At 47.7% G+C, this 125,572-nt stretch overlaps 3 protein-coding genes and 1 pseudogene across 4 annotated transcripts; all 4 read left to right on the top strand.

The window, feature by feature from the left end:
- The first annotated feature begins 15,688 nt into the window (after window positions 1-15,688).
- On the top strand, window positions 15,689-42,545 carry LOC144120011 (high-affinity choline transporter 1-like). The gene is made up of 6 exons (XM_077652497.1): window positions 15,689-15,938; window positions 17,028-17,135; window positions 17,829-17,984; window positions 30,631-30,779; window positions 39,225-39,374; window positions 42,516-42,545. The coding sequence occupies exons 1-6, from the start codon at window positions 15,689-15,691 to the stop codon at window positions 42,543-42,545; spliced, it is 843 nt and encodes a 280-aa protein (XP_077508623.1).
- Window positions 42,546-43,030: 485 nt separating this feature from the next.
- On the top strand, window positions 43,031-45,109 carry LOC144120010 (high-affinity choline transporter 1 pseudogene; annotated as a pseudogene). Its single transcript, XR_013312421.1, has 3 exons — window positions 43,031-43,265; window positions 44,263-44,480; window positions 45,080-45,109. The product of XR_013312421.1 is annotated as a high-affinity choline transporter 1 pseudogene (transcript).
- A 3,961-nt stretch (window positions 45,110-49,070) lies between these two features.
- On the top strand, window positions 49,071-50,962 carry LOC144119001 (high-affinity choline transporter 1-like). The gene is made up of 2 exons (XM_077651755.1): window positions 49,071-49,260; window positions 49,817-50,962. Exons 1-2 carry the CDS (start codon window positions 49,116-49,118, stop codon window positions 50,461-50,463), a joined length of 792 nt encoding a protein of 263 aa, XP_077507881.1. The 5' UTR covers window positions 49,071-49,115; the 3' UTR covers window positions 50,464-50,962.
- A 23,863-nt stretch (window positions 50,963-74,825) lies between these two features.
- Window positions 74,826-120,422, top strand: LOC144119000 (scoloptoxin SSD14-like). Its single transcript, XM_077651754.1, has 13 exons — window positions 74,826-74,883; window positions 85,102-85,223; window positions 86,758-86,970; window positions 96,977-97,099; window positions 98,133-98,230; window positions 100,380-100,575; window positions 103,989-104,152; window positions 107,361-107,565; window positions 107,855-107,933; window positions 110,172-110,362; window positions 111,012-111,252; window positions 117,505-117,618; window positions 120,209-120,422. Exons 2-13 carry the CDS (start codon window positions 85,117-85,119, stop codon window positions 120,353-120,355), a joined length of 1,878 nt encoding a protein of 625 aa, XP_077507880.1. The 5' UTR covers window positions 74,826-74,883; window positions 85,102-85,116; the 3' UTR covers window positions 120,356-120,422.
- The last annotated feature ends 5,150 nt before the right edge of the window (window positions 120,423-125,572 follow it).

Genomic DNA, 125,572 nt, shown 5'->3' with positions numbered 1-125,572 from the left:
TTTTATAGGGCATTCTCTATATCTCCGTCAGAAAGTTCGAAGGGTAGGCTGAGGGCTATTATGTGGCGATCACTGTCTAACGTGTTTCCGGTGCGTACCCACTGCAGGTGTCCCAGGTGCCTGCCGAGTATGAGGTCCGGGCTAGTGTCTTGCGAAATGCTATTGCCAATCCGAGTGGCCTGAGCGAAGTTGCTATAGACTTTCCGGCGCTGTGCATGTATTTTGTGCCACAGGGTGGCTGCTCGACTGTTCGTTCTGCGGTAGCCCAAGTCCGTATGGGCGCAGTTGAAATCGCCTGTTAACAATAGAGAGTTTTCGACCGCTTTTCCTATCATTTCCTCGATGAGATGTGTAGCCGGAGATACTGCCTAACCACGCTGGAGATAGGTATTGACTATAAAAGAGGTTCTTGAGTTTTGCCTCACGGGATGACCCCGATAAATATGTACACCACTGCGCTGGCGCTAGAATGCGCTATGTACGTAATACCCATGTCACAATCTACATAAACTACTTTATGTGGATTGTGACACGGGGTTTCTTCTAATCGTCAGAAAATAAGCGGTGAAGCCCGGCACTGTTTTGGCGCGGCCGTTTCCTGAAAAAGAAATAGGTCTGGTATTGGGCCTTGCTAGAGACACGGCTATTGTGGAGACTCCCTTGCACCTTAATTCGCCCTCTGCAGTCACACTATGTGAGAATTAGTTGATGACGGGTCACCAACGAAGTGCTACTGGGGTATAGAGGGAGAATGGGTGGGGGTCTCGAGTTGTTAAGCGGCGGCGGAGCATAGTTGCCCGGCGGGGGTACCGATATTGCTATTTGGACCAGCCGGGCCTCTATCTGCTGCATCATGAGCGACATGGTTGCCTGCATTGTGTTGTCTAGGGTCGTTTCTATTATCCTGCCAAATTGCGCAGTAATTTGCGCCGCGACTTGGGCCGTTACGGCGGCTGTGATGCGTACTTCAAAGGCGGCCATTTGTGCGTTAACATATGCCACTGTTACAGTGCTTTCGATTGGGGGGTTCTCCGGCCCAGAGGCGGGATATTAAGCTTTGGCGGGAACAAAATGATTGAGAAGATCGACGTGCACAATTGCAGCGCCGAAGAAATTATGTGGCGGTTGCACATTTGTGGTTATATGGACGATGGCCTCTTGCGGGTTTTTCGTTGCGCCTTAGCGATTAATTGAAATGAAAACTGGTCTTGAGTAAAGGAAAGGGCACAGGGACAGTGTCGCTGTGTCCTTTCCTTTACTCAAGACCAGTGTTCGTTTCGGGCACAATTCGTCCGAACTGTTCGCTCAGGAAGTCTGACTTGGCAGCAAAATAAGCGCAAGCAGTTCAAATATCACACACTTGATAGGGATTGGTTTTTCAGAAAGAACTTGGTGCTAAGTGATCGCCTTAGTGGTAGAGAGTACATAGCCATACAAAACCAGAAGTATTATTCTGGGCGTGCTATATGTCGCCGGTAAAAAACAAAAAGAAAAAGAGCCTGCGTCCAAACAGTAACATAGTCATTTTTCTGCGGTATTAAAGCCGAAGAGCTCGTTCCGAAGCCGAAGAGTTCACTGTAGTATAAACATAAATACGACTGCACACAGGACGCCGAGCATTTCATTCGTAAACAACAAAAAGCATATATAGGATAAATCGCGAGTCTGTGCAATATTTTCACACAATGTACAACTACACACAAGCTTACAGCAAAAAAACTACAATTTCTTATTTTAGTTTTTACATTTTAATATATCAGTGCAGACTGTAAATAGCATGAGCAAAAAAAAAACGCCAAAAGGATGGGGAGGGGCAGACGCAGCGCTCAGAAAATTTCAGGAGGTGTTCTGACACCGAAACACCTTCCGTGGCTATGCGCCTGCCCTCGACTTTTGCAGCCCACTCAACCGCCAGAACTTGAGTTCTGAGGTAGGAGCTATCCAGCTCGGTCTCCCACCGCTCGAGAGATGGATCGGTAGCTAGGTCACCCGGGGGTCGCTCTATTTTGAAATCCCGTAGGAGGTGATCGTGGTTGGCTCGTTGGCCGCAGAGTTTACAATTCGGGTTGAGATCACATCAAGTAGGAAACTCAAATTTTCCGCTCACCGCAGGGAAAGCGCCGCCGCACGTCACGTGCCAAATGAAAGCACCGCCTCCGTGGAATTTTTCTGTGAATATTGCAACTCCCCACCTCCCCTTCCCCCGAAGCTCTTGTTGCTTGGTGCTGCATGCGGGGCCACGGCCGGTCCCTTGGGGATAGGGTCCCTCGATGCGGGGGTGCGCGCATCGAGGCACCCTACTTGGGGAGCGCGCGCGTCGCCGCCGCCACCCGAGCCTGGCCGTGGCGGGACATGCGGGCAATGCGGGCGGCGCGTCGCGTGGGCGGCATGGTGTGTTTGAGTCGTGTGTGAAATGTCTTCGGGGCTTCGCGAGCTGTTTTTCATTCACTGACAAGACTTGTCGCTGTCACTGTCTGATCGTTTCCCACCTGCAATGGTTTTACCCTTCGCACTGTTTGTGTGAACGCTTCAGCGTACTGTGCCAGTCGCTCGTGTTGTGGACCCTCCTTTCATGTAACGACGTGGTATGCTGTGCGTTTCAAGGAGGTCTGGGAGCCTGCGGCACAGATTTCGACAAAATGGCATGTATGGTGTTTCTTTTGCCTAGTGTGGCAAAACTGTTTTCCTAGTTTGTTATTTTGAGGCGCATGACAAAGCTACTTAGTACGGGCTGCCCGCTTAATTTTTCAGCGCCCATTACGATGTGTTTTGGCACCATTGTGTTTAACATAAAGGCTTTATGACCGCTAAAATGACGACTAGATATGACGACTGAGGACGAAAAGGGTTAATTTCGTTCCACATTGTCTTGCGTACTCCGCGCCTTCAGTTATTTGCGGCTTGCACCTCCGTTCCACTTGTCGGAAGCATTCTGGGTGTGTTCGCATGGCTGGGCTGCGAATTCGTTGCGTAAAGAGTGAATTTGGTCCGTCCACTGGATTTTGTTTGTGCAGTCTCTGCTTTTCACTGGTTTCGGGTTCTGTTAAGCCGCCGTTCAAGATCCCGGCCCATGTTCTCTGGCAGGACAATTGAAGCCGGCACTGTGTGCATCCTGCGGTATTGTTTATTTTTAAGCGTGCGGGCACCTATTCTACGTATGTGCACTGCCGTGGACGTACGGTGCCACCACATGTTCGCGCTTTTTCTGTCAAACCTTGGTCATGAACGGCAGCGACCTGATTCGTTTGAGCAGCGTCACGCTCCGACACCAGCACAAACAACAGAAAGGCTGCGCTCGTTAACTTTGTCACATGGTTGCGAAGCTTCGCTAAACACTGTGGAGGCTAGACATTGAAAGTGTCGCTCCTAGACACGTTACGTCGATGCATTATTTTATCAGTTTGGAGTTGGACGATCCATAATGGAGTATGGGTTTTAATGTCCTTGTTATGCCCAGCACATATGATCTTGAAGAAATGTCAACCTAAGGGCTAGAAATCGCAGGCCGTTGTCTTGAGGCAGCTTTATGCACGTCAGTATGCAAACGAGGTGACACAAATCCTCCACAGTCGCATGGTAGCTGTATACGAAGCACAAGTTTTGCACAGGACCCCATTGTGTCAAATAACCATGCAGCGATCAATCAACCTTCGCTAGAAAAATACCGTACCGCTCGAAGAAGTTGCTACGCATGAGCAGATATGCACTCTGCCTTTCTGCCCAAAGAAGATGCTACACCAAGGTAAATAAGGGGAGATCAAGTAAAAGGACAGCAACTCTAAAAAAGGACTCAGTTGATATGCCGTATAAGCACCTTAAAGCACATTCATCATTGTCTTGAATAATATAATCTTTTATACAGTGCAGTAGGGCAGACTGCCAAAGCGAATCATGAAGTTCAACAACATCAACACTTAAGGCGCTATACTTGACTGTACTTAGTTTTTATGTGATCACACTAGCTGCTTCCACCGGATGTGCGCTATTGCCAGGCACTGAGGCTGGCTTCTAGCTGCCATGCAATGCCCGTTAGTTCGCTACGCAGGTGCTGTTACCTGCGCAATACATTGGCGAATGCCGAAAGGCATGAGTTTTGCAGCTCTTACTTGGACGAACTGGTGGGGCCTGGGCGGGCTGGTAGAAATCCATGGTAAAAATGTGCGGCAGTATGGACTCCTAAACGCTACGTGCTAGGAGGGACACGACACCCGATGCCCACTTGCTACCAGGCAGAACGCACATTTGATATCACAATTCGCGTTTTGTTATCAACCAGCTACGTTTCCCTTCAGCAGATGAAGGCATACAAGTCTCTTGAGGCCCATAATTGCTTCACCAGTGGATGGGTAAAGAGCGTGACTGCAGTGCGGGCACCATCACAGCGTGTCATCGTTCTGAGCGAGGTGAGCTTACTCAACCTCCATGCCCATATGCACCCAAGTGCACGCTTGCATGTCCGTGTTCGCAAAAGTTTAGAAGGTCATGATCGTGCTCAGTTATCTGTGGGTAGTGTGCAACCTGCAGCACGCACTACCCTGCGATGTAGATTTGTTTCAGAAGGTGGAACCGATTTCGTGCGAGTGGGGAGTGCTTGCACATCCAAAGAAATGCAGCTGTCAGCACAAGCTTGCAGCTTCAGGCTAAATGCTTGAATACACTGCAGCCTTAATTTGTCGAAGGGATTCGTAGTTGGGGGTTTTACTTGCCGATGCTGCAGCTGGGTTGCGGAAACGCCGCGAGTCACGCATGCCAATCGTTTGATATATCTGAGGTGTGCAGAAGCATGCTTCATCAGCTGGTAACATTACCATGCGATTGGGTCATGCAGCAGTGCTACAATATTTTTTTCCCTAGAACACCGTTTTCTTCGGGCGCACCTTCATCCGTTAAAAACGGGCGGACATGCCAGTGTGCCGTCTATCTCCGCACCCGTAATCTGGGTGCTGCGTTGGAGCCCACGGATTCTCATCGTCCATCAGGCTTGTAGGTCTTCCTAGAAAATATAAAGGCGTGATCGTGCACGATGCATTACACATTTTGACTAATTTTACTACGAACACTGTCACAGTTAGCTGCAGCTGTCGTGGTAAACATCTCGGGGAACGACTGCTGGCTTATGTCAACCTGTGAAGTTTACTTTTTTATTACCTGTGATGAAGTGCCGCCCCCACACATGAACGTCGTCTAGAATCTTCAAATCATTACAATGAATTCGTGCCAACCAAATGCTCTGGCACTTCTCAGAGAGCAGCTTCGAGCGTTCGTGCTGCCGGGTCATCACCTTGTATAGAGTGCAACGCAACGCCCGGCTGGGTGTTCGTCTTCTGCACAGAGGACTTGCTCCTGTTTGCGCACGTCGGAATGGCGCACGTCGGCATGATGACGCGTCGCGCTTAAACAGATATGAAGGGTAGCATACGTATGGATGCTTAACAACCTTCGAGCGACCGCAGCGGTGGCCAAGTGGTTGAGTATCCGCCTCGCATGCGGGAGGTGCGGGGTTCGATCCCCAGTGCCGCCGGGTACCCACCGGTGATACAATGGGTACAAGCTTTCCCCTGGTCTGGTGCTCGGCTTATTTAGGGTGAATTGCTTGGAAAACGGGTCTTTGGCCCCACCTTGAGAAAAAGAAAAATATCTTTTGTCATCGCGCTCTTTGGCCTTAGATGCCTTTGCGCCATAAAAATCCATAATCATCAGCTTAACCACCTCCGTCGTTACTCTGCTCCCTCCGGTCCATTCAGTACCTGGTAATCGCAATACATATCCCAGAAGCCCTAGCTTGTAGCGACCGTGTAAACTTTGTATGTTTTCTGCCAGAAGCTGCAGCACTGTTTCAGAATTCGTAATTCTGAAAAGCTAGCCTGTGTGCGACTTACTAAGCTGCGTTTGCAAATGCAACGAAAGATGTGCGTATGAAAAGACATAGCTGATTTGTGGAATTTTATTGTGAAGAACATGTTATGCTGTATCGACACCTAGAGGCTAGTCTGATACACGTCGGGAAAGGTCAGGTCATAACTGCTTATGATCCTTATGCGGATACAACTCAAGAACGAGCGGCTTTTCCCTGTCAAAGGGCTCCCTTTCACACAATGTTGTTGGCCAATTCTCATGAACCTGCTAGCGTGACAATGCGAGGAGAGGAGCCCACAGAGGGGACTATCCCTGACCATGGACGGAGGGGGCAATCCCCTTTCATCGGCCTCTCCAAGCTGTCTGGCCATTTGTATTGCAAAAGCAGTGAGCTGCCTTTTTCTTTTTTGAAGGCAGGGATGTGCAATATCGTGCAGTAGGGCCTTGCAGTATCAGTTCTATCGTAGCTCTTATCTGCAGGTACATCACCTGATGTTAAGCTAACCAGAGTACCGCACTTTTCAGTGATGTGTTTGTTGGTCACTTGTCCTGCTTGCTGCCATAGCATTCTTATAAGAAAAGTATTAATCCCTCTTGGCAAATTCATACGAGATACTTTGAGGTATTGCTGCTCTTGTAGTTGACCACATTTTAGTCCTTGCCTCATAAAATGAGGGCCTTTTAGATTGATTTCAAAACAGTTTACAATGACTGCCACCGTCGACCAGAAGGAATCGAAGAATGCCTGTGGCATCATCTTTTAAATTTCCTGTCTTGGTGGCCACCTTATTTGTAATTTCATACGCAGGAGAGCCGCTTGTAGCCATTTATAAAAAATATCTGCTCGCAGTAGAGTCTGAAACACAGAAACAGTATGCAAGGCCTTGCACAGGAAAATTCAATTTCAACTTCTTGAAAAACGTAATCAATGCATCGTACTTTCCAAGATTATTTTGCTCAGTGTGCTTCCCCTGTGGTTCTACAAGCTGAAAAACAGCAGAAAGCACAGAAAAGCTTGTTAGTCTTGTATAAAAAAGGACCTTATTGTCGTCACTATGAAATGATGACTCTAACATCTGTAGTTTGCGTTTTTTTCTGCCTTGGTATTGCGTAGCTCTGCAGGAAACTTTTTGTCCTCCTGAACAGAACAAGTCCCTTTCGCAGTCACATTGTCACGAAATGCTGACTGCTGTCCGGAGAGAAGAAAGGCTGCGAAAATGGTGTCTAAACAAAACGCTTTATTTGGGCTGATTTGCGCCCACAATGGACTGAATCACTCGGCGGTGACGTAGCAGCAAGCGTGCTCGGCGGTCGTCGAACAGAGTGGCCGCCGCTGTCGGACGTGCTCAATTTAAAGCGGATAGCAAACTTTCTAGATAAAGCGTGCAAAGTTACTGGAACATTCTGGAACAACGTAGAATCAGCTCTGCCTGGATGCGATCAATCAAGATAAATCTGGTCGCGTCTTGCGTCGCACAGAAAGCGATAAAGGGGCGTGGTGGCAGATTTGAAGAATGAAGAAACACTGAAAAGATTCGTGGCAATATCAGCCTGCACTACTACCACTGTAACATGAGAATGATTATTCGCTTCACAAAACTTCAGGCTACAGAAATTTTAATACTGGCTCATGAGAGAGCTGTGCTTTGTGGGCCAGCCAGCTTTGCTTTCGAGAGTGGGCTCAAGATGCAGCTGCCGTGCGGCAGGTGATTTGCAGGGGTCAGGTCTTAGGTGTACTCGTCCTCCAGTGACTGGTAGGCTGCTGCATCGGCATTAGCATTCGTGACCACTTTCCTCTTCTTCCACACCTTTATCTGTTCAAAATGGGTGGGCATGCCAGCAGGTGGCCTGTCCCCCCGCCTGAAACCTAGGTGTTGCATTGGTGCCCAGTCCGGATTCGTGTCATCCGTCAGACTTAAAGTGACCATATTCCTCAGACCCAAAAGCGGGACATGGGGAGGGCTGCCTCTGAATAACACGGCTAGTAGTTTAGACGTGCACTTTTTATTACTCTATCTCTATCATGTTTCATTTCTTTTCCTCCAGCTTTTTCCTAGCTGTCGATCGCATATGTCTAATACTTCTGGATTGAATAGATCTTTATCAGTACATTTTTGCAGATGTGTGTGTGGTACTGTTCACACGTGATGTGCACATTTACTTTAAGCATGACCATAGCTTTAAGTGTCGTCTCTTCAGTCTGTATGTTCTCCGGAGACCACAGCTTTTTCATCACAGGAAACACCCTTCCCACTGGTACATTTGTTTCTGGCAAGCACATGCAGTTCTCCATGATTGCCCTCATGTTGTCACAAGGCACAACGTTTGTCTCAAAAGTGCTGAAGAACATCCACCCGCCATTCCGCGACCGGCTTCTTCAGGCTCTTCCATTCCTCCAGTTTTTCAGTCATACGTGACATAACGTGGAACGTTACAGGCTTCGCCAAATAAAGCATTCTCGTCAAGAAGAATGTGACTGAACTCTGAAGTTATGAGCGCCTGGATATGGCATGTTCTTTCACTATTTAGGCTGGTATGGTGGAGCCAGTGTAGCGAATACTACTGCGACTACTACTACTACTACTACTACTACTACTACTACTACTACTACTACTACTCCTACTACTACTACTACTACTACTAATAATAATAAAATAATATAATAAAGTTATTATAATAATTCTAAATTTCCTAGGAAGGCCTTCAAGTTTGATTCAGACTTGGAGGTCTACCTAGAAAGTTTAAAGTTATTATTGTGCGCGCAACGTTGCATGTTTTGACTCAATTGGCCTTTTGAGCAGTAATTTAAGGTTGTGCTCTGCACGCGCTGGCAGAGGACGACAATGTAGCTTATTGTTGGCTTATTTTTGCACTTTTTCCCACCTCTGCAGAGGTGTGGTGAGAGTGCAACTCACATTTTTCGAGGCAAATAGTTTTTTGATGTGGCTTTTGTACCATGCTGCTTTTCATCTACAGGAGTCCTCGCAATGCTTCTGCAGTTTTGCTGACGAAGATCAGATATTTTTTTATTTTGGTACTGTGGGATTCTGCATGGTTGGTTGTGCTGTTCCCGCAGGTGAACTCCTGCCACACAGGTGCCGGACCCACATATAAAAAAAGTTTCCTCAGTTTCTTTGAAAGCAGCTAATTGATTTGGTACTTGCACACCACTCAACTTCTGCCTTAGTCTTATCATACTTTTGTGGGATAGGTGAATCCTGCAGTTCGTTATAACTATTCAAAGGCGCTTCTTTTTATTAGCTGAACTAGCGAGCTGCTTTACTCCGCTTCTAAAGGCTTTAGGAACATAAAATTGGCATTGCTGGACTGCTGGAGGCCCTGGAAATGTTTTTTTCATAGCAGTGATTTCTGCGAAGTCCTTGTCAACCACCACTACTTTTGTGTTCACTGCTGCAAGATTCACTGCTGTTCACTGCTGCACAGAGAAAAGCATAGGCGACATGTGACAACAGTCAGATCCATCTTGCATGATCAGCTCAAAGAGTGGCTTTTGGAGTTTGTTCAAAGTGTAACGTCAAGGGCGAGAACTTCTGGGAGTGAATGTTATGCATTTTTTATGTGTGGTGTTTGAAAAAAACAGTATTTGCAGGTCCATGTAGCTGGAAATGGCAAGAACTGGAGCGTTCTGCACACTTGCACAGTGTTTCACTTCCTCTACCAACTGGATTGCTACCTTTTCTCCTTTATGTACACACTTTTAGGCTGTGGATATTCATGGCAATCAGTGCTTTACCTAAACACATGCATGCAAACGCGCGCGCGCGTTTGCACACACACACACACACACACACACACACACACACACACACACACACACACACACACACACACACACACACACACACACACACACACACACACACACACACACACACACACACGCACACGCACACGCACACTCGCACGCGCACGCGCACACGCACGCACGCACACACACACACACACACACACACACACACACACACACACACACACACACACACACACACACACACACACACACACACACACACACACACACACACACACACACACACACACACACACACACACACACACACACACACACACACACACACACACACACACACACACACACACACACACACACACACACACACACACACACACACAAACACACACACACACACACACTGTAACAACCTGCATTACTAGGAAATTGGTAGGTCATTTGCCAGTTTCTTCAGCTACTCTTTACTCAGGCTGGGAGGCACATTCAGTTCTATCAATGGTTTTAAAATAATGATTTCTAGAGTCATAATACGCACTCGGCATAAGCCCGGGAAATTTTGGTGTTTCCTTCGCTTTTGTGCTCATAATATCTAGCTGTTAACTGGTGCACTGTGCTGCCAGTCTCTTTGCTATGCAGTCTTTTTTCATTGTTCTAAAACAAATCTTTTAAAATGAATTTTTGTTAGTGCGAAATTCAATTCAATTCAATTCTTTTATTATTATTATTTATTATTTATTATTATCCACCGCACAGCGATGAATCCACGCTGCACCCTCAAAGCAGACGAGAAGAAACAGCAACGAAAAGGCTTCCCTGCACGTTCGTGCTCACCCCGCAAGGAAGCCCTTCGCACAAGTGCACACTGAATGAGAATAGCTACAACACCAGTATTTCAGTAACGTGTGTTGCCGTAGTTGGTTTTGCATTTTTGAAAAATACTTGGCGCAATAAGTGCACGCACAAACAGATGAAACGAATGGCAGGCGCCAACTTCCAACTGTTACAGTGGGAAGTGTAGTTGGAAGCTGGCACCTGACCTTCGTATACTTGACTTTTTGTGCGTGTACTGGAATTGCCATGTCGTTCTCAAAAAAGCACCAGTGTTCTTTCATGCAAAGGTACTGTGCATTTTCCTAAGCCATTCGCTCCCCTTGCGGACTTGGTGTTTTGCAGAGCCCATGCGATGTGCACCATGATCATTCTAAAATTCTGGAAATCACTGAACACTCTGTTGCAATCTGGCCATCATGAAAAGTTTGCAGAAATGTCATTGAGCTACCCATGTGGCCAGCTGGGTCATATCCGTGGCAGCCGAGAGCCATTGTTTTGCTTTGTATGGAATAGATGGTGTCACTGTGGTCTCAAAATGGAGGCACTCGGTGTATTTTCCGTGTTTTAATTCTGTACTAGATTTCAGTGTGGAATTTTCTGCAACTAATTTATAATTTGCTCCCATGTTTGGTTCCGGCCTATGTTTTATTATGGCACTTTGGGTGCAAAAAAGTGCGGTGTCATCTCTTGTCATTTTAATTCATTCTTTCCTTTGTGCAGCCTGTCTGAAGAGCTGGAATCACGCCATATGAAAAAGAGACCGAACTGCTGCTGTTTTTGTGTGCTAAGCATGACTTAAACCAAACTTGGATATTATAACCACTGTTTGGCTGCTGGAACTAAAAGAGCAGAAGATAAAAATTTGTTACAGGTTATTTACCGCACGAAAGAGAATTGCACATGTTGATTTATGTTTACTAATCTTTCACATCATCACAAAAAATGAACAAACAACCAAAATGTTACAACGTTTGTCCGTAAAGTTTCGAGACTGATTAATTTTCTTCCCGAGAAATGATTCCCCAAAACATCTGTTGGTGCTTACGTGTAGCGCCATCATTTCGGGATAACCTGAGCTATTTATGTTAATTTTTGTAGCAGCCGCTAGACGACACTACATATAGAAAACTATGTTGTCACTAGTCGTCTGGGCATTCTACTGTGAGTGAATGTCGAGAGATGGACGTCCACCTCGAACCGCGTGTAAACATAAAATTGTGTGTGAAGCTTGGCAAGACAGCCACACAGACGCATGAGCTCCTTCGTGACGCTTATGGCAACGAGACATTATCGCAGGCGCGAGTTTTCGAGTGGCACAAGAGGTTCGTTTCGGAGAGAACGTCGATGGAAGACGACACAAGGCAGGGGTGCCCTTCAACCTCACGGAATGAAAAAAACCTGGCTCGAATCAGGAAAATCGTACAGCAGGTCCGCACCATTACACTCCGCATGCTATCAGATGCTCTGGACATTAGTAAGACAACATTTTAACAAATTTTGCGTGAGAACTTTGGGAAATGAAAGCTGAATGCCAGACTTGTGCCGCACTTCCTCACACAGGACCATACGGACACGGGCATCAGTGAGAGCTGATTTGCTCTCCGATGCAGAGAAGGGTGCTGCATTCGTTGACTGCGTCCTTGCTGAAGACGAAACATGGTGTTTTCAATAGGATACTCAAACAAAGAGGCAGAGTGCCGAATGGCGGCCCACAAGCTTTCTGGAGTCGGGAAAGGTGCGCCGACAGAAGACCAAAACAAAGACGATGCTGATAGTTTTTTAGACGTCAGAGGTGTCATACACCACGAGTTCGTCCCACAAGGGCAGACGGTGAATCGGGAGTTTTTATCCGCGTGCTCCAACACATGTGTGATGAAGTGCAACGCCGTCCCTGTCCGGTACCGTTGCAGCGAGGAAAATCTTCACCCCTGAGTTTTTGGAACCCTGAGTTATGGTTGGTGTTCCTCAGGGAACACCAAAAATACTTTTCCGTACGTGAGAGTGTAGCAAATACTCCTGTCTTGAGTAAGTGAAACACCTTTTCGGGAGTGCGCTAGACGATGAGCCATTTACTCCTTTCTCAGTGTTTTTCCGTTTGCAGTGTGTTTCCTGTTTTTTTTTCTGCTGCTTGCTTTTAGCTTTGTAAATATCTCGCGTATTTGCTAAATGAGTGCTTCAGGATAACAATGAGCCATTCAGCATTTACCCAGTGTTCGTGATATTCTCCCAGTAATGTGCTACTGTAGACTTCACCGCAGGGCTACTGTTTATATAGCCTTCATGGGCTTTCCATAAACTCAGGGGTGAAGATTTTCCTCGCTGCAACGTTACCGGACAGTTCTTCCGATTTTTACTTTCGCAATGCCGCCATCGCATCCAATTACAACTGCCGTTATTCATCGGTTTCTTGCACACATCTGTGCACATACTGCCCGTGTCTTAAACTCTCTTAGCGACATCAGTCTCGGCTGATTCCTGCTGCTGCTGTAGTCTTGTCTGTCGTTCCCATTGTTGCACACGACAATCCTATTCCACAGACAACCCGGACGGCCCCGGCCTAGCCTCCATGACCACCCAAGAAAAAGCGGCACTGCATGGCGTATTAAAAAAAAAAAAAAACTAGCTGCGAATGCGAGGCGAGATTCTTCTTCTGTTACTTTGGGATATTCTGAGGGTTCCCGTCTACCCAGAGCGCGGCAGCTGCAGCAGAGCAGCCTATGACGTCACCTTTGAGGTGAACGCTCTGATTGGCTGCGTCGCCTGTAATGTCACGTATGGTGCGCGCCTCTGACTAGCTCCTTCATAACGCAGCTGTGCTGCTCCTCTCCCCGTTGGCGCGCTCCAAGGCTCAAGAGGCTTGAGGAACGTATATACGTATTCCCGAAATCCATAGACAGCGGATTATAGTGCTACGGCTCTAAAGGATTTGACATCGCTAAAACAATTACGTTTCTTGCATAAACATTTTCTGTTGAATTGAAGGAATGAATGCATAAGTTTTTATTGGTAGAGGTGGTGGTTGGAGTTGTTACGGATGGAGCCCTTAGTCCATGGGCCCATTGGCTTCTGTACACTCCTTGTTGATGGTGAGCGCTTCCTCGCCCCATAAGTGCGCACAAGACGCTCAACTTCCTCGGGGCTGAGAAGACAACAGGCTTGTCAACTTTCTTTAGGCTGTGGGCCATAGAGTGCGTACAAGGAGCGCTGTCATGACTTGCCTCTAGTGCTTTTCTTCCTTTCAGTTTAAGCCTTCAATGTCTCATATCGTTGTCCGTCCGCGAAATCTGTCGCACTCTCACATCATCAATGGCATAATTGTTACAACCCGTATACTCTTGGCAATTACTAAGTAATAGGCAATCAGTAATTTTTAATCAATTTTAATTACCGAATAATTATTAATTAGTTAAGCAAATCATCAAAAAGAAATAAAAACAGAAACACATAAAAATACCAAGCAATTGAAAATAAAAATTAAAAATTACAAAAACGACGAACTAAAATAAACGAAAATAATTAAAACTAAAATAGATAACTAAATAGAAAATTACAAAGATGTAAATAAGAATTGTAAATTAAAAATAAATAAAACAAAACAGTAAAAGTGGGCGCAGAAAGGCTTTCGCCTCGCGCAGTTTAGAGCGCCAAAGTGCCCCCTGAATTTTTTTTTTGAAACTAGGTCTCTCATACTGCAGACACAACAGAGCATGGAAGCCCGCCTTTTGAAACCTGCTGTTAAAACTTGTTAAATTGTTAAAACCGATTGTTAAAACTATCCTCAACCATGTGATCACATGGCTGAAGATGTTGGTTGAGGTATGACGTGCCTGTCGTTTTCTCAGCCCCGAGGAAGCTGAGCGGCTTGTGGGCACGTATCGGGCGAAGGTGACCTGGTCTTCCCGGGAGACGCTATGCAGCTTCAGCTCCCTGGGTTTGCGTCGACTGCCTATGCAGCACAAACTGTAAAAGCTGGTCTGCCTAAGAAAGGAATCTCCATTATTGGTTTTTCAAGGAAACTTCATTGTCAAAACTAGAAAATCTTCGATTCTGCGCAGGTATTCTAGTTTTTTATACAACGAATGTCGGTATCTTTTCATAGTTGGAAAGAAAAAGGAATGCGGTCACTGACCATGTCATGAAATCCAAAGACTTTTCGGAACCTCGTACGGGTTCCTTGATCACTGAGCGGCACAAGAAATTGTCGCGACTTATATACGTAACACGTGGCGCAAGGAGCGTGCGTAGATGGGTGGCATGGTTTCTTGCACACGGTTCATGGTAGCTGGTGTCGATTGTATGATTAGAGATTCCATCAGCCGCCGAGATGACACGTTCCTTTCCTTCGCGATGACAGTGGCGTGGTCCCAGCCAATCGTATGAGTATGCTCTTGCACATGCTCGGCAATGGCGTTGGTCGTGTGATTATTATTTCTGACGTCACTTTTGTGGTCGTTAAGCCTTCTGGGTAACTTTCCTGTTTCGCCAACGTAAACCTGGGGGCAATCAGCACATGTGATCTGGTAGATGACACCTGGAAATGCTTCAATCGGCAGTTTATCTTTCACGTTCACGAGCTGGTTACGGAGCTTGCTGGTCGGGATGTGGGCAATGCGCATGTCATATTTTGAAAACACGCAGGATAGTGCTTCGCTGATTCCCTGCACGTAAGGAATGGCAGCACGCGCCTGGAATGTCTTGTTGCTTTTTGTTTCCGGCTGTAAGATCCGCTTCTGAATATTGTGGACAAAGCGACTAGGGTAACCGTTATTATTCAGTTCTCGGTGAATCGTCCTCAGCTCGTTTTGCAATGAATTTTCATTGGGCCTAGTTGGGGGCCTAGTCTTCTGCTAGCGCTTTTTGGAAGAGACGTGGCGTCCCGTACGGGGCAACGTGACCTGCTGGTCTCGTGGCTGCGTGCCGAGAGTTTGCAAGGAGGAAGAAGATGCCTACCGCGAGAGGATGACTCATACCTCTTGAATTCATTTTATTTTCCCAATTTTTTTTATCTTGATTCAGTCTTCTGACGTTTCCTTCCCCACGCAAATGCTTCATTGGCATTCTACCCTATACCTTGGCCAATCCCCCCCACGCGGGTATGTGCCATATTACTTGAGGAGAAGAAGAAGAAGAAGAAGAAGAGAGGAAGAAGCTCACAGTTCTGCTGCGCTGGCGGCGACAGAGAAGAGCTGCCCGGTACCCAGCTGAGCAGGATTCTCCTAGCAAGCGATGCCCGTGGTGAACATCCCAGCTACGATGACAGTGCTCCTGTACTACGTGGCGGTTGTCTTCGTGGGCGTCTGGTCGGGCCGCAAAATGCAGCAGTGGCCCGCCGGCCTGCGGCGCATCAGCCGCGGGTCGGTGCTGCGTGTCAGCCGCCTGGACTCGCGCTTGACCGACGAGAAGAACGTCTACCTGCTGAAGCTGTTCGTCGCCAACCGCGACATTCCGCTCTTTGTCGGATTCTTCTCCATGACCGGTGAGCGCCCGCAGCTGGCCTAGGCGTCAGTCACCCGCTAACTTCTCGAGTGGCTGATATGTGAGAGTCTTCGGCAGTCGTTCTGTGCACAATGCCGCTAGGAACAGCGCTTTCATAGGCCACTTGGAGCAGTGTGATCATTGTGGATCAGGGTCATATGGGCCGCTTGTGGCGTTTCTGTAGACGCGGTGCCATCTGTGACTGTCTTTTGAGCTAAGCTTGGAAGCAGGTTTTCCTTCGAATAGGGCGTAGTGCGGTTATTAGTGCGCTAACACTTATAGTCGCCACCTCTCCGTTTAGCCAACCGTATCAGGCGGCAGCTCACTTAATCATGAGTGGCTGCTCGGGAAGGCCAACCTGGGTCGCAACCCACCGATGGCAGCACCTTTCATCGAAGGGCAGTGGCACATCGCTTGAACACTGCACCACTGCGCCAAGAAGGGTAGGAAGACAGAGAATGACCAATGCCACATATATGGACATTAACCCATTATCGCTATTCGAGCAACTTACATCCGGAAACACTGCACCTTAGCACCGAAACCGAAGTGGAAACCTGACTGTTACCGCACCTAATCCGCACATGGCCTAACTACGCAAATGGACCATCATTTTGGTTCTCAGCTTCTCGCCCTCGTAAAGGAGAGGAAGGAATTGGTCGCTTATTTTTTTTTAAAGAGTGAAATGGTTGTAGCTGGTAGCTCTGGAATATTATCAATTACAGTTCCGCTGTCATTAACTTCACTACTTCCACTGCCGGACAAAGTAGGGCACTGCGCTAGCTCGACTATGTCGCAGCGCCACACGAAGTTTAAAGCAGTAGTTTTTGGTTACGGCATACTACGACCCCAACCTCGTCACACTGCAAAAAGCCCCTAGCTCAGCAGTCGCTTTAACTGTTGCCCAGAAATACGAACACAGAACTCCACTTCGTCCTTCCTGCGTTTTTATTTCAGTAACCGTGTTCCTGCTTACACTTATACCTTTCGCGCGGCAACAGTGTTTGAACGAAGCGCCACAAGGCAACACATTGACACTTCCTCCTGCATAATAACTTCCCCTTTACCTTCCGCTACCCGCGGCATGCAGCGACGTGGGTTGGCGCTGGTTTCCTGCTGGGAAGCGCCGAGGCCGTCTACCGGTACGGCCTCCTCTACGTCCAGGCTCCCATCGGCTACGCCATCAGCCTGCTAATTGGTGAGGAGACGTTCGTGGCATTCCTCTGCTCATTAGACATCTTTAGCGCACCGGAGACCTATTAGTGTAGACGTGTACCCGTTCACCGGGCGGCTGCTACGCACGCGCAGTGGCCCCGACTGGCCCCACCCATGTCAGTGCGCGTGTGCACTAGGCGTCCGGCAAACCGGTAGGATACATCTCCGCTAATACATGTGCGGTATGGTAAAAAAGTCTATTAACAGCGGCCACGGGATAGTGATTCGCGCACTTAGCCAAAAACAGACACAGTTGCGGACATAGGTAAACGCAACCTGTTCTAAGTGCGATCTAGCCTGATCTAGCGGAATGGAGAACCCCACGAGTGATCCTACTGGCCCGCACACGTCACACTTACCAGGTTTTATTAAACAACTCGTAAATGGCGTTAGAACAGCATAGCCTGTGCCGCTTACTTCAGTGCGCACCTTTATCTTTTGTGACAATGACCTTAGTGTTTTCTGTATAACCTCGTTGGGACACATGCTTGCAGAGAATACGGATAGGTAGCTCCAGCTGAATACTGGGAGCTTGGTATACTGAGAGTAGTAATCTCCCCTCCGAGAACTACGTGTTCAAGAGCGGTTTCATATCCCGAATTCTTGCGTCCGCAACGCGGGAGAGTGCGAGCATGCTGCTGTGATTGAAGATCCCTGCGCTGCCACCTCGTCGCAGGTGGCTTGTTCTTCGCTCAGAAGATGCGCGACACCAAGTCCCTGACCATGATCGACCCGTTCCAGCAGCGCTACGGTCGCTGGATGGGCGTCGTGCTGTCGGTACCTGCTGTATGCGCCGACGTCTTCTGGACGGCCGCTACGTTCACTACGCTCGGTGAGCGCTGCACTCGACTCTGCCGAGACAGTTGCATTTCAGTGCGTGAATATTAAAATCCTCATCGGAGAAAATGCCGACTGCGTCCGGGGGCGCGTGTCATAAAATCCTCTGGTTACCGCAGTGGTTGCCTAGTGGCTTGAGCACGTGCCTCGTACGCGGGAAGCGCGGCGCTCGATCAGGGCCAGGACTGCCGTGTGCCCACCATTGATACCATGAGTACGAGGTTTCTCCTGGCCTGGTGCTCGGCTTATCTGGGGCGAAATTCTGAGAAATTGATCCTTGGTCCCGTCCTATGCAGACACGAAATACCTTGTGTCATGGCGCTCTTCGGCTGAAGCTGTCGTTGCGTGAAAACAAAATTCATCATTAAAATTTGGTTATTGGTCGACGGGGTGAGTGACGTCGTGAGACCACGTTACGTGGCACAGCGCGGTGGCGGCCTTAGTGTCAGTTGGCAGGTGCGCTTGGTTGTGTACGGACATGACGAGACAGCTCTTCGCATTAGGCTGGAATGCAGCCAAAATAAACGCCGCGTGTGTCTACTACAGTGGGAATTGCCCACAAGCAGAGGGGGCGACCACAAAAGCACATCGCTGAAGACGGAGTGTCGACGGCTGCAGGGGCTGATCAGCCGGCTCAGCGTATGCGGCGAACAGCAGTGACGGAGGACAAGTAGGCTGAGGAGACTTCAGGCTTTGATGCTATGGCATTCTCAACACATAATTTTTAGTGTGAAAGCAGTAATTCCGGAGGTCCAGTCCCGAGCGAAATCCTATCTTGTGCGAGCACCACGGCAGCAAAAAAGGAAAGAAGAACATACCTCTATACTTTAGTGTGCCCAACACGATGCTGCCATTAAAATTTGGCCCACCCACCCCCAAAAGTTTCCCTATCCCCACGCCCAAATGGGCCAGATTTGGTGTATAACAGAATTCGATTCTGTCCAACACAATAGTATTTCCCAAATTTTGCCCACTTCATCTCACAGATTTTGCCTCGGCCGTTCTGGTGTCTAACCAAATTTCATTGCTGCCAGAACGATAGTGGCCGCCAAATTTGATCCACCTACCTCCAGAAATTGCCAATCGGGTAAGTCTCATGTAAAAATTCAAATTAGCAAAGTTAAAATTTAGCTTACAAACAAGACGAAAACCCATGCTTACGCACTGATGTAATGTTGTGAACATTCCCTAATTTTTTCATTGATAGATCCTTACTGGGGTAGTTGATTGTGTTCCTGCAGGCTTCGTTCTTGGTGTGGTATGCTTTTAGAAGGAGGATTTATGCTTAGTTATCCGAGGGGAATGGGGAGGGAGCAGTAGTTGACCGTCTTGGGTGATGCGATTCATGTGTGACTTACCAGTGCATGGCCCGGTCGCCATTTGCTGTAAGCATGTGGTTTACGCCATTGCTGAGGTACTCTGTGTTGCACCTCGCTCTGTTCATTTCACCCCAGAAGAAAATGCGAAAGAACATGTGTGGCCACGTGTAATGCGACTAATTTGTCGTTTCTCTTGTCAGCTGCTTTGGACCCGTAAGGAAAGTAATGAAAGGCCGACGCACATGTATAGCGAATTTCCTGCGAAAAACTGGCGAACGGCCGCCCTGCGGCATCCGTCCGGCGGTCGGCGGCTTTTCGCCGTCCATCAAGCCGAGCTGTCATCTGTATGCCGCAAGCGGCCAGTTCGGTTTGTCAGCGCAGACCAATCACGTCGCGACCGCGTCTGACTTCCGCCCTCCTCTACATGCCACTCACGTTCGGACAACACGGCGGCGCCCGTCAAAGCGGGGCACACGCTTCACCGCCAATTCGCCTTGCCGGTACACTGTGCCTCACATTCACGGTAAACAAAAGTCGCTTGAAGCTTTTCCTTGGTCTGAGGACCCCCGCAGCACAGATTTTTGGCGATGAAACACGCCACATTTTCTGATCGCTGCTGGATTTTCAGAGCTGCTGGTCTTAGGAAGTACGCACTTTTTGGTGTCGGAGAGCGCGGGAGACTCAAACAGGTTAATGATTTTGGTCCATGAAAAAGGTCAAATACGTTCTCTTTGTTGGCAGTTAATAAATAACGGCTTAATTGTACACGCAGAGCTCTTCTTTTCAGCATTTTGCGCGATCAATATGTGCCATCATGGATAATGACGCCTCGACGCATAGATCTAAGCCTTGGTGTAATCGGGAGGCGCGCAGGATCGCCAGGAAAAGGGCGACTACTTATGCTGCATGTAAGAAATCACCTTCATTCTGCTTGAGCCAGAAACTGAAGCAAATCACTAAGGACGTGAAACGTGTTGAAAATAGAAAAAGATAAGTTCTATGAGTCTTTTCCTAAAAAGGATGCAGAGGCGCATAAAACAACTCTGGCAACTTATCAAATTGAATGGCAAAGATGCAGTGTCAGTTCCACCGCTCGAAGATGACGGCAAGTTGATCCATATCGATCTTGCAAAAGCAAAAGTTTTCAACGAGTACTTTAGCTCTGTGTTTGCTGGCCGCCTGAGCAGCCATCACTATAATGCGCAGAACCCCGATCTGAGCGCAGAACACATGGAAGACATCGTTTTTGATTTTCGCGGAATTCAAACATTGCTAGAAAAATTGAATCCTTCGAAAGCCACGGGGCCAGACGGCTTACCATCTGCATTACTTTCTTCGTGCGCGGGTCCAGTATCAAAATACTTGTTTCTTATTTTCACAAAATCACTTCAAGAAAGTGCTTTACCAGATGATTGGAAATTTGCTCACGTCGTGCCAGTGCACAAGTCGGGGCCCCGCAGTATAGTTTCAAATTACCGTTCGATCTCGCTAACGAGTATTAGCTGCAAGATGCTTGAACATATCTTCTTTACAAACATAATGAATCATTTGAACGCTTTTTCGTTACTATCCCACCAGCAACACGGTTTCCGCACTGGATTCTCTTGTGTCATGCAATTGACCGAATTTACATATGACCTGGCTGGTGCCTTGGACGACGGATTCACTATTGACTGTTTATATTTATATTTCCGGAAAGCCTTTGACTTAGTCCCTCATTCTTTACTGCTTGAAAAACTATCCTGGTACAACATAAATTGTTCAGGTATTGCTTGGATTAAAGATTATTTGCATTTGAGACGTCAAATAGTAGTGTTCAATGGAGCGCAGTCTGATCAGGTAGACGTATCGTCTGGTGTACCTCAGGGGTCGGTTCTGGGGCCACTCCTCTTTTTAATCTACATGAATGATATATGTTGCGGTATTTATTCAAAAATACGTCTGTTTGCAGACGACTGCGTTCTCTACAGGGTAATTCGTACTTCCGACGATTGCATTGCCCTGCAGAATGATTTATCCTTGATTACCTACTGGTGCAATACTTGGCGCATGGATATTAACGTGAAAAAATCTGTGTACACGTGTTTTACTAGAAAAAAATTCTCATGACTTTTCATACTGTATTAACGCGAAAACATTGTCAAAAGTTTTCAAACACAAATCTTGGTGTATACTTTACTGCAAATTTATCCTGGCGTCCCCATATAGATTACATTACAAGCAAGGCTTCCAAAGTATTGAATTTTCTTCGCAGAAATGCGAAGAATTTACCGCCCAATAGCAAAGAGCTCCTGTATAAAACTAACATTAGACCAGTACTTGAATATGCTTGCTGTGTCTGGGACCCTTGGCTGCAGGTAGATATTCACAAGGTTGAAAGGATCCAGAATTTGGCGGTGCGATTTGTTAATGCCAATTTTCCAGGAATTTTAGCGTCTCCGCTGCAAAGAATAACCTTGGATGGGAATCACTCGAGCAGCGAAGGGAACTTGTTAGACTAAAATTTCTCCACAATATCTTTCATAATAAAACTGGCATTAACCGGGAGCATTATCTGCGTCATCCCGACTATGCCTCACCGCGTCTTGATCATGCCTTCAAAATTAAAGAGATCAGGTGTAAAACGAACTTCTTCAAGATGTCCTTCTTCCCCCAAACAATTCCCGAATGGAATAAACTCCCACATGATATTGCTACCATTACCTCCCCTGATGTATTTTTTTCCTCTTTGCGAAATATGCATTATAATTAAGCCGTTGTTTTTTCTTCTTGTCTTTTTTGTTTTTGTTAAAGTGTTGCCTGTATGCTTGTTTGATTCAGTTCCTTGCCCATTTGCTTTTTATCTGCATTTCCTGCTTTTTCGATTGTGTTTGAGTTCTCTTGCCCCCCCCCCCCCCCCTCCCCCCACTGTAATGCCGCACGGCGCTGTGGGTATAGTGATAAATAAATAAATAAATAAATAAATAAATAAATAAATAAATAAATAGAATCACCCCGTTTCCAGCAACACTGATATCAAGACGGCGGGTGCCTGCTTTTAGCCCCTTGTGGTGCAGCACGGTGACGGCACACCAGCGTTCTGGCGCGCTCGTGCTAACCGCGCGAAATTTAACGTGTAAGTTCGCTCCATGTCGGTCGGCCTTAACGGAGCCGACCTTCGTCGTGTAGCTCACTGTTCTATAGCCCATAATGTCTGTTATACACTGATTTGTTGAACACTCCTGGTATGACTAACATAAATATTTCTACCATAACCGGACGTTACGAGTCGTCTAATACCTCCAACCATCGACCCAAGAAAGAACTTACTCAATACTTATGTGATGACCCCCATAATGCGCAGGTCCACACGGGACGGAGAGGCAAAGAGACACCGTATGGCTCAGTTTAAACAAACAGGTATATTCAATAATTACACATGATTAAGGTTATACATCAGAGGCTGGGGCGTCCGAGCTTACATGCCGACGACTTCATGGGGGGCGATGGAGTGGCTCCGGAGTTGGGCTCGAGCGGTTGCTGGCAGAAGCTGCACGCCGACGGGCTTCGGCGCTGAAGGCCCTCTTGGCGAACGATGTCGTCCTGAGCGTGCTTGCAGTAGAATTTCAATAGTCGTCCGTTTCTTCGAGGATGGTTCACAAACCCTTCCTCTAGTGTCGTTCGGCTTGGAAGATGAACAGGAGGCGAGCTTGTAGATGATGACAGCAGAGCATAATTTTACAACATACATATACAGAGAGTTAAACTGGAAAAAGCAGAACTGAATTTACAAAAGAACAAACTTTGCACTACTTTACTCATCGACCGGGCAGGTTAGTGCCTAAGTAGCATCACATTACATGCTAAGCATGGAGCCCCAGCTCAGACTGAACTGCATCCGTTTACATGCGCTTTTAAGCACTTGATTAACAAAGGACTAAGGGCGGTCATTTCCAGTGGCCCGCCCAAAGCATCAATTCTCCCATCCAAAATAACATGCGAGATGGGGACCACCCCTTGGGTTGGGCTTAGCCTCGACCCCAGAGTCTGTTAACAATACAAACTAAATAAACAACAAAAACGCCACCACTCTCTCTCAAGTGAGAGTATACACAGGCTCTCTCTTCGGAGCTAATTCACTAGCGCCTGTCTTTCCACATTCTTGGCGAGTACTGCCTGTCTGTCTGACAGGTGTCCGTCACGGCCCTTCTGGGAAGCTGTGGGTGCCTTCCCGGCGATAGCCCACGACAAAGGGGGGGGGGGGGGAGGGAAAGAATGTTGTCTTCGCGGTAGCGCATAGCGTCGGCTGTGGTAAGGCGCGCTCTGGCCCGCTGACAGCTCCCTTGTCCTGGAATGTGCCCGGAAATTGGGGAGGATAAAGCCTGTTTCCCCGGGGCGGCGGCGGGTCCGGTTGTTCTGGTCGTCACTCAAAGAGCATGGCTGGGTAATTGATGATGCCGCTGTCACGGGTCTTCGTCTACGCCGCGCCGTCGAACGTGGATCCTCGTAGCACACACGGAATGTCACACTCGCTCACCCTCCAGAAGAATGTTCTCCGAACATTTGAGTCCACGCAGCTCCCCTTGTCTTTCTGAATCGCCTCGCACAGTGCGTCCGACAAAACACTTTTCGCTGCACTCAACACCACTGCACAACACCATATGCCTCCGCTGTCAATACTGGCGTCTCCAGGGGCAGCACTGATCTTCTTTTACAGATAAACATGAAACTCAGCACCCAAGCCTCTCTTTTCTAGTCCAAACTGGACGAAATAAATTTACCACAGTTATAAAGGAGCTCCCACTTCTAGCACGATCACGGCACAGACAAAAATATAGATAACGAAAGGAAGTAGGGCAGGTTCTGCGTGCGCTCCGCATGCTCTCCTGTGAAGGTGTTACTTAATGACAGAAAGGTTTAACTACCAACTCCGATAACTTAACACATAAGCACATAGCAATGTTATGAGCTGTGGCATTACACAATTCTAACCAGTTCAAAACTCCGCTCTGTTTACGCCATTAGTCCGACTTAGCTTTCCGATTTCGCAGCGGATATCGGCCTTCATGAGTCATACTAAGTAAGTCTGTGCCCCTTTGTCTGCTTTGGGACTCGCGAGGGCTCGTGGCAGGAGCCTCTCCTGGCGTTATCTGCGCGGCAACCTCGCGCGCTTCTTCTTCTAGCAATGCATGAAGTAAATCCGGTGGCATTCCGGCCGTCACCTCGGGCGCCTGCCGAACAAATGCAGGAGAGGGCGTTTCTTGCGAACTATCTGCGCGCTCCGCTTCACTTCTGTCCCCATCAAAATCCGCGCTTTCCCTTTCCTCATTTCGTGAATACTGAACCGGTGCCGACTTGAGGCGATTTGCGTGTATCCTTATCAAACGCCGGTTCACGTCTCGGACTCTGAAGTTTACCGGAGAAACCTTCTCGACAACCTCGCACGGTCCTCTCCACTTCGTCTGGAACTTACGAGCTAGCCCAATCTGCCTTTGGCAGTTTTCAATGTACACGCTGTCCCCCACATTAAACGGCGCGTCTCTAGCACTGCGATCATGCACCTCCTTCCTGCGCTTCGCCGCTTTCTTTAAGGACTCCTTTGCGATGTCCCTCGCCACTTGCAAGCGCGATTCTAGCTCAACCTTATAGTCGTCCAGTGAAGCGTATGGGACACGACGGGGGCCCTCTGGCACTTCACTAGGCTGGTCCGGGTCTCGGCCGTAGAGAAGAAAGAATGGCGATTCGCCCGTGCTCTCGTGTGCTGCGGAATTGTAGGCAAACATTGTATACGGGAGCCACAAGTCCCAGTCCCGCTGGTCGCGCGAAACAAAATGCGACAGGAACCCGGCCACGGTTTGGTTCAGTCGCTCCACCGCGCCGTTGCAAGCCGGATGGTAAGGTGTTGTCTGCTTCTTAGCGATCTTAAGCAGCTCGCAAACTCTCCTCATTAGCTGCGACACGAAGTTCGTTCCCCGATCTGTCAAGAGTTGCCTCGGGGGTCCATGTCGGAGCACGATCTGTTCGACAAATGCTCTTGCAACCGTGTCTGCCTTCTGATCTGGGAGTGCTACCGCTTCCGCGTATTTTGAAAGGTGATCGACAAATACTAAAATGTACTTGTTTCCGGAAGTGGTCGTGGGCAATGGGCCCATTATGTCCATACCTGTCCGCTCGAAGGGAGCCGAAACCTCAGAGAACGGCTGAATTGGAGCTGGTCTTCGTCCCTTGGGTGTTTTTCTTTCGAGACAGGAATGACACTTCGCACAGTAGTCTCTAACATCCTGTCGCATGCCACTCCAAAAGTACAAACGCTCCACACGCCTGCGTGTCTTCGCTACGCCAAAATGACCGGCGCATGGCGCATCGTGAAACGCGCGAAGAACCCTTTCTGTCCACGACCGAGGTATGACGACTCTCTCCCAAGCGGTTTTCTCTGGTCTCCCTTTCCTGGTTGGCCTCGTGCGCCGACACAGGGTGCCGTCTTTGTCAATGAAATAACCTAGCTGTTCGGGGTGAGACAGTGCGCCCTCTAAGCTTTCGATTATTCGCTTCAGGTCAGGATCTTTGCACTGCTCTGTGCGTAATTCGGCGGGGTCGACTACGGGGACAACCTCTTCTATAGCTGCCACGGCAGCTGTGCGGCTGAGTGCATCAGCATTCAGATGTGTCTTTCCTGACTTGTGCTCAACTTCAAAGCAGTATTCCTGCAGGTGTAGATTCCATCTAGCGAGTCGCGAGCTAGGGTCCCTGACACTCATCACCCATTTCAGAGGATGGCAGTCTGTGACTAGCTTGAATTTGCGGCCGTAAAGGTAGCATCTGAAGTGCTTTACTGCCCAGACAACGGCGAGGCACTCCCTTTCCGTAGCTCCGTACTTTTGCTCTGTGGGGCTCAGCTGTCGGCTAGCAAAAGCAACGGGATGTTCTTTGCCCTCGATAACCTGAGATAGCACGGCACCAACTGCGAACTTTGACGCATCTGTGGCCATAACGAAGGGCAAACTAAAATCCGGGTGGCGCAACAGCGGTGCACTCATTAGCTTCCTTTTCAGGGCCCCAAAAGCATTCTCCGCGTTTTCGTCCCAGCGAAAGGCGACATTTTTGGCTGTTAAGGCGGTGAGCGGCTTAGCGAGCTTGGCAAACTCCTCTATGTGCCTTCGGTAGTAACCGATCAGGCCGAGAAACTGCCGGATCTGGCGGACGCTAGTCGGGGATGGAAAATCCGAGACACACCTTAGTTTCTCAGGGTCCGGTCGCACGCCGTCAGCTGAAACAACGTGCCCGAGGTGTTTCACCTCGTTTTTGAGGAATTGGCACTTAGAGGGCTTCAGCTTGAGACCCGCTGCTCTTAGTCGCACCAAAACCTGCTCAATATCGCGCAAATGGTTATCAAAACTGTCACTGTATATGATAATGTCATCCATATACACGAAGCACAGCCTCCCCAGAAGACCTGCCAGGATAACATCAGCGGTTCTCTGCCAGACAGCAGGGCTGTTGGCCAGACCCATCGGCATTCTTTTCCATTCATAGTGCCCTGAGGGCGTGTTGAATGCCGTTTTCTCGGCATCTGCCGGATCCATTGCTATCTGCCAGAATCCCGCCGCCATGTCCACTACCGTGAAGTACCTGGCAGAGCCCAGCTGAGAAAGCGTCTCCTGTATATTGGGGATGGGGTATGGATCGATGCGAGTTACGGCATTTAGTTTGCGGTAGTCCACTACCAATCGATACGAGCCATCTGGCTTTTCCACCAATAGTGCTGGTGCTCCCCAGGGTGACTTTGAGTGTTCGACAATGCCGCGATCAATCAGGTCCTGCACCTGCCGCTCCATCTCCTCACGTTGGGAGTAAGGAATCCTGTACGCACGCTGGTAAACGGGCGATGAAGTGCCGGTTTCTATCCTGTGCTTTATAACGCCACAGCAGCCCAAATCCAGGTTGGACGCGGCGAATACCTCCGAGTAGTCGTTCAGCAAACCAGCCAGAGCCTCCCTCTCCCTGGATTGTACGTGAGAAAGATCGAACGACACCTTTGGAGCAGCCGAAGGACTAGCATGCTCTACAGTTGCGAGTACCGTATCGGTGGGCTCACGTTTCTCTATCGCAGAGGTGAAGAAAGCCAATGTTTTGTTCTTGGGAAGGCTCAGTGGCTGCTGGCTAAAGTTAACCACCCGTAGGGGCACTCTGTGGGCGTCATTAACTGTCACGAGGCTCGCGGCTGCCTTCAGGCCATTGCTGAGAGAGTCGACCGGCTCAAGCACTCCCACGGCGCCGCTCTCTACATCTGAAGGCACAAACGCGTACAAAATATGCTCCGACCAAGGAAGGACGACCGCCTCATCGACCAGGCTGACGGCAACCCGCGAATATACCTTCTCCAATGATCCCACTGTTTGACGGGTGTCAATATCGGTAATGCGAATCTCAGCCCCTCTCCTGTTCAAAAACGGAACTTTTGATCCGCCCGCATTAACCTCTTCCTCAGAGAATGAAACTACTACCTTCCCTTTTCTCAAAAAATCCTGCCCTAATATACCTGACACTCCGTTTGGCAGAGACACCGTGTCCGGGCATACGTAGCAGGGGTGCTCCAATGCAATTCCACCGAGAGAGAAGTGTAACCGGTAGAGTCCACTTATGCCAAGAGGATCCCCCGTTATGCCTACAAATTTCGTTGCCATACCACCAGACGCTTCCAACACCTCGCGGTCCCCCTTCCTTCGAAGCGTGTTAAAACTGCTCTCCTTAAGCAATGTCACCTTTGACCCCGTATCTATCAACAATTCCATGCAACAACTATTTAACTTGCAACGCACAACAGGGCATGCCTCGTCGGCCACACAAACTACCACCACCTCATCATCCACTGCTCCCTCCCCACGCTCCTCAGGCTGGGGAGGACTAACTAGTTTTTTGTCTCGGTATCTGGAGCCCCGCTGTAGGCTTGCTTAGGGCGTGTCTCGCCTGCTTCTCTTTGTGGCTCCCCACGGCGCACGTTTTGGCAGAACCTGGCGATGTGTCCGCGACCCTGGCAAGCGAAGCATACGATTTCTTCAAAATCTCGCATACCGCGCCTGTAGCTTTGTGGCGGTCTCCGGTTTCCAGCGAATGGGCGCTGTTGAGCGCGCGCTTCAACCTGGCATTCTACCTGCTGAGATAGCAGCTGTTCTAAGCGATCCAACCGCTCTGTCAAGAGAGCAACCTCAGGGTTGAGCACCGCTCTCTCTATGACGCGTACTCTCGCTGCGGCTGTCGTTAACGCCTCATTTCGTTCCTCATCCAATGCGGCCTCCACGGCTTGGTCGAAATTGCTCGGCTTGCGCGAGAGCACGAACCGGCGCACGGGGTCTTGCAGACCAGCCACGAACAAAGCGGTCATTTCCTCTTTAAGTATATCCTCCGCGTATTTCTTCCTTAGCTGGTCTCCTTCCTCCTCCCTGCTTAACGTATCGCGTGCTAGGCGCTGAAGCCGCGACGCAAATGTTCGCACGTCCTCCCCTACCATCTGTCCGGCGTCACGGAACCTCTGTTCCCGCACGTGACGTGGTTCAGTGTCGAAATGCTCAAACGCGAGCTTCTTAAATTCCGCAAATGATTTTGTGGATTTTACTTTTTCGTCTCGCCAGGCAAAATCATGAGCAGCTCCTGCCATCTTACACCTCGCCATTCCCAGCATTTGAGCATCGGACCATCCCCCCATTTTCCCAATCTCTTCCAGCATGGAAAAGAAATCGCAGATTGGAACCCCTGTCTTATCTCCCGTAAACGTCGGAATGACGCTTCCTAATGCCAGCATGCTTGCTCCGAGCGACGGCTGTGGAGTGGGAGCTCCCTCAGATACAGTCATTTTTTTTTCAAGCCCTCCAGTGCCTCAAGCCTCTCAAATGGGGGTAAAAGTCCCACAAATCAGTCCCGTGATTCCCTTTTGATTACAATTTTGAAGTCATGAATGTCACAGCATTCAGAGGACATTTGCTTTTGACACCCCACTTCTGACACCAGTGTGATGACCCCCATAATGCGCAGGTCCACACGGGACGGAGAGGCAAAGAGACACCGTATGGCTCAGTTTAAACAAACAGGTATATTCAATAATTACACATGATTAAGGTTATACATCAGAGGCTGGGGCGTCCGAGCTTACGTGCCGACGACTTCATGGGGGGCGATGGAGTGGCTCCGGAGTTGGGCTCGAGCGGTTGCTGGCAGAAGCTGCACGCCGACGGGCTTCGGCGCCGAAGGCCCTCTTGGCGAACGATGTCGTCCTGAGCGTGCTTGCAGTAGAATTTCAATAGTCGTCCGTTTCTTCGAGGGTGGTTCACAAACCCTTCCTCTAGTGTCGTTCGGCTAGGAAGATGAACAGGAGGCGAGCTTGTAGATGATGACAGCAGAGCATAATTTTACAACATACATATACAGAGAGTTAAACTGGAAAAAGCAGAACTGAATTTACAAAAGAACAAACTTTGCACTACTTTACTCATCGACCGGGCAGGTTAGTGCCTAAGTAGCATCACATTACATGCTAAGCATGGAGCCCCAGCTCAGACTGAACTGCATCCGTTTACATGCGCTTTTAAGCACTTGATTAACAAAGGACTAAGGGCGGTCATTTCCAGTGGCCCGCCCAAAGCATCAATTCTCCAATCCAAAATAACATGCGAGATGGGGACCACCCCTTGGGTTGGGCTTAGCCTCGACCCCAGAGTCTGTTAACAATACAAACTAAATAAACAACAAAAACGCCACCACTCTCTCTCAAGTGAGAGTATACACAGGCTCTCTCTTCGGAGCTAATTCACTAGCGCCTGTCTTTCCACATTCTTGGCGAGTACTGCCTGTCTGTCTGACAGGTGTCCGTCACGGCCCTTCTGGGAAGCTGTGGGTGCCTTCCCGGCGATAGCCCACGACAAAGGGGGGGGGGAGGGAAAGAATGTTGTCTTCGCGGTAGCGCATAGCGTCGGCTGTGGTAAGGCGCGCTCTGGCCCGCTGACAGCTCCCTTGTCCTGGAATGTGCCCGGAAATTGGGGAGGATAAAGCCTGTTTCCCCGGGGCGGCGGCGGGTCCGGTTGTTCTGGTCGTCACTCAAAGAGCATGGCTGGGTAATTGATGATGCCGCTGTCACGGGTCTCCGTCTACGCCGCGCCGTCGAACGTGGATCCTCGTAGCACACACGGAATGTCACACTTATGTAATAAGCTTTATTGTACGCTCATCATGCAATACCATCATTTTTGAACGACACAGATCACCACATTCGTCGACATGCTTGCTTTTTGCAGCATCGTAGTCTGCAAGCATTCAAAAATTTCTGCTCTCGATGCTTTTTGTAACTTGCAGGCCAGATGGCGCAGTTGACTCTAGGCGTGGACGGCACGGTGAGCATCATAGCGTCGGCAACCGCCACATTCGTGTACACCACCCTCGGCAGCCTCTATTCTGTCGCATATGCAGACGTGCTCCAGCTGGCTGTCACCTTCTGCGGACTGGTGAGAGGGCGCATGTTGCTCGGCTAGCAGTTATCGTTGCACTAGATGGTGCATAGTGGAAGAGCACACTTACACGCATGTAGACATAGGACCGATTTCGCGCACATGAGGGGCTGCCGACTAAATAAACATTGAATGACTGCTTCAGCTCTGCAGTTGAAAATATCTTGCAGTGGTACTTGAATAATTTGGCCATGTGTCACCACTTCGCGCACTTTTGCGTGCACTCCCAGACACCCTTAGAGCGTGTGGGGGTAGCGGTCTCGGTCACAAAGGAGATGGCCTCGACTCAGCGTGGCAAGCTCAGCCGGAGACCAGCTACCAAGTGACAAAGGGGTTGGTCGTTTGGTGCCCAGCTTTCGCCGGTCGCAAGCCAGAGAATGGGTCCGAGCCAAAGGTTCACAAAACAGAACAAAGTTTATACAGCGAAGGGACGATACAAAGGATTTCACTATCACTCGTACGAGCAGATACAAAGTGATCTACAAATACAAAGCAACTCATGCAAAGTAACAATCGAGAGAGATTACAATTCAACAAAATCTTTGCACCTAAAGTGCACAAATACAGAGAGAGACAAACAAACAAAACAGGATTTGTTCACCGGGCACAGCGACAGTCCGACGACCTGAGGAGCTCAACGGGGCCGTCCCGCAGGTTGGCGCACGTTGCCTCGCTGGTCCGGGCTGTGCGAGTGGTGTTCTCCCGGGAGTCGAGCGGGCGCGCTTCTCCGAAGCTTAAACGGTGGCCCGCTAACCGACAGCGGTTGAAGCCCGTTATTTATAGGCACGGTCAGCGTCTGTTTGTTCTCGCCAAGGCAGGCGCGCACATACTCGCAGCTTCAACTGTACAAACTCCTTCTCCTTCTCGCGCCGGGCGCACGACCCCATTGGTCGAGCGTGGAAATCACTGTTCAGAAAAATCTAGGTCGTTCTCGGCACGCTGAGTCATCGGCGCAGGAGCGAAGGGGAGAGGGTATCACTTAGGCTCGGACAAGGTTACCGCCTCTCCGTCGACAACGAGCAAAAACTTCGACATTCGAGAGAAATCGACGTCGCGCACGCCCATGCCTCCCTCGGCGCCGCGCCGGCGAGCTGAGTTGCAGCAGTACGCGCAAAGCTACGCACTCTCCGGCGGTCCTTCGCGCTGTTTTTTTGTTTATTTTACAGCGCGCGGGCGCGATTGCTTACGCGCGGCGCCGTTTTTTCGAAGACGCGCCAAATTTTTTGACACTGCCCCTTCCATTAAGAATATTGTGCAACAATATTCACAAAAAACAAAATTCGCGCGCACATGCTTTCGCTCACAAACTCAATGTCGAATGCCAAAAAAACACACATCACTACAACGATGTCTTAACGTACATGAAGCTTGACAACTGTCAAGATTCACTGCATGCCGCAACTCGGCAACACATTAGTACAACTCAAAGAGGAAGCACACAAGTTCAAGGAATTCCTGCGCCTATATTTTTTCATTTGTCGTATGGAGTCGATTCGGGATAAAGTTGTCCCGCTCGAGATTTCGGAAACATTTGTGGCTCGCTTTCTAACGCGACTCTGGGTTTTCTTCCTATCGCGCGTTCTGCTCGTTTTCCTCTTTTTACAGAGGTTTCTCTTCCGAACGTGGTTCCGGCTCTGCTTCCTACTCGTACCCCTCTTAGTGTTTCTGCTCCGACTTCAAGCCCTTCCTCTTTTCCTGCGGCTAGCGCGTCTGTTGCGAACAGATTTAACGCCAGTTTGCTCATGACGAATCCACTATTCGTGTGTTTCTTCTTCTCGGGCAGATGTTTTCTTTGTGATTCCTTTTCGGACCTTGCCTCGTGTAGCGTGCTGAAGGCACGGCTCACCAGAGGTTGGAGACGCATTCTCCTCACTTGCACTCAATTCTTCAATTCCTTCAGATAATCACTTTCAGTGCATTCACAAAACGGCTTTCCTTCTACTGCACATTCGTCTTCCCCGCAGGAAGAAGTTACCTTGCTTTCCTCATAGGGAAAGGCCTCCTCAAAGATCGAGGGTTCCTGCTGAACAGTTTCCAGTTTTTCACTTGTAGCGCTCTCCGCAGCTACAGCGACGACGGAGCCTTCGCGCTCTTCGTCACTTGACAGCTCTTCCTCACACTCACTATTGCAACTCTCAGGCGTGCAGCAATCTGACTTCTTGGTGAAGCTCCTGCTTTCTTCCTCAAATTCAGGCGCCTCCCTTAAGGTCCCCAGCTAACTGAAGTGCCAGGATGGCCTGCTCATCAGTGTCTACGGCCTCGGTGGCAGCTGCCCTCTTACTTTCCTGAGGAAGCGAAACTCCGGTCCGGTCCTCACTCTAATTTCAGCGTCAGGAACTGGCTGTTCCTCAACCAAACTCTCACTAGTAGAGCTAGTTACAACCTCTTCCGTGGTTCCTGACAAACCAAACTCGTTTGTGTTACACCCGGCTGCTCCAGGGATAAGCTCCACTGGCTCCCTGACGTTGTTCAAACACCGAACTTCAGCCAGCTTCTTCGCAAGAATAGCGTAATCTCTTTGAAATTCTCTTTCTCGCTCCAAAGCGAGCTTTGCTGCTTCTTCTCGTCTACTCTGTCATTCTCTCTCTCTTTCTTTTTCTGCGCTCTCTCTCTCCTCGTCCACCCATTTTCGCAGTTTGGCTCCGGTCATCCCTATCTGGATGCTGATCTCAACTACCTCCTTCAAGCTCATCTTTGGAGAATGAACTCCTCAAGACAAAGTTTACCTCTACACGGTGAACCTTAATAACCGCTTCAGCGCGGCACCTCAAAATATTGTTCTGCTGCTAAACACTATTTTACGACCTCTTCTTAAACTCCTTACCCTTTCTCCGTTCTCGGAGCTCACAAAGCACCAAACTTCCTGTTGCGGACGCCAGAATATGTCACCACTTCGCGCACTTTGCCGTGCACTCCCAGACACCCTTAGAGCGTGTGGGGGTAGCGGTCTCGGTCACAAAGGAGATGCTCTCGACTCAGCGTGGCAAGCTCAGCCGGAGACCAGCTACCAAGTTACAAGGGGGTTGGTCGTGCCAGCTTTCGCCGGTCGCAATCCAGATAATGGGTCGGAGCCAAAGGTTCACAAAACAGAACAAAGTTTATACAGCGAAGAGACGATACAAAGGATTTCACTATCACTCGTACGAGCAGATACAAAGTGATCTACAAATACAAAGCAACTCATGCAAAGTAACAATCGAGAGAGATCACAATTCAACAAAATCTTTGCACCCAAAGTGCACAAATACAGAGAGAGACAAACAAACAAAACAGGAATTGTTCACCGGACACTGCGACAGTCCAACGACATGGGGAGCACGAAGGAGCCAATCCGCAGGCTGGCGCACGTTGCCTCGCTGCTCCTTGGCTGGTCGAGTGGTGTACTGCGACAGTCCAACGACCTGAGGAGTACGAAGGGGCCGATCTGCAGGCTTGCGCACGTTGCCTCGCTGCTCCTTGGCTGGTCGAGCGGTGTTCTCCCGGGAGTCGAGGGGACGCGCTTCTCGGAAGCTTTAACGGTGGCTCGGGCTGACCGACAATGGTTGAAGCCCCTTATTTATAGACGCAGTCCGCGTCTGTTTGTTCTTCGCGCCAAGGTAGGCGCGCACATACACGCAGCTTCAACTGCATGAACTCCTTCTCCTTCTCGCGCCGGGCGCGCGACCACATTGGTCGAGCGCTGCGGAAATCACTGTTCAGAAAAATCTAGGTAATTCTCGGCACGCTGAGTCATCGGCGCAGGAGCGAAGGGGAGAGGATATCACTTTGGCGTGGACAAGGTTACCTCCTTTCCGTCGACGACGAGCAAAAACTTCTCCGACATTCGAGAGAAATCGACGCCGCGCGCGGCCATGCCTCCCTCGGCGCCGCGCCGGCGAGCTGAGTTGCAGCAGTACGCGCAAAGCTACGCACTCTCCGGGGGTCCTTCACCGCTGTTTTGTTCGTTTATTTAACAGCGCGCGGGCGCAATGTCTTACGCGCAGCGCCGTTTTTTTCAAAGACGCGCCGAATTTTGTGACACCATGTCCTTGTGTTACTTAGCTGACACCGATGGGGAGATGTCAGCCGCGTAGGGGGCCTTTTTTATTCTCGGAAGAGTCTTCACATGGGAAGAAAGCAGGCTATTCAGGCTATCGAAAAAAGCTGGTGCTTTGTAGTGTGCAGCTCAAAGACTAATGTGCTTCGTGCAGGATGTTGACAACAGAAAGTTTGGACAGTTTGTGTAGAGTCATGTTATCGCGTTGAGGCAAACGGAAGAACGAGGCGACGAGTGACGCCGATGAATGACTGCCTATTGCGCGAGCGCTCCGCCAGACTCTGTCTTGACACGCGACCACCGAGCGCGAGCGATCGTCCCGATCGCGAACTAAAAAGTGCACTGTTGATGAAATGCAGGAAACGGCGGTGGGCGTGAGAAGATGGGTTCAGAGGCAAGAAAAAAAGGTGAGGGGCTTGCTACCACGATGGCTTAATAGAGTAGGAGAGAACCGGCACACAAAGCTTCAATGCCACAAGTCTCCAGGAGCCAACGGCTGAGACCTATGGACGCACCGAACGTCACGTGTTGATGCGTGATGGTCTTCTTGGGTGTGCACGGTCATAACGCCAGAGTGGTGTCGACGTCTTCAGTCCATTCTGGTCCGGGCTGGAGTACGGGGAAGGGGAGGGAAGGAGGGTGCGGCGAGGTCGGCTGCTGTCTGGTGGCAGGCTGCGGCACAACCGGGCGGTGCGTACCACGAACCTGTAAAGCAGACGCAGGACCTCGAGGCTGGAGGTTGTCGTGTGTTGTCGTGTTTGTTCCTGTTTTTGTGTCATGTCTAATTCGTGCAGTACTAACCTTTTTTCTGCAGTGCTAGGATAGTGACTGGCGCAAGCAATGCCACGAAGTCCACATGCGTACAAATATGTTTATTCCTCTAAATTAAATATGGAAAAGTGTGCCCACATGCATGTCTATACTCTCTCTAGTTTGACGCTGTACCTATGTTTCTAATTTAAAATATGGGCAGTTTTTGGAGGCGTGGAGTCATTGCCCCCGGAATGGTTTTTCCTGCCTAACGCAAATTAAGGTGTTTAGTCTTACTCTTTTTTTTTGCGAGGAAGTATATGGCCCTTGTGCTGATTTCTACATAAAAGAACATTCACATATCATTCAACGCGCCGCCGCGGTGGCTTGGCTGCTGGCCGGAAAGACGCGGGTTCGATTCTGGCCGCGGCGGTCGAATTTCGATCGAGGCGAAATTCTACAGGCCCGTGTACTGTGCGATGTCAGTGCAGATTAAAGAACCCCAGGTGGCGCAAATTTCCGGAGTCCTCTACTACGGCGTCCTTCATAGCTTGAGTGGCTTTGGGACGATGAACCTCCATAAAACCTTCTTCCACGCTTCGATTCCATATTTGTCTGCAAGTTGGTGATGACCCAAGAGTCAATTCTTGTAAGGCGAAATGCTTACTAGCCTCATTACGAGAAAATACAGTAGCGCGTGTTAGTGTGTGTACTGGCACATGGTACAGAAAATCCCATGATGGCAGGAAAAATTTGGAGGACGCTTAAGCTTCGTCTTTAAGAGTGAGACGCGACAGCGTGCTGCAGAGTTGCCAAGGGGTGCACGGAACGCCAACGCCCGTTCGGCGCGACGCGTGGCCCGCTGGAAAACTTAAACATAGGACGTCTGTCTTACATATATCGGTGGATATCCGAACCGCAGTAAGGGAAGGAAAATGAAATGAAAATTGGTTTTAAGGAAAGGAAATGACGCCTTTCTCACAATTCTCGCTGGACACCCATAGCGCGCCTTAAGGGAAGAAACATGGCGATGAGGAGGAGGCGGAGGAGTGCGAGGAGGAGGATTTTTCGTGGACGGCCAACGCCGCCGATGCCGACACCGGCTTTTCTGCGACAAGAGCTCCCTAACGCTATCGCGTTAAAAGTCCTTACGTCATCAAGCTGCCGTGGGATGCACACAGCAAGTCGAGCAACGCCATTTCCGACAATCATATACTTGTCGCTCGTCTATACATACCCCACTGGCTGACTTCAATGCGGCGGAATTCTTCCCGACTACATTCGTACCAAAATTGTGAGCAACTGTTTGTCGTACAGCGTTCCGGACGGTGTCATACGACTTGTCGTTGCATATAGCTTACGTGTACAAGTAAAGTTGCAGGCTAGCTTGCGAAAGAGATTTGACATGTATTTTCAGTTCAATCACACACACACACACACACACGCACACGCACACGCACACGCACACGCACACGCACACGCACACGCACACACACACACACACACACACGCACACACACACACACACACACGCACACGCACACGCACACGCACACACACACACACACACACACACACACACACACACACACACACACACACACACACACACACACACACACACACACACACACACACACACACACACACACACACACACACACACACACACACACACACACACACACACACAGAGAGAGAGAGAGAGAGAGACAGACAGACTGACACGCACACGCACATATCTATCTCTCTCTCTTCTAGCCTTATGGCGCTGTTGAGGCGTCCGCGAAGACGACAGTTACAGAGCCCTTTCCTTTCCTATGGCTCACTGTAAATGAAACACGGCGGCGTCGGCGTTGTCCAGCAGCAGCGGTCAGAAACAGAAAATGCAGTGACGTCACCACCCGCCGTGGTGGTTCAGTTTTTAAGGTGTTCGTCTACTGAGCCAAAGTACCCGGGTTCGAAGCCGACCGCGGCGGCCGTGTTTCGATGGAGGCGAAATGCAAAAGGCGCCCGTGTGCTGTGCGATGCCAGTGCAGGTTAAAAATCCCCGGGTGGTCGAAATTTCTCTGGTGTTCGGATTGTGTGTGTGTGTTGAGACTGAAGAAAGGATGAAAAGGAAACTGCACGGGCATGCTCACTGGCTCGAGCTGAGCCACAGTCGCTGTCACGTGCATACAGAGGAGAGCTGAAAGATGCGAGAGGGAATATTTTAAGAACAGATGCGCGTCGCAACAAGCGCGTCCGTCGAAGATCTTCACTAAGGCACCTCTTTATTCCTTTATTTTTCACTCCCTCCTTTATTCCTTCCATTACGGCGCATTTCGGGTGTACACCGAGGTATGTGAGACAGTTACGGCGCTATTTCCTTTCCACAAAACCAGTCAAACCATCACCATGGGCTCGCATGAGGTCAACATTAAACCATAAGATACTTAACGGCATTTACAGTGAAGGCTTTAGGTTGAAGGCCTTTAGAGTAGGGTAAAGGGCTTTACCTCCACAGCTTTTAGGCTAAAGGTATTTTCGAACCACTGGCGGTGTGGTGGCCAACGCAAAGGATGAGCCCAAACGCAGGAGAAGAGTTTTGTCGCCATGGTGATACTTCAGCTATAGTAGCTTATTTTAAAGCGGAAGCTTTACTACGCCAGCCAGCGAGCCATTTTGGCTCGTTGCGCCGTATGCCGTATGCCTTACGCAGTGGCCGACGAGCGACCTTGAGCCGCCGTTGCCTAGCAACGCCGCAGCCGCGCTCCACCAGATGTGCTCCGCTGGGGTAGAGGGAGAGGAGGTGGTGTCACCTCGTGCGGTATATATATATATATATATATATATATATATATATATATATATATATATATATATATATATATATATATATATATATATATGCCCTTCGCCTCACTGTTTTGTAGCTGATACCTGATTTGATATCTGCTGCGGGTCCTTGGACCCAAGATATTAAACTTATTTTTGGAATATGGCGGAGAGCTCGGCTTGAAGCACTCTGGCACGGGTCGGCCCGATATTGCTCTGCCTCCGGGATCGGCCCGGGGCATATTAGCGCGCGCCTTTCTTCCTGTCTTTGCTCTCCTATCCTTAACTCGCCTAGTTTCAGCACGCGGCAGCGAGCGTGGCTCGGCTTCAGCCAGTAGGCAGGCCCGCGCACTTTTCTTCCTATCAGCAACAGCAGCAGCAGACTGTATTGTAGTCGTTATGGGCAGCGCGAAAGAGACGCCGGAAGAACGCGCCGCACGACTCGTGAAGGGTGGTAACGAAGATGCGGCTAGAAGTCGTGCAACGTCCAGGAGTGACTCTTCAACTGCGGAAGAGACCGGTTTGAGTTCTCGAGAGCGTCGGAATGAGACGCTGCGTAGACGACGTGCCGAAGAAATGCAGATTTCGCAATTCAACTAGGTTAACCAAAGCTAAACCACAGCCATTTTTTTTTATTTCTTCACAGGCTTTTCTAGTGCCGTGCATTTGCACGGCTCAGATATGACGCCGCGTTCTTTCTCTTTTACTCCAGATTTGCAAACACCGCAAGGTGACATTTAGCACACGTGAAAGCTTCCTACGCATTTGCTTAGATGGTGAAATAGTTAATGTTTTAAGCGCTTAACGTCCTTAGGCAGTCGTGTTCTTTCCCAACGCAGTGGGTGTGCGTGCCCTTCATCGCGTCTGACAAGGCGTCAGGCCTGATTGGACCGCCCAAGAATGAGTGGAGCGGGCCGTCGCGTGGCGTGAGCGCCCTACAGCTCGTCGACTACTTCATCATGGCTGTGTGCGGCGGCATTCCGTGGCAGGTGAACGCCAACGATCATCAATACAGAAATTGTGGGGGCACTTAAGTCTGCTTACGTGGAGGAATGCGAAAGCATGTGTTACCATGGCAGCCGCATTTCTTCGCCGCCACTGCGTTTACAATCATTGTATCAGATTTTTTTCGGTACACTGATTTAACGGCGTCTAATGAAGTATCATGTTAATTGACATTTTCAGGGTTTTAATCAGTTTTTTGGACGTTTCTGTTTTTTTTCTCTCTATTTTACAGCCTTCTCGTTATACAGATGTCCAAACACTTATGTCGTTCCGCATTTGTTTTTTTCAGTCTTTTTCAATCACTAATCATTTCCGTTTTTAAATTTACTTGAATTAACTATTTTTTGCCTGTTTTTACCCATTTTACTAGTTCTCAGTCTTTTTTTGTTAGCTCTTTGGACGTCAGAAGCTGTTTTGACGTCCTCCCACTACATCGACGTACGAAGTTTTACTCTCCTCTAATTATTCGACATCACCCATGTATTTTTTATTTGCTTAATTAATGTTTATTAATCACATTTTAATTCTTTTGAAAGCTGCGTCGGGCTTGGTTGCTCACTATTTCGACGTCCACGGCTGCTTTGACGTCCAACTATTATATCGACGTCTAGGACTATTTCGACGTCTAATTGGTTCTCTCTCTAATTAACTAATTACTCCAGAGCAACCAAATTTGACGCGCAGCGACATTTTATCCTCTATAACATACATTATTTTGCTCCTAACTCTCCTCGAATGACGCAAGGGCTAGGGACATGTTTTGCGGACACGAAGCCGCCGACATAGCCAAGTAATGCTTTCGCATTAAAAACAACACTACGCTTTTGGCCTCCGTCGCTGCTGAGTTGAGCAAGGGCTACGGGATGGCCAGCACGCTACTATCGGCGAATTCTACCGTTCATTTGAAATTTATACTATGCTGCTTTACGATATGGATCATGCCTCAAGTACAGCTATGTTGGCGGTTACGGCAGGTTTCGATTGAAACATCTAAATGTAGAGAGTACATTATTTTACGCTTTATATTTGAGAGATAATGAAATCGTACAAGAGGACTTGCGAACTCCTTGGACGTATTAAATTAAGACTGACAGAAAAGTCGCGTCTCGAATCGTTTTGTGCAGGTGTCGGCTGTAAGGGCGACGGATTTTTTTCTTTAGCGTTTAAAATATGCTACTTCATTTTTCTACCCGGACAGTCTTAGGTGCTCGGTTGAAGCGAGCATATCACAGGCTATTCTATGGACGTTGGGCAAATTGTCTATAGCCCACACCTCATCCAGTCACTCTTGTTCATTCGAAACAAGAAAAAAAGCAAAGAAAAAAAGCTCATGGCTAATAATTGAAGGGCGCTAAGGTTGTCACTTGACGATTTGGGCACAAAGGCAAATAAACAGCGTGCGTTTTTTCCAGTTCTGTTCACCGCTCTGTTTTCCTCTTCCCAAAGCTGCTAAGCTTGTGAAATGCAGTTAGTTGGAGAGCAATCCTCGTGTTCATGGAAGAGGTGTGAAAAGCCGACGATGCCAAAAAGCCCCGTTCGACGACCGTGGCGACCTCTGCTCACGAAAGGCCACTTAAGTGGACGCCTGAAAACTTCAAACGTGATAGAATAAGTGTGAACTTCAGAAAACGCTGCTCTTGAAATTTCTGCATGGCTCTTAATTAACACAGCAGCGTCGTAGAAATGTGCAAGAACGGTGCGCAATCTGGAACTCGAGGATCAGGTAAAGGTCCCGGCATGGCTTCCTCGATGCATCCTTAATGGAAAGTAAAGTAGTTGCTCTACCGTCTTTTCCGAAACAAACCAGTAGATTAGCACTGTGACGTGTCACCGGAGCAGCTGATAGCAACGCTTGGCGCTGTGGTTGCGAACATGCCGGTAACAAAAGTGCCAGGCGTGTTCGCGAGGCATGGCGCTGCGCCAGCCGCACGTTGCAATTTTTGTCGCTCCGGTGACGTCACGTTGCTAATATGTTTTCATGCGACTATACAGCACCTACACAAATCGTGCAGCCTGGTTGCTTTTGCCACACAGAGCTGGCCTTATCATGGCATGGCCACATCATCAAACGGCATCAACGTCGTGAGCCGCCGCGGTGGATCAGTGGTTATGAGGTTCAGCTGCTGACTCGAAAAACGCGGATGCGGTCCCGGCCGCGGCGGTTGCATTTCTATTGAGGGGAAATTAGATCCATAGGCGCGTGTACACTGTCAGTGCACGTAAAAAAACTCTACGTGGTCGAAATTTCCGGATCCCTTCACTACGGCGGCCCTCATAGCCTAGATGCTTTGGGATGTTAAACCCCTCCCCCCTCCCACACCTCCCCCCACCCCGCCAGAAAAAAAACTGCCGTCGGGGGAAGAAAGGAAAATGCTACGTCCCGAAGCCTTACATGGGAAATGAGGGACGCCGCTATGGAGGCTTGGAGGTTAATTTGTGTCACTCGGGGTTCTTAATGTGCGCCGACAACGCACAGAACACACGAGCTTTTTGCATTTCGCCTCTATTGAATTGCTTACGCCATGGCTGGATTTCGGTGCGGCGACTTTTAGATTAGGAACCGAGCGCCGAAAGCAAGTAAGCTACCCCGCAGTGAGAAGAAAGGGTTCTGGAAGCTTTGGAAAAGTGCCATGCTAGAGTCGTTTGGAAGAGTCTGTGCTCGAACGGTGGACGACGTGTGGTCGCTTTGCTTGTGAGAAACTCTGTTGTAAATTGTACCCTGGCCCTCCGTCTTCCGCCTTATTTTCCGCGACGTGACTAAACATTGCTGTGCCGTCTACGGATCGGTGTTTCGTTTACAAAGCAATAGTCCTCCCGCATTGGTGTGGCCGTCAGGCCTGCTTATAGCACACGTGGAAGTGAAGAGACAATCGAACATCTACTCTGTAAGTACCCTGCTGTCATCACTGAAAGGCATGCTGTGCTGTGCCCTAGACCGCCTGGATCCTCGCCCTCCGATGAAGGGAAAGATCCTCGCACTGTGGCCACAGCAAACGACGTCCCTTAAGGCTTAAGAATCGCTGTTCCGTTACCTGGGAGCATCATGCTTGTGTGAAACATTGTGGTTGCGCTCCTCAACGCATCCTTTCTGTTTCTCAAACCTTCATTCCTCTCCCCCTGTGCAGGGAAGCCAACTGGAACAGCCTTCTGCTTAAGCTCCCTGCATGCCCTTTCCTTTCCTCTGCATGCAAATGAGGGTGTTGACTGGTACCGGCGAGACGGGACTTGCGTGTGCCTTTAGATGTTTGGAATGAGACTTGATAGCGAATTTTATAGAAAGAGCTGATAGAGAAGAGAGTATATATAGTCCAAATTCCTTTACAATCATGATTTGAGAAGTTGGTTATAAGCCTGGTGCAATATGCGGAGCACTTGCCTTACCCATGCAGTGCCCGCACCACACGCCCTAGTCTTAGACAGCCAAATTTTGTTTTCCGGCTTGCCACGGAGCACACCCTCGCCACCTTCCCCGATAATCCGTAATGCGAGGAGAGAAAAACATGTTCCGCAAATTTCTGACAACGGAGCCACGTTGTCACTCATAAAAAAACACCTTTATTTACATAGCTCGCCTCATTCGGTGAAGTACTCTTATAACGGACGTTTACGGAGAAGCTGCAGCTATGAAAGCGCTATGAAAGCGCTCTTCCCTTCACCAGAGGCTGGGACATATAGCACGCTCGGCCTAGATCTTCAAATCGGCGGGATCGCGTGCGGTACCATGTTTTGTGTCTTGTGCCTGCAGGTGTACTTCCAGCGAGTCCTGGCTAGCAGAAGCGTGTTCGACGCCAAGATGTTATCTTTCTTGACTGCTTTGGGCAGCCTTGTGGTCTCAGTCCCAGCCGTCGTCATCGGTTCTATCGCCAAGAACGCAAGTTAGTTCCAGTGATTCGCTTTGGACCTCATAGGTTTTCGCCTCTTCATGAAGAGCTTCGAGGGAGAAAAGTCCATCTCACATTGCGCACTGCGATATCTATCGCCTCACTGCAGGATCGCATGGCGTGTACTGTTCTACGACAGATTGGAATACAGTCTCCGGTAATAGCGTCTCACGCTCTGTTTCAACTGCAGCTCGAAGTTACACACAGCGTATTCAAGTACAATGAGTTCTAGTGTACTCGCGGATGTAGAACTTGCCAACTGTGTGGCGTTCGACTTAGTAAATATGCCAGTTCTATCAAGAGACTTAAATACACAATCTGCTTGTCGTTGCCGCTAGTGCGATTGCGTTCTTCGATCCAGTGCCATCAGCACTTATTGCTTTATAACGCTAAGGGTCTGGCTTAGCGGAAAACCCGGCGTCGCCGGCGGCGACAGCGTTTCCGTTTCATGCTTCCTTTAACTCTTGATGAAGAGATAGATTACAGTTCGTTATTTCGCACCGGTACAATTTCTGGGCATGCAGATAACGTAAATGGCGACGATTGTTGCTGCAACGTGTCCCATTGAAGAATTGACGTGCTGAGTTACAGCGACAGAAGTTATCATTACCTTGGAAACTTAGACATAGCATGGCGTCACACCTGATGACACCATCATAGCTGGAGAAGTGGTCCGCGCTCGAATGCCGACGTGCGCGGGCGCTGTAGTGTCACGGCGTAGAAGGGAAGCATTGCTTGGAGCTGTATGTGGTTTTATCAGGTCCTCTGGTGTTCAAATGGCTTTATGTATAGTTAGACGACGGAAGACTCTTGTCATTCTCCTTTTCGACATGGAAGGAGAGGACACTGCAGCTGTCCGTTACCGTAGTCGCGGTTGTCGCTCACGAATCCTGAAGTGAGCGCCGTGAACAATGCATTGAAATGGCTAGTGCGAGCGCATTTACTCCCCAAAAGTAAACATTGTCAATATTTTGGAATGCTTGCGTCACAGACTTCACTGCTGCCGGCTACGACGGCCCGTACAACCTGCGGGAGGAGGAGCAGCCGCAGGTGTTGGCGTACGCCTTGCGCTTCCTCTGCCCGGGCATCGTAGCAGTGGTGGGGGTAATCGCGCTGCTGGCCGCCATCATGTCGTCGGTGGACTCGTCCATGCTCAGCGCGTCGACCATCGTGACCCGGAACTTCTACCACTTCGTCATCAGGCCCACGGTATGCGCTGCGACGCCCGTGTTTACGGGGACCAGAAGGACCGTGTTTACTACACCCTAATGACATCACGAATGGTTTTATTTTTATTTTGGAACTAGGTTATACGCTAGAGATTTGAACTCTGACGTCATTATGAGCGAAAAATGAAAACTTCAGGACTATGCTGCGTAGTTTGAAAATCAAGCAACGGAGGTCATGCTGCTAAAAGAACACCGTGTTCTCTATTTCCACCCCGCGCCTAAAGGCCTTTGTAGATTAGGGAATTTTGACCACACCACCAGTGCAGTTCTTTTCTTGTGTCGTGTCGCGGTACCATAGTGTGTTGTAGCTGCGAACTCTTAGATTCTGCTGTACGGCTCAGTATTGCCTCTCACTTCCCCCTCACGCGCGCAAGCTGCCACATCCGTCGCCCTTTACACAGCACCTGTGCAATTCAGTACTTACGTTTCGGTCTGGGTGCACTCACACTACGGCTTTCCATGTACTGCTGTTTCCGACAACTCATTGCAGTTTCAAACGTACTCGATTCTCAGCTGATCAGCACAAGTAACCACCGACTTCTCATGAAAGTTGATAGGAACGTGATGTTTTAATTGCAGGGTTCCGCCATGTGGGCACCCATGTCTTAGACTGATGAATGTTCTCATTGCCACTATGCCTTTTTCCAAATAAATCGTCTACAATGAATGTCGGGTATCATTATGTGTACAAGAAATCCTCTGCTTTTATATACAAAACAAGAGATTTGTTAAGTCAAAGTGGCACTGAAAACGTGTGTGCCGAAAGGACCCATTTGCGTTATGAGCAAAACCGAAAGTTCACTGCGTGTCAAATGAATATCTTGTTAGTGTAGCGTTAAAAACTTTGCCTTTGATCAACTTTGCCTTCAATTTTTACTTTTCTTGCTGGTGAGGCCACTGTACTTATATATTTGATGTAAATATTTTGTGTGGGCCATCTAAACTTGCTGTATTTAAAGCTGTGGGGATGTCAGAGAGCGTTAATCGCTTGTGTCTTTAGAGTGGCATGTATGGCGTTACTTGTTTGTGTCTGGCATGGCTGAGAACGCCTTTGCGCACCATAGCACCCTAGTTGCAAGGCATTTAGGTAAAAAAAAACTGCTATATGAATTTATGTTGTTTTTCCATAAAGAGCGTGTTATGGCGTACTTGGGTGTTTTTTCTTACGAAACAAAAAAAAAAACAACGCAATAGGCCTCTATACTCTGTCAGGAGATGTGCATGAAATGGCGGTGTGGGTTCCGCTAATATCGTCGCTATTTGTTACTTAGCTTCAGCAGTAGCCAAAAGCTATTGCATTCATCTCATTTCTACCAAACATGGTGTCTACCTCTGCAGGGTGCACTTCTGATGCGTCCATGTGCGGTGTCTCGCTGCAGTGTACTAGAATAGGTGTCGTTGATGAAGGGAACGCTGCGGTCTTTTAAAAGCGGGTTTAAAAGTGGCAGGGTAGCCGCAGTTATGACCGTCGTCTTGCGAGGTCACGCTGAAGTGCTCCGATAGCTTTAGCTTGACCACTAGCAACCACCATGCCTTTAGAAATTTCACATACGCGATTATTTCATTTTTAGAATATCCATCGCCGCCGTCCATGAACGGTATCACCTCATATATTATCTGAGTACTCATGCTTGGCAGAGCAAGAATCTCATCCTTGCGTGTGTACTTGTTTAAACAGGAACTTTTGTACTTAATTAAAATACGCTCAAAGATCTATTCCTGCAATGCATGACCTTCTGTTTACCTTCTTTGATTCTTGAAATCACTGCCACACACTAACCTTATGCTTTCGTTAAAGGTAGTTTATTTTTTTCAAGCACATCATCTTATATCACAGCATTCTTAGCTCTCAATCCCTCCTGGCGTGCTGTTAGACCAAGCAGCTTGATTGCCGTGCGGCGAGTTTTTGTCTCAGAAGTGGGAACTTTTTGGCAGGTGTGCACCTACGTACATTCCGTTCCAAACGGCTTTTTTGTGCCAGAAGGGCGTTCTGTAGGTACCTGCATGGAATGCGCGTTCATGGTCACAGAGCTTTAAAAGTAAAGCATCGGTAACCTGCGCTGACGTTTGCCGTGTAAAATACAGCGCCGTGACACACAGCATAGCGAGAGGAGCAAGCAGTTTTTGGTCCACTCGTGACGCTTGTCCACGCCACCTTTAGGCGCTTATTGGCACCGGGTTGCGCGCTCTGTGGACGCCACGCTTGCCGTACGTCAACTATATTGGCTACGCCCAGAAAAGCTAGGCAATAAAAGTATCCGCAAAATGCGGGCATCTAGTCGTTCAGAATGTGCTCTGGCGTTTGATGCGGTCCAAGCGGGTGACGGCAGCACGTTTTTGGCCGTCAAAGTGAATAATTGCGGTGCCACCTGTGCAGCGCTGGCTCCCTATATCGGCGTGTATTGCTTGTGGACACCTTTGCTTTCATAGTCAAGATAGCTGACGCACGCCACGTGCGGCTTCGACATAGCTCATGGCTTTAAGCGCATGCAGGTCGCGTAAAAAAAAGTTTGCAGGACGCTTAAGCTCCGCCTTTGAGGGCATGACGCGATGGCGTTAATGGTTACCGTCAGATACTCCCCTTGATTTCATTGGCATATTACCCGATCACGTGGCCAGGAATGTTACCAGGTTGCATGGCACGCCAGTGTCACGTGACACAAGCATAACTTGTTCGCGTACACTTCCCCTTCACCGACATGCACTTTACCACTCACTTAACCGCTACTGCCTTAATTAGCGCCTCTCGAATCTCATGAGAATACAGGCGTAAACTCCCACAATATGTGAAAGACCACACGACATATATATAAAATTCCACTTTTAACCGTGCGAACGTGCCTGATTCGCATAGGAATAGCGTGTCTGACTCATCCCCCACTAATTTCCTGAAATTTATTTTCAGGCTGAACTATAAGGGGGTCCTGGACATAGAGGATAGGTCGGCAAACATCCCAGACGAAATACGTCGAACCTACCAGGTTAGCCCTATACCCAGCAATATGGATCCAAATCTACACGCAGCCAGAAGACAGGTAAAGGCTGAATATGTAGAGGCGAAGATGGCCACACCAGGTCAGGTAGTCTACACTGACGCCAATCTGTACCCGTGGACTCGCAGCCAAAGCATCAAGAAAACGTTATCGGTTGTCACAACAAAGGAGGGTGGCCTCATCAGCGGCGCATCCACGAGAGATGGGAGGATAACTGAGGCAGAGGAGATCGCCGTAGCTCTAGCGGCAGCCGAGGGTTATCGCACCAACAAATCTCTCACAATCATAACAGATTCCCAAGAAGCGTGCAGACGCTACATGGTAGGAAGAATCAACAAGAAAGCACTAAGGATTCTATTGAAAACACAGCGAAACAACTAAAAGATCCAAAATAGGATCTACTGGGTACCAGGACAAGACGGAGTCGAAGGCAATCTGAAGGCCGACAAGCTAGCTCGCGAGCTTACTATCCGAGCTGGTGCGTCAAACGCCTCGGACGGCCCGGGGATAACGGTAGAGCTCACGTATGCAGCTATCCTCAACCTCATCAAAGGCAGAAGACGCAAATATCCCCAGCCACATCCTCTGCTAACACAATATGAAGCGACATGTTGGAGAAGACTCCAAGCAGGAGCCTTCCACAACCTTCACATTCTACATAAGATGTATCCGGAACAGTATAGGGATACATGTCCGTGGTGCGGGGCAACCCCCACGCTGTATCATATCACATGGGAATGCATACACAATGTAGCTTTCCGAGGTAACGAAGAGCCAAATGCGGAGCAGTGGGAGGACCGGCTAACCAGCAGCCAGCTCAAGGTCCAAAGAGACCTAGTGAGCCACGCATGCCGGATGGCCAGGGACAGTGGTGCCTTTGACTAGGGGCGGCAACCACGCTCAGCCTGGAAGACATCGGCAATCTTCGGGCAAGCAGCAAGGCTCCTTCATTAGAGGAAGAAAGTTTATTCACTCACAGAGCGCAGTTCAATTGTTTTTACATATTTCATGTCATAATGGCGTTTGAGTCATGTCGCGATATTTGATCACAATTTATGTAATCTTTAATCACTTTTCAATTTGCGGCTCCACGTGTGAAGTAAAACTTTTTGAATCCGTCCGGAGTTTCGCGATAGAAAAACACCAGACGCCGATTGGACGCTGCCAAGTTTTCCACTGAACGGTAGCATTGAAACCATCGCTTATAAAGCACTGCGGGAGTGCCAGCAAATGCTTGTTTCCCCCGCTAGGCTGTGTTTTACGGCGCTTCGATCGGCACAGCAAACTTTACCTTGGTTTCCCTTTTGGCATCCCGTTTGAATCGATAAGGGGGGGGGGGGGGGCTTTTTCATTTTTTTACTTTGAATCCCGTTCTATTTACTGTTCTCCATTCGAAGCTATTTTGTACGTTCTAAGATTTATAATTTTTTTTTATTTCTGTGACGATTCATGCATTTTTTCCGCCCTGCTTTTACGCCACCAGCACCCTAACTCGTCTTTTTCTTGCTCGTTTCTGTACGGCTCATGTGACGCGCACTGTTCCGCATTTGTCTGTCCGCCTGCAGGCGACAGATATGGAGATCGCACTTGTGCTGCGCTCCCTGATCTGCCTGCTGGGCGCCATGTCGGCGTTTCTGGCGCTGTCCGTGACGTCGGTGTTCGCCCTCTGGACGGTCGCCTCGGACGTGGTCTTCGTGTTGCTCTTCCCGCAGCTGCTCTCCCTGTTTTACCTGAGGGAGAGGACCAACGCGTACGGGGCGATCGCTGGTGAGTCGCGTCTCAAGCTTGCTCAGATAATGAACAGCCATAAGAAGTTTTTCAGCACAGCCAAACGAGAGCATGTGCCTGCTTCGGTGTGGTGTGAGGATGGAATACGCAACCTAGGGTTCTTATATAGGAATATAAAAAAATAAGATTTGAGGAAGAATGCTGACGGCTCGCTAGCACATTCGATCGTTTGCAGCTTTGGCTTTCCTGCCTGCTGGATGACAAATCGAGAGGATGAAAGGCGCAAGCACTTTTTTGTCTTTTGCTTTAAACGCCTTTGCTATTCGTACACAGTTGGCGCAGTCCCCGTGAAAGGGCACTGGCCGCGGTTTCATACAGCGCGTCCTTAGTGTGTGAATACCCAGCCTGATGCACAGTGCTGAATACAACATCCAGTATACAGCCGAATTAATTCCTCTGAAAAGCAGAGTCAGATCGGGCAACCGAATGCTGCACGGCGTAGCTTTTTATGATGGTCAGAGTGTGAGGGCAGCTGGGATAACAGATGACACACTCTTCTTATGTTCTCTTTTCTGGACCTTGCAATCGCCCGCAGGCTTCCTTGTGGGCGCTGTACTGCGGTGCCTTTGCGGTGAGCCGTCCATGGGCATACCCGTGGTCATTCGTCTTCCCCTCTACGACAGCGACGAGGGCCAGCGGTTTCCCTTCCGCACGGCGTGCATGCTCGCCGGCCTCTTCACGCTGCTGCTGGGCTCTTACGTGGCGCAGCTGTGCTTCGACCGCGGATGGCTGGCGCCGGAGAAGGACATCTGTCGCTGCTGCTGCCGCACAAAGCGTGACGAGCACGGCGACAGCATCCCGGCGCATGGCTCCGAAATTCACACGAGCAGGGGCGAAGGCGCCACAGCGTTCTTGTCCGGCGAGCGGCGACGTTCTTCACCTGCACATGTCGATTACATGTCGCCCAGCGACACTCTTTCTCCCTGCAGCGTCCAATCACCGTCCAGCACCCTCTCGCCTGGATTCCTTAGCTTGCCTAGTTCCATCGCATCGCCCGGCAGCGTCACGTCGCCCGGCAAAGTTATGTCGCCCAACGCCGCTTTGTCAGTTGCGGTGGCGGACGCTGAGAGTGCCGTTAAACGGAAAGCACGGCCCTCCGGTGCCAAGAAGGAGCGAAAGAAGACGAAGGGAAAAAAAGACCGCTCCCCAAGCAAACACACGGCCACAGGCGGTTCACCGTGACCGAAGACGGAGTGAAGAAAGTGACTCGCATCATGCCACGGACTTTACATTTTGCTGTGCGCATGTATTTTATTTGATTACGAAGCCACTACTCACCTACAGTGATCACAGCAGTGAAACGACTACAATCGAGACAATCGTGTGTATTTCGTGCAACACTTCGTAGCGACCTGGAGTATATTTGAGTAGTACTTTGTAGAGAATTCGCACTGCGCTTGAGTGCTTGCTGCCACGTTCTTGCAAAAAAACTATGTTCGGTTAGATAAGTGTGGAGCTCGCACAAAGCACTTTTGATGCTATTTTTAAAATGATGCATTGCTTTCACGGTACTTGACATGATTAATAGAAAACCATATGAATGCTAGCAACTTGCATTTGTTAATAAAGGTCACTGCCCTATTAACATTAACAATGGTTTTGCACGGTATCTGGCTTGTTATCCATGTCAGGCTATCTCATCAGTGGCGCCCTTAACAGGTGCCACCTCTATATAGATGACTGTTATTTGCTCCCCAATCTTTATTTCGGCTCCAGCCTCCAACAGGACATAAGCACTTATTGATAATGGCACATTTTTTAGAGCAGCCCCTGTGGTGGCTCAGTGGTTATGGTGCTCGGCTGCTGACCCGAAATACGCTGGTTTGATCCCGGCCGCGGGGATCGAATTTCGATGGAGGCGAAATTCTGCAGGGCCGTGTACTGTGCGATGACAGTGCGCGTTAAAGAACCCCGGATGGTCGAAATTTTCGGAGCCCTTCACTACGCCGTTCGTCATAGCCTGCGTCGCTTTTGGACGTTAAACTCTCACAAACCATGTACCAACCCGTTATTCTTAGTCTAATGCAATGCTAACCTCAGTTTTTATAGCAAATGCATAGTAATATACTGCACCTGTCTGGTGAAATCATTTACCATAAGCACCGCGCTTTATATTTATGTGGGATTTCAGGTTATTATAATGAGCTATTAAAACTATTGGCTCGAATTCGTCATGCTTACTTCGTTTTTTTTCTCGCAGTCTAAAATGTTTTCTATTAAAACAAGATGACACACTGTGTCTGCCAAAAGTAACCACATTGCATTGTTTGCTTGGAAGTCCTATAATCAAGGAGGTGATTTTGCGGGCTAGTTGGCGTTACATGAACTGCAGCGCAACACAGAAAAAAAACCAGGAAAGACACAAGTTAACAAAGAAGCACTGACTTCCAACTGACTTTATTTAGTGAGACTAGTTACATACTACTTTCAAAACCAACCAAGAAAAAGACGTTACATTACCTATGCACTTGGCAGGGCGAATGAATTCTGTTATTGCGCCTTTCGTCGCCCTGAGAAAATCAGAGTTGCATTTCTTGAACTGATGCACCATGTAACTTCCTTTTTTTTGTTGTTCTTGAAAGCAGTATACAGCTAGTTGTCTTATTTAATAAAAGTGAGTTGGAAGTCAGCGCTTCTCTATCAACTTATCTCCTTTTTTCTCTGTGTTGTGCTGCAATTCTTCATGTTTCACAGTCCTATAGCAGCGCAATTTTGCCACCCCTCTAGCTCTAAATCTCCAAGGTAAAGAGGACCCCTATGCCTGCCTTTTAAAACATATTTATCGTTAGGAAAGCCATAAGAGGTTACACTGTGTGAATTAGAAGCAAACCGCGCAGCCTGCCTACTTCCGCCGGAAGCCCTATCACATCATCATGCCTCGTCTGTCATCATCTGGAAGCATACATTGCTTAATGCGCTAGCTACCTGCAAACTCTCCCTCTTATTTTATGTGACAGTACTACAAAGTACTAGCGTCGCCTTAGTAAAACGATATGTTGGCCTCCCAGGTTTCATAACCATCAGCTTGATTTACCAGAACTTATTCGTTATTTTTATTTTTCGCTGAGACCACTGCAAGGTCTACCGCAGTAAACATCATCCCGCATATACCGTCGTCACCTCATAACCAAAGTAAAGCCCCCCCCCCCCCCCCTCCCCCCCCGCGGCCTATCTAATAAAACATGTAGTGCGATATGCGGCGTTTATAACACCACATCGCACGCAGCTTTTGCTGGGTTTAGCTATATACTGATCATAGCTGTGATTGTTAAGCAATGTGTACCGGTTCAGCGATTTTAGTATTGCAATGCGAACGTGTCTAGTTTGGCACCTATCTGGTGTGTAACGACCGTTGGTTTCGCATCTTTTAAGAACAACTTTGCTTGCACCTATAGGTCCTGGCAATTATGTTTGCGCAGTTCCGGGCTGTATCATCATCATCATCCCAATAAGCCAGGAATATCGGCCGGACTTCCCCTTAAGATCTGAACGTCCGCGGCTCAGATTGGATGTTGAAGTGATGTCTTTTCTGGGCAGTAATGAAGATTCACCTTTAGGTGAACCAACAGATGTCCGACGGATATCAGGTTGTGGACGTCTACCGGCAACGAACCAGTGGATATCTCACGGATTCACTCTTTCTGAAAGACGGAACTTGTCTCACATGGGCGCTCTCATCCGAAGCACTTTTTTTCTGACAATTTTTATGAGCTCATGTGCAACGTTCAGTTTCTTAAACGTATGGACGCGACTTGTGAAGATAAATATTCCTTATCTCAGTTTTCTGAAATGAAATGCGCTGCGTTGTTCCCGCCGTAGCTATTTTGATTACAAGGGTCATACCAATCCTGCCAAAGCTAGATCGCCGTGGCTGTGTCAGATGCCTACTCTGCCTCTTTTTGTGAGAGCATGCTAAGAAGTACGCTTTATTGCATGGTTGCTAGTTTTAGAATGCACCCTGAAAGCGCGCAAAAAAACAAGGGACAAAGAAGAAACCAACATTACAGAGCGCGGACAACCTTGAAAAAGTTCGCGTCTAAACTAAGTAGAGAAGTGTAGGAGGGTTACTGTATCAAGCAGGAATCGAGCTCGTGTGTCAGCATAACCTCGTTCAACTTATCTGATTAAGAGTTTGCATATCTGGATAACATGCTGTCCCTTAAACGCCAGCGCACCAGTGTTACGTGATGATCATTTGTTTGGTGACTGTGTGGTTGTGATGAATATATAAATGTGACACACCGTCGTAATAAACCCAGTTGAAATTTGCGCTCTGCCTTGCTGGTTTCTTCTTTGTCCTTTGCCTCTTTGCCCGGTTTCAAGATGCATTCTAGTACTACTCACTAGCCCGCCTTTCTCTGTTATGCTCGCTGGTTTCACTGTGCGGTTTCGCCCCCAGCAAAGTGATTTTTTGGCGCGAAGGCAGCAGACGTACTACATGTCCGGTCGCCGGCGCATTTCGCACGAAGTGCCTTTGACATCAGCGAGAGCTCGCCAGAGGAACAAGAAACAGTAAAACAGCTGCTAGCAGACACGAAAAAAGGTCTCAATACAAGAAGCGCACTGCAGGCATCACCGGAAATCGAGCCATGCAATTTCAGAAACCAATGTCCTCCACGTGAAGAATTTCATATGGCGGGCAATAACTGATGCTATTGCCATTGCCCACGAAACTACGACCAGCGATGTACAGTCTTCGTCAAAAGTATACAGCCCACGTGGTCTGCTTCTGACCCCTGCAGCGCGGCACCTCTTGCATAGTGAGAAACCGTAATCTCACGGAGGCTAGAGGAACTTAAGACCTCAACCCTCTGAAGCTTAGGACTGTCAAATGTATTTGAGAGCTCCGCTACACAGCTTGGATAGCAAACCTTTTGGGCTGTATATTTTGGGCAAAGACTATACAATGGATGCTAGGCTAAGATCCGCAGTTCTGTGCCAAAACCGGACATCCACGGCAAGTACGAAATGCGCCCAGAAACGAAACGTCTGCGGGAAACACAGAGGACTTCCCTCCGTCGACATTTCAAAATTTGGTCAAAAATCGAAATTGAATAAAAATCACTTTGCGTGGTGGCAGTGAGACGGTAGATACTGTCCGATTGATGGGACGAGATGGTAAGGTTCAGAGAGCTACAGAGGGGGGGGAACGTCTAATGGAAGCTTTTGGTGCCAACAACAACAGCAGAAGTATGTTTCTGGCATTGCATCCCAAATTTCTTTTTCACTGTGTGTAAAGTAATGAAGCTCTTCGACTTAGCACAAATTTGCATACAAACCTCTTGAACTGCGCCTGCCTTTGCTTGCATACGTGCGCAAAATATTAAAATCCTAACTTATTCACCACCCACCACTAGCGCATAATGTATGCGCACCCTTCGCACATGGGTATTAGTGGATGAGCCCATGACTTCAAAGGCTAGGTTAGGGTCTGAGGTGCGCTCTTGTGCTTTACTTTTTCCCTCTTTGTGCCTTGGTGTTCTTATGTAATAAATTAGAGTTGTTAAATAATAATTAAGACTACCCTGCTATCAAGGTCTCATGGATTGCATGCCTACAGGTTTGCATGACCTTTTCATAGAAATTTGTATGCATGTTTATTATTTCTTGGGTGCTCTGATAATTCCAAGGAATTACTACTTTATCCGCATTTGATTTAGCAGCCGCCAGAAATGGTCGAAGAAATGTCCGTTTCCGGACGTCCGAGAGATGACAAGGTAGAGATGGAATAGTTTGGAGGTCTGAGCATCCCCACTGTGGTGACTAGCTGATGTCAACAGGCGCGTCAAACCTTGTTTGGACTGTTTCATGGACGTCTGTGGAAGCATCCTTATTCTGACATCCGAAGCACATCCGGCGTGGAAGTAAGTGGGACGTGCATTTGGCCGTTTTCTTTTCTTGCACGGGACGGTCTCAGGAATGTCCACAGATCCTATTACGGATTAAAGTACTCGACGTCCATCGGAATTCCGCATATTCAGCAGCAGACGTCCCTCGTACATTTTTTGGACACCGGGGGTCTATTGGGATCAGCCTGACTACACCTGCTGTAGGAGAAAAGGCTCTCCAATTAACTCTGCCCTATGGACAATTTTACTCTCCTTTCATCAAGAAAGGAACTCCTCCGGCGCCGCACACGTGCTCTCATCCCTCCGTGTGCGGTAACCCTCCCCCGCGGTCTTACCCGTAAAGAGAAGGTTGCGCTTAGGAGGATCCGGGTCGGGGTTGCCCTCACACCAGCCATAACTCGGAAGTGGCCTCAGTACCGAGAATTGTTTCCTCGGCCAGGGTGTCCGATATGTAAACACGGGGACATTGAGGCCGGCATTCATCACTTACTCTGGGACTGCCTAGCTCTCAAGCCTACAAGGATCAGGCACCTGATGGTAGCAGGTCTTTCACCAAGCAACCCTGCTTCATACATTGCCTGGCTGCAGGGACCGTACCATCGTTCTCTACTTCATCAAACCAGCTAACCTTTTTCCATCCATTTATTGTCTACTACATCATTCATCACACCTTCACACATCATTGATGCCCTGGGGCAATAAATTTCGCTTAAAAAAGACTCTGCCCTATAGCCGCAGCCACCTTATCCGCGCAGTTATTAATCTCATCCGCCTACCTTTCTGCGTGCAGCACCGTTCACTATATGGAATGTGTTCGCGCTCGCGCTCCGCATCGCGCTTACCGGGATCCGCACGGCGTTTCACCTTTCGCTACCTTTGCTTGCCGCTTTTAGACAGGAAGGAGCCTTCGCATGCGAAAGTGCCGTGGTCTAAAGCCACATATATTTACGTGACGGCAAGCCGATGAATTAAAAGAGATGACAGATGGTTACAGGATGATTTAATGGCGCACGGGCTGGCACGAGCATTCCTGCCCGCGCCACTGCACAGTTCGCCGTCGTGGAGTCGGTCACACTACTAGGGGCCTGTGAGCAATCGTCCCTATCGCGAACGAGACCGCAGCAGATGACGATGGGCGTGAAAAATGTTTCAGTAGAAAAGGTTGTTTGGCTTGGTTTATGAGGGTTGAACGTCCGAAAGCGACTCAGGCTATGAGGGACACCATAGTGAAGGGCTCTGGAAATTTCTATCATCTGGTGTTGGTGAAGGGCTCGCCGCCATGGTGGATGAGACGATCGGCTGTGAGCGCTGGCCCGCAAAGCTTCTGGCCCACAGGTCACCTGGAGGCCTCGGTAGAGGCGCATGCATGCACCAAACGGCACGGGCAGTGGGTTGTGTTCCTACTTGCATGCGGCTTCTCTAGTCGGTGAGGTCATAGGGTCTTGTAGCGGCAGCGTCGTCATTTCGTAGTGTCTTTTGGTCGCGGCGAGGGACGGGGCTAGGGTGAGCGGTGAGCTGGTCTGGCGGGCTGGGCACAGCCAGGAGGTGTGGACCCGGTACACAAGCCTGACGACCACGGCAGACGCAGGCATGGAGCACACAAGCCATTGTGGTACAAAACTACGCAGACAACAAACAAAGAAGGGCGGAATTTCGTTAACTCTTGTACTACCGCTTCGTAATGGGAAAGTTGCATTCGGAGGGAGAAGCAGGCGTCTGGAGTAGGCAGTCACAGGATAGTGCTCGTGCTGGCGCTGAGCTAGCATGGCTCCAATATCATGCCACTAGCGTCTGGGCGAAGCTACGTTAGCGCAGAAAGGTTGCAATGGACCGGCACAGATGGAGCAGGGAGGGCCGCAACATGTGCGGTGAAAGCGTGAGCTTGGTCAAGGCCTCAGGAGAAAGGCACATCCTTCTTCAGGAGGGTGGTAAGGGGACGGGCCGTGTCGGCGAAGTTCGGGATGAACTGGCGGAAATACGAGCAGAGCCTGAGGAAATGGCGCACATCGCTTGAGGAACGGGGGGTGGGGAACTCGCGAACAGCACGAACTTTGTAAGGATCGGGCTTGACACCGGATCATCAACGAAGTGGCCGATGACGTTAATTTGGCGCTGGGCGAAATTGCACTTCTTGGAGTTCAATTGGAGACCGGCGCGGCGGAAGACGGCAACGATAGTAGAAAGACGGTGTAGGTGGCGTTCGAAAGTTGTGGAAAAGAGGACGACAACATCATGTAGGAAGCACAAGCACGGTTGTCCATTTGAAGCCGCGCAGGAGCGAGTCCATCATGCGCTCGAAAGTGGCAGGAGTGTTGCAGAGGCCGAAAGGCATGACACTTTGAATTAGTACAGGCCGTCGGGGGAGACAAAGGCAGTCTAATTATGACGCCTTTCTTCAAAAGAAATTTGTCAGAAGCCTGAACGGAGAACAATTGCTGGCACCGTGTAGGCAGTCGAAGATGTCATCAATTCTTGGACAGGATAGACGTCTTTCTTTTTATCTGATTAAGATTGCGATAGTCGACACAGAAGCGTCAACGGCCATCTTTCTCTTTGACAACACCACAGAGGACGCCCAGGGGTTCTAGAAGGCTCGATCATTTTTTCGCCCGCATCTTGTGCACCTCTGTCTGGATGACATGGCGCTCAGGAAAGGAGACATGATAGCGCCTTCTGTGTATGGGGCTGGTACTGCCCGTATTTATGCGATGGGTTACGGCAGTAGTTTGGCCGAACGAACGATTCCCGAAATCGAAAACGTCACTGTAGGAACCGAAAAGGGTGTAGAGGGCGATGGCATGATCAGGTGGCCAATCCGCCGCAATCACTGTAGAAGTAGGGTCCGGACGAGAAGCGGCCGAGCGGGGAAAGTCAAAAAGAAGCAGACTGAGGCTCAGGTGCGACAGCAGAAAATGTGTATCCGGGCAAAGGAAACATTTCAGCGAGTGCGATGCCACAGGATAAAAGTTGGGTAGAGAGGCTGAATTTTACAATCGGATGGTAGGTGCGGTTGCTGGTGACGGTCAGGACGGTCAGGATCACGTTACGCTAAAGGACAACGCCCTTTATTGGGTAAGTGACGTAGGCACCATCAGGAACAGGAGGAAATGGGGACATTAGAACATAGACTGCAGCATCGCGCGGCAGGCGAGTAAACTCAGCGGCACGTAAGCGGGGCTGCTTAGTATCGGCGCTTTCAGAGTAGAGCGGCACGTCCAATCGAAAGAGGCCAGTGGAGCAACCAATCAGCGCAGCGTGGGCCGTTAAAAACTCCATGCCGAGGATCCCATTGTGGGGGCAGTGCTCCAGGACAATGAACACTACAGGTGTAGTACGACAGGCAATGCAAACACACGCAGTGCACATTCCAAAAACAGCAGGAGCACTTCCGTCGGCGACACGAACGGCTGAAGAAACGGCGTGTGTCCAAACTTTCTACAGACGACGGAGAAAGGAGGAGCTCAAGACTGAAATTTGGGCGCCAGGGTGGATCAGAGCGGTAACTGGTGCACCGTCCACGTAGATATCGACAAGGTTGCGGCAAGGAGCGAGTGTCAGGAGAGGTTTTTCGGGCCGGGTCGTCAATGCATCACCTCTGGGAGCTGCATTGGTTAGTTTTTTCGAAAGAGAGCCAGGTAAGCGTGGGGAGGACCGGCTCTGAAGTTGCGGTGAACGGGAGTGGTGGACCTGAGGTAAAGACGAGCGGCTGGACGTTCGCGTGGTCGGAGTGTCGAGGCGTGTGAGAACTCATCACGGGAAAATATCTGGCGCGGCCCGTATTTGGCACGACGATACTAATTAGAGCTAGGTCCACAGTCGGCACAATGATAGTAATTAGAGCTAGATTGAGGCGGCGAAAACAAACGGCTGCGGTAGTGGCGGGAAATGTGGCTGACATGCGAGCAGGTTAAGCAGATTGGCCGGTCGTCCGAGGTGCGCCAATCCGCAGGATTCCGACAGCGATGACGCGGCGGTATGGTCGGAGTCGGTGAAGCAGCAGCAACTAGTGGAGCGGTAATTTGGAAACAGGGTGACGCAGAGGGCAGGCCAGAATTGAGACCCACGTTCGCAAACTCCTGGCGGACGACGGCCTGGATTAGAGCAACCGTACCGTAGGCCGGCTGAGGGGCGAAGGCGACTGGAGTCATAGCGTCCAGTTCTCTGTGTACAATTGCGTGAAATTGGGAGGATGGGACGGCTGTTGCAGTGTTGGCAGGTATTCGCAGGAGTATGTCACCGCCGTGTTCGGTAGGCGGTCGAAACGGGGAGCAATACAGCGGTGTTTGGCTTGCTCAAACTGCCGGCATACCTGGAGGACGGAGCCGACCGTTGCGCAGTATTTGCACAGAAGATTAAAAGCGTCATCAGCGATCCTGTTTAGGATGTGGCCTACGTTGCCGGTCTCGGACGTGGCGCGGTCTACTTTACGGCATAGAGCGAGGACGTCCTGGATGTAGCAGAGGTATGACTCGGTGGACGACTGAGCTCGAGAAGCAAGGTATTTTTTAGCGCCGAGCTTGCGTCCAATTGGATTGCCAAATAAGTCCCGGAGGTTCCGTTTATAGGTTTATTTATTTATTTATTTATTACAACCTCAAAGGCACCATTAAAGGGGTATTACATGAGGGAGTGGAATTCAGGGCACATGGTATATTCAATGAATTTTTTGAATGATGATGGGTCGGAGTGAAGTACGAAGGTGTTGGGCAAGTCATTCCAGTCCTTTGCAGTGCGGACAAAAAATGATGACAGGTGAGCACTGGTCCGATCAGGGGGAGGGTAAACAGCCTTCTGGTGGTTCGTGCGGCTGGAGATGCGGTGGGCAGGGCTGATAATAGACTTGGTCTTGGGGTGATAGTAAAATGAAAAAGGCATAGTCTTGTAATAGTACGGCGGTCTGCCAAGTTAGTAAGATGAGCATTACGTTTTAGTTCAGTGACAGTTACATGATAGGAATAGGCCGAGTGGATGAATCTTGCGGCGCGGTTTTGTGTTGCTTCCAGTAAGTTAGAAAGGTTACTTTGATAGGGGTCCTACACCGCGCATGCGTATTCAAGTTTGGGACGAATGAATGTTAAATAAGCTAACAACATTACTGATGGAGGAGCTAGGCGAAGGGTTCGGCGAAAATAACCGAGAACACGATTAGCATTGTTAATAATCTGCGTTACGTGATGTGACCAATTGAGATCGCGGGTTAAATGAATGCCCATGTATTTATACTCCATTACAGCAGGGATTTCGGAATTGGAGATTGAGTAGCTTGAAGTAGGCTGGGAGCGACGTCGATGAAAGGATAGGAGAGATGTTTTCTTCGCGTTTAAAGACATTAGCCATTCGTTACACCAGGTTATTACACAGCCAATGTCGGATTGTAGTAGTTGGACTTCAGTACTGTTGGTTATTGGGCGGTAAATAACGCAGTCGTCTGCAAACATGCGCACGTTAGAACGCAAGTTAGCTGGTAAGTCATTAATATAAATAAGGAAGAGAAGGGGCCCCAGGACGGCGCCTTGTGGCACCCCAGACAGAACAGAAGCATAAGAAGATGTACGCTTATTTGCTAAAACAAACTCCTGTCGGTTAGTAAGGAGGTTCCGAATCCATTCCAAAACAAAGCAATTAAGATTTAGGGATGAAAGTTTTAGAAAGAGCCGCTTATGAGGAACTTTGTCGAAAGCCTTTTCAAAACAAAGGAACAGAGCGTCAACTGGAATGTTAAGGTCGAGGTTAGAGCTTAAGTCGTTAACAAACAATGCTAGTTGAGCGTCGCACGATAAACCTGTTATAAAGCCATGTTGAGCAGGCTGAAAAAAATTAACTGAAGCTAGGAATTTCATAATATGCGAGTATATTACATGCTTCATTAACTTTGAAGGAATGCTAGTGATGGATATCGGTCGGTAATTATGACGAGAAGACGATGGGCCCTCTTTTGGGACTGGAATGACTTTGCCCACTTTCCAGTCATGTGGTATGACGCCTCATGAAAGACACTGGCGAAAAATACGGGACTATGACGCCATACATGAACTGACGCCATATATGACGTCATATATGACGCCATATATATGACGCCATATATGATGCCATACATGAACTCGCCCCTATACTGGTGTACATTTATAACATGTGTATCTCTTGCGGGGTTTTTCCCGACAGAATGAAAACCGCAAGAGTAATTCCTATTTTTAAAAAAGGCGACAAACAGAATATAAAAAAATTACCGTCCAATATCGACTCTCCCCATTTTTTCCAAAGGTTTTGAGAAAATTATCCTCAATAGGCTGTCTTCATTTTGCAGTAAACACCAGCTTATAACCGAAGCACAGTATGGATTTCAGAAAAAGAAGTCCACAGAACTAGCGCTTTTAGATCAGAAAGAGCACATATTAAGAAACTTTGAAAACAAGCATTTAACTCTCGGTATATTTGTTGATTACACTCAGGCGTTTGACCATATCAACCACAATATTCTGCTCAATAAACTACAATGGTACGGCGTAAGGGGCACACCACTCGCTTTATTATCTTCCTACCTCAAAAACAGGCACCAATGTGTCTCATTAAGCGAATTCAAATCGCAAACCAAGGGCATAATCTCAGGTGTACCACAGGGAAGCTACTTTTTAACATTTATGTTAATGATATAGTATCGATTTATCAAGAAGCAAAATTTATAATGTACGCAGATGACACGAGTATTTTTTATCGTCCTGCAATTACACAGACTTAATAAGAATGGCAAATGAACTTCTCGGGAGACTTTCGATTTGGTCGAAAAAAAATTGCCTACAGGTTAATTGCAGTAAAACAAAAGCAGTAATTTTCCGAACTCAAGGAAAAGAAACCCCACAGTACCATAATATAATGTTCGAGTCTATGCAAATTGAGGTTGTTAACTCAATTAAAATTTTTGGTGTAACCTTCTCCAGCAGCCTACAATGGGATGAGCATGCAGATTCAGTCTTCAAGAAGCTAAGCAGTACGGTTGGTATGCTAAGTCGCAATCGACACATTTTTCCTACTTTTGTTAAAATACTTTTGTATGATGCCTTGTTTGCCTCGCACATTAATTATGGTCATTTAGTATGGGGTACAACGACACAATCAAATCTTAATAATATATTAATCATGCTGAAAAGGGCTCTACGTAATATTGCCAATGTATCTTTTACGGAACACACTGAACCACTCTTCGAGAAGTATAATATAAGAAAGATTTACGACATTTACACATACAGACTTCTGCGGGATTTTTACTATAGCAGCAGGAAACATAATTTTACGTTAGTGAAAATCGCGAACCTGCATCAGAATGTACCTGCCTACACTACACGCCGCACAGAAATATGGAATGTTTCGAGATACAGAACTAATTATAGCAAACAGATGCTTGAGAATAATTTACCAAGGTTTTTGAATTCCCTAATTGAAATGGGAATCGACATTCTAAGCATGAACCTGTCAAACTTTAAAGCCTTCATGCGTTCCTATACTGCATAAAATGTAATATAGTTTTGTCTTTATTATTTCTTTAATACCTCTGTTTCTCCTTCATACATATTTGTGAATGTTTCTATGTTTTGTTTTGGGCTTTCTTTATTCACTTCTTGTGTTCTGATGAGCTGACTGCCACCGCTGCTCTGCCAAGTGTACACCAGGATGCAGGACCGGTCAAGCCTCCAGGAGGCTTTTTGCCTGCCATCCTCGACATTATATCTGTATGGTGTAATGTTGGAATAAATATTTGAAAAAAAAATAGTAGTATGCTTTGTGCTTTTGAGTATTTTTGGGTTAATGCCGTGGATACCTGCAGATGACGTTAGTTTCAAGGGGTCTATAAGTTTTACAATACTATTAGTGTCAAAAGTAATATCAGGCATTGACGGGAAATCAAAGGGACGGAAAACAGGAAGGTCATTATCTGGTTCGCGAGTGAAAACAGAGCTAAAGGTTAAATTTAAGATTTCTGCAACGTCTTGCTTCGCGATTGGATTATTATCATCGTCGCAAAGGGTTATCGTATCGCTCGACTTGGGAGTGATGTACTTCCAGAATTGACGGGGGTTGGTGCGTAGCATATTGGGCATTGTAGATGAAAAAAAATGAAGGCTTGGCTTTGGGAACTTCTGAGGTATAAGATTTTTCAGCTTCATAATATTTATTCTCTGTGTTCGCGTTCTTAGAACGTGTAGCGGATCGAAAAAGCCTTTTTTCTTGTTGTTAAGGCGCTTTAGTGAATTATTAAACCAAGGTGATGTAAGGCGCTCAGTTACGGTAATTGTAGGAATGTATCTTTTAATGAGGCTGTGCATTTTGTTTTTAAAGAGTGCCCAGTTAGTCTCTGGAGTGCCTTGTTCAACGCGGATTAGGAACCAACTACAGAAAGCTTCGAGGTCTCGGTTAATGCTAGTGTAATCGCCTTTATCGTAAAGTGTGATTATTTTGGTTACTTTCTTTGGTTTGGGCAGGTGACTGAAAAATGTGGCATGGATTATTGAATGATCTCTAAGTCCTGGCAAATAAGAAAGTTAAGATAGGGTTTCTGGGTGCGACGTTAGAATTATATCAAGTATGCTAGATGATTGAACAGTTTCCCTTGTTGGAGAGGATATCAGCTGGGTTAGAGCGAAGGTTTGACTCGTGTTGAAGAAATTGCACTCAGGGGAATTTGATGACGTCTCAGACGGGTTAGACCAATCTATTGCGGGGAAGTTAAAGTCACCCAGTACGAAAATAGTAGCATGTGGAAGCTTCGTGGTTACCGTGTGAAGGGCGCTGTGAAATAGAGGGATGAAAGAAGCGTCGCTATCGGGGGGACGGTAACAAGCACAGATTACGGTGGGAGGGAATGAGGCGCTAGAGCAGATGAATAATATTTCTAAAGGTGACTCGACTTTTAAGCTGTAGCGTTGAAGGTTGCGATGAGTGGCTATCAAGACGCCGCCCCCTCGTTTGCCTATGCGCTCACGGCGAAAAACATCGTACTTAGGAAATATGGCCTGTACTTCGTTGTTATGTATGGATTAATTTAGCCAGGTTTCAGGTAGTATGACTGTGTTGCATTCAGTTGTGTCAATGATACTAGCCAATACATCGCGTTTCGGTAGGAGGCTTCTGATGTTAGTGTACAGAAATGAAATTGGGTTGGAAGTCTCTTTATGCTGGTGACAAGCCGACAGCTACGGGGCACGTGGTACTATCTGCTGTGACGCGTGATCAAAAGTATATGTGCTGTCCTAAGAGGTAAGGCCTTCGTCATGAGTCTCGAACCAGACGCGCGCCGTGCCCGCCAAGTAGAATATAACGCTAGCAAGCATTACGGTCGCGTCCCAGCAGTGTGCTTATTGACACGCTCATACATGGCGAGGCGGTCTTCGACATCGAGTCATCGATGCCAAAAAAGGTTCCCGGGCCGCGAGGCTGCGCGATGACAGCGGTCTGCACTGGGGGTGACGCTGCCGTCGGAGGTCGGTTACACGGTATAATGATGGATCCAAGCTTACGATCGTTGCAGATGCAGAGGGCGTGGTCCTGATGTAGTGGCCAGCACAACCTCCACCAAATATTACGGTGGGTTAGCTTAACAGCAGGCGTGACGGGCCGCAGACAGAAGGCACACCAAAAACCTAATTCACCTGAGAAGTAGTTGTTAGCCTTTCAAAAGATGACACATACCCACACTGGGGGATAGGCCAAGAAACGGGAAAGAGAGGTTGCTGATCACCTGTATTCAATAAACTGAAAAGAAAAGCACGTGGGAATGCAACTAGAAGGGCATAAAATGATAAGGGATGATGAAGATGATGAAGAGTTCGGATGTAAAAATAAAGAGAGAAATTAATGAAAGAATAATTAAGTCAAAATATAAGAATGCATCGAAAAGAAGACACTGTAACATTTAGCAAGGCAGTCGGTGAGATTCTAGCAAGAAATTTTGAACAGCGGTACAAACACATCTGTCGCTGAACCCAAGTGTGGCGGCGCCAAATGATAGGAAGAGCGGGCTACTCAAGCTAAGGCCAAGATGCTGCAAGGGCTCCTCCCGCAACCTTCTTCTCAAAGAGATGAAACGGCGACAATGGTTGATAGCTGGCAATAAAAAATGCTTTGCTAACGGTGAAAATGTGATTCTTAAATTCTTAGGTAAGTCTGCAAAATTAGAAAGTTAAACCGAGGTAAGGGAAGAACTGCGGTCGCTCGCACTTGTCGAAGTGGCAAACATGGTTGGAAACATAGGCTCAGTAGCAGTTAAGCTTGTGTCCGAGGATGCCCGTGGTGCCGAAGGTGGTTGAGAAGACTGGGCCAAGATGTTGTCAATCCCCACTAGTTCTGTAGACTGTGGAATAGAAGTGTCACCGACAAAAGGCATCAGATGTATCCTGTTACGAAATAATACCTTCATGAGAGTTTCCATCACATGTGAGCATGGTCTGGCTACGGGACTGAGTACCACCGCTCAAGTCATTATATCTCGGGCTCATACCTCTTCTCCTGCTTCTAGATCTTTAAGACTATTGACTGCATTTCTTGTCAAAATGCTTCCTCTGAAGCTGGCGTGACTGTCGATCCTTGCGGCGGAAAGTGGTAGATAACAGCCGTTTGAGCTTCCACTGGCTTTTTGCTATCGGCAACTTTGACCTCAATCTTATACCCAGCAACAGCTGCGCTGAGCTATACACAGCGATACATGCAGTATTGCGAGGAGCCGAAAGTCCAAGAAATGAATACGAAGACTGTGAAGATGCTCTTGATGATACTGATTATTCGCTGAACTTCACCGTTCGACTGCGGGTAATTAGGGCTTGAGTTTTATGTTCCAAACGATACTGGCATGCAAAGTAGGAAACCAACTTTGAAGCGAACTGAGGTCCATTTTCGGTTCTGACAAGCTGCGGTATACGGAACCGCGGAAATATACTTTTGATGGCATTGATAACATTGTCAGTAGTGGTATTCAAGTTAATTAAATCAGGAAATCTTGAATAATAATCAGCTTCAAGCAAATAATCGTGACCTTTATGCTTGATTAAATCCGTGCCAACATTCTCCCATAGCATCGAAGGAGTTTGTGCAGCCATAAGTGGCTCTTGACAAGGGATTTGTGTTCATGTACATTGTCGGCAGTTCAGTACCCCGTCACGGATTTGTTGAGACATGCCGAACCACCAAACAGCTTCTTGCGCCCGTTGGCGCGTTCTATGTAAACCTTGGTGGCCCTCATGGAGAAGTACTCATGTCACCTTGCAGAGTGAAGCAGGGATTACAAGTCTATGGTCCTTGGGGATATAATCTATAGCGGACAAATCACCTCGGTACTCCCGGTACTCTTTCATATATCGTGGATGTCTTTCCTTTCGTGGCCAACCTTTAGTAGAGTATTGAGGTAAGAGGGCGCCCTCTCCGACCAGTTATTGATGGCTGCGAACATCGTCAATACTAATGAGACTGGTTTCAGTAATAGCTGAAATATGCAACTGTAAGAATTTCTCGAACACATCCAATTGGTGGCGAGGTGAAGGTATTGGAGTGCGAGGCAGTTTGTCTGCGGTAGCAAGCTGCTTTCCACGAAAATAAACAACCCGAATCTGAAACCGCATCAGTTTAATACGGACCTGAGACTAGGGAGCGCTACAATCAAAACAAGGGGGCAACACCACATAAGAACACTACGAGACACGAGCGCTTATGTGGTGTTGTCCCCTTGATTTGATTGTAGCGCTCTCCAGTCTCAGATTGTACAACGAACTAGCCCCCTACAAAGCTTTACTGACGTTAATACGGAATCTCTGAATCCTAGGAGACATTGTGTCAAGATCCGGTTTCCGCAGAAGACTTACTAGAGGCTGATTATTGGTTTCCACGGTAAATGCGATGCCACGGATGAACTGGTCAAAGCGGTAAACAAGCAATGTTACTGCTAGAGCGTCTTTGTCAGTCTGGATGTAGCGCTTTTCTGTTTCTGACAGAGAACGAGATGCGAATGCTACAGTGTGCTTCTCTTGCAAACAAATCGCTCCAATGCCAAAGGAACTGGCGTCACATGACAAAGTTGTGTTATACCTTGGATGATAATTTGTTACACAACGAGAAGACATGAGCACTGACTTAAACTGGTTGAAAGCTGATTCTTACACAGGGCCCCAATACCAGTCGCTGCGCTTATTTAGGAGATCTCTTGTTGGTGCGGTAACCTGTGACAGATTTGAATGGAAGCTACCAATGTGGTTCTCCATAACAAGAAACCGGCGAACACTATGAACATCCGTTGTAGTTGGTAAGGAACGGAGAGCTTCAAGCTTGTCAGGATTCGGAGAAAGACGTTTTTCACTCACTACTACGCCTAGGAGTTTTACCTGCGGTTGTCCAAAACAACATTTGTTTTTGTTAAGCTTTACACCTGCTCTGGCCAGACGGTCGAGAACTTGAGCTAACATCTGGTCACGTTCTTTTTTATCGTTTCCAAAAATGAGAATGTCATCACTCATATTGACAACGTTAGATTTGCCATCCAAGACTAGCCATTTTTCTCTTAGAAATAACTCTAGGGCACATGTAATTCCAAACGGTAGACGACAGTAGCAGTATTGACCAAAAGCTGCGATGAATGTAGTGAATTTGTGGCAGCCTTCCGAAGGACGTATTTGATGAAATGCAGCGGTGGCGTCCAGCTTTGAGACGACCTTGGCATCATCGAGTAGGCCTAAAACCTATTTTACTGTAAGACGTGCCTTTCCCTAAGAACTTTCTTGTTGAGTTTGGTCAGATCCACACTCAGGCGGTATCCACCCGTAGCTTTAGGAAGCACGTCCAAGTCAGCACACCATTCTGTAGGCTTGTCGATACACTTAATAACTCCTTGATTATAGAGCATGCCAAGTTCTTCTTTGACCACATTGTTGAGAAGAAGGGGAATCCTACGAGGTGCACCAAGTGGGAAAGGCTTGGTATTCGCCTGGAGTCGGATAGTGTATTCCACAGCAAGACTCCCTAAGCCATTGAAAATTCCTTGTGTTTGCAACTGAGAACGATATGAATCCTGACTTACTTGATGAGAGCATCCCAGCGCATCAACAAAATGAACAACTCCAAGCGCTGTGATGGCTGGGTAACCTTAAGTGGTGTCGACTGCGATGGCTGAACGCAGAGTTTCTGTTGCGAAGTGTGACCCTTCAAATTGACCAGCCACCCTCAGCTGGCGATTGTCTGTCCCGGTGAGATGTCCCTCTGGCGCATCCAGCAGCGACGGTCAAAGTTGCCGATAGCAACTTGCAAACCTCCTCCTGAGGGAGAATCCTGCCACTTGCCTGGGTTCTAGTATTGGTGTTGTTGATTTCTTCTATTCACTTCCACATGTTCAACTTATGCAGTATGTTCAGGCGTGCATCACAGATGACAATGATGAATGCGGTTTTCAAAACAGTTGTGGCATTAGTTCCGCAGCCTTCATGGAACTCCTGGTTTTTTACCTTGACAACACGTATGTAGAGTTGAATAGGGAGGTTCGTTTGCAAAAATCTGAGGTCTGCATAGGTTTCAGAGTAGCCCCCATTCTTGGTAACATTTTTCTAGGCAGGCTTGACAGATTGGTTGAGGAAGAGCTGGCCGGAAGTAACACTCGGATTTTCCGCTATGTCGACGATTGTTTGGTACTGGAAGGTCTCCAATCACGGGAATTTCTCACGTTATGAATGGTTTTTCTTGCAATGGGTCAGGACTGGAGTTTACGCATGAAGTTCCTCATCAAAGATTCTTGCAGTTTCTGGATTTGAAATTAACCTTTGATCTTGAGCATGCCTGTTGGGAGTACTCCCCTCGGAGCGAGAAACCTTTGCTGAACTACAGTTCTTTCCATTCTAAACTTGTGAAAACTGGTATTATTAAGAACCGCATTAGTATGGCCTTGAAGAAATCTTGCCCGCATATAATGGGATACAGCCTCATCGCACAGGTCAGCAGGTGCAGGGATGCAGGTTACCTGGAGGCTCTTATCGTGTCCTGTGCGGAAAAAGTGTCTAAAACGCTGAAGACATCCGGGCTCCCTCAGAACTTAGCTCTGGTCCAAAAGAAAGGAAGTTGGGAGCTATGCCGTATATTCACGCCCTGTCTCACCGGCTTAAAAGAGTATGAGCCCGATACGGAGTAAGCTTGTTTTTTTTCTGCCACCAATAAACTGGGAAATGTAGGAGCTGTAGTACAGAGGAAACGTGAGGGGAAGATTAGTAAGAAACAATGCGATATCAAGCATGGGAACAAATTTGTTACCTGTAAGAAAGGCGTGTTATATCTTATTCCTTTGTCTTGCGGGCGTATATACATATACCAGACCGGCTGGTGTATCAATGTTTGCCTCACAGGGCATGCCAATTCCGTCATCAGCAAAGAAAATAGAAACGTAGCACAACACTGCACTGCGTGTAACTGTACTCCGTTTTTTGTTGACACGACAGTGCTGTTTGTACTACATGATGACCAACGCACAAGAGAGATCGCTGAGGCATTCCACATTCTCAGAAAGGGCAATGGATGCGTGAGCAAAACGTCGATTAACTTTTCAAACAGGGAAATGAGCTTGCTTAATTGTGGGTAGTGGCGTTGGCGATAGCAGGTGCCTTGGGGATATGTTCTATGTTCTGTTTTTGGTTTTATCGTATGTGGGTGATTGCAGTACATCTGTGTTTGACAACACAACCTTACACGTGTTTGTGTGTATTGTGTAAATTGACTTCTTACTATCGAATAAAACTGAGTTGCAAGTTCAGCGCCTTCCGTGTGTCTCGTCTCGTCCTCTGTTTGTGTTTTTTAGCGCTGGTTTTTAATACGATGGATCACCACCAACTCGCCCAATCCTCAGTTCTTCTACAGTACTAGTTGTGTAGGGAAGCTGCTCTGGCCACCAAAGTTCTCAGGTATTGCGAAACCTGATGAACGCAGTCGTTTTTTCTTGGTTCAACTTTTGCAGAATGGAATGGGAGTTTGTACATTCAGAAAGACGGGATATTATTGTTTCGTGCCTAGGCCCAATTCTTAGCGATATGTTCTTGGCCTTGCGTGACAAAACGCTGCAAGATCGTCTAGAAGGAAATGGTTTGTTCCGCATTTTACATCTGTAGATGATTACTTTGTGTTTTGTACAGTGCGACAACCTTAGTTTGAAGCAGCAGTTCTTAAAGATTCATTCAGTATTTAAGGAGTGTCTTGAACCACTGGTTTCACCGCATGAAACCTCACCTAATGATTCCATCAGGTTCTTGGATCTCGCCCTGCACTTCACTCCATCCCGTCTGTGTTGGTCTTACGAGCTTCGAAATCAAAAACCCATCCTGCCATATGCATCACCACATTCTAAACTTGCAAAAAGAAGAATTTTTCATTCCGTTTTTAATATTGTTTTCAAAAAGTATTGTGAGCACAGTATGGGACAAAAATTTGAGAAACGAGTCGATCGCCTTACGAAGGCTGGTTATCCATCCGAAGTTCGCATCTCAGTGGCAGCAAAGCAGCAGAAAAGCTTGAAACGTCGGAACACTAGCGACTTGCGTAAGCAAACAGAAACAAGAAAGGTTGTTGTTTTGCCTTAGCTCCATCAGGTTTCGTACAACCAGAGAAAAACTGGAAGCAGGGCAAGTGTCGATGTTGTTTGTTCAGGGCTGATAGTTTGGCAAAAGTTGGCAAAGTCGTGCCTCTCCCATGGACTGCAGAGTCACGTGGCGGTAAGATCCCTTAGCCAGTCTTGGGCACGTAGAGTAGCGATTGAAAAACCGTTTTTGTCAACCACCGTCACTTGAGGAGGTAGCCGTTGTTTTGAAAAAATGGCCAAAAATCCTGTAATCTAGCCATGGATTGCACATGCTGTCACAAGGTGAACTGATGGCGTTATAGCAGCCAAAAAAGCTAAAACACAGAAGGAATGCACGCTTTTGCTCTCTAGCGATGTCTTCTAATTCTTCAGTCATAAATGTTAGCCAACAAGTAGAGCGTCCTGAACTCAGGCCTAAACCGGCGTGCCTTATTCTGCTCTGCGGACGCAGCGCGTTTATTGGTATTTTCTCTCTTCAGAGCCGGCAAATGAGATATTGCCACCGGTGCAATCACTGAGATAACGGCTGCATTTGTTTCGTCGTCACCGTAGATGCGAATTTCCCATGTTTTTGATCGATGCAAGCATATACCCCAAAAAATGTTCGCATTCAACAATTCTGCCGACCTATTGCTAATTCTATGCTAAATTTGAGCTCGTGGAACTCACCAATTGCTGCGAGAAGCATTCTACGGCACGCGTTTATTTGTGCAACAGTCTGTATATACCCCCCACCCCTTACTGGCTGACATCAGTTTTACCGGCTACATTTCTCGCAAAATTGTGAGCAATTAACCGTTTGCTGTACAGCGTTCGGGGTGTTTCATACGATTGCTCGTTGCTTGTAGCTTACGTGTGCTAGTCAAGTCGATGGCTAGCTTGCGACAAGGGTTCGAACCAACGCCATGTGCACCTTAATTGCATGCCCACCCAGACTCTAAACCACCGCTTAAGACGTGGTTGAAGTGTCCACCGAGATGCGAGATGTCACAAAATTCGGCGCATATTTGAAAAAAAAAAAAATACGGCGCTGCGCGTAAGCAATCGCGCCCGCGTGCGGTTAAAAAGTTGGGCTGAGGCTTAGCTAAAGTGGTAAGCCTGGATATCTCGAAGCGAAAAGCGTTTAGCAAGGAGTGCCTCTCGTGATTCTGGCGTTTCAGCCGCTTGTCTAGCCTTGCAATTTCATATCTTCAATGCTTTTGAGCCAACTCCCACGCTACAACTTCTAGGTCTTCTCCTTCCATGGCAAAATGTCAGACGACGGAGGCAGCGCGTGGCGGCGACGACGGCTGCGGCAGCAGCGGCCCCCTGCGCTCCGCGTGACGTCACTCAGTTTCGCGCATGCGCCGCTGTGGCAAATCTGTTGTGTGGCTCACGCGAAGCCCGTTCTTGACGAGCCTAGTAAAGCTTTTCGCTTCAATTAAAAAAAAACAGCGGGGATGGATCCCCGGAGAGCGCGTAACTTTGCGTGTGCTGCTGCCCTTTCCACTCAGCTCGCCGGCGCGGCGCCTAAATAAACATAGCCACGCGGGGCGTCGATTTCTCTAGAATGTCCGAGTGGTTTGTACTGATCGTCGACGGAGAGGGCGTGACCTTGACCGCGCTAAATTGATCCCTCTCCCCTTTGCTCTCGCGCCGGCGTCTTCGCATGCGAGATGGAACCAGAAATTTCTGGAAGGCTGTTTCCGCGCTCGACCAATGGCGTCGCGCGCCCGGCGCAAGAAGGAGAAGGAGCTTGTGCAGTTGAAACTGCGTGATGTGTGCGCCTGCATTGGCGCGAAGAACAGACGCGGACTGTGCCTATAAATGAGGGGCTTCAACAGCTGTCTCTTAGCCCCAGCCGCCGTTTAAGCTTCCGAGAAGCGCGCCCGCTCGATTACTGAGATAACACCACTCGGCCAGCCACGGACCAGCCAGGCAACGTGTGCCAGTCTGCGGATCGGTCCCGTCGTGCTCCTCAGGTCGTCGGACTGTCGCAGTGCCCGGTGAACAAATTGCGTTTTGTTTATTTGTCTCTCTTTGTGTTAGTGCACTTTAGGTGCAAAGATTCTGTTGGATTGTGATCTCTCTCTATGGTTATTTTTCACGAGTTGCATTGCATTTGCAAGTCACTTTGCGCTCGTACGAGTGATTGCGAAATACTCTGTATTGTTTCTTCGTTGTATAAACTTTGCTTTGTTTTGTGAACCTTTGGCTCTGACCCATTCTCTGGCTTGCGACCGGCGAAAGCTGGGCACCAAACGACCAAGCCCCTTGTCACTTGGTAGCTGGTCTCCGGCTGAGCTTGCCACGCTGAGTCGAGGGCATCCTCTTTGTGACCGAGACCGCTACCCCCACACGCTCTAAGGGTGTCTGGGAGCTCACGCAAAAGTGCGCGAAGTGGTGACACGAGACAGCGACTCCACGTCCCTTTCTCAAAAAGCAATTTTCGTATCAGTGTTATGAAGCGTGTCTTCCTTTCATTCCTCAGTGCGCAGCCAGCGTCGATGTCGAACTCTCACGGTGCCGAACTAATGATTTCGCTTTCAATACACGTAAGCAATCCTAAGTTCACTCCGAATTTTAAAGCCAAAGTTTTAATGCTCCCCTCCGTATCACCTTCGCCGTGTGCGCGAGTTTGACCTAAAACCGATGAGAAACCACGTGACAGCTGTGACATCACTCAGCCGCCACGGCCGAAACCGAGCGCTCACCTCTGTTTGTGTAGGCCGTCAGCATTCTTTGTGTTCATTAGCGTTGGCGTCGACACTGTTCTAGACTTCGATAATTTTGAGGAAAGGAAGGGCGCAGAATTGGCTTCCTGGGTCAGTGGACGCCTCAATCGCGCTTTGAGGTGCAGGGTGGTGTAGAGAGAGAGAGAGATGTGGGCTGCATGCAGTAGCGCTGCCAACGTTTTGGCGACACCGCAGCACTTCACCAATAGCTCGCAGCGTTCATTGTGGGAACATCCTCTCGCGATCAACCCATTATTTTACTGCCGCCTGCCAGGGTGGCAGGGTGGGCGCGCTATCTATCCAGTGTGCGGAACGCACTCAACGTTACAGACGCCAAGCCGCATCTATACTTGCCCGATACAGCACAGCTTTCGCTCTCTAACTAGGTTAAAGAGTCAAACCGCCGCTAATTTTGAAGGGAAAGCTTCACTACGCTAGGTAGAGCCGATATCACCGTGCGTTGCCGGTTGACCTTCAAGTGAGCCAGAGGCCAAGTGTGGCTATAGGCCTTAGCATGGTGTCATACCACTTGACCTTTGACCTAGAGTTTTGAATTCGCCAGTAGAGGGTGGTGGATCGAAAAGTCAAAGAAGCCGCCGCGGTGGCTGAGCGGTTACGGCGCTCGGCTGCTGGCCCTAAAGACGCGGGTTCGATCCCGGCCGCGGCGGTCGAATTTCGATGGAGGCGAAATTCTAGAGGCCCGTGTACTGTGCGATGTCAGTGCGCGTTAAAGAACCCCAGGTGGTCGAAATTTCCGGAGCCCTTCACGGCGTCTCTCATGAGGGGCGCCGTAGTGAAGGGCTCCGGAAATTTCGACCGCCTGGGGTTCTTTTACGGGCACTGACATCGCACAGTATCCGGGCCTCTAGCATTTCGCCTCCATCGAAACTCTACCGCCGCGGCCGGGATCGAACCCGTGTCTTTCGAGCACATCTTCGGTTGTGATAAAGCAATGTTAAGTATTATGCGGTGTAGTGACGAGAGAAGGAGCATCGACGCTCGTTCTCTTTTCTTGATATCAGCAAATAGCATTTCATGGCAGCATTATATTTTGCGGGATGGAGTGAGTTATCCCGGATGGAGAGAGTAATTGTTCAAGTTTGAGCAAGCAACTGGTGTAATTAGCGCAAGACATTTTTTGAACTGCTGCGTGAGAGGACATCATCTTCTTCGAATTCTCTTTTTGCAGCTGAAGGCCGTTCGTAATTTTGTGTATTGCGGGTCGTTCATTTTTTTTCCGTAGACAGCAGTTGTGGGGATATATTAATTTATTTTTATTCTTAACTTCCTTGATAATATACAGAAAGTGTGCTTCAGGATTTTTTATGGACCATGCGCGATAAAGCCACGCAGACAGCCATCGTCACTGGGAGAACGCGCGTTTTCGATCCCGTGGAGTGGAAGAAGAAACTTCGTTCCTCTTGTCCAGTGTCGGTTACATCTCCGCATTTCCAGGGTAAGAAAACCGACTTCTGGCCTCTGTGCTGAAGTCTGTCTTGGCTCTGCTGATCCTCCTGCCTCTGCCTCTTCTGGCCTGTTGCCAACTCCTGGTGAGGCCGTTTGCGAGTGGGTGATTTGGCCAGGTTTTATCCCTCTGGACGTAGGCTTCACGTCTGTGTAGGCTTATGGCCATGGCTATGTCTTACCCAGGAACAGGTTCGGTAACCTGGTTCGCTGCTTAAGTCTTTTTGCCAAAACGGTGTCAAGCTTATCCCTGTGGCGCTGGTCACTGTAGGCGATGATGTAATTTGACAAAAAAAGCTCTTGTACGACCCAGGAGCAGCTGAAGGCTGCGGCTGTCGAGGCCTGGTTAGGCCTAGTGGGCTGTATGTGAGGACGCTACAAGGAGACGACTCACTCCCACGAGTGACGGACAAGTCACTTTATTTGCACACGAACATGATCACTTACAGGATACACATAGAGGGCGCTGCCCTACAGATCAAAGGTGGGAAGTCCTTTGGCGTCCTTTACAGCGATTAGCCGATATCTTGTGACTTTCGAGGTCCGACCGTTTGGCAAAAGAGGAATTTTGTGCAAATCATATGACATTGTTTGTGTTGCAGACTTGCTGCAGTGCACCTCTTTCGTCTCAATCCAAGTGAAAGCGCTTATTCCCGAGCAACCTGCCTGCATAAAAAGAATAATCCGCGCTGCGGGTCCCTCAGCTACACCAGGAGATATACTTGAAGACTTCCATGATGCCGGTGTTGACATCCTCTCAGTTTACCGCTGCAGCAAAGAGGCTGGAGACTATCGTATATCAACTGAATCAGTTAACGCAACTTTTGCAGGGTCCTCTTGCTCATGTGAGATCAAAGTCTTGTGAGTTGTATACCATGTTAACCCACTGCAGCCCAGACCGTTACAGTGTAAGAACTGCTGGCGATTCGGTCACAGTGGCAAATCTTACAATTCGGCAACGCGCTATCGCGATTGCGGTGGTGATCATGCTTCAGGCGTTTGCACATCTGAGTCATTTAGCAGCTGCGTTTGCCACTCTGAACACACAGCTGACGATCCCACCTCCCCTCAGCGTGCCGATGCACAGTGTCTTGGACATTATTCAGTGCGACAGGTGCTCGCGCGCGGACGCTTACGGCCTACTATAGAAGACAGATCTCGTACGCAAGTGTTGTCCGCACGACGGCTAACGATGTGGAGGCAAGCTCAACAAAGTCGGTTGTCGCTGTAGTGGACAAGGCTCTTGCTGGTGTACTTGACCGCATTGTCAGTACGTTCAGCGATGCATTATCACAAGTCATTTCCGCGCAGGCTGATTCGTCGGCTTTAGGTACGCTAACCTCGTCTACCTGTCCTCCCTCCTATGCCACTGTAGATAATATTCAAGCAACCACCTCTTCTGCCTTCGCGCCTGTGGGTGTGAATACCACTGACCCAGCCTCCCAGTCTCCCTCTAACGGTTGTCAACAATAATAATAATTGGTTTTTGGGCAAAGGAAATGGCGCAGTATCTGTCTCATATATCGTCGGACACCAGAACCGCGCAGTAAGGGAAGGGATAAAGGAGGGAGTGAAAGAAGAAAGGAAGAAGAGGTGCCGTAGTGGAGGGCTCCGGAATAATTTCGACCACCTGGGGATCTTTAACGTGCACTGACATCGCACAGCACACGGGCGCCTTAGCGTTTTTCCTCCATAAAAACGCTGCCGCCGCGGTCGGGTTCGAACCCGGGAACTCTTATCAATAATCGCTCAGATATTGAAATGACATCTCCATCTCAGAAGCATCGTGCTCCCTTTTGTCCTTCTAAATATGACCATCCTCATGTCAAAACTAAGAAAGGTTGTTTGTTGCAAAAGGCTGTTGCTTCCTAAATTTTAAAGCAATAATCATGGCGGGAATATCTGTACGACTCCAGTGGAATTTTCGCTCTATGTCACCTTGTTCCCGCGACATACAGCAGCTTATTCTCAAACTAAACAAGGTTCGCCAGGAGCTACAAAGAAATCAGCTTTGCTGAAAGAGGCTGTTGCTTCCTCATTTTAAATCAGTAATCATGGCGGGAATATCTGTACGACTCCAGTTGAATTGTCGCTCTGTCACCTTATTTCCACGACTTACAGCAGCTTACTCTTAAATATACCTTAGTCATTATTTTACTACATAAATCGTGGCACTTTCTTATCGTCCTTTTACAATAAAAATTTCTCTGCTTTTAGGGCTGATCGCCCGAACGGCAGGGATGGGGGCTTGTTAACATTGATTTCAACAAAACTGTTTCAACGTGCTAAAGTGTCTCAAAAATTTATACGACCTGAGTGCGAGATTCTTGCAGTTTAACATTGTTCCGCAGTGTGCCCTTTTAGAGTGGCAAATATCTACTTCTTCGCAGGTGTCCCTAGTACGGATGGGCTAGATACTTTATTGCACAACAGAATTGTAGTTCTGGCAGGGGACATCAATTCGCATCATAATATGAGGTTTCAGGACAGACTACAGCGGGAATTTACTTTGGTCTTGGATGCCTGCAGACGATGTGTGCTGTTACAAGAGTTGCACCGTAACTCACATCAGGCCAACTTTTAAATCTTCTATGATTTAACGTTAGCTGTTAATGATATTGGGTTGTCTTCGTGGTGTGCAATTGACTACGGTACATCAAGTCACCACTACCCCATCACTTTCACCTTTGCATGCAATCTGCTTAGGGCGACTGGTTACGCATAAATATTCGTCATTAATACACGGTTCAAGAAGCTTCTAGGTGAGGCCTTCTCGTCTGTTGTCCCCTCGGATAAATCTGACGTGGGTTATCACGTATTAAGTTGATGTTAGACGCAACTCGGCGGTCAGTCTTTACAGTTTAGTCAGCTGTTAGAAATAAGACTCATGGGAGCTAGTGGAATGAAGACTGCGAAAAAGCGTATCATCAGAAGAAAGCCGCGTGGAAAAGCATAGCGCATAACCAGTGTCCTAAGAAGTGGATAAATTACAAATTCTTTGCAGCATTTTTTTTAAAGAATGATGTCTAAGGCTAAGAATGAATGCAGTGTAAATCAGAACACATGTATGTCTTACCCAGTCAACTCGAAGTCTCTCTATAGATACATGGAACGTGCTAACCTGCTGCCATCTTCTCATATCGCTCAGTACACAGTATTACCCTCCGGGAAGAAAAAACCACCTGGAGTTTATAGCTGAAGGCCTTTCTGCGCGTTCTCTTGCTCGCACTACCTTTCCCTCAATCTCATTTCATTTGGGTGCAGGCTTCACTGAGGTCTCTATATCTGACTTAGCGTCTCTAGGTAATTGCATGCAGCCTGCTGCTCTTTGGGTTGACGGAGTAACTCTTTGCATGCGAAAAATACTAATGCAAGACTTTGCCACGGAAATTGAAAATTGTTTTTTTGGGGAAAGGAAATTGCGCAGTATCTGTATCACATCTCGCAGTACACTTCAACCGCGCTGAAATGGAAGGTATAAAGGAGGGAGTGAAAGAAGAAAAGAATAAAGAGGTTGCCTCAGGCCTCTTGCAACTTGTGAAGATTGTAACACAGCGGAAATTATTTTCGTGCTAAAAGACCAGTGGCAGGGTTTTGATCTCGACAATACTCGGGCGATTGCTCTCACTTTCAGTTTGGGTTAGGCTTGCAGAATGGGTAGTCTCCGGCCGCCTCACGAATCATGTACTCTCTCTTCAAGGCTTCAGCGAGGCTACGAATGGTTTCCGCCGCGGGTGTTCGATTTTGACCGCGCACATAGAATGACTTGGTTGTAGGACAGTTGGTAGGACATCGTGAGGAGCAACAGGACGGGACTGAGGCTGGCGACAACACAGGCCGGTGTGTTGTCACCCTGTGTTGTCGCCTGCCTCACTCCCGTCTTGTTTTGCGGTTTGCTCCTAACGGCGCGCACATAGACTTGGAGATCCGTATTAGAGCTGTTGTGAAGCAAAAAGAATCATCTGCTCCGGTTACTTTGGATAATGCAAAGCTTATGACGTCGTTGAGCGTAGCATTTTGCTTCAAAATCTAGCTTTTGTAAAACCTCCTTTGTACCACTTCGCGTGGATCAGGGAGTTTTTGAGGAATAGATCATTCTTTTGCACTTACGGTATGCTAAATTCTAACACATACGCCCAGTCTATAAAGGTCACCTACAAGGCTCCGTTCTTTTGCCATTGTTTTTTTTTAAATTCAAGGGGCACTTTGTTGATCTGAAGTGCGGTGAGGCGAAGCCTTTAGCGCGGTGTTGCTGCTTGTTTAACTGATGTGTGCTTAAGATGTTAATAAAGCACACAATTGTTTGTGAATCTTAAATGCTGGAGACACTGGAGGGAATTTGGGAGGCATCCATCTGATTTGACACCTTTCGGCAGACACTCTTCAGCGTCGTAGAGAAGAACTGCATATGCGTTGGCAGGAAGTAGCGTAGTCGTTAGTACGCTCAGCTGCGGAACGGAACGATGGTGGTTCAGATTCCATCGCGCACAAGGATTTTTTTTCTTTTAAGACTGTCACGGACGGACGGAGGGACACCGCGAGTATGACCCATTAAAGGCTTTCGCCTTATTATACTAATGCGTAATATCTCTATTCACCCGGTCGTGAAAGTTTGTCTATGCGGATGATACTGCTTTTACCGCTTGTGTCAAAAATATTCATATCTTGTATCAAGTGTTGCAAGAGTATTTAAATGCTCTCGAAGTTTGGCTGGACAGCCTGAAGTTAACTGCAAATGTCAACAACTGTGTCATCCCTGTTTACCCACAGGCATCCCCCTCTTTACATTTCTGTGTCGTATCACTGTATCCTAATCCCGCAAGTTGGTTCTATTGAACAATTGGTTGCAATATACGATTAGCAGTTTAGCTGGTGGCTCCAAATTAGAAGCACTGAACTTAAAGGCGAGCGTGCCTTCGGCATTTGTTGATCAACAAAAATTCAGCATGCGTCGGGACAATCAGCCCTTTCTTTATAAGACCTATGTACAGTTAATACTTGACGGCTCTGTTCTCTTTTATGAGAGCCCAAGGTACAAGCTTGAACTCCGGTTTGTTATGGAGCGACGCGCTCTGCGTCATTGCTTACGTCTGCCTAAATGAATGGCTATTGGTATGATGTACTTGGAGGTGCGGATACTTGATATAAATTCGTGGTTTCAGCTTATCACTCTCCTGAGGTTCTTAAGGTCTCTGGAGCCTGTTCATGGATTGGCTAGCCCCATATTTACAATGAACCCAACTCTCTTCTTTGGTACTTTTTGGCTGAATGTAAGCTTCCTCAGGTTGTGTTCACTAATTTCCTGCTGTCAAAAATTTCTATATCAATAAATACCTTAGTGCCAGTTAACCACCGACAGGCAGATACTGTAGTCTCCTTTGATGACACCCTCACAGGGAATGCTAAGAATCTGCCCGCCAATGTATTAAATTGAATTATTAAGGACAAGCTAGATAATATTCCTAACCAAGCTGTCGTTTTTTAGACGTCTCTCATCAAAATGAAAAGGCAGCCTTTGGAATTTACTTAAGGGCTCATAATTGGAGTCAACTATTTCGTGCCCCTGGCTATATCCCTATTTTTGTCGCTTAGTTTCTGGCTATTGAGTTGGCCTTATTAAGGATTCTCTGCAATATCTCCCAGGTTATCACATTTTCGGACAGCCTTTCTGCCTTGACAGCGGTCGGAAAATCGAGGGATACTCCTATGAGCCGTTCTCTTCAATTTTTTATTTTACCACATATTACAGAAGAATGCTTTCACTGGGTCCCTGAGCACTGCGGCATTGCTTCTGAGGAGAGAGCTTATAAGCAAAGTCCGTCCTTGATAAACCTGTTGTGCAGTTCGTCCCAAATACTGTCTACTTGTCTATAGTAAGCTTTCGACGATTCCAGTGTCTCCACTACTTGCGCCATGAGGCTGTCCTTACTGCAGCGGATTTTCAACACCTGGCATTTCCTAGGAGTGTGCGGATGTGCAGTTCAAGGCAATGTGAGGTGTCCATGATTCACTTGTGCTGCAGAGTACTCGACTAATCTTTATTTATGTAGGTCGGGGTTATCTGACCAACCTATGTGAGTCTTTTGACGCAATTCACTCCGTAAATCTTTTTTCCTCATCAGCTGGCGGTTGGCTTCTCGCCGTAGAATTTACTTGGAAATACCCCTCGCTCAACTTAGGCTTCCTCTATCTATTCCGATTCTCTTCTCCTTCGGGACAAGCGCCAAGGTATATAGCCTGAAATCAGTGTGCGAATATATTCACGACAAATAATTACATCGGGTTGATTCCTCTGCTAGAATGAGAATTCTCTGCTCTTTCTTTTCTGTTTTATTTTCCATTTTTTTTTCCAAATTCAAGTCTAGGACACAAAATTTTCCAATTTTGTCACTCCTTCCTCATGAGTGCGTTTGTATCCACAATGCACCCTGGCCAATCCCCCCGCCTTGTGACGCAATTCAGTCCGTAAATATTTTTTTCCTCTTCTGCTGGCGGTTAGTTTCTCGCCGTAGAATTTACCAGACGTGATGCGCTGCTTCGTGACATTAAAAACCATGTGGCACATATATGTGAGAGCTCTCTCAACAGGTACATTTAATTTTCTTCGTCCTGAAAAGAGGTCTTTCTATTAGCATCGTAATTTCAACGAGACCACAAAGATTGGCTCCTTGTAGTGTGCTGTCATCATTCTCATTATCGCTTCCAAATCAGTTACTTGGCGACCGTACGCAATGCGGTTTCTTTTCTTGACAATAGGTGTTGCACTCACAAGGAGAACCGATGCACTGCAGGAGTATTTCGCAACCCTGGCGTTATTTCCAGACGACCAACGGCATCTCGCGACATACATGTGAGGGCAATCACCAGAAGCATCGTAATTTCAACGAGACCACAAAGATTGGCTCCTTGTAGTGTGCTGACTGTCTAAAAATGTCGTTTCGCTTGCAATTATGGCGCCCTTAACATACTTTGGTACCACTCATTGGTTGCTCCAATGAAAGGAGCTGCTGCCTCTAACTAATTATGACCTTCGGTGGTATTTATGAAAATTGTACACAGTGCAGAACATTCTGCGCAGTCCAATTTTTGAACCATGCGAAAGGAACTCGGGAGGCCATTCGGCGGGACACCATAGATTCACGTTTGCTCCAGAGAGCTCACAAGAATTTTGCACGACATGCGAAGAAGTTCGTCGAAATGCTACCGGCGTGCTGTTCTATGTAGCAGAGGCATCGATTTATGTGAGCGTGTGAGGTGTATTTCTAGCTTTTATGACGCTGCCCAACAGCTTAGATAGAGGTCAGGTATAAGCGCATTTACCCCATGACCAGACGATTTTGTTTTACTCTAAGTGCAGCGCATCGCTGTGTTACCTACAAATATACCACCACGCGCTGGATTCATGTGTCTGAAATTTCATGAATTAAGAAAAAATGTAAAGAATTGTCGGAAAGTTCAGAATCAGGTACAGTCGTGGAAAGAAGAGACCACCAATCTAACCACTTTTCCTCGTGTTCCGTAGCTCTGCATGGGGGCGCCACCTGACAGCCATCTGTTGTGAAAACTGGTCCAGTGCGTCGGTCTCGACCGCAGGAAGGCTTTGTCAGGTGGCGCCCCCGTGCAGAGCGAGAAGCTTTACAAAAGGAGGAGGGGGTGAGCTTACATTTGACCACGACTGTCATGGGAAAAGCCTAATACGGACACTCCTACTGTTTCACTGCGTTCTTTCAGCGCTGCTATAAAAAAAGCTTTACCCGCCATATGGGAGCATTGACAGCAGAGTCCGGCTGCGTATTCAAAGGTCATAGGATGAAATATGGGGCCTGCCGTAGCCGCATTTCGACTGAGGAGCATTTCGCATTTTGACTGAGCCTCCTTTCGCCAGTGCTTATGAGACGTGACGCGCTGCTTCGTGACATTAAAAACCATGCAGCACATATATGTGAGAGCCCCTCAACAGGTAATTTTAACTTTCTTCGTCCTGAAAAGAGGTCTTTCTATTAGCCCACCCTTGGAAAGATGCAGCGAGTATTGATAGTAAACATTCATATGCAGCGATCATTGCCTTTAGCCACAGCGGTGGCTCAGTGAGTACGGTGCTCGGGTGCTGACTCGAAAGACGCGGGTTCGATCCTGGCCGTGACGGTCGAATTTCGATGGAGGCGAAATTCAAGACGCTCCTGTGCTGTGCGACAACAGTGCACGTTAAAAAAACCCCAGATGGCGAAATTTCCGGAGCCCTTCACTACGGCCTCTCTCATAACCTGAGTCGCTCTGGGACGTCAAACCCTCATAAACCATAAGCCATCATTGACTTAGTGCTATAAAAGCTGATAGAAGAAATGAGTTTTTTTTCTTGCGAAAGCCGTGCTGAGCGCATCCGCCTACCACTCAGCGTGAAATTAATGCGCAGAACAGCACCATTTTCCTGAAGCTGACTTCTGTATGCTACGGGTGTATTTATCGGCGTCCTGTACAATGCAAATTCCGTGCGTAACACTTGAGTAGAATATTTCCCGTTGATCGCATAGCCTTCGTAGCAATGGAGCAGGAGCAAACGCGTTAACACGTCTACACATTGGACGCCCACCTATTTACTACCTTACTTTAATTTTAAGCTTTAATTAAATGTGTACAATTTGAAGAAGGTGGCTACAATCAAGTTGGAGCGGTTGGTGAAATAGTTTTGGATTGGTGTATAAGGTTTAATGTCCCAAAGCGACTTGGGCTATGAGGGACGCCGTAGTGAAGGGCTACGGATAATTTCGACCACCTGGGGTTCTTAAGCGTGCACAGACATCGCACAGCACAAAGGTTTTCAACATTGCACCTCCATCGAAATTTGACCACCGCGGCCGGGATCGAACCCGCGCAATTCGGGCCAGCAGCCTACCAAAATAAGCACGAAGCCACCGAGGCGGCTCATTTTAATTGAATGAGGCCTATCGGTTTGCGACGGCCCCACTTCGTGCATGTTCACGGACAGTTGGTTGGATCAGACAAATTTAATGCACTCGCAGGTTGGGCCAAGGAGGGATGTTTTCTGCTGTGTTAGGCATGGAGCACAACTGTCCTCAAAGGCATAGCATAATGCGCGCCACGCGCACCAGTTATGCTGCATTACGTAGTGCAGAGCCGGAGATATGTAACAATCCCTGTGATATCGCTTTATCCCGACGGTAACATAGAGGCTGGCGATAGGTATCAACATGTTCATGGCCGTGCGTGTCGATTTCTGCTGGTGCCGCTCTCAACTTCTGCACAGAACCTGCAGATTGCATGCCTCAAACAGAATCCTGATGCAATGCAACCGGAACTAGGGCATCCTGGTAACAACGTCATCAGATCTTTCATAACTCCTCCCACCTGGCTTCAGTTTCATGGTGAGGTAGAAAGGGTGGTACTAACATCGTCCAGAATAACGCTGATGCAATGTGGCCGGAGAAAGCAGTGCAGGCAGCCACTTTCACCATAAAAAAATGTGTAACTTGAACGTAGGCACGGCGTATCAGTGCCTTGTACTTAGCCCTGACTGATTTTTATCTTGTGCACTTGTCCGTCGGGGCCGTTTTTAATTTGACGTAGCTCTTTCGTTATAACCGTTCCTCTACCTTACAACTTAAGTGCACTGTAATTACATCCCGCCCCTTCCCAAAGTCCCTTCTCGCTATAGTCGTGCTTAACTAGCCAAAGTTTTCTGTATCTTACACCAGGCTACCATGATTTTCACAGTCACCACCGCGACCCAGTCAATTTGCGCAGACTGCCCCAGTTCACTGCAGAGCTCTGAACTGAGCATGGACCTTAGCCCGGTAACCTCAGCAATTAAGTACAACGGGCTCCCATCAGCATTTCAACGCCATTCTGGAAAGACTTACCAATAGAAGCTAGGTCGCCCTTAGAGGGACAAGATTTAGCTGCAGAAACCGGAATAAGACAAATGGTTTTTCGACAGTCGACGGCGTTCCCATGTAGTTATTCTTGACTTTTCCATCTCCCTTGTGCAGTTCCATCTTCATTACGGTGCGGACGAGGATCCTCTAAAAATTTTGTTCTGGCGAGGCAGCAGCAACTCTGGAAATGTGCAATTGCGGCATTGACAATATGTTGCTATGTGCCGCTCACTTAGCCGACATACGCTGTGCAGTAAACAGAGTAAAAACTTGCAGCTATAAGTGTTTGCTGCAAAGGTGCTTCCCTTCCTTCCCAGCAAATCTGGTCCGTCATGGAGACCGCGTCGAAGCCTTCTCAAGAATCCAAGAAGCAGACATCGGATGGTTCACACCCGTCGGCCTTGAACAACCCTAGCGATGTGCCCGCTCCTCCTGCTAGGTGAGCGCACAGTTGGCCTTTACGTATCCGCTGTCGGCAGAATTCAAAGATATTATCTTCGGAGGTCCACTTATACGCTTTCAGACAACGGGCTTTTATTTTTCTCATCGCTGCCTTGCTATGCCGGATCGTAACTGCATGCTTGCTAACGAAAGTTGCTTTGGAAAAGCGTGGTACCGGCATGGCACCATTACTTTTAATGGCAAGAAATTATCATCACATGCGAAATACGTACAGCTAACTACAAGGTGCTTGTATTTACATTCCGCTAATTACTGACAAATAAGTTAGAATAAATAATAATGTGTTTCTCATTGTCTGTCACCACCGGAGATTAATTTCCTGGTACCAACTCATAAAGTAATGAGGAAATCAGCACTTCAGTTTGGTGTAAGGCTCTGGTTGATATTCATTTTTGCGCACGGTGCCCGTGATGTACCAAGAACTGCAGGTTTGAATGAGGGCAACCTTAAAGGTGGCTGCACGCGTTGCGCAGGCATCGTTGTTGGCTACCATCTGCCACAATCCAAATATTTGAAACCCGTCTAAGTACTGGATAATTATTAGATACAGTTTTAGACAAAGGCTTGCTGAAAATTTTAAAATACGAAAGTATTTAGGGAGTTCAGAAACGCGCATTTCAACTTATCCCGTTGAACAGGTTTCCTGAGCCTGATCTTTTTTTTTATCTTCAGGCCCAACGATTAGCCAGCAGAGGCTAGTGAATGTCGCGTCAGTCACGCAAGCTTCTTATTTTGCCAGACTGATTAGCTTGCGCAAATAGGCTACTTCATGTGGCTCAAAGGGAAATGGTAAAACGTCGGTGTCAAAGCAGCAGCGACCACTTTTGCGACAGTAGCGCAAGCGAGAATATCTGTCAGGCGAACTGTGGCAGCTGGGCACGATAAGAGAAGCGTGCAAGATTGCCTGATTTTGCTTTGTGTTTTCGGCAAAGCTACAAATTGCTGCGCGCTTATGACTGCTTTCTTACCGTTTTTGTGGTTGTGTGCATATGTACCACCCAAGTGCATGACTCTAGGGCTCGCAGAGTACGTCTCGTTCATTCAGCGCCCCACAGCGGATGCAACCTTTGCAGAACCCACGCCTGTGCTGCCGTACAGTGTGCTTGGAGGAAATGGGGGAGCATGTTCTGCAAACAGATCTGGAGGGATATTATGCATTGTGTCCTGGCACGGCCTCTGCATTTGCAGTGTTGTCAAGAATAAAAATGCATTGATCTTGCTCACAAAGAGCTAGTCCAAGAGAAAAAAACAATACAAGACAGGGTTAGCTCGACAAGGCGCCATTCTTGTTTTGCAAGTGCATAATGTCTTAATAGACCCTCTACCAGGGTGGAAGCCTTACTATGTAGATTTCGTACTAATGCATGCAAACTATGAAGCAGAATAAATACCGAATTTTGACGTTTAAAGCATTGAACAGAGGTTTCTCTTCATTCATCGAAGCGAACACAGCTTGATGCTTTACCCGACTAAGCCGCCCGTGTTCCTTACCTGTCTCTGGCATACTGCAGCAAAGAGTCCAAGCATCTGGCCCATGTGTGCGTGCTGGCAGTAGTGGCGACAGTGATTGTGATTGGCGGCGTCCTAATGGTGAGCCAAGGCCCCGAAGAGGTGGTGGAAAAAATGGTTGTGGTCACCTCCTACACGCCGTCCAGCTCGAAGCTGGGGAACTACTCTAAATGGGCTGCAACCACGGACGTGGCACAATGCGCGGGAGTTTCCAGGTGAGCGGGGAGAACGAACATGTGATTTTGCGTGCAATGCTTCGTAAATCCGAGCTACAAAATGAGTTTATTTTATGTTAGCAGCGTGAGGGTTCATGTTTTTAGTTACCTTATGTGAGCGTTGACTGCGCTAAAAAGGCACACGGCAGAAGCAGAGAAAACATCAGGAACATTCATGCGCTAGCTTACTACGCTCTTTTGCGCCCACTAAAATTTGAAGAAAAAGTAAATTGTAGGAAGGCTGTTACAGAAGTTGTCACGAGCGCCCTCACTAAAAACTATGAAACCAGGAAACCGAAGAACCACAGGCACTTAAAAATAATAATAATAATAATTGTTTTTTTGGGGAAAGGAAATGGCACAGTATCTGTCTCATATATCGTCGGACACCTGAACTGCGCCGTAAGGGAAGGGATAAACTAGGGAGTGAAAGAAGAAAGGAAGAAAGAGGTGCTGTAGTGGAGGGCTCCGTAATAATTTCGACCACCAGGGGACAAGTTACGGATTCTAACGAACCACGCACCTAAGTATTACGTCTGCTCAACACTTAAAAAAACCCGACCCTCACCTTCTAATGCAGCGAATACGAGCTCTAGCTGATTGTGTGATATGCTTAATAAGCAGTTTTATTGAATCACCTTTCTGAACTCGCACCTGAAGGTCTTCGCGTACCTCACTTTCTTGCTGCGCTTCGCAAGCACTAAGTACGTGGCCAAGACAAGCCTTGCGTTTACGATTGCCTTGCATGCTTTTAACGCTACGAGCCAGGCACGTGGTAACGAAGGGGCTTTCAGCGGACCTTGTTCACAGACGCAGAGAGCCCAGCCTGCCATTGTTAGAGGTGTCTGTGCGGAGCTCACTTTTATTTGCGTTGTTATCTCTCCTAAACCAAGGCAGTATTTCACCGCGACTATCCCGGAATGTAGGCGTCGGCATACTCGGTCTGTGTACTTGCATGGATCGACTGCCACGTCGGTGCGCTGCGCACGAGAGCGCCTTTATTCACCGGCGCAACACGCCTGTGATTGCCGTCGACACATGAACGGCGCGTATGATTCCCCGTGACGTCTTGCTTCCTTGATCCATGTCGCTTGCGAGCACTTGGCTTCCCCTGTCCTTGTTCCCCCCCGTGATGGCGGTGACGTTAGCGCGGAGTCGCTGGTGCAGAGGAGGACGTGGATATCGGGAAATCATTCTAGCTGGCCACTAAAGGCTACCGCTCCGTAAAAAAGAGAAAAAAAAATTGAAAGACGCTCAGATGGTCCGATGCGATGGACTGCACAAGGAAAATGCGGTTTTAGGGTGACAGTTTTTCGTTTGATACTTATCCCATTTGCTTTACTGCAAACTGATGGTGCAAAATTTATCTGGAAGACGTTTTTATGATCATTGACGCAGTGCACCGCCATCCTGGAACAAGCGCGATTATGTTGAACAAAATTAACGATTTTTACATGATTTGCATGCACAAAACCGAAATGCTATCATTGCCGGGGATTTCAAAATCCCTGATGTAAGGCGGGACGAGTCTGCCTGGTGTGCGTGACCAAGATGCTGCCGCCACTATAATTCTCTCGTGTTTTACGTGCAGTTTGAAAGCAATTTTTCGGGTGCATACACGCGCACAGGGCAGCGCTCAATCCTGTTGTCGATCTTATTTTCCTAAGCGAAAGTGTTTCTGCATGGAGATATGAGGCTTATGTGTTGCCAGGCATTTGTGATCATATCGTAGTTGTAATGGCTATGAGTAGCACCGTTCCCGAAAAGTGACGAAGAGTGTAACAATGAGCATAGACTTTATTGCAGCCGATGGCACTGCTGTACTTGCTGAACAAGACTTTGCTTTGGTTCCTTCCAGGCGCACGCTCGCAGTACTCATATGAGTGTCAACTACCTTTGGTTACATTTCAAAGAGGTTCCTCGCAAATGTATGAGTAACTTTGCACTATTTAAGACAAAGCGTAGGCGAGTTCTTTACTCTTATAACATCGGAAATAATTCGCCTAAAAAGAAAAATAGTACACTGTAGAAAAAAAGGCCGCCAAACACCAAATTCGGTGATTTATAGTGACATTTACAAACTGAGTACAGACGCGCACTCGTATTACGGAGTGAAAACACGAGTTCTAAAATATCAGTTTACTAAATTTTCCACAACAGAAAAAAATGAACATTGGATTTTGGGGAAAGGAAATGGCGCAGTGTCTGTCTCACATCTCGGCACACACATGAACTGCGCCGTAATGGAAGTGATAAAGGAGGGACTAAGAGAGAGAAAGGACGAAAGAGGTGCCGTAGTGGAGGGCCGCGGAGTAATTTACACCACCTGGGGATCTTTAAAGTGCACTGACATCGCACAGCGCACGGGCGCCTTTGCGTTTCGTCTCCATCGAAACACGGCCGCCGAGGCTGGGTTCGAACCCGAGTACTCCACAACAGCTGTCACAAAGATTTTGGGGGTATTTTGCAGCAGAGTAAATACAATGTTTCACTGCAATCGGAGCATGGTGAGGCTGGTGAGAAGTCCTTGATTGCTAATACCTGTATTAATTTTTGTTCACATTATAACGTGCAACGCGGAGGAGAACCTCCGGAGCAGAGACGAAAAATTGCGGCGGTCTCTACGTGGTACGAGCGCGCGAGCGAGATACAGCCTACTTCTGCCTTACTAATTCGTGCGCTACTTCTTCTTGTACAGTGGCACGTATCATTGCCCCCCTCTTCTGCACTATCGATACGCTGCGGTTAGCAGGGAAAAGTTAGCGAAAGGCTGCAGTGAACCGTCGTTCAGTCAGGTAACCTGTCGTGGTAAGGCTTCATGCGAACAGTGTACACGACTTTAGTACTCTGCGACTGGCGGGATTAGCAAGCCGCTGGGGCGGGAGCATTTGCATACGTCACATCACTGATGCGGCGCACTACTTCGTAAGGGCCGAAGTATCTGCGCAGCAAATTTTCAGAAAGTCCGAGGCGACGAACAGGTATCCAAACGCGCACAAAATGGCCGGGCGCGTAACTGACGAAGCGGAGTCCGAAGTTGTACCTAGCGGCGTCATGTCTCCTGTTGACGGTTAATTCGCAGGCGTGGCAGTTGCCGCGCTTCCTCAGCACGCTGAACGAAGGTGTCTACGTCGAGGTCAGCGTTAGAGTCGCAGTAGGGGCCAACGAGCAACACAGCATATAACGGAGTGGTCACCTGCTGACCGAGGACAAGCTGAAAGGGTGCCAGTCGGGTTGTCTCTTGCAGAGTGGTGTTGTACGCGAACGGTATGCACTGCAGAAAGGTGTCCCAAGTTCGATGCTCGACGTCAACATACGTAGAAAACATGTAGTCTAGTGCGTGGTTGAGTCGCTCTACCAACCCGTTTGCCTGCGAGTGGTACGCCATAGCACGTCGATGGCTGGTGTGCGTCTGAATCATCACGGACTGGGTTAAGCGGGCCGTGAAACCAGTTGCCCGGGCAGTAACAACAATGGTCGGGGCTTCATGACGCAAGGAAATGCTGTGGATAAAGAACTGGGTCACTGAAGCAGCATTGCCTCTGACAAGGGACGTGGTCTCAGCGTACCTTGTCAGGTAGTCGGTGGCAATGACGTCCATTGTTTTCCAGACGAAGATTTCGGAAAAGGAGCAACGAGGTCCATGCTCACTTGGTAAAAAGGTGCCTTCGGTAGATCGACGGGGTGAAAACGATCTCGGTGGTTTCAATGGAGGAGACTTCCGACGTTGCATTCACGGCATGGTTTTACGTAGGTCCGCAGCCAAGGGAGTAACTTGAGCCTATGAATAATACTTATGTGTAATCCGCGCAAGTGTGTGGCTCACTCCATGATTGCTGGCGGACGGTGCATCATGACAGGCGCTCAAGATCTCTGGCCGCAACTGCGATGGTACGACAAGTTGGAACGCTTCTTTATTGTTTGCAAAGTTGCGCTTGCAGATAGCACCAGATAGTAAAGTGAAGATGTGGAGCCCACGAAGAAAAACGCCCGTAATGCGAGCATCGATGCCTTCGAGGTAATCGATAAGCGGCGCGAACTCGAGAGTCCGCCCGCTGAAGCTGCGCCATTTGGTGGTAATAACAATGCCTAGGAGAGGAAAATCATCGGCGGTTTCGTCAGTACCTATTGTGATAGGCGCGCGACAAACAGACTGCATCCTGACGCTAACGGGCTGACTTGTAGACGACTGTAAAGTCGTATTCTTTCAAGCGTAAGCTCCATCTAGCCATGCGCCCTGAAAGGTCTTTGAGGCTCGGCAGCCAGCATAAGAAGTGGTGGTCGCTTACCACGCGGAAGGGTCGCCTATAGAGGTGCGGTCGGAACTTGCGGATGGCCCATATCACTGCAAGACATTCTCCGTCGTAGAATAACTGGTCTCGGAGCGCGTAAGTGTTCGACTGGCATAACTGATGAACCGCTCTGCAACGTCTTGCCACAGGATCAGTGTCGCACCAAGACCAACATTCCTGGCATCACTGTGGTTGTCCGTGGCAGCGTGTTCATCGAAATCGCCGAGTATCGGAGTACTTTGTAGACAGCTGCGAAGCTCGACAAATGCAGCCTCTTGCTCGCTCACCCAGAGGAAGGGCGTGTCTTCGCGAGTCAGTGAGGTTAACGGTTCAGCGATTCTCGAGAAATCTTCAACAAAGCGCCTATAATACGAGCACAGGCCCAAAAACCAACGAACGACCTTCTTGTCAGTTGGGCGTGGAAAACATGAGACGGCAGCGGTCTTGTCAGGGTCCGGGCGAACACCTTGTGCGCTAACAACGAGACCAAGAAAGCGTAGTTCCTCGAAAGCAAAATTGCATTTCTCGGCTTTGATGGTGAGTTACGCCGATTTGAGCGATTGTAGCACGATGCGGAACCACTCCTAGCGTTAGTCGAAGGTGGTCGAAAATATAACGACATCGTCCAGGTACACCAGGCAGGACTACCACTTCAAGCCGGAGAGAACGATGTCCATCATGCGTTGGAACGTGGGCAGGGAAGAGCACAGACCATATGGGATCACCTTAAACTCATAGGGGCCATCGGGCGTCACGAAAACCTTCTTCTCTCGGTCTCTCTCGTCCACTTCGATTTGCCAATACCCGCTTTTAAGATCAAATGACGAGAAGTATCGGGCGTCCCACAGTGCTGGATACGCTTAACGACGTGCGCTCTCAGTACAGCGTCACTACGGACATCATACCTGTACACCAGCTACCCAGCCGCCATATCCGCGGAGAGCCGCCTGAATTTGGGCCCCTTCCCCCCGCCCACAAGAACAACGCAGCCGCAACTGGATACGGTATTACCCCGACGCCTCCCGTGAGTAGCATCGCCCCATATTATGCAACCGCACCTCTTACAGCTGGTCCACGTCCTCGGAAGTCGGATTTGTGGCGTACACCAGACCGTAGGCCTCTATGCTAGCACTGTGGGGACCCCGGTCATTTCTACCGAGCATGTCCCTACCTCATGTCGGTCTTCGCGGTTTTTGTCCCAACTCACCTTGTCCTAAGAATGGCGAACAACCGCGTGAGATTGCGGAACATCTGTAGGCGCGTTAGAACCCTGTTTACTCTGAAAAGCGCGAGTACCGTTCACCTTCGCCTCTCCGCAATCGCGCTTCCAGCCCCAGCCGCCAGAGTAGCTCTGCTGGCCGTCGCTCGCCGAGTCCGCGTCGGACAAACTAACACCAGCGACCTCTGCAGGCAAGGCCGCTGACGTCGAGATGTCTCAAGGTCCTGCATCGCGGAACCATCGAGCCGACGATACCTCGACGGAGAGAGGCAGCGACAGGATCCGATACGCTGCATCCGATTTGCGGGTGACAATTGATGGCACTGAGGTTATCGCGCTGCTCGATACCGGTGCTGATTATTCCGTTATGAGCCGTGTCTTTTCTGGAGACCTTAAAAAAGGATCTGACACCGTGGACGGGGACCCCCATGCGCACCGCTGGTGGCCACTTAATTTCCGCTGTTGGCAAGTGTACGGCTAAGGTTGGAATTTGTGGTTTCACGTACGTTGCTGAGTTTGTCGTGCTCTCTGAGTATTCCAGAGACTTGATTCTGCGGATCGACGTCCTGCAGGCGAATGATGCTGTGATTGACTTTCAGGACGCACGTGCCACGTTCTCTACCAAATTGGCAGTGGCTGCTTTGACTGCCGAGATCCCTGCAGCAACGCCCTACGGATTGTCGATAATGACGTCATGGTGCCGACGTGGTGCAGTGGGCTGGTGCTCGTGTGGAAAGGCGTATTTCACGATTACTTGGGCCTGGCGGACAGCCATGCTCCACTGCTGCTGCAAGAAGTCTCGTCCAACTACGTGACGGCCGTACCCACGTCCTCCTGACCAGCTTTGCCAACGAATATGAGCACCTGGTCAAAGGCACAGCTATCGCCTCCCTGCACGGCGTTGCTGAGGTCTCAGGTTTGTGCAACGTGGAAGGACTCACCCCAGGCAATGCTGGCTGACGCCACGTTCTGCCGTCAGTAAAAATAAATCCGGCCCTGCCATCGTTTCAGAAGGATCTTCTTTCGAAGCTCTTGGCAGATTTTGCGGACTTTTTCGCTACGCGCTCGAAGGTAGGCCGCACTCCACTTGCCAAGCATCGTATCATCACTGATGACACTACGCGCCCCGTCTGCCAGCGCCCCTACAGTGTCTTCCTGAGGGAGCGAGAGAACCAACTTTTGCCTGTACTAATGCTTACGCTACTTCTGCTTCTACAATGGCATGTATCATATCTGTCTACACTAACTACCATGGACAGCCGATACACTTTGCAGCGGCTCAGATCTCAAAGAAGTGGGGACCTATGTATCTGCGCTGAAAGAATTCTCACCCTTATTTTGTAGTTAAAAATAACAAAGCTATGGGTCCTGACGGAATTCCGAATGCGTTCTTATATTTGTTCCTAACTGTTGAGAAATCTTTTTCAGAAAATTCAGTCTCTGAAGGTTGGCGAATTAGCAAGATAATCCGGTATTAAAAGGAGGTTCAATGATAATACCAACTTACAGGCAAGTCGCACTCACATCAAACGAGTATAAACTCTTATAACATGCTGTTTCTAAATACTTCCGTGGGTTATTATCCAGGAATACCAATCAGCGAGTTTCCACATAGATTTCAACAGGTCTTTTCAACGGTTACGCAAATTTTAGAAATCACACCCGCCCTGTGCCAGATTTTGGATCGTGGGGGAGAAACATATTATTCTTCTTGCGTCTCACAAAGGTTTTCGATAAAGTGTGTCATACAAAATTACTGCTCAAGATAAAATTATTTCTAGGAGACGTTGAATTGGAAAACTTTTATTATTGGCATGAGTAACAAGTGGGTTAGCTGATCTTGCTACATGGCCGTAAGTGGAGACTGACGGCGACCTATTGGACTCGTGGCGCGACCTGTAGTTGTGTTTGCAGGTCGGAGATGAGTAGCAAGGTGTCCCACGGACCTGCGTGCGCAAGCCTCTGAAGCGATATTGCTGGGGTATTTGTCGGACAGCCTCAGAACATGAGGTCTATGGCGGCTTTGCCTCTCCATTTGCTATACCGCGTTTTAAATCTAGCCGGGTAGACTTGGCTCAGAACGGTGGGCTTAGAGAGAATTTTAGTTTGGAGTTGTTTCCACAGGTCCTCCTTTACTTTGGTTAGGGTTTATGCGGAGGTGGAAAGATTAGCCTTTCTAGCGTGTAATGCGGAGTGATCTCGCGATAGGTATTATGGCCTGATCTAGTCATTCCGACCTCCGAGTTAGCATCCACAGCTCGGCCGATGTATCCGCGAGCTTTATCGTGGGCTGTCTCCTCCGGGTTTGACGAGTTAGCCGATACCCAAACCAATTCCACGTCTTTCCTGTCTCTCGATTAATTCTTAAAAAAATCCAAATGAGATGGGAGATGTTCTGACTTTAGCAAAATTTCCAATGGCTGCTTTTGAATAGCCAAAGCAATTGCCGCTTCTTCGGCTTCTTCTAAAGAGTATGTGCGTGCAGTCGCGTTTGCTACGAGTTGGCCTTCCTCGGTCACGGTGGCTGTCGCGTACGCGTTCTCGGGTGTTAAGCGGCCGCATCTACGCAGACTACGTCCGGTCGTCCCTCGAGTTTCTCGACTAGGGCTTGTGCTCTGGCCTTGCGTCGTCCTACGTGGCGGAGGAGGTGCATGTTTTTCGGTAATGGATTTACCATGATTGCCTTTCTGTCGATGGACGAGAGTTGGCGGTTCTCCCCGTTTATTCCGAGCCTTTATAGGATCACTCTACCCGCCCTGGTTCGAGCGAGCCTGAGCTCTTGAATTCTCCTATGGGCCTCAGTTGCAGTAGCTTCTCTGTGGAGGTGTTGATTGGTCGACCTAGGTCTAAATTTTATGCCTGCCTGATGACTCCTTCAATTTTGAGTTTCTCGGCGCTGTATAATTGTAGATAAGGGAGGGCATATGTAATCCTACTGGTGACAAAGGCCTGCACCAATATTTTTGATTTGGTAGCAGGATTCTTTAATTAACCGAGAGCAGTTTGTGAGTATTGATGGTCGGCAGTTGGAGACAGGGCAAGCTATTTCAGGTGTGCCACTGGGCTGCGTCCTCGGGCTACTTTTATTATGGCAATATCAGTGACATCGAAAACTGCCCCCTTAAAGTTACACTATACGTGTATGACTGTTCATTTGTACGGAAGTGAAATCGGCAGACGAGCAAGTAATGTTTAATCAGTGTCCACCATTGAATAATGGTGTTAACAAAGCGAAGCCTCAAGAAAGGTTGCAATATTTTGATTGTGATCTGCCTCATTTTTCCAGCTTCGATACTTTCTCCAGTCCTTTTATGAGTGCTGCCGCGGTAGCTTTGTGGTAAGGCCTCGGCTGCTGACCTGAAAGACGCGTGTTTGATCCCGGCTGCAGCAGTCGAATTTCGATGGAGGCAAAATTGTGTGATGCCAGTGCACGTTAAAGAACCTCAGGTGCTCGAAATTTCCGGAGCCCTTCACAACGGCCTCCCTCATAGCCTGAGTCGCTTTGGGACGTTAAGCCCCGTAAACCATAAACCAACCTTTGACATTTGTGCCCAACGCGGTGTAGTTTTTGGAATGAGATGTGCAATTGTGGGAAAGTCTGTGAGCTGCCAAAAACAGCTTGCCTGAATAAGCGATTGCTTAAGCATCGGCCTGACTCTCCTATGCACACATTGTCGCAAGAAAGCGGAATCTAGTAGATCACATTTCTAGGCGAGGTGTCTATTGGGTTCTGAAGCTGTATCAAGCAGGGATTCTCCTCCTTGCGAAACCGGCAGGTAAGCTTTCATAAATGGCACAATTTTTTTGGTGCAGACATTTACACTTCCCGCTCACCGCACGGCTAACCTTTTTGAGGGAGTGCGAAAACTTGCGGATATGCGGCATCACTAGATTTGCGCATATGGGCAGGCACTAGGCGCCAAAGAGAAGCCAGGTCCAACAATCTAGGAGAAAAATTTTGAAAATTAGAAAATTGAAACCGTTATGGAAATAGGCAATTCCGATTCTTATAATATATGTAGAAAAATCTTTCGTTTAAAGGGTTTCCGTCGGTCGCATCGAACAGATAAGATTGCCATAGAAAACCAATGGGGAAAGCTTTTCACGATAGCGATAACGTTATTGCAAGGAAAAAAAATGGAGGGCTGCCGTAGCATAATGTGCGGATATATTGATTGTTATATAGAAACATTGCATTTTATCAAACAATTGCATTCATAAAAGGTTTCCCGCAAACAAATGCTTTTGTCTTGAAATGTTTGGCAAGTCACTCAATTGTGTTGACATCGTGCTCTGTGATATCGGGACCTGTGCGTCGGCGTCCCATTTCTCTTCAGCCTCCCTTCATGCCTTACGCCAAGATCACACGGAGCGGTGAGCAGGATTGAAGGGAAGACCAATTATCCCTGATCCACCAGGACCTCGACATCCTCAATGTAGCTATTTAATTTATGTCCAAATAAAGCGCCTGCCGCCTCCTCCTTTCTCTCCGCAGATACATGTACTCCAAAGGCGGTAACGCCATTGATGCAGCCGTGGCAACTCTCCTGTGTCACGGCGTCGCAATTCCCCACACCATGGGCATTGGTGGCGGCTTCGTGGCTACCATCTATCTGGCGTACGTACAAAGTCTTTCCTTGCGGCTTTTAAATAAATCTGCAACACGCTAAAGTGCACGCACTGCAGTAGGCGGGTACTAGGAAATCTGTCACACAGCATTTTTGCACTGGGTAGCGCAAACTTTGACGCAACAGCTTGGGACAGGGAGAGAGAGACAACGAATAGAACGAGCGCAGTCTCTCTGTCCCTGTCCCAAGTCGTTTCGTCAACGTTTGCGCTATCCACTGAAAAAAGGCTATAACAGCTAGCTCCAGTCGTCGTTTTACTGTCGCACAGCTCTGCGGCGTGCCCAGTCTTGTGCTGAGACAGGTGCGCGCCATTCGACCGCTGGTAGCACTCTTAGCAGGTCCGAAGAGTAGAGGAAGGACTGGGACGGGTAGTCTTGCATCTTCCAAGTACACTGCGCTTCGCTCACCACTACTTTTCGGCTTAGTACCTCCAGTCGATGGCCGCACAGAACAGCAATCCTGCCTCTATGACAGCACCAATATGACGCTTCTAGGTACCCTGTAGCTTTCAAAGCTGTCAAAATATCCCACGGGCAGGGCTGATTTGTCAAGAGACATATCTCCTGTTGGATAATTTATTTCTAATGATTTCACTTCCATTCGCTCTGAGAATAACACAAAGCTCGGCATGTCTATGGTGTCTTTATTCTATAGCTCGACACGCATAAGGTGTGGCACCGAGTGCACCTGGATTACTTAGGGCTGCAATGCCCCTGCAGTGCGGTTCTGCGTGTTCACTTTACCGTATACTCAGCGCCAGCCATGTCAGGCTTGCGACGCTTAGGAGGGGCGCGGTAGACGCATTTGGTGAATTGTAGATGAGCGGAGCAGGTTAGTCGGGATGATGTGCACAGAGCCTTCTTGCGAGTTTGTTTTTGAATGTGGCTCACTGTTACAGCATACATGCTAGCTATTCCCTGTTGCGTTGTTTGCAGATATGACAGAGTTTTGAGGCATTTTTTTTTGTTTCAACGGCCCTACCTTGTAACAGTCACTCATTTCTTGTTTTTTTTTACCATTAAGGGGCAAGAAAGAGGTGAAAACACTGATTGCCCGTGAGACTGCTCCCTCACGGGCCACAGAAGACATGTTCGTCGGGAAGCGGAGAGCGTCCCTTCGAGGTGGGTGATGCGCTTCGGAATCCAAGTCAGCATGCGCAGAGTGGGAGCCTCCTGATCGCGGAGTATAAATTAAAGCGCAAGAAATGAGGACATGTTTATGCATTTTCACACATTGTTCTAAGCAATTGGGTGCTAACGTATGTAGACACCTGTGCGTGAGAATAGTCTTCACACTGCAGCCTTTCACGAAAATACGAACCCCTCACGAGAGCCAGTAGCTGCCTCGAATATATACTATTACATGTACGAACGCATTGTTTTTACTCAGAATTTACTTAGCCCATGGGAAAGCGTACTTAATGAAAAAATTCTGAAAGTTATGAAATTACGAGAGCACGAAAGTATACTTTTCGCGTGAGCACTTGGTGTACCCCAGCCAAATTCAAGCGAACAGGTCAAGCTTTTCGCTGTGTATTGTGCTGCCCGCTTGCATCTGAAGTAATTTCTTTATGCGTGTAAATGCTCACTCGTTTAAGCCGCATGACGTATGTTAGGAGGAGGCTGCTAAATGAGAAAACCCTGCTGCTCCATATTAACGCGACAGTGAAAGTCCCAGATGTCCAGCAAAATCCGATGTCGGCGTCGGTGTTGTGAGAGAAAAATTACGAGCATGACTATGCCAGGTGGTCCTCAGAGAGCAATCTAGGAGGTAGGTGCGCCGGCTGTATCACGTGACTTTGCGGCGTCATCACAACCGGCCCACTGGATTGTGAGCAAGCTACAAAGCGTGGCAAATAACTGATAAATTAATGGTTTGTCGCTTCGGAAGAGCAATCTGGGCCGCACAAGGTTAACCGCTGAGAGCATCTGCCATCGAGGGCACTGGCGTATTGCTTAACCGCTGCACCACTGCGCTCCAGGAAAGGTATGAAGACTCCCAGAGATCTATGCCTGTAGAGAATGACCTGCAGCGCATATGGGAATTAACCCAGTACCCTAACGCGTCATAACCTGAAGGCGCAGCTGAAGTGTCCCCTTCAATTTTTTTTTGTTCAAGAGCGTTTTGCGGGTTTGACGCATCTTTTGTTCAAAAACTATTGATAACTCTTTTATTAAAAGCTGTTATTGTTTACTACGGTGTCTTTAGTTGGCTTTTGTGGACGAATTGGCAATTATGAATGTTCATATCATAGTTATCACATACAAAAGGTGGCACAATTTAGTTTAGTGTGGAAAAATGGCAACAAATGAAACATTTGAAGCAAGAAGGAGTATTTTTGAGCGATAATGAAAAAATAAATTGCAGGCATGTTTCGATCATTACATGGTGAGAGTTCTTTTATGGCGAAGTCATTATTTACATGCTTTCTAACAGAATTTGACTAAAAATTAATGCTGAAAACCACATTAAAACAAGTTACGTTTTCTCTGGAATGCCGAGCATTCAGCAATTATCTCTGTAACAAATTGATTATTACGGAAGAAAGGAGCATAATTCTTTCGCTCCCGCTGGAAATAACAACCCAAATTAAAAAAAAGCTGACCGGGAATAGATTAAAGAGGGAGTGGAAGAAGCAAGAGAGAAAGCGGTGTGATACATGTACATTCGAAGCATTTGGTATATCCAAGGTCAAGCATGGAAAAAAAAATGGTCTGATTGGACTGAAACGAACCAGCTACACAGCGGGCAAGGGTCGAACGGAGTCGCGGTAAATTGACTCTTATTCGCTTTATCTAACACTTTCGAAGCCGCGCCTTATAGAACATCCCTCGACTGTATTGAAATATGAAAACTGGATTTTGTGAAAAGGAAATGGCGCAGTACTGGTCTCACATATCGGCGGACATCTGAACCGCGCCGTAAGGGAAGGGATAAAGGAAGTAGTGAAAGAATAAAGGAAAGAAGAGGTGCCGTAGTGGAGGGCTTCGGAATAATTTGGGCCACCTGGGGATCTTCAACGTGCACCGAGATCGCACAGCACACAGGCGCCATAGCGTTTCGCCTCCATCGAAACGCAGCCGCCGCGGTCGGGTTCGCACCTAGGAACTCCGGATCAGTAGCCGAGCTCCCTAACCACTCGGCCACAGCGCGTGTCCCTTGACTGTATTATTCTACAATTATGTGACACTCATGGACAAAAAAAAATGCGCATCTTCCCTGCTTACAAAACGCATAAGCAACTCAGCAACATGTATCTTCATTTTGCAGGGGGGCTCTCTGTGGCTGTGCCGGGAGAGCTTCGCGGGTACGAAGCGCTCGTGACACAATTCGGATCGAAGAAAAAATTTACAGACCACTTTGATTACGCAATTAATGCCTCTGAGAATGGCTACGTCATCGAGGCTTCCCTTGACGCTGCGCTTCGTGATCAGGCGGAGCACCTCAACAAAAGCGAAGCGATGAAGTGAGCCCCTTTCATTTTATCAAGCTTATTTTTTGTACACTGCCGACGCGCATATTCCCGCCAGCCTTTATGTGGCTACGCTGTCGCATTTCTTGTTCATTGCGCAGCCATTCAATGGCCATTTGCTTTTTCCCATACCGTAGTGATCGCGAATATAAAGGCATACTTAAATTCACTGTAAACGGCTTGGGCACTCGGCAGAACAGTTTTTATGACTCTTTAGAGTAACTGCAAAGTAGGGAAAGACGACACCTGGCGGGAGCGCTTCGTTTTTATAGTCTGTCTTGATGTTCAGCGACTTGGATTTCGCGTTGCGGTGTTGCATAAAAGCGAAAAGTGCAGAAAAGCCAAGCACATGCGATTGGTGTTCATAAATCTGTGAGCCAGTTTTTGTCCAAGTGCATGAAGACTGTGATGGTTACAGCGCCACGGAGCAGTATGTTTTGCCAATGATATGCAGCGTAGGTTTTAGTTTGAATTATTAGTCCTTTTTAGAAGGCTGCTAGGTGTTAAATTTAGCAAATATTTGATGCCTTTAAACAGGCTAAAGATATATTAAGATATAAAAAATTAGTTGCGATTTAACTACTATTGAATCTGGTTAGAGAGCGAAAGCTTCGGTGTATCGGGTAACCAGACGCGGCTTGGAGCACACTGGATAGGCAGCGCGCCCACCTTGCCAAGGTGGAACTTAATTAATGGTTGACAGCGAGAGGTTGGTCACCCAATGAACGCTGCGCCCTATTGCTGCAGAGCCTAGTGTATACCACAACGTTGCCAGCGCTAACACATGCAACCCACATCTCTCTTTCACCACCCCACGTCCCTCGCAGTGCGATTGAGGCGTTTATTGAACCAGGGAGCCAGTTATGCTTCCTTTTCTCAAAACCATCGAAGTCTAGAGCGTTGTCAACGCCAACGTCAATGAACATAATGAACCCCGACGACCTGTAGCTTCAGTGGCGCGTTTTTCCCACAACGTTGTCAATTTCCACGCATGCAGCGCACATCTGTCTACTGCCACGTGGCTTAAAGGGCGATTGAGGTGTCCGCTATCTCAGAGGGCCAGTTATGTGCCTTTCCTTTGCTGTCGAAGCTCCCATTCTTCATCGGTTTCGACATGTCGTTTAGCGCGTTTTGCGCTCCCTATCGATTGCTAAATCCTTCGCACGGTTGGCAATGTCGACCGGATGATCAGGCTCGGCCCGAAGTCTGCGAAAATCACTCTCGAGGACGTCGGCTACGGCTGACTTGCTTCGTCCATAGCCAGACGGTGGATAGACAGCGCGCAGCCGCCGCGACGACGGCGGAGCGCGTGACTGCAGCTGCTGCGAGTCACGTGCTACGTCACGTGGTTACTTACGCAGCTCCGATCTTCCTGTTGAGGGTCATATGGGCAGACACGGCGCGATCGTTGCCGCTAGGCTAGTAAAGCTGTCGCTTTAAAATCTTCGTGGAGAAGCCTGCGTCCAGACTTTGCATCTAGGAATAAAACCGCAGTGCAAGGTTTTAAATGCAGTTAATCCGCTGTCCAAGAGCGGCGCCAAATTCAGCAGGCAACAGAAGGTACTAGTGGAGAAAAAATTTGAAAACGTTTTCGCCAATACACGTTCTTCGCTATCTTCGTTTCATAAACTTAACATTATGACCACATGGAACAAGCTGAGTTTGCTTGCGTGGCTGGGTACGGTAGGCTTTTGATGGTGAACTGACCGTAATAATAATAATCAATCAATCAATCAATCAATCAATCAATCAATCAATCAATCAATCAATCAATCAATCAATCAATCTTTATTGATTTAATAATAATAATAATAATAATAATAATAATAATAATAGTAATAATAATAATAATAATAATAATAATAATAATAATAATAACTTGGGGAAAGGAAATGGGGCAGTATCTGTCTCATATCGTTGGACACCTGAACCGCGCCGTAAGGGAAGGAATAAATGAGGGAGTGAAAGAAAAGAAGAAAGAGGTGCCGTAGTGGAGGGCTCCAGAATAATTTCGACCACCTGGGGATCTTTAACGTGCACTGACATCGCACAGCGTTTTGCCTCCATAAAAACGCAGCCGCCGCGGTCGGGTTCGAACCCGGAACTCCGGATCAGTAGCCGAGTGCCCTAACAACCTAGCCACCGCGGCGGGGGAACTGACTGTAAATAATTGTTTTTTTAGTTACGTTGGCTTCAAGAGATAGTACCCCTCTATCTCGCTCAATCGCCGTATCACTTCACGCGGTTGTCTCTGCGAGTAAATGCCAGATGTATCTTCCATATAGCACTATACAGGTGTTAAAATAATTTATGCTCATCTTCTTAAAGTAGCTAACAGTGCAAGAAGCAGATTGGCCAATGAAAGAGCAAGCTTAAGGCGGGCCTCCTAGGGTCCTTGCTTACTGTCGTTATTCTGAATTAGTTTTGTTTATACGCGAAACATGTGTTACTGAACTTGTCTTCGGCTAGCCTGTCCCAGTGCCGGTGGTGTCTACTCATACGTCGTTACGGGCACCATAGAGGTGACGCTCACGCTGCGTTTTCCGCAGATTAAGTGGATCACGTGTCCTCCGCCCACAACGCGGTTTGATGCTTGCGATTAGAAAGCCTGCAATATGGAAGGTTCTGCGTTGGTTTGCAGAATTACAAAAAGGTTAGACGTGTTGTTATTATCTGAGGTGGCCTGTATTCCTGTCTGGAACGGTAGAAGAGGACCACGGTAAATAAACAAAGTATAGTCGTTGTCACAGCACACAGTCGCTTAGTCTAAAAGGAGAATTTTGAATAGTCACATACGGCGAGTAATTTTTGCATGATTGAGCTATTGTATACTTCGTATCCAGTGAGAAGCTTTTCGGAGGACTTACTGTTTTTTGTTTTTCTTCATAGCTTTTCATGAATATATATCGCATCATAAATGAGAACCCAAAAATTACCGGGGCACTCAGGGAACATACGTGCGTCTAATGAGAGAGGATTGTAATTCTTTTTCAGTTCTATTCCAGTTCTATTTTAATTTTATTCAAAATTTTATTTTATTCATTTGAGGTTAGTGCAGTTGTAAGCACTAGTACTGACTTTTACTGGTTCACATTTCGTATTTTTTCGCCGCCTTTGATAACATCACACGGTTTCGACGAATTGTACGTTCTGTAACTCCGCCACTTTTTAAGCGACGCCAGGTTCTTGTCATCTATTGTTTCGCAATAATAAGAAACTCGTGATGCTTACGAATGTTAAACACCTATAGTATACCGCTAAAATTAGGTGGTCTTAGAGATCGGAGAGAAATACCTTGTTTTTTCACCAGCCGGGCCAAGTTGATACCAAGTGTGGGACAGTGTTTGAACCACTGGCAATACGCCACTGTATGTCGTCTGCTGCATTTTGTATTTGTTGCTGCGCAGGAAATTGTTTTTCAGGAGAGAACCGAGAGATCCTCTCGGTCTAGGTGACCGGTTGGTTAACAAAGACCTTGCAGCAACTTTTAGACTGCTGAAGGCTCACGGTGTTGGTCAGTTTTACATCGGTGATATCGCAGAGAAGATTGTAGACGCCGTCAACAAATCACGTAAGCCCCTAAACTGCTCACATTTTGTTTGGGTCATTCTTTACGCTGTTGTAAAAAGTGGGCAATTTGTTTTTCTACTTATTCCACAGCGACGGCACGATGACTCGGATCTGAGCTGGCCGTTGGCATGGGAAAAATGTACCAGACGAGCTATGCGATGAACAGTGCAAGGATTTTATGCCCTAATTAATGAAATCAATGAATGTGGAACGGTAGTGTGTCTGCATCAATGTGCTATGAAGCACATAAAGAAGAAAGTTGTTTCTGGCTGCGAAAATCTAAAAGCACAAATCAGTTCGCCGTTAGATTGTAGCGCCTTTGGCTGGTTACTATTGAATGCGCGCTGCCCGCAGGGCACTGCAGAAGCTTTCACAGGAATCAAAATTTTATACGTTCTGCAAGAACTGAAAAGTGTGGAAATCACGAGAGTGCAGACCAACAGTTAACTCCCATCGTGCTGATGGTTCCTGAAGCATTGTTTCCTACTGGTCACTGGTCTCAACTACGTTGTTGCGCGAGTGCTTTTACGTGCTTTTAGAAATGGTTTCCAAGGCTGACGAGCTTACACAAGCAAACTGGCATTAATGAAAGCTTAAAGCTTTTGACACCCTCGCCGCAAGACACAGGAAGGGAGAACGCTGGGAATACTCGTTCACACGCAACAAATTGCATCAACGCAGAGATCTCACTCTGGCACACGCAAAGAACGTATTTACTGTAAGCGCCCCGAGACTGCCCATACATAAGTCTCAACCGAATTTCCAGCGCTGTTCTTTTCCATCGCGCTGGGCGTCGGGTGCTCTGAGGGACGGAACTACAGGGTGGTCGTCATTGTTGAACTATTCGTATAACATTAGTCACAAAATGTTAAAGGACAAGATCCCGAAATATTGCCCTGTGGACACGAATAGATGTTCTCAGTGTAATGCACGAAGCCAAGAGGGGCCAGGGCAGGCATCAGCAGAACAGGAGGAGTATGTTTTTGACCACCCCGCGAGAGCTGCCAGCTGGATGGCCGCTTGATCTAACACGCAGTCGCGCCGCCACCGCCTTGATCGCTGACTTGACTCGGCCATCTGATCTTAATCCAGAGCTGCTTGTCTCCGTTGCATATGGGGGACGTGCGAATTCATCCCCATGCTGGAACTCTGTAGCAGACCTTGCCAACGCAGTCACGACGTCAAACGAACCCTGCCAGACCAGCCCCTCCCGTCTTGCTGCATTACACGAGATAAAAGCAGCATCTAATTTCATGGTAGCATAGTGTTTAAGATTATCAGAATACTACTTCATTATATCAAGCGTATAGCGACGTACGCCATTTAATTCTAGCTCTTGCAGCTTCTTTGAAATAATCAGTGACGACTCCAGTAGAATCGGCTAACATTCCATAGACGAATTTATTCTGCCAGAGTTCTGTGATGTAATTTGTTTTTTACTGTTCCACCGCGGTGACTCAGTGAATATTGCGCTCAGCTACTCATCCGAAAGGCGCGGGCTTGATCGATCCCAGCGTCAGCTGCCACATTTCGGCGGAGGCGAAATGCAAGAGACTCGTGTAATGGGCGGTATTAGTGCATGTTGGAGAAACCCAGGTGGTCGAAATTATTTGGAGCCCTCCCCTGGCGCATCCCTCAAAGCATGGGTCGCTTTGGGACGTTAAACCGCATAAAACCAAATCATCTCATTCGCTTAGTAGAGCACACCTTGGCAGAAGCATCCTAAATTCAAACTGTGAGGACATTAGTACAGCGCGCTGGTGGGAAAATGATACACAGTCAGTAAATCGAAGACCTTTGAAACCTTTTCTGAAAATACTGTAAATTAATATTTCCTGCCAGCTGTCTTAGCTACTTTTTTCATCTTTTTTGAATAACAAAGTTCAGATTTAAGATCAGTAAATGGAGAAGAAAGTTGTGTGGCAAAACGAGGAATAGAAACATGCCAGAATACCGCCAATGATCCCCGCTGCAATCTTCTTTGGACGAAGTTGCGCGTAAAAAAATTCACGAGAATTATTAAGGCGAAAGCTTTACTAGACTATGTCGACAGGTTGTGTCGGCAATACGTGTCTGCAGCAGTTGTGAGGAACTTAGACGTGGTAGCGCCAAATGAATTGTGGTAATCGAAAGAACAGGATGTGAGGATGCTGCACAAAAAAAGTGTTGATAGAGTGATGAAGTAATTATTAGAGCCAAAAATGTCCAAAAAGGGGGCGGAGTCAGGGCAAAGTGTGTCGCTAAATTCGAAAAACCAGAAGTGTGGGCGGAGCAAACGCGTGGTGCCATGTTTGAAAACTCAAAAGTAAGTAAGTCAAACTATTGTGGTAATTGGGAAATTAGATGAATATACACCAGTGCTTAATCGAGTAAATGTGAGGAAAAGGGACAAGTGAAGCAAAGAGAGGCAAAGAGGGGCAAAGACAAAACGGGGAGGCGTCAGTGCTTTTGCATTCCTCTAGTGTGGGTTACCGAAGTGACCTCAAACGTTTTCATTTATGATCTTGTGATTTCTCTGTAAGGTTCTCTCTCGGATAAACGGTCTATGAAAATGGAATATGCGCACGTATGTATTATTTAGCGGGCATTCCCTTGAACAAGAGAAAAACCAGATATGCCGTGTTGCCACTAAAATTAAAGTTTGTCTTCCAATTATGATTTTATCGTAAATGTAGAGAATAGCAAGTGAAATTTGTGACCTTCCGGCTTCAAGCAACAACTTTCTTTTGAAATGGGCGCTTCGCCTTCGCCGCCCTCAGAAAAAAAGGATAGACAGGCCTTGTTGGATAGCTATCAATTTCGGCTTTGTCCTGTTTTATATTTAGCAAGTGCTCTTTTGTCTACTATATCCATCGTTTCGCGTCTGCTGTATGCAGCGTGCAAAATGGACGTTAAGTTTTTCAGTCGCAGCGCGGACCTCTGATTTGTTGAGGCAACGGCCAGAGACGCGATGGCGTCTTTCCTAAGTGGAACCGCCTGTGAGAAAACGCGGACACACAAGGTTGCGGGACGTCTTAGCGCGTTAAAAAAAGCGCGAAGAGTTCCAAGATATATCGAAAAGGAAAATTCTTACTTACGGTTCACATGACGGATGGTCTGCCCCTGTGGCGCCAGCGCTTGTGATATCTGGGAAAGCGTTTTGTTGTTTGTCACAGGAATGGATGTCAGAATGAAAACAAAGACCTGAATTAACTTTTTATTTTTTCCAGGCGGAATTATAACGAAAGAAGACCTTCAAAAGTATAAAGTGCGCTGGGCTGATCCGGTTGTCAGAAAGTTCCGGGACGGCCGGACGATGTACTCAGTCCCTCCACCAGCTAGCGGCGCCGTCCTCGCCTACATACTGGGCATCGTGGACTTGCTGAGAGAGGGGGCTCGGGACCAACTTGAGGACAGTCCCCTGACCTACCACAGGTCGGTTGGCTGCTCGTCTCGTGTAAGACCGCGTAGGCTGAAATACAGTGCCAGTATTTTATTTTATACTGGCTACTATTTAAACCATGAAAAATCACTTAATACGGAGAGGGTACACATTCATAAAATGGCTGCTGGTTTTCGAAGTTCTAGTTACTCGAGGGGGAGTTAATTAGGCTTGATGGTTTACGGGAACAGGCGTTTCCAAGATTGTGTTGCGAAGGGCAGCGCGGCTTCTCGATGCATAACTTGACTACAACTGATTAGAATGCTGTTTTGTTGGTCGCAGGTTTGTTGAAGCTCTCAAGTTCGCTTACGCCAAGCGGGCGCTCCTTGGAGACCAGCAGCTCGAAGGCAGCGTAGCAAAGGTTAGCATTAAGGGTCACTGTTTGGCCATTTTGCTCCACTGCGATTGCGAAAAGTTGAAGACACGAAATTTCTGAAGAATTTTGTTGCCTCTCGCTTCGAATTTCCTATGCAAACAAATTCTTCACGTAGGTGAACCCTCTGGGGTACAAAAAAAGGTAGTGTTTTAAAGTTTTTAAGCCCAGTAGGACGTGCCAAAGCTTTTGCGCACAGATGGAAGGTGATGTAGACGACGAAGTGCAATGAGCAGCGCGAGTGCGTTTTTAATTTAACACGAGGCGTGATGGGCTGCGGCGATAGCACAGTGCTCTTGTGCCGTGGCCAGCGAAGCTTATAGGTTCGCTGCGTTGCGGCTTCGATACACAGTCGCGTCAATAATTATTTTTGCAAGATGGCGAATGTCAACCACAAGGTCATACAAACCACAAGATGCTTGGTGGATCTTGACCGTGTTAAGTAGTGCTTTCGCACTGAAAAAAAAATCATTTATCCGGTTCCTTCAAAGCCTTTGTGCGGTAAGATTGGCACGTTGTCTTTATCACTGAATGCCGCTGTAAGTACAGTGATGTTGCATGCTGTGACCCATATTGCCTCATGTAGACTCAGGATTTTTTGTTTCAGGCCCTTTTACCTCCTGCAGGTGGTAGACTTCGTAAATTTAAAAAAAGGGGCACAATTTAAGTTCTTAAGATTCCCTGGGACTTCGGAAATTTTTTTTTTTATATTTGACGCCTTAAATTTCCTGAAAGGAAAAATTCCCCCGAATGAAACATCGGTGCGCACATACAGGTGACATTTAGTTACCTTGAATGAGATGAATCTGACGCATATTCTGGTAGGGCCGGGTTGTAGATGGCTAACGCCCAGTTCACGCAGCCCACTGTGTTTTCGGATACTTAAAAAAAACTAGAAGGTAGTTCAACGCTTAAGTTATGGCACTAAAGAAGGAATAGGTACCTCCTACCGTGAAGTGAAAACGAGGAGCACGGCGAAAAGCTTTCACGGGTTTCATGTTCTGAAGACTTGAAGCCGCTGCCTGGCTCATAAAGCTCCCGCTGTGCTGAAAGTAGTGGAATTGAGTATACATGAAGAGCCCTTATGTTGTCCTGTTCGTTTAGTGCCGCTTTTTAAAGAAACACAATTGGTCGCTGCCGATCATACAGCGGCTAGACAGGCTTCAGAGGCTCGAAGAGTTATTTTGAGCCTTGAAGCATATGCAGTTTTATCAGACCTATTGTCAGGCTTGGGTTTGTGAAGACACTTTCAGTATTTTTCTTGCTAGCTTCGCTTTTTGAAATGTTTACATGCTGATGAGCTACGCCTGTCTATATTTGTTACCTGTAGTAAAACAGGTGTGCAGCGGTTATACGAAGAACTTGTGGCTGGCATCAGATGTACTTAGGAAGGCTCGTGAAATGTGTACAAATCTGTCTGAGAAGAATTTACTTTAAACCTGGGCGTAGCGCTTTTCGACAATAATTCCTCATGCTCACACTTTCACACTTGGGTGAACAATACAAGTCTTCTAAAACATCTAAAAGTATAAAACTTAATATAAAACTTAGCGCCCGCAACACTTCGTTGAATATTATCTTTCTGCGTCTATTTCTGTTAAATACAGTAAGGAAGTGTTGGATGAGTGCAAAAATTTTGGGGAGGTTTAACTCTTCTAAACCTAGTTATAGTGAGAAAAAAGGTTTGTTTGGCTGCTTCGCAAGTCTAGCTTCTCGTTGCTCCTCGTTTTCAGCGGCTCGTTTAGCTCGCGTCCTCTGCAGTACACCTTCTCTGCGAGCTATATCGACTAGATGATCGGGCGCGACTTGAAGGCGACGCCGAAGAGTTGACACACACTCTCCAGCACGCGCATCATCCATGACGAACCGGAAGAGAAACGCCCGAATTAACAGCTGTTGCATCCTCTCCTAGTCACGTTTGTCACAACGGCAGATGCGCCTGTCCTTGCCTGCCCTCTCCTAATCACGTGGTATCACAGCAGCGGAGCCGGCGAGCGCGCGGGTGCACCTCTGCTTGGCAGGTCACGTGGTTTGCCTGCGCTCTGGGACCTCAAGGTCTAACACGTATCAAGATGACATTGGACAACATGTATTAATACAGCTTTCGCTCTAAAAAAGTGTTCTGTTGCGTTCGCTTGTCGCGTCAACGCGCTGTGTAAATTCGCATCTCTCCTTGACGTGTTTAATCGCAATTTCATGTGCAATCTGAACTTACGGTCATCGCAGGTGGCCCGGGAGCTTGTTTCAGAGGAGGCGGCTAAGACAGCCGGAAGCAAGATCACCGACTCGCAGACTCACGATGACCTGAGCTATTACGGTTTTGTCGACACCAAAAAAGCGCAAGGCGGCACGTCACACTCGTGCTACTGGGACGCAGAAGGCAATGTCGTGGCCATAACGAGCACCATCAACTACCAGTGAGCGCGGTGCCGCTTAGCACTCCTCGAATAATACCTAATTCCGATAATATTTTGAATGAGTAGTGGCCTGTGTTTGGTCTGACGGGAAGTTGATGCCGGCCGGTCCGCGTAGTGGCCAAGAGCGGAAGGAATGTTAGAGGTGTGTCATACTGCTTCTTGAGCGATACTGCAAGACCAGAGTGCTTTTTCCTGGATTCAGAGCGGCGGCGCCTCAAATCGAACAGAATAGTTTAGCTTTGACCTGCCGGTCGGAGAATGCACGTTTTCCATGGGGGTAATATATTGGGAATAACATATAGGCAAGTGTTACTTTGACCATGAATAGTGTTGTCGGTTCCCGGAAAGTGCTGTTTGCGTCCATTTTCTATACGTGGGCAAAGGAATTTGTGCGCTTAGAGGTGACTTGGCCGGGTTCACAAAGTCTTTGATTGGCGCTTTTTCTGACCGAGGAGAGGTCAAGAAGTGCAGTAATTTTACATCAAGCAGTCTGCTCTTAAGCAGCAATTGTCCTCGTGATCTGCATTTTTATTGTTTCCGTGTCTGTCGGCAGCATGCTTGTCTAATTAATCTCAGTGTTTATTTTAGGTTTCTTGAGGGTGCCGCGCCGCTACAAGTTTTCCAAGCTTGGCTTCTCTTTTTCGTGCAGTTTCGGGAGTCACGTGATACCCGAAGGTACTGGGTTTCCGCTGAACGACGAGATGGACGACTTCTCCACGCCCGGGCGAGTGAACGTCTATGGATTCAGCCCTTCGCCCGTCAACTTCATCAAGCCAAACAAAATTCCTCAGTCTTCCATGGCGCCCACTATTGTTCTGGACAAGGACGGCAACCCAGAGATGTGTGTCGGCGGATCTGGAGGATCCCACATTACCACCGGCGTTGGCCTGGTGAGTACAGTTATTATCTTTATTTGATTTTCAGTAAATGCAGGCAACTTGTAGTCAAAAATTGGGGGATTATTAACTTCGGCAGGTGTATGACAGTTTCGTCCGGTAGACAAAGCAATGTTTGAACTTGAAGCCAAGGAATGAAACTAGGGGCGCCCCGAGAGAAAATATAATTCTAGTCAGTTACTATTCGTGAAGTAAACAAGGTGCTCCTCAAAGGAGGCTCTTCCCCCATGGAATCGACAAATTGCCGTAACGTCATCGTCAAGGGCCACGCGCGTGTCACAGTGGCAAGCAGGTGGAAGGCGGTTTATCGCGGTACCAGTGACTATAGATTGACTCCAATGGTTGGAGGGTGTCTTTGGAGGACCACCTGTCGCTTCGCTCTAAGTTTGTTGTGAAGTGTAATAGAATGATCGAAATCGATCAATAAACGAAGGGTAACTGTGCAGTAGTGAAACGAACGAGCGTATGTAAATTCTGAATTTAAGCAAAGGAAAATGGAACAGCTTTTAAGCAGTGGCAAGGAAGGAAGCGATAGAAGAGACGATCAAGTTACAACATAGCTTCTGCAGGTCGCTCACATAACATCCTTAGAAAGGTAGTTTCCTTCCATACAAAATACACTATATACAGAGAGCTAGAAAAAATTGCTTACAAAATATGTACGTGAGAAGCACGATTACAAAGGCCTAAACATTTAAATTATTGTTTGGCTCTTTGTCCTTGACCTACAAGAGTATGCAAATTATATGGGGCAGAATGTGGGTGACCTTGGACTTCAGTGGTGTTAAGAACTCTATTGGTTTCTAAAACGGCACTTAACAGTGATCTCACTGAGGTAGTCTGCCAAATTTATTATTGTCAAAGTCAAGTATTATTGATGAAGTCGAGAGTGTGACGGAATCCCGTCTGGCCGGGGGGATACATTTCAAAACAAAGAGACGCCGACCAGTAAAACGAAAAAATTGTATTGACGTTTCGGCGCCCAGAACGGGGGCCTTGTTCACAAGGCCCCCGTTCTGGGCCTGAACAAGGCCCCCGTTCTGGGCGCCGAAACGTCAATACAATTTTTTCGTTTTACTGGTCGGCGTCTCTTTGTTTTGACAAGTATTATTGACTGCATAAATATTTGCCGTGCCGGAGTTTATTTGCTGCTATCATTTGGTGGGCTTTATAGATTGTTGTTATTTTGTTTAGAGAATAGTTTCTGTGCGGTGTAGGAAACTTGCGCTTATTGCCTCATTAGCGCTAATGCAGATCTATTCTTGTTTTGTTTATACAGCTGTTCGGTAATTTTTCTTTGGTGCCCTTTTTGTGCTGTGCTCACGCCTTAACTTGTTTTAACTTGATCACAAGACGTTCCATTGCTATCCTTTAGTTCGGGACCTCTTGTCGTAATTATTCTGTGACATGCATTTTATGATTAAATGAAACAAAATCCACGACCTAGAAAGAGACTAATATGAATACAAATAATGATCAAAGCAACTTAAGTAATTTTGAACAGTTTGACAAGGAAATAGCGGTCTATATTAGGCAGCCAGAGATTAGAAACCGTATAGGAATAAATATTTTTGGCAAGGAATACCACAGATCCAGACCATCAGAGCAAAATAACTCGGAGAATGAGAATAGGGAGGATTGCACTGTGGGCGCGCAGGTGCTTTCCTATCACGAATAGCCTCTTACCAGTACACCTCCACAGGAAAGTATAAATTAGTTGTATCTTTTTTGCCAGCACTCAGATGTCATGCAGAAACATGACGGCTAATGAGAAGGCTTGTAATCTAACAGAGGGCAGCACAGGGATGATTGGAAGTAAAAATAATAAAGTTGACTTTCAAAACTAGGAAGAGAGCAGAGTGTGTGGGGGAAAAAACGCAAGTTAATAATATAACAGCTCACAAGAAGAGGTTGAAACGGACTCGAGCAATGAATTCAGCAACGAAAGTCTCGAGGAGACTTCCGTTAATTCTTTGAAACATTTTCAAATACTGGTTAGCGAAAGTAGACATCTGAAAGCATGGTGAGAAAACACCTAGTAGAAAGGGGTGCCACACGAGGAGATACACTCGCTACGTTGGTATTCACTGCGTGCCGGGAAAATCGTTGAGAGCATTATATGTGGAATCATTCGGTGCAACGACTAACGGTGAATACTTACCTCACCAACCTCTGATTCGGTGACTGCATCCTGACCATGTCAGTAATATATGTCAAGACTGAGGAAGTTCTCTTGCGAAGCGCAGTCGTAGGTACGAGCTAGTTTTTAATGTATTAAGAGCATTTGGAGCTGCGTGACGAAGGAGAAACAGCTTGCGAGAAGCTGTGAGTTAGTGTGAGTACGTCCTAGATTTTCCTCGGTAAAGTGGTCGAAGCTGCTCAAACACAGGAATATAGACTGAACTCTTGTCTTTCGGATGGAATAAATTTACATAAATGCGCTCGCCGACATCAGTGCCTTATTGTATCAAATTGGCACAAACAAAAAAGAACACAAAGCACATGGGCAGAATCTGTTCTCATTAGATGAAGTTTGACGAGGGTACTGCTTGCGTGCGTGTTGTCACTTCTAATTATCAACCAAGCGTTTCGCTTGCCGTTGAATAACTATGACAGCTGTGGTAGCTGCCTGCAGCGATCACAAATTGAGAAAAAGGCTGCTTTCTTCGAGGCGTGAAACGAAAACCCACGGAAAGTGTGTGGAGTCAGTGGCATCCTCAACTTTTGATGGGAAAACCAACAGATTCGGACGCGACGCGAAGAGTAGTCGCAGTCTGTTGAACTGTCTGAGGCGCAAAATATCAGGACTCATAAAGGCAGTTTTTAGCCAGTCTTAGTACATATAGCCCTGTAGCCCTCGTAGATTGTTTTATTTGTACTAGTTATTAATACCTGGCCACGGTACCAATGAAAGTGCATTTTAACTAGTCTTAGAGGTGCATTTTCTGTTGCTTTTTTCTCTCATGTACGTGGTGTAAACACACTGAGGTGGTTTCTCATATGGGGTTGTCTAGAAAGGGGGGCTCATAATTACTTTAACATTATAAGCGCCCACAAAAGTACTGCAACATATATTTTCGGTCAAAGGTACGCATAGATCTGGGTGTAAAATATAGACTAACCTATTTGCATTGGAAGTGAAACGTGTACAGTTCGACATAAACGTTTAAAAAAACTGCTATAAAGTGTTGGCTTGGGCTGGTTGGTGCATGACGAAAAGAGTGGAACAGTGCGAAGAGAGAACGACAGAAAGAAGTGACCGCGCCTTTGTGTACCTCGTTTCTATCGTCATGAATAAAAAGGTTTCGCCATAGCGCATAGCACGTCAGTACGCCTGTCGGAAGCGTGCATACAAACGTTTCATTCAGTCACATGCCCCTAGTAAAGATCGCCGCCGCATCTGGGAGACCGAGGGCACAGTCACGGTAGAGATGTAACCGCTGTTCCCAACGTCGGAAGCTTCCATGGTTGCTCTCGGGATTTGTTTTTTTTTAAATCTGTCACTTTGGCACTGTACACTGTAATTGACAAAATTTCATGCACGTTTTGCACCCCGCAAAAGCCAATAATCTTGTCTATTTTTGCAAAACAAATTTCTTGGTGCACTGCACCTAAAGCTGTTTAAAATACATTTCTACTGCAAGTTTAAGCGTCAGGAAATGTAGAAGGCGTGCTTGGACTCACTCTAGAATCTTACATCCTCCCAACGCGTCTAAGATTGCAACAGTGGTACTGCAGTGTTTGAAGGTGATAGAAAAATTATTAATTGGGTCATGATTTATTGTCAATGCGTGTTTATATGCATAGTCGTTTCGCTTTAAACTTTCAGAAAGTATCGCTGTCTGCTCCCTATTATTATGGGCTACTATGTTTTTTTGATAGACCTAGAACTCTTTCACAGTTGCACAATGTACGAAGCAGTGACGAGGCCTGCCTCTGGAAATTGAGGACTTGTTTCACTGTTTGGACTCTGGAGAGTTAAACTCGCAGTTGTGATCGCAGTGCTTTCAGTATTTAACAAGAGTAGCGCATCAAATTTTAAGATCAGTAGGCAGTATGCTGGCAATCACTTAGGCACTGACCTGTACGGCCCACGTAAATGAGAGCACGGCAAAGACGATCGCTGTATATTTCAGGCGTGGTTCGAAGGGCGTACATGTTCTGATGCTTGGTCGGTAGGACGGATAGCCGGGTGAGTTTTTAATGCATCGCTTTCGAACTGGGAGAAATAGCGGAAGGTTTTGAAGACACTGTAGAATTATTGGGCTGTTTGTTCTCAAGACATGGAACGCAAAACATCAATTCGACGGCCTTTTCGCTTGTCACTTGAAGCTGTCCCGCACATAATAATAATAATAATTGGTTTTTTGGGGAAAGGAAATAGCGCAGTATCTGTCTCATATATCGTTGGACACCTGAACCGCGCCGTAAGGGAAGGGATAAAGGAGGGAGTGAAAGCAGAAAGGAAGGAAGAGGTGCCGTATTGGAGGGCTCCGGAATAGGGCTCCCGCACATGGAAGCAGATTTTGGTGCCGGTCGTATTCAGCATTTCGGGTACTTTTCCTGCTACGTGGAGGTTAAGAATGGTTAACTCTTCGGCGAATGAAGAAACAACTTCGAGAAGAAACTCTTGAACGGTCAGCCACTGGATAGGGTGGGCACCACTCGTGCCTAGGCATGGCTTAAGGCTTTAGGTTAGGAGGCCCATTATACGATAAACGTACGACAGTATATATAGGCTGTTTTTTATGTATGCTTTCGTCCATTGTGTTTCAGATACAATGCTCAGTTGTTTCACAGAGCTGGTTGTAAGAAGGACGTAATTCGAGGTTAGTAGAAGGCATAGCGTGTGTTAACCAAAAATTCGTCTCCGCTGCTGAAACGAAGCAGGAGTCCTGTGTTTAACGAGCTCGGCGTTCACAGGCGCGCAGTGGTGTAATAATATTTGAAGATTATGTTTTTCCAGTCCGTGGGCGCTGTGGCACAACATGGAAAGAATCGGGTAAAGACATCGATTTTTCATCTCACAACGTTACTCAAGGGAAGCTACGACGGTTTGTAATGAAATTTTTAGGCGTGAACCGGGAACAAAATTTATGGGAGTTTGGTCAATAGGTGCTCATTGCTGTCAGTAATAATAATAATAATAATAATTGGTTTTGGGGGAAAGGAAATGGCGCAGTATCTGTCTCATATATCGTTGGACACCTGAACTGCGCCGTAAGGGAAGGCATAAAGGAGGGAGGGAAAGAAGAAAGAGGTGCCGTTGGGGAGGGCTCCGGAATAATATCGACCACCTGGGGATTTTTAACGTGCACCGTCATCGCACAGCACACGGGCGCCTTAGCGTTTTTCCTCCATAAAAACGCAGCCGCCGCGGTCGGGTTCGAACCCGGGAACTCCGGATCAGTAGCCGATCGCCCTAACCACTGAGCCATCGCGGCGGGTTGCTGTTGGTATACTGTCGAAATACTCCTGGGTTCGGCGGTTTCTAACGGGCAGAAAAGAGACTGGGTATGTCCTAGAGCAGACACCCAAACGTAAACGGCTATGCAAGACACTCATATCAGTGCGCGGCAGTGGTGTGCCTACATGTCATCGATGCGGACAGAGGATAACCCTTTCACAGAGTCTTGTAGCGTTTTGTCAGAGCGCGACTTATAATGTAGGAGGCTTTCTGTTAACCCTAGATGTAACGTTTTAGCACAGAGTTGTTTTCCACCGGTTCTTTCTGGAAAGATTTTAGATTTTATCAGGTCAGTGGTCGCTCACCGGCACGCTGCAAAAACTGTTGCGGGTCTGATGATCTTGCGGCGAGGCCTGTAAAAGAGCCGACTGAAGGATGAGTAGTCGTGGTCAGGTACTGCGCCATTTACCCTAACAAGCGTGGTACTGGCCCCCTGTACGCGATGGCACTTGTGAGGAAAACAAAAAAACTTTAGATTTGTGTTTTGCATAATTTTGTGTTTGGCCTTGCGTAACTCTTGTTTCACTTGGATCAAGCATATTTCTTTCCCTCTCCGCCAGATTTTTTAAGTTAGATAACTGCCTTCCAGTTTTTTAGGCTCACATTTACTGCGTAGCTAACGGTATTTGCCACATCAGTTTCCAACTATAATGATAGGACATGTTACGCTGCCATACTTTTCGTTTATTAACGCTGATATGATGGAGCCAAACTCTGTTACCAAAAAAACCTTACACCTGATGCGCGCTCAAATGGCTACACTTCCCACTCTTATGCAGGTGACCATGCGTACCCTGTGGCAAGGAAAGACTATCAAGGAAGCGATTGATCAAGCGAGGATGCACCATCAACTGATGCCGACTGAACTGGAAGTAGAGACCAGTTTCCCAAAGGTGGTATCATCTAGGCTTATTTTGAAAGCATACTCTGGATGGGCTTGCATATTTTTAGAAATGAGTAATTATTTTTCAGTGGCATTCACACTAGCAAAAAGTTCAATATTCATGCAATTGACCTAGCCTCTGTGTGGTAGTTTTTTTCTGGACCTTATGTTCGGCTACTTTATCCATTTCATTTATTTGAATCGTTTACATTAACTGTAGTCCCATATCAGGCGCATGCATGACGGGTTGCCGTGCATAAAAATAAAGAAAAATAAGAGGACGCTTAAGCTTTGTCTTTAAGTGTGAAAAAGCGACAGCGTGTTGCAGCACTGCCAGGGAGTTAGACAAATCGCTTTGCTACGTACGGTGAAACGAACGCGCGGAGCGGCAAACCACGTAGAAGCACTGCCAGGCGCCTTGCAGAAACGCGAGAAACTCAAATTGCAGTCGTAGTTCGTCGGCACATCGCTATCGACAAACCCGATGCCAGTAATGCCAGCATAGCTTTCGCGCCGAATGAGCGGGCAGCAAGCCGCAAGTTTCGTGGTGAAAGCGCTTTTGCATGTGCGCTGCGTTGTTCGCCGGCGCCCACCGCGTGATTCCTGCATGCCCGCACGGCCCCATTGCACCCGAACGAGAGAGGTCAGATGCGTCACTTCCTTTCCTTAAAATCAATTTTCACCTCATTTTTCTTTTCTTACGGTGCGGTTCGGGGTCCCACAGAGATATGCGAGATAGGCCTGACTTCCTTTCGTAAAAAACAATGTTCATTTTATTTTCTTTTTGCCCCGCCGCGGTGGCTCAGTGGTTAGGGCACTCGACTACTGATCCGGAGTTCCCGGGTTCGAACCCGACCGCGGCGGCTGCGTTTTTATGGAGGAAAAACGCCAAGGCGCCCGTGTGCTGTGCGATGTCAGTGCACGTTAAAGATCCCCAGGTGGTCGAAATTATTCCGGAGCCCTCCACTACGGCACCTCCTTCTTCCTTTCTTCTTTCACTCCCTCCCTTATCACTTCCCTTACGGCGTGGTTCAGGTGTCCAATGATATATGAGATGGATACTGCGCCATTTCATTTCCCCCAAAACCAATTAATAATAATAATAATAATAATTTTATTTTCCTTCCCTTGCGGCGCGGTCTTGGCTGTCCACCGAAATGTGTAACAGGCGTCCGTTCCTTTCCTTGCGCTGCCGTCGTTCGCAGTCTGTTGTGGCAGTGGCGTACATTGCGAGGAGGAGGAGGAGGAGGAGGAGGAGGGATTTTTCGCTCACCGGGAAGAGGAGGGATTTTAACGCGACAGCGTTAAGGAGCTCGTGTCGCAGAAAAGCCGGTGTAGTCGGAGCCTTTGTAATAATAATAATAATAATAATAATAATAATAATAATAATAATAATAATAATAATAATAATAATAATAATAATAATAATAATAATAATAATAATAATAATAATAATAATAATAATTGGTTTCTGGGGAAAGGAAATGCGCAGTATCGGTCTCATATAACTTTGGACACCTGAGCCGCGCCGTAAAGGGAAGGGATAAAGGAAGGAGTGAAAGAAGAAAGGAAGAAAGAGGTGCCGTAGTGGAGGTCTCCGGAATAATTTCGACCACCTGGGGATCTTTAACATGCACCGACATCGCACAGCACACGGCCGCCTTAGCATTTTGCCTCCATAAAAACGCAGCCGCCCCCTCAAATTTAGGAACCGATGGCCGCCGGTTTCGCTATGTTAACAATTGACAGTATTTGCTGACAGGAGTTTAACTGCGTTCTTTGCATCTTTCGGCGCTTTTTCTGGGGCATTTATATGTACGCAGGCGAAAAAAGTGCTCTATTTAGTGAAGGAAAGTGGTATTAGTGGTTCAAGTAGCACCCTGGGTTTCACGTCCAAAAGTGACACACCTGCTATGTGGGTGTCTCGCATTTCGCCGCCGTTTGGGTGCGGCCACCGCGGCCGATATTGAGCCCGCGGCCTCGTGTACAGTAGCCAAGCGCAGAAACCACTGAGCCATCGGAGGGAATGAAAAATGTGTCAACGACTGCTTGTGGCAACCCTAATTTAACGGTGAAGGAGCCGCATAATGAACGCAGGAAGTTTCTTTACACGATGGAGTTGCTGACCGAAATGTGTAAGGCAGTTCTGGGATTAATTCACCGATTAAGTGTTTTTTATTTGTTTGCTTTTGATTATTCATTGCCCACCTTTTAGCTAAAGTACTCCGGCCGTGCTGATCACTAACTGTACTTTAAAAGATAAGGCAGAAATGATTGCTTTCTTCAGTAAGCTTGATATACTCGTTGCATCCGAGAATCATAGGGCCCGCATTGTTTGTGCTGGAAACTTAGCATACCTCTTTTTAAAATCTTCACTGGACAACATAAGTATGAAAGCATTAAGGCACGTGACCTCTTACATGTAACATTTAAGGGAACTGAATCTGAAACGGCCCACAAGTCTCGGCACTTTACAGGGCCTCAAAGCTACCGAGAGCCAACATGACGGGAGATTCACAACCACAGTATTACCACCTCAAAATAAAATGAGCCATTTGCTGCCAAGATATTCATTTTTACTTTTTGGTACATATTTTTAGGAATACCGAAGCATGCTGGAGAAGAAGGGCCACAAGATAAAAGTTCAGGAAGTGATGCCGAGCGGCGTGTCCGGCATCTACAAGCGAGACGGCGTTCTCTACGCAAATAGCGACTTTAGAAGAGGAGGCTCTGTCGACGGAGTGTGAAGTGGTTCGTCCTGGAAGCACCGTCGTCTCTCGCAATTCAAAAATAACAAGCTTGATGCGCCGCTTGTTTTGGGAATATATGAACCTTGCGTTTCAAAAGTATTTGTACTTAATTTTATTAGCTTCGAAATCTTCTGTGATGCGTGCCTCATTTTTGATAGGCGCAGCAATAGCTTGCCGGAACATGAGTCGCGAAGAGAAGGCACCGGGTGGACGCATCTGCAGCACTTCGTCGTACCAGCCGAGTTGTGAATCGGATGACGGATATAATAATAATAATAATAATAATAATAATAATAATAATAATAATAATAATAATAATAATAATAATAATAATAATAATAATAATAATAATAATAATAATAATAATAATAATAATAATAATAATAATAATAATAAGGAAATGGCGCAGTATCTGTCTCATATATCCTTGGACGCCTGTACAGCGCCGTAAAGGAAGGGATAACGGAGGGAGTGAAAGAAGAAAGAGGTGCTGTAGTGGAGGGCTCCTTAATAGTTTCGACCACCTTGGGATGTTTAACGTGCAGTGACATCGCACAGCACACTGGCGCCTTAGCGTTTTGCCTTCATAAAAACGCAGCCGGCGTGGTCGGGTTCGAACCCGGGAAACCCACATCATTAGTCGAGCGCCCTAACCACTGAACACCGCGGCGGGTTGATGACGGATCGCTTTTCTTGTTTCTTATGTCTGTTAGCTGAAGAAGACAGATGAATGTTGCAGAAAAGCCCTGCGCATGGAGCTAGTTCCCTTTTGTCAAAACGTGACGCCAGTGTAAAGGTGTTGTGATGACCTTGTGCATTGAATTAATAGAGCTTAATTGGAGGAAGCAGCCTCTCAGTAACAAAAGACTGCAGTTCAGAGCTTCCTCGTTCGTTTTATATGCATTGCGAATGTGTACGCATTCTCGGTGAAGTGTAGAAAGTTTCCTGCGCGATAATGTATTTATGCATGTTCTAGAGAGATTATATGGGCTCTGGACTAGACGCTTTCGTAGTGCTTTCCAAGGTAGGTAGGTAAAAACTTCATTGATGAACGAAGTAAGGGAGGGTGTTAGGGGAGGTTTGGTTTGCTTGATTCTTAATCCCACATGGCCGCCATCAGTCCATGACTTCTGGCGACCTTCACCACCCATTCCGCCAGCCTCTTCTGTGAGGCCGGCTCTGAGCTAGTAACTGCGATCTCCCAACCTTCGTCTGTGAGATTCTAGCGAGATGTTGGTTGGATTTCTCGAGATGTGAATAGTATGTGTTCGAAATTTGCTCTCGCAGTCCCACAATGAGGGCATTCGGGCTTGTTTGACCCGGGTGCATTAGTTCCATATAGGCCGGTGGAGGAAAAGTTCTGGACTGGCGTTGCCTCCAAACAGTCTGGTGTTCCTTCGTGAGGGTGTGGTGTGGTGGCGGATATGTGAGCCTTTCCTGTCTATAGTGTAGTGTGATTTCGTTGTAGACAAATAGTCTGTCCCTCGCGCAATCCCTCTCGACTGTTTGGCCTGCTCGCTTGACGTACGCTCGAGCAATAGAGTGCGCCTCGTCGTTACCGGTGTTGCCTGCGTGGGCTGGCACCCAAACTACTTGAATTGGTGTGGGTTCGTGGGGGCTTCATTGGAGAATTTTGTTGGTGGAAGAATGGATCTGTCCCTTTGCAAAATTCCTGATTGCGGTTTTGGAGTCGCTAATTATGAGTATGTCAGTGGAAGATGCTATGGCCGCATTTTCCGCTTCAAGGGAGGTGGTTGCGCTTATCGACCCGGATGCCTTGTGTTTGAGGTTGTGTGACACAACGCTTACGGCGTAGGCTGGGTTTATTCTGCCGCGTCTACGTAGACTGCGTCTTCGTTGTCCGCGTGTTTTTATATAGGGTTTTTTGCGCGTGCTTCGCGTCTTTCCCGGTTGTGGGTTGAGTGTACGTTCTTGGGTAATGGGTGAACGATTAGCTTTTCCTTGATTTGTTTACGAATCTTGTGGGTGTTGTCCGGAGGGGGACCCGTTGGTTGAATCTTTAATGCGGCTAGAATGTGTCTGCTCTAGTTTGTGGAGGATAGTCTGTCCAACTGTGCTGTGCGGTAGGCTTCAGTCTGTTCTTGTAGAGTGTTTAGACCCCCTTGCGGAGGAGTCTGTTGTATGAGGTCCCTTGTGGTAGATTGAGGGCCGATTTGTAGGCCTGTCTTAAAAGCGCGTTTACTCTTTCCGCTGCTCTCTTTGTGAAGTGAAGATAGGGGAGTATACCAATCTGCTAATCACAGATGCTTTCACTAACCGCCTGAGATCGTGTTCTCGCATGCCTTGGTGCTTATTTGCTATTCTTTTGATTAGCCTGGTGACTTGGTGTGCCATGACCGTGAGTTTGGAGATGATCTCTGTATTGGGGCCGTTGATTTGAATGAACATTCCCAGAAGGCGGAGTTTCTGTTCCTCCGGTACTGGGAGGCCGTCGACCGCCACTTGTATAGAGGAGTTCCCCTTTTTTGTGACGGTCTGCGGTGAGGTGGAGCAGCAGAATTTCGGATTTGGTCGGATTTGGATTTGGTAGAATTTGGTCGCAGAGTGCGCGGCCTATGAATGCCGTTCACTCGGCGGCCGCGACCGCTTCCGCTTGGAGGATTTCTTTCATTTCGCCGATATTTCTCGTGGCCGTCCACACGGTGATGTCATCTGCGTAGAAGGAATGGGATAGATGTTTAATGCGCTCTAATTTTCGGGCCATGGATAAGAGGATGATGTTGAAGAGTAGCGGAGATAAAACTGAGCCTTGGGGTGTGCCCTTGCTTCCGAGGGGGAAGGGGAGGATTCCGCGGACCCAAACTTTATCACCACCGTCCTGTTATTCAGAAAGGCGGTTTTATAAGCGTTTCTTCTAGTTCCTAAACCTAATTCAGATAGGGCGTTTAGTATGGCTTCGTGCTGGACGTTGTCAAACGCTCTTGTGGGGTCTAGGGCTAGTAGTGCTCTCGTGTGCCTGCCGTGTCTTCGATGTAGAATTTCTTACGAGATTTGAAGCATCACGCCCTACGTGTGCATGTTGCTTCTAAATCCCAGCATCTTTTGGGGGAAGAGGTCCTGTTCGTGCATGTGGGTTTGGAGACGGCCGAGAATAACTTGTTCGAAGAGTTTTCATAGGCATGAGGTGAGCGAAATGGGACGGAGGTTTGCCAACTGAAGTGGCTTTCCTGCCTTTGGAATAAAGGTGACCTTAACGTGGGTCCATTCCGGGGGGTGCCTTCCCTCCAGCGTTTGTTGAACAGTTTGGCTACGGCTTGGATTGAATTTTCGTCCAGGTTCCGTAATACTTTGTTGGTGTTTTTACCTCCGCCCGGCACCGACGTGGTATGCAGTTTGTGCATGGCGGCTCTCACATCCCACGTCGATATGTCTTGGTCGAGCTCGGGGTTTGGAGGGCCTGAGTATTAGTGAGTGGGGTCCTAGCTGTGGTTGTTAGATATCTGTCTTTTAAGTTTTGCATCAGGATGCTTTCATCCACATCTAATTTGTGGACGATGCGGGTTATGTTACATTGTGAGAAGTTTTTAGTGTTTTATGGTTCCAAGAGGCAAAGTGAAAGTTTTTACGTGTCTTGCAGGCCGAGATTTCCTTACATGCGGTTGCAAATCTGGCCCCACCACTGTTGACGGTTTAGGTGTACTCCGTGTGTTTAGATCTTTTTTACTAAGGCTGCTATCTTTAGTTTGAGCTGTCTGTTTTGTTTGTTTTTGAGCCATCTTTTTTTGCATACTGGAGTGTGCTTCCCACATGTGCAGAACTATGCTGTCCACGATTTCCGTTTTTCGGTTGCTCGGGAGTTGGGATGCGTGCACTTTCGGCGTCCTTCGTGAGCGTATTCACCCCGTATGAAAGGTGTTCTATCTCAGCATGGAATTTTTTCCGGAGATTCTGGAATTTATCTCAGTTTGTGATCGTTTTTTTACAGAGAGGTGATTGACTTCAGTGCGAAGGTTGTTTGAATGATGTAGTGGTTTGCGTGCTGGTCCACTGAGATTGTCCGATGTTTCTGGTGATCGTGAGATCGGGGGTGATGCTTAGCTGCACGCTTTTTCCTATGCGCGTGTGCTGTTGCATATCGTTAACGAGGATTAGGCCCTCGTTTTGCATTAACGTCCAGAGCTGTGATCCCTTTCTGCAGTTCTGCTTGTAGCCCCAGTGTGTGTGACTCGCGTTAAAATTTCAGCAGTGCTTTTAGAATCTCCTAAGATTAGTAGCAGATTTTTCGTGCTGATCTTTAGCGCTTTTCTTTTGACCGCTAGGAGGTGGGCTGCGCTGCTTTTTGGGGCGCTGTACGTGTTGAGGATGAATAAGCTAGGGCTTCTATTTTTGAGAACGAGCTCTATGAAGTGGCAGTCGAAATTTACTTGTTCGATTGGCTGATCTGTAGCGGTGTAGGCTCTGTGGACCAGGGTGGCTATCCGCTGAGTGGTGGGTATGTTTGGGTTATGAGGGGTGCAGTTTACGAGCTTGGCAGGGGTTTGCGTGTCTCCTGCCACGCGATGACCGCTGGGATCTCCGCGTCGGGGGGGGGGGGGGGGATGTATGTGGAGCTGCAGGTTACTGCGTTTAGAGTGGTAACCTCTACAGCTCCACTGCCACACTCTAGTCCTTGCGGGTTGCGTCCATCATGAATTTGCTTAGCGGAGGTGAGTGGGTTAAATTTGGTTAGGGTGAAGGAGAGTTTGTCTAGGCTGCTCTGATGGTCCGCGATGATTGCATCTTGTGCACCCATCTTTTGCTCGAGCGCTGCCAGGCGGCTGCTAACTGTTACTGGCCAAGTTTTGGTTTCCTTGGACACGTTTTCCATCTTTATTCGAGGATATTAATAGCCTTAAAGATTGTTTCGCGGGACATAGCGCTATCTGTTGTGGTAGAGTTCGGTTCCTTGGCCTAGCGTTTCACGGGGAGGCAATGTGTGGGGGAGCTTGGTGGGCTGGCTACTGTTGTAAAAGTAGGGGTATCTCTGGGGATATTAATCTTTTCTGGGGTTGTTGATTTTTGCATTAGCAGTTTAATCTGTTTGCTTAGGTATTAGATTTGTTGGCTTTGTTGCTGGATTTGTTTGCTCTGCTTTTCGAGCTGTGTATTTAGCTGGTCATTCTGCCGGACCAAGGAGGAAAGTCGCGGCTCCAGCTCAACTGTTTTTCGGACGCGACTTGGCCTCCGCTGTCAAGGGGTAGGCAAGACGGTGAT

The sequence above is a fragment of the Amblyomma americanum genome, chromosome 2, assembly GCF_052857255.1.
Source record: "Amblyomma americanum isolate KBUSLIRL-KWMA chromosome 2, ASM5285725v1, whole genome shotgun sequence".
In the NCBI taxonomy this organism is placed as follows: Eukaryota; Metazoa; Arthropoda; class Arachnida; order Ixodida; family Ixodidae; genus Amblyomma; species Amblyomma americanum.
Note: the sequence above shows the minus strand (reverse complement) of the source record. Positions and strands in the feature narration are given on the sequence as shown.

Excerpts from the sequence above, each read along its gene's own strand:
- LOC144120011 (XM_077652497.1), top strand. The coding sequence starts at position 15,689 with ATGCCCGTGGTGAACATCCCAGCTACGATGACAGTGCTCCTGTACTAC. Across the intron at positions 17,985-30,630 it reads CGCTACGTTCACTACGCTCG|GCCAGATGGCGCAGTTGACT; the intron begins GTGAGCGCTGCA and ends TGTAACTTGCAG. Across the intron at positions 39,375-42,515 it reads GCGGCGGCATTCCGTGGCAG|GGAAGCCAACTGGAACAGCC; the intron begins GTGAACGCCAAC and ends CCCCCTGTGCAG.
- LOC144119001 (XM_077651755.1), top strand. The coding sequence starts at position 49,116 with ATGTCGGCGTTTCTGGCGCTGTCCGTGACGTCGGTGTTCGCCCTCTGG. Across the intron at positions 49,261-49,816 it reads CGCGTACGGGGCGATCGCTG|GCTTCCTTGTGGGCGCTGTA; the intron begins GTGAGTCGCGTC and ends AATCGCCCGCAG.
- LOC144119000 (XM_077651754.1), top strand. The coding sequence starts at position 85,117 with ATGGAGACCGCGTCGAAGCCTTCTCAAGAATCCAAGAAGCAGACATCG. Across the intron at positions 100,576-103,988 it reads AACAAAAGCGAAGCGATGAA|GAAATTGTTTTTCAGGAGAG; the intron begins GTGAGCCCCTTT and ends GTTGCTGCGCAG. Across the intron at positions 104,153-107,360 it reads AGACGCCGTCAACAAATCAC|GCGGAATTATAACGAAAGAA; the intron begins GTAAGCCCCTAA and ends TATTTTTTCCAG.